The 144,179-nt window shown below is 43.8% G+C and overlaps 2 protein-coding genes across 2 annotated transcripts; one reads left to right on the forward strand and one right to left on the reverse strand.

Annotated features, from left to right (window-relative positions):
- Positions 1–22,603: 22,603 nt before the first annotated feature.
- Positions 22,604–83,659, reverse strand: MED20 (mediator complex subunit 20). The gene is made up of 4 exons (XM_075853588.1): positions 83,423–83,659; positions 69,199–69,353; positions 35,917–36,170; positions 22,604–24,938 (listed from the first exon to the last, which is right to left on the reverse strand). Exons 1-4 carry the CDS (start codon positions 83,434–83,436, stop codon positions 24,720–24,722), a joined length of 642 nt encoding a protein of 213 aa, XP_075709703.1. The 5' UTR covers positions 83,437–83,659; the 3' UTR covers positions 22,604–24,719.
- BYSL (bystin like) lies at positions 83,647–108,366 on the forward strand. Its single transcript, XM_075853587.1, has 7 exons — positions 83,647–83,991; positions 94,431–94,593; positions 98,237–98,375; positions 98,787–98,920; positions 99,023–99,183; positions 106,050–106,152; positions 107,834–108,366. Exons 1-7 carry the CDS (start codon positions 83,733–83,735, stop codon positions 108,180–108,182), a joined length of 1,308 nt encoding a protein of 435 aa, XP_075709702.1. The 5' UTR covers positions 83,647–83,732; the 3' UTR covers positions 108,183–108,366.
- The last annotated feature ends 35,813 nt before the right edge of the window (positions 108,367–144,179 follow it).

Raw genomic sequence — 144,179 nt, forward strand, 5'->3', positions numbered from 1 at the left:
TCGGGTAGCGTATTCGCCTCCTTAGGGGGAGAAATAGAATTAACAGAAAAACATGACGTACAACATTCATTACCCCATTTGGTTAGCTCCCCAGTATTCCAGTCAAACGTAGGATTATGCAACTGCAACCAGGGAAGACCTAGAACCAAATCGTACGATAATCCCTGCATCAACGGTACAGAGCATTGCTCCAAATGCATGGAGCCAACAAGTAGTTCAAAAACAGGGGTATGCTGTGTAAAATAACCATTAGCAAGAGGAGTGGAGTCGATACCCACTACCGGGACAGGTTTAGGCAAATCAATCAGAGGCATAGCAAGGGACATAGCAAATTCCACAGACATGATATTAGTAGAGGACCCTGAATCCACGAAGGCACTGCCGGTAGCAGACCTACCACCAAAAGAGACCTGAAAGGGAAGCAAGATCTTAGTACGTTTCATATTTACGGGAAATACCTGTGCGCCCAAGTGACCTCCCCGATGATCACTTAGACGCGGAAGTTCTCTGGCTGCAATCTTACGCTTAGGACAGTTGTTCACTTGATGCTTGTCGTCCCCACAGTAGAAGCAGAGACCATTCTTCCTGCGGAATTCTCTACGTTGTTGGGGGGACACGGAGGCCCCGAGTTGCATAGGTATCTCTGAATCTTTCGGGGAGGAACGAAGCAACGGAGCTTCGGGAGGCATCATGGGGGAGTCGGAGGAGAAAACACAAACGTTCACGTTGTCGTTCCCTGAGACGTCGGTCAAGTCGTATCGCTAAAGCCATAACCTGGTCTAGGGAGTCAGAAGAGGGATAGCTAACTAGCAGGTCTTTCAGGGCATTCGACAGACCCAACCTAAACTGGCACCTTAAGGCAGGGTCATTCCACCGAGAAGCTACGCACCACTTCCAAAAGTCAGAGCAATACTCCTCAACAGGTCTCTTACCCTGACTTAAGGTCACCAGCTGACTCTCGGCAAAGGCAGTCCTGTCAGTCTCGTCATAAATAAGTCCGAGAGCAGAAAAGAAACAATCAACGGAGGAAAGTTCAGGGGCGTCAGGAGCCAAGGAGAAGGCCCACTCTTGGGGCCCTTCCTGGAGCCGGGACATAATTATACCCACCCGCTGGTTCTCAGAACCTGAGGAATGAGGCTTTAAACAAAAGTAAAGCCTACAACTCTCCCGAAAGGAGAGAAAAGCCCTCCGGTCCCCTGAGAACCGGTCGGGCAACTTGAGGTGGGGTTCAAGAGGTGCGGTGAGGGGAACTACCAGGGTAGCATCAGGCTGGTTGACCCTCTGAGCCAGGGCCTGGACCTGTAGGGAGAGACCCTGCATTTGCTGAGCCAGGGTCTCACGGGGATCCATAGTGGTGTCAGGGACCAGGGGTAGACTAGGTATGGGCTTGTTATTATGTAATGGCAGGGGGTAGGGAGACGGACAAGTGAGCCCTAATCTACCCGCCACTCTGTCCCTGCCTACTTGCAACGACCCGCCCTAGGCGACGGGGTACAACTGGGCGGCGGTCCCTGCGCTCAGTAAGTGCACGACAAACACGACAAACATACAAAGGAACACAAGCAAGGAAAAGGGGCCGTTGCCCACGGCAACACCGTGAGCAACCAGAGTGGTGAACGAGCCGAGTCAAGCCAGGAGTGTGCGAGGTACAAAACGAAAAGCAGAAGAGTAGTCGGTAAGCCAGGGTCTGTATGGAGCAGGATCAAAAATAGCAGGAGCTGTAGCTTGGCCAGGAAACCACAAGGAAAGAAACACAAGCAATAACAAGCACCGAGGGACAGGAAGTGCAGGCTTAAATAGACCGAGGGCGGGAGCTAGCTGAGTCTGGCCAGGTTACGATAGGCTCTCCCACTCCTAAGCCTGCCAGCCTGAATGGAGGAAGCAGGAGTCAGTCTCAGGGATGTATTCTCAGGTGCTGACTGATTAGTTCTGGGAGTTAACCCTGAAGCTGTGCCTGGCAGATCCTTTACAATTTGGCTTTTGGAGCTCAAATTTAACTGGAATGGTATTCGGGTGCCATGTAGCATTTACAATGCCCCTGAAAGACCAAAACAGTGGAAACCCCCCAAAAAAGTGACCCTATTTTCTACAGCCCTTAAGGAATTTATCGAGGGGTATAAAGAAAGTTTTCATCCCACAGGTTTTTGCTGAATTTAATGGAATTAGGCATGGTAAATTAAAATCTATGTTTTTCTAATAATATGTAGTTTTAGCTTTGATTTTTCAGTTTTCACAATAGACAAAGAAGCACCCCAACTGTAAAGCAAACTCTTCTGAGCACAGCAATACCCTATATGTGGAAATAAACTGCTGTTTAGACACATGGCAGGGCTTAGAAGGGACGTAGCGCTAGTTGGCTTTTGGAGCTCAAATTTAGCTGGAATGGGTTTTTTGTGTATTGTCGCAATTGCAAAATCCCTGAGGGACCAAAATCTAGGGGAATAGTGAGCATTTAGACCCCACAGGTCTATTGCAGAATTTATTAGAATTAGGCAGAGAAAATGATTATCAACATTTTTTCCACTAAAATGTTACATTTTTTCATTTTTACAAGGGACAAACAAGAAAAATCACCCCAACATTTGTAAAGCCATTTCTCCAGTATACGACAATTCTCCACATGTGGTCATAAACTGCTGTTTTGACACACGGCAGTGCTCAGAAAGGTAGGGGCACCATTTGGCATGCTGGTTTGGTTTTTGGGCGCCATGCCGCATTTGCAAAACCCATGAGGTACAAGAGTGTACAGTGGAAGCCCCCAAAAAGTGACACCATTTTGGAAACTTCGATTTTCACAGCATTGCCACACAATTGCAGGACTCTGAGGACAAATAGTAAAACAAACCCCCTAGTAGTGACTCCTATTTTAGAAAACTACACCCCCTAGGGGACATAAACCACGATACACTGCATTACTAATGTATTAGAGTATATTGTCATTTTTACAGGCTTTTGGAACAGCGCGATCGCTGTTCCTGTCTGTTAGTCACAGGTGTCAGCTGTGTAGCGTATGGAGCGGGCTCCAAACATCACCCCCCGCACCATGACGCACTATTATGTTGTGGTGCGTGAAGGGGTTAATGCGCAGCGGATGGTGCAAAGTGAAAATTGCAATTTTCCAATGATATGTGTAACAGCCGCGGTCGCAGACCGCAGACCCCTTTCATCCTGCCGACGTCTTCCTCTCCGGAGATGCCAGTATATGCGGGCGTCACTACCGGCTTTAAAATGCCAGTGTGCGCACATGTTAAGAATGAACCTTTTAGCCCCAGATCCCTGGACTATAAAAAGGGCCCCGCCCTTTCACTCCTTGCCTGAGCGTTGTTTGTATTCCTCTGTTCCCGTGCCCTGCTACCTGTGTCCTGTGATGTATTGGTTGAGTCATGTTGTGCCGTTTACCACGTCTGCTGTGTTACATCACATCTGGTGTAATCTGCCATGCTTTGCATCATCTGCCGTCTGAAGTTCCATCTGTGCCTAGCCACTGCGACTGTCTGGAATATTCAGGTACCCTTGTGCTGGACTTTGTATTAATTGGGTACCCTGTTGTTTGGCCAGCTGCCTCCCCACTACGGCGATGCGGCCTAGTGGGTCCACATACCCACAGATCATGACAGTACGCTCAGGCCATGGACCCCGCAAGTCAACCCAAGACCGTGACGACGTCACAAGCTATGCAGGCAGACATGCGAGACCATCAGTCACGACAGGACCAATTCCTCCTGAAGGTGAATGCCATTGCACATCGGCTGGATGCGCAAGCCGCAGTCGTCACCGCACCGGTTCCTCCTGCTACACCTCCTGTCAGTACCAGTGCCGACTCCCTATGCTCCCTGCCGCTACCTCCTCGCTATGATGGAGACACGAGGTTCTACAGGGGATTTCTGAACCAGTGACAGATCCACTTCCAACTACATGCAAAGGCCTTCTCCTCTGATGACGCAAGGATCGCCTTCATAATCTCTCTCCTTACTGGCAAGGCCCTGGCATGGGCGAACCCCATTTGGGAACGTCAGGGACCAGAGACTTGCGACTTGCAGTGTTTTTTACAGACTTTACGTATATTTGAGGAACCTGGGAGAGTTTCTTCTGCTGCTGCATCCCTGCTGACCCTACACCAGGGAAACATCTCCGTGGGCGAGTATGCCATTCTGTTCCGTACCTTGGCTGCAGAACTAACCTGGAACAACGAGGCCATGGTGGCTAAATTCTGGCAGGGACTGTCTTCTGGGATTAAAGACGAGCTTGCCGCTTGCGATCTGACACCTACTCTGGATAATCTCATTCTACTAGCCACCCGGATTGACATTAGGATCCGGGAGCGATCCCAAGAGGTTCACCGCGAGAGAAGATTTCCTACGCTAGCTCCTAATTTCCAGCAATCCCTACTGTCCTCATCAGTTGTTCCACCAGAGGAGCCTATGCAAGTGGTCTGGGTCAAACTGTCTACCTAGGAGAAACAATGCAAACGCACTTCACTGTGTGCCCCCAGAAGCCAAAAAGACTCCAGTGCCTAGGATTGGTGGGAGAGACAACCCTAGGCGGAATGGCACTAAATAAAAAATTCTCTTCCAAACTGACCATTCCTGTGACCAGTGTCCGGCGAGAAGACGCACCTGGTCTCTGCCTATCTGGACTCAGGGTCCACGGCAAACTTCATCCAGTGGATCATCTGCAGTTGCCCACTATTCCTCTGGAGACGTCTTTGGCTGTAGCCTCGGTGAATGGTCTTCCTCTGCCCGATCCGATCATGTCTGAAACAAAGCCACTGAAGCTCCAAGTTGGAGTCCTTCATACTGAACTGATTACCTTCCTTGTCTTGCCTAGATTGGTATATCCTCGGTCTTTGCCAGAGACTCAATCCATGTCGGCCTATATCAAAGAGAATCTGGAGAGGGGTTTCATACGAACCTGGGGCCGGGTTCTTCTTCGTTAAGAAAAAAGACGGATCTCTTCGACCCTGCATTGACTACCGTGGTCTCAACCAGATCATTGTCAAGAACAAATACCCATTGCCAGAAATATCCGAATTGTTTGACCGTATACGAAGAGCCAGGATTTTCTCAAAATTAGATTTACGCGGGGCTTATAATTCTTACCTATTTGATCCGAATCCATCAAGGTGACGAGGGGAAGACGGCATTCAACACTCGAGGCTGGCACTACGAATATCTGGTGATGCCCTTCGGTCTATGTAACACTCCCGTAGTCTTCCAGGAATTTGTCGATGATATCTTCAGAGATCTCTTCTATGTCTGTGTTGTGGTCTATCTCGATGATATTTTGATTTTCTCTCCAGTTGCAACAACTCATCGGAGGCATGCCCGTCAAGTTCTACTACGATTAAGGGAGAATCGTCTGTATGCCAAGCTGGAGAAGTGCGTCTTTGAAAAAAATTCTCTGCCGTTCCTGGGCTACATCATCTTGTATCAAGGTCTCGCCAACTTCTACTGGCAGTTTATCCCAAACTTCTTATCACTGACGGCTCTCATCTCTACCCTTACGAAGAAGGGAGTGAACGCCAAGGTGTGGACTCCAGAGGCAGAATCTGCATTTAATAGCCTCAAGAGTGCCTTTACCTCAGCCTCAATCCCCCATCATCCTGATGTCTCTCGATAGTTCTCGATGGGGATGGAGGCTTCCTCTGTTGGTGCAGGTGCACTTCTGTTCCAGAGAAGCTTCAAAGGAAAGGCAGTGGTGTGTGGCTATTACTAAAAACGTTTTTCCTCTGCTGAGCGCAATTACTCTATTGGGGAATGGGAGTTATTGGCCATCAAATTGGCTCTGGAGGAGTGGAGACATCTGCTAGAGGGCGCAGCTCATCCCATCCTGATATACACTGACCACAAGAACCTCACTTATCTCCAGTCGGCTCAACGGCTAAACCTCCTTTAAGCCAAGTGGTCGCTGTCCTTCACTCGGTTCCAATTTGTGCTCCACTACCGTCCTGCTGACTAAAATGTTAGGGCCGATGCCCTATCCAGGTCATTTGAAACAGAGGACATTGTGGAGACACCGCAATGTATCTGTAATGACGGGGTAGGGAGACAGACAGGTGAGCCCTAATCTACCCGCCACTCAGTCCCTGCCTACTTGCATGGCCCGTCCTAGGCGACGGAGTACAACTGGGCGATGGTCCCTACGCTCAATATTTGCACGACAGACAAACAGACAAGGGTACACAGAAGCTAAGGGAAATGGGGCAGTTGCCCACGGCAACACCGTGAGCAACAAGAGTAGTGAACGAGCCGAGTCAAACCAGGAGTGTACGAGGTACCAAACGCAGAGCAGGAGAGTAGTCAGTAAAGCCAGGGTCAATATGAAGCAGAGGACAATAGTACAAGCAGCAGCAGCAGCAGAGCCAGGAAACAGGCAGAATCACAGGCAAAGGAGGAGCAGGAAATGAAGGTATAAATAGACAGAGGGCGGGAGCTAGCTCCGTCTGGCCAGGCTGTGATAGGCTCTCCCACTCCTCAGCCTCCCAGCTTGAGTGGTAGCAGATCGAGTCACTCTATCAGACTTAGGAGCAGGTGCAGACTGATTAACCACGGGCGTCGACACAGAAGCTGTGTCTGGCAGATCCTTTACAGTATCATAGACCCATCCTGAATTATGATGGCTAATCCTCTGCAAGTTATAGACATCCCTCCGGGGAGGACTTTTGTGTGGTTGGCAGACAGGAGGAGAATCCTTCGCAGGGGACACTGCTCCAAACTGGCTGGACACGCGGGTGTTCGTAAGACTCGAGACCTGATAACTCGTAATTTCTGGTGGCCCACGCTACCCAAGGATGTTGTGGACTTTGCCTATTCCTGCACTGTGTGTGCTTCTAACAAGGTTGCTCACTCCAAGCCTGCCGGTCTGCTCCAACCTCTGCATGTGCCCAATGCCCCCTGGCAGCATATTGCAATGGACTTAGGCACTGACCTTCCTGCCTCAGCGGGATGCAATACGTTCTGGGTGGTGGTGGATCGGTTCTCCAAGATGGCTCATTTTGTTCCGCTGACTGGTCTATCTTCTGCTCCTCGACTGGCTCACCTCTTCATTCAGCACATCTTCCGCTTGCAGGGCTTGCCCCTTCACATCGTGTCCGATCGGGGGGTTCAATTCACCTCAAAATTCTGGAGATTGGACTTTTCCTCAGCCTATCACCTCCAGTCCAATGGTCAAGTCGTGAGGATTAACCAGATCATGGAGAACTATCTCTGTCACTTCATCTCAATGCAGCATCATGACTGGGTACAGCTCCTCTCATGGGCCGAATTCTCGTACAACCATACAAGGGAGTCCACCACTTCCACACCATTCTGCATTGTGTACGGTCAACATCCTAGAATCCCTTTTCCTGTGTCGACCACATCCCAGGTACTCGCAGCTGATTCTGCATTTGGGGACCTTCTGCAAATCTGGCAACAGACCCGGTCTTCTATTCTGGCGGCAGTCGATCGCACAAAGCGAAAGGCGGATACTAGAAGAAGAGAGCCGCCCCAGTATCTTCCGGGTACCCAAGTCTGGCTGTCCTCTAGAAATATCCATCTGAAGGTGGATTCATGCAAATTTGCTCTCAGGTTCCTCTGACCTTTTGAGATCCTGCAACAGATTAATCCTGTCTCTTATAAGCTTCAGCTGTGTTACGTCCATGGCCGGGGATCGTCGTTCTAACTCACCCCCTGACGATCCCGGCCATGGACACCTCTCTGCTCGGCGTCCTCCTCCCTCTGGCAGGCGCCGGCACTGTCTTCCGGGTCCTCGCGCTGTTCCCCGCAGGGCGCGCGCGCCCGCGCGTGCACGGCCTTAAAGGGCCAGTACGCGTCCAGCTGCCAGTAATCAGTTATTAGCCCAAATGGCTGCTGGACTATAAAAATGAGCTCTGCCCACTGGTTCCTTGCCTGAGCGTTGTTGTATACCCTAGTCTGTCTTGCTAAAGGTCTCCCAGTGTTTTCCAGTTCCCAGTGTTGCCCGTTCCTGCTGCCTGTACCCTGTATCCCGTACTATCGTTAACTGCTGTAAAAGCCAAGTCGTGTCTTCCGCCGCATCCGCGGCGTCACCTGCTGTGAAAGCCAAGTCGTGTCTTCCGCCGCATCCGCGGCGTCACCTGCTATGAAAGCCAAGTCGTGCCTTCCCGCTGCATCCGCGGCGTCACCTGCTGTGAAAGCCAAGTCGTGATCCTGCCACTGTCTACTATTGCGTCAGGTACCCGTTCAGGACTATAGACATTGTTTTGTACCTAGTTGGCCAGCTGCTATCCCGCTACGCGGTACGGCCCAGTGGGTCCACACCCCGCATCGTGACAGTACGCTCAGGCCATGGACCCCGCTGGCCAAGTCAAGAGTCTGTCATCCTCCCAAGCCATGCAGGCAGACCTGCAGGATCTGCAAGCGCGACAGGATCAACTCATTGTGGCAGTAGACTCCATGGCGCAGCATCTTGGTGCACTAGTTTCTTCCATCATCGCTCCTAGTGAAACTCCTCCAATCAACCCTCCAGCTACACCTCCCGGCAGCTCCAGTTCGGACTCTCGGTTCTCGCTGCCATTGCCACCACGGTTTCATGGAGATGCAAGTTCGTGCAGGGGGTTCCTGAACCAATGCCAAATCCATTTCACTCTGCACGCCCAAGCATTTCCTTCGGACGGAGCCAGGATCGCCTTTATTGTATCCCTACTCGCCAGCAAGGCCCTGGCGTGGGCGAATCCAATCTGGGAACGACAGGGACCCGTGACCAGAGACTTCCTGGGGTTTGTGCGGTTGTTCCGTTCCGTATTTGAGGAGCCTGGACGAGCCTCATCGGCTGCTACTGCTATTTTTAACCTGCGTCAGGAGGACGTCTCCGTGGGCGAATACACCATCCAGTTCCGGACTCTGGCAGGAGAATTGTCTTGGAATAATGAGGCCTTGGTAGCATCCTTCTGGCATGGCCTATCGCCTAAGATCAAAGACGAACTGGCTGCTCGAGATCTCCCAGCTGCCCTGGATGATCTGATTCAGCTGGCTAGCCGCGTGGACATAAGGCTCAGAGAGAGATCCCAAGAGAATCTTCAGGAGAGACGGCTTCCTAGACTGGCGTCCAACTTCCAGCAACCCCTCTTGCCCTGTTCTTCTGCTGCGTGCGAGGTCCCGATGCAGGTGGATCGGCTTAAACTGTCTGATCAGGAGAAACAGCGCAGGCGCACCTCTGGACTCTGTCTGTATTGCGGCCTCGCTGGCCATGTCGTGCGTCTGTGTCCCCAGAGGCCTAAGAAACCCCAATGTCTGGGATTGGTTGGAGAGACAACCCTGGGCGCTACTGCACTTGATAGAGAATTCTCGTCCAAGCTGTTCATTCCTGTAACCATTGTCGCTGGCGGGAGACCTCATCCAGTCTCTGCCTACCTGGACTCTGGCTCCGCAGCCAATTTCATCTGTCAAGACCTTGTGGATCTCCTTCAGTTGCCCACTGTTTTGCTGGAGAGACCATTGATCGTTGCCTCGGTAGATGGACTGCCTTTGCCTGACCCAGTATTGTTTGTGACCAAGCCGTTGAGACTCCAGGTGGGAGCTCTTCATTCCGAGCTGATCTCTCTGTATGTCCTGTCCAAGGCCGTCAACCCCGTGCTGCTGTGCTTGCCTTGGCTCCGTCTTCACGCCCCAGTCCTGAATTGGAACTCTGGAGAGGTTCTTCAGTGGGGTCCCAAGTGTCTAGACCGCTGTCTGGGTCATGTCCTTCCATCCCAGCCTTCTTCGCCTCAGTCATTGTTTGGGCTACCTCCTTGTTACTCTCAGTTCGCTGATGTCTTCGACAAAAAGGAGGCAGAGATATTGCCACCACATCGAGAATACGACTGTCCTATCGACTTGATTCCTGACTCTTCTCCTCCTCGCGGTAGAGTATACCCTCTTTCCTTGCCAGAGACCAAGTCTATGTCGGCCTACATTAAAGAGAATCTAGAGAGGGGCTTCATACGAAAGTCTTCATCCCCGGCCGGAGCCGGGTTTTTCTTTTTCAAAAAGAAGGATGGATCCCTTCGACCCTGTATTGACTACCGGGGTCTCAATCAGATCACGGTGAAGAACAGGTACCTCTTGCCGTTGATTTCTGAGCTCTTTGATCGTATACGGGGGGCGAAAAAATCAAGCTTGACCTGCGGGGGGCCTACAATCTAATCCGGATCCTTCAGGGAGACGAGTGGAAGACTGCCTTTAACACACGTGATGGACACTACGAATATTTGGTCATGCCCTTCGGCCTGTGTAACGCTCCCGCAGTATTTCAAGAATTTGTGAATGACATATTTCGTGACCTCCTCTATGTCTGTGTTGTGGTGTACCTCGATGATATCTTGATTTTTTCCCCAGATCTTGTGACTCATCAGGGCCATGTCCGCCAGGTGTTGCTTAGATTAAGAGAGAATCATCTCTACACCAAGTTGGAGAAGTGTGTGTTCCAAGAAAAGTCTCTTCCCTTCCTGGGCTACATTATCTCTGATCAGGGTCTCAAGATGGATCCTGAGAAGGTCAAGGCTGTCCTGGAGTGGCCACGTCCCCAAGGCTTAAGGGCCATACAAGGCTTCCTGGGATTCGCCAACTTCTACAGACTATTCATCCCCAACTTCTCTTCTCTGACAGCTCCCATCTCCACCCTTACTAAAAAGGGTATGAATGCCAAAGTATGGACTCCAGAGGCGGAGATCGCATTTGAAACCTTAAAGAAAGCCTTCACGTCTGCCTCCATTCTGCACCATCCTCATGTGTCTCTGCAGTTTTCGTTAGAGGTGGACGCCTCCTCTATTGGTGCCGGGGCTCTATTGTACCAGAGGGGTTCGAAAGGCAAGACGGTGGTATGTGGTTTCTACTCCAAGCTGTTTTCTTCTGCAGAGCGCAACTACTCGATTGGGGACCGGGAGTTACTGGCCATCAAGATGGCTCTGCAGGAATGGAGACACCTACTGGAAGGCGCAGCTCATCCTATCCTGGTCTTCACGGACCACAAGAACTTGACCTATCTACAGACGGCTCAACGACTGAATCCTCGTCAAGCCAGATGGTCATTGTTTTTTGCACGGTTCCAGTTCGAACTCCACTACCGACCTGCCGACAAGAATGTGAGGGCCGATGCCTTGTCTAGGTCTTTTGAAACAGAGGACACTGTGGAGCCCCCACAGAATATTATCGATCCCTCCTGCATCTACCCTGTCAACCCTCTGCAGGTTAGAGGCATTCCCCCAGGAAAAACTTTAGTACGGCTGGCAGACAGAGGAAGAATCCTTCGCTGGGGTCACTGTTCCAAGCTGGCAGGACATGCGGGTGCCCGTAAGACCCGAGACCTAATTGCCCGTCAGTTCTGGTGGCCCACGCTGCCCAAAGACGTCATAGACTTTGTCTCCTCCTGTACGGTGTGTGCAGCCAACAAGGGTTCCCACTCCAGACCAGCCGGTCTGCTCCAACCACTGCCGGTGACCGAGGCCCACTGGCGGCATATTGCTATGGATTTTGTTACGGATCTGCCTCCCTCTGCAGGATGCAGTGTGATCTGGGTGGTGGTGGATCGTTTTTCAAAGATGGCTCATTTTGTTCCCCTGCCTGGCCTGCCTTCTGCCGCTCGACTGGCTGACCTCTTCATGCAACACATCTTCCGTCTGCATGGATTACCTCTGCATATTGTCTCGGATCGAGGGGTCCAGTTCACCTCTAAGTTCTGGAGAGCACTCTGTGGCTTACTCGGGGTAAAGTTGGACTTCTCCTCAGCTTATCACCCTCAGTCCAATGGGCAAGTTGAGAGGATTAATCAAATTATGGAGAACTACCTACGGCACTTTGTTTCCAGAAGACATGATGACTGGGTGCAGCTGCTTCCGTGGGCGGAGTTCTCTTATAATAACCATACCAGTGAGTCCACCACTTCCAGTCCGTTCTTTATAGTCTATGGCCAACATCCTCGAATACCCCTGCCCGGCTCTACTATGTCTCAGGTGCCTGCAGCCGATTCTACCTTCAGGAACTTTCTGCAAATATGGCAGCAGACACGGTCTTCTATTCTGCTGGCGGTGGACCGCATGAAGAGAAAAACAGACACTAGAAGACGAGAACCTCCCCAGTTTCTTCCAGGTACAAAGGTCTGACTGTCTTCCAGGAATATCCGGCTGAGGGTACCATCTTGCAAGTTTGCCCCCAGGTTCCTTGGACCCTTCGAGATTCTGCTGCAGATAAACCCTGTGTCGTACAAGCTTCGACTGCCTCCTACCCTCAAGATCCCTAATTCCTTCCACGTCTCCTTGCTAAAACCCGTGGTTCTAAACCGCTACTCCAGGACTCCTAGTTCCGCAGTGGCTCCTGGCAGTTCATCCAGAACTTTTGAAGTGAGGGAGATCCTGGCCACCAAGAAAGTAGGAGGCAGGACATTTTACTTGGTGGATTGGAGGGGATTTGGTCCAGAGGAGAGGTCTTGGGAGCCAGAGGAGAATATCGATGCCCCGGTCCTCGTGAAGAAATTTCTTTCCCGCTCTGGTTCCAAGAGGAGGGGGCGTAAGAGGGGGGGATACTGTTACGTCCATGGCCGGGGATCGCCGTTCTAACTCACCCCCTGACGATCCCGGCCATGGACACCTCTCTGCTCGGCGTCCTCCTCCCTCTGGCAGGTCGCCGGCACTGTCTTCCGGGTCCTCGCGCCGTTCCCCGCAGGGCGCGCGCGCCCGCGCGTGCACGGCCTTAAAGGGCCAGTACGCGTCCAGCTGCCAGTAATCAGTTATTAGCCCAAATGGCTGCTGGACTATAAAAATGAGCTCTGCCCACTGGTTCCTTGCCTGAGCGTTGTTGTATACCCTAGTCTGTCTTGCTAAAGGTCTCCCAGTGTTTTCCAGTTCCCAGTGTTGCCCGTTCCTGCTGCCTGTACCCTGTATCCCGTACTATCGTTACCTGCTGTAAAAGCCAAGTCGTGTCTTCCGCCGCATCCGCGGCGTCACCTGCTGTGAAAGCCAAGTCGTGTCTTCCGCCGCATCCGCGGCGTCACCTGCTGTGAAAGCCAAGTCGTGATCCTGCCACTGTCTACTATTGCGTCAGGTACCCGTTTTGAACTATAGACATTGTTTTGTACCTAGTTGGCCAGCTGCTACCCCGCTACGCGGTACGGCCCAGTGGGTCCACACCTCGCGTCGTGACAACCTGCCTCCTACCCTCAAAATACCCAACTCCTTTCATGTGTCCCTCCTGAAACCTGTGGTTCTGAACAGCTACAGTAAGACTCCTAGTCCTGCGGTTGCTCCCAGCGGTTCTTCCGATGTGTTTGAAGTAAAAGAGATCTGGACTGCAAGAGGGTAGGAGGAGGGACTTTCTATTTAGTAGATTGGAGAGTGTTTGGTCCTGAGGAGAGGTCCTGGGAGCCAACAGAAAAGCTTAATGCCCCTACCCTCATGAAGAAATTCCTCTATCGCTCTAGACCCAAGAAGAGTAGGCACAAGGGGGGGTACTGTAACGCCCGCATTCGCAGAGCGCATACCCCTTTCATCCTGCCTACATCTTCCTCCCCGGAGATGCCAGCACATGCGGCCGTCCTGTCCTGCAGTGACCACTATGGTGCGCGTGGGCTCACTCCCGGCCTTAAAGGGCCAGTGCGCACACATGTTAAGAATGAACTAATTAGTCCCAGATCCCTAGACTATAAAAAGGGCCTGTCCTTTCACTCCTTGCCTGAGCGTTGTTTGTATTCCTCTGTTAGTCTTGCAAATGGTCCCTTAGTCGTTTCCTGTTCCCAGCGTGCCCATGCCGGATCCCGTAGGGTGCGCTTGTGCCCACTCTTAAAGGGGCAGCGCGCGCACCGTACCTCATGGACGAACTTTGACCTGTGAGTACCCTGGACTATACGAGGGGTCCAGCCCCCTAGTTCTATGCCTGAGCGTTGTTGTGTTCCCTATAGTTTGTCTATGTGAGGGCCTCCTAGTGTGTTCCCTGTTCCAGTCCCTATACCGGTTTCCAGTTCCTGTTCCTAGCAATCCATACCTTCCTGGTCTAGCACTGAGCTGTGCCGAAGTCGTGCCGTGCTGCATCCACATCTGACCTGCTTCACCTGGCCTGACGTTCGCCTGCTACCTAAGTCCCAGCCGAGCCTGCCCTACTGCTGTCTGAGCTGCCACAGGTACCTATAGAACTATAGGCCCTCACCTGCTCCCTGTTGGCCAGCTGCCTTACCGCCAAGGCGGTACGGCCCAGTGGGTCCACAGACCCTTCGTGACAGTACGCTCAGGCCATGGACCCCGCTGGTCGATTCAAGACTATGACGACGACAGAGGAGATGCGAGCGGATATGCTGGACCTCCGGTCTCAACAGCACCACAGATTCCCAGTCTCCCACACTGGTACTAGCGAGGCCTTAAGCCGTGTAACTACTGCGATCTGCAGCTGATTTCACGTTTAGAGACTTTTTGCAGATCTGGCAGCAGACTCGATCCTCCATCCTAATGGCAGTGGACCGCATGAAACGGAAGGCTAACACAAGGAGAAGAGAGCCTCCTTGGTTTCTTCCTGGCAATAAGGTCTGGCTGTCGTCCTGGAATATCCGACTGAGGGTGCCATCATCTAAATTTGCCCCAGGTTCCTCGGACCATTCGAGGTCCTGCAGCAGATCAACCCTGTCGCCTACAAGCATCGGCTGCCTCCTACCCTCAGGATTCCCAACTCCTTCCATGTCCCCCTTCTGAAACCAGTGATCCTGAACCGCTATTCCAAGACTCCCAGCCCTGCGGTTGCCTCCAGCGGCCCCTCAGACATCTTGGAGGTCAAGGAGATATTGGACACCAAGAGAGTAAGAGGAAAGACTTTTTACTTGGTGGATTGGATGGGGTTTGGTCCTGAAGAGAGGTCCTGGGAGCCAGAGGAGAACCTCAATGCTCCTGTGTAAAAGGTTCTGTGTCGACGCCCGGGGTTCATCAGCCTTCATCAGCTCCAAGGTCTGCTAGAGTGACGCGATCTGTTACCACTCAGGTTCACCCTCTCCTCAGCCTGCCAGCCTATCACAGCCTGGCCTGACGGTTATGCTCCCGCCCTTGGTCTATTTATACCCTCACTTGCAGCATGTTCCTTGCCTGTGATTGTCTGGTTTCCTGGCTCTGCGATTCCTGCTATTTACCTGATTGACCGCTGTTACTTATTGACCCTGGCTTGACTGACTATTCTCCTTCTCTGATTTTGCTACTACGTACTCTCCTGGTTTGACTCGGCTCGTTCACCACTGCCTGTTGCTCACGGTGTTTCCGTGGGCAACTGACCCTACTTCCCCCTTTGCTTCTGTGTGCCCTTGTCTAGTGTGTCTTGCACTTATTGAGCATAGGGACCGTCGCCCAGTTGAACGCCGTCACTTTGTACGGGCCGTTCAATTAGGCAGGGACTGAGTTGCGGGTAGATTAGGGCTCACCTGTCCGTCTCCCTACCCCGATTCATTACATAATCACATGCTCTATATGTAAAGACAGGGGGGTGGGGAACAGACAGTGAGCCCTAATCTACCCACCACTCAGCCCCTGCCTACTTGCAACGACCCGCCCTAGGCGACGGGGTACAACTGGGCGACGGTCCCTACGCTCAGTAGGTGCACGACAGACAAACAGACAAGGGGACACAAGCAAAGGGAAATGGGGCAGTTGCCCACGGCAACACCGTGAGCAGCAAGAGAGGTAAACGAGCCGAGTCAAACCAGGAGTGTACGAGGTACCAAACGCAGAGCAGGAGAGTAGTCAGTAAGCCGGGGTCAGTATGAAGCAAGGTCAAATAGCTAGGAGCTGCAGCAAGGCCAGGAAACCACACAAGAAGAATCACAAGCAAAGGAGGAACAGGAAAGGCAGGTATAAATAGACAGGGGGCGGGAGCTAGCTCCGTCTGGCCAGGCTGCGATAGGCTCTCCCACTCCTAAGCCTGCCATCCTGAGTGGAGGAAGATTGAGTCAGTCTCAGAGACATAGAACCAGGTGCAGGCTGAGTACCCATGGGCGTATACACAGAAGTTGTGCCTGGCAGATCCTTTACACTATACCTTTTCTTACCCTGGTCCCTGACTCTACTATGGACCCCCTTGAGGCCCTGGCTCAGCAAATGCAGGGTCTCTCCCTACAGGTCCAAGACCTGGCTCAGAGGTTCAACCAGCGTGATGCTACCCAGGTAGTGCCCTTCGCCTCACCTCTTGAACCCCACCTCAAGTTGCCTGATCGGTTCCCAGGGGACCGGAAGACTTTTTTCTCTTTTCGGGAGAGTTGTAGACTCTATTTCCGATTAAGACCCCACTCCTCAGGTTCTGAGAGCCAGCGAGTGGGTATAATTAGCTCCCGGCTCCAGGACGGCCCCCAGGAATGGGCCTTCTCCTTGGCTCCTGACGCCCATGAACTTTTTTCTGTTGACCTTTTTTTTTTCTGCTCTCGGGCTCATCTATGACGAGACTGACAAGACTGCCTTTGCCGAGAGTCAGCTGGTGACCTTACGTCAGGGTAAGAGACCCGTTGAGGAGTACTGTTCTGACTTTAGGAAGTGGTGTGTAGCTTTTCGGTGGAATGACCCTGCCTTTAGGTGCCAGTTTAGATTGGGTCTGTCGAACGCCCTGAAAGACCTGTTAGTTAGCTATCCCACTTCAGACTCTCTAGATGAGGCTATGGCTTTAGCAGTACGACTTGACCAACGTCTCAGGGAACGACGACTTGAATGTTCTGGTGCCTTCACCTCTGGCTCCCCTATGATGGCTCTGGAGGTTCCGTTGCTTCGTTCTTCAACGGAGAACTCGGATGAACAGATGCAACTCGGGGCCTCCGTGTCTCTTCAACAACGTAGAGATTTCCGAGGGAAGAATGGTCTCTGCTTCTACTGTGGGGATGACAAGCATCAATTGAACTCCTGTCCCAGGCGCAAGAATAAGCAGCTGGAAAACTTCCGCGCCTAAGTGACCATCGGGGAGGTCGCTTGGACGCACAGGTATTTCCCGTAAACATGAAGCCTAATAAAATCTTGCTCCCCTTTCAGGTCTCTTTTGATATAAGGTCTGCCACCAGCAGTGCCTTCGTGGATTCAGTGTCTGCTGCTAATATTATGTCTGTGGAATTTGCTATGTCTCTAGCTATGCCATTAATTAATTTGCCTAAACCTGTCCCGGTAGTGGGTATAGACTCCACTCCGCTTGCTAATGGTTATTTTATGCAGCATACCCATTTTTTAACTTATTGTTGGCTTCATTCATTTGGAGCAGTGTTCTGTGTTAGTGATGCAGGGGTTATCGTCCGATTAGATTTTAGGCCTTCCTTGGTTACAGACGCAGAATCCCACTTTTAACTGGAATACTGGTGATCTTACTAAATGTGGTAATGAATGCATGACGTCATGTTTTTCTATTAATTTGGTTTCTCTCGTTGAGGAGGTGAACACTCTACCTGAGTTTATTGAGAACTTTGCTGATGTCTTTTCTAAAAGGGTCTCCTCATAGAGAGTACGATTGCGCAATCGATTTGGTACCAGGAGCTAAGCTCCCTAAAAGGTATGATATTTAATCTCTCTTGTCCTGAACGTGAAGCCATGAGAGAATATATCCAGGAAAGCCTGGCCAAGGGTTACATTCGCCCCTCTACTTCTCCGATAGGTGCTGGCTTCTTCTTCGTGGGGAAGAAGGATGGTGGTCTTAGGCCATGCATCGATTACCGAAATTTAAATAAGATCACTGTAAGGAACCAATATCCCCTTCCTTTGATTCCTGATCTCTTCAATCAGGTTCAGGGGGCCCAATGGTTCTCTAAGTTCGATCTTCGGGGGGCTTATAACCTTATCCGGATCAGAGGGGGGGTGAGTCGAAGACTGCGTTTAATACACCCGAAGGTCATTTAGAATATCTCGTCATGCCCTTTGGGTTGTGTAATGCTCCCGTGGTCTTCCAGAATTTCATAAATGAGATTTTAAGAGACTATCTTGGGGTATTTCTTGTAGTGTACCTTGTTGATATACTTGTGTTTTCCAAGGACTGGTCCTCCCACATTGGGCATGTCAGGAAGGTGCTCCAGGCCCTTCGGAAAAACAAACTCTTTGCTAAAACCAAAAAATGTGTGTTTGGGGTGCAGGAGATACCATTTTTGGGTCAAATCCTCACTCCTAACGAATTCTGCATGGACCCTGCCAAGGTTCAGGCTGTGGCAGAATGGGTTCGCCCTGCCTCCCTGAAGGCTTTACAGTGTTTCCTGGGGTTTGCTAGTTATTACAGGAGATTTATTGCTAACTTCTCGGTCATCGCTAAGCCTCTTACGGACCACACTCGTAAAAGGTGCTGATCTCCTCCACTGGCCTCCGGAGGCGGTCCAGGCTTTTGAGATCCTTAAGAGGTGCTTTGTCTCTGCCCCAGTGCTGATTCAGCCTAACCAAATGGAGCCATTCTTCGTGGAGGTTGACTCCTCCGAGATGGGAGTGGGTGCTGTCTTGTCCCAGGGTACTAGGTCTCTCACCCATCTCCATCCCTGTGCCTACTTCTCCAGGAAGTTCTCCTCCACTGAGAGAAACTATGACGTTGGTAACCGCGAACTCTTAGCCATTAAATGGGCATTTGAAGAGTGGCGCCACTTCAGGGAGGGGGCTAGGCACCAGGTAACGGTCCTTACTGACAAGAATCTGGTTTTCCTAGAGTCTGCCCGGTGGCTAAACCCGAGACAAGCTCGATGGGCGTTATTTTTTACGAGATTCAACTTTGTGGTTACCTATAGGGCTGGGTCAAAAAATATTAAAGGTGATGCTGTGTCGTGTAGCTTCATGGCCAGCCCTCCTCCTGAGGAGGATCCCGCTTGTATTTTTCCCCCAGGTATAATTATATCCTCTGTGGATTCAGACTTAGTCTCCGAAATTGCGGCTGATCAAGGTTCTGCTCCCGAGAACCTTCCTGAGAACAAGCTGTTTGTTCCCCTGCAATTCCGGCTAAGGCTGCTCAGGGAGAATCATGACTCCGAACTATCTGGCCATCCAGGCATCCTGGGTACCAAGCACCTCATTTCTAAGAACCTATCGGTGGCCTGGGTTGCTTAAAGACGTTAAGGCCTACGCCGCCGCTTGTGAAATTTGTGCTAGGTCCAAGACTCCCAGGTCCTGACCTGCGGGCTTACTATGTTCTTTGCCCATTCCCCATAGACCTTGGACCCATATCTCCATGGATTTTATCACCGATCTGCCTCCATCCCAAGGCAAGTCGGTGGTGTGGGTTGTAGCAGACCGCTTCAGTAAGATGTGCCACTTTGTGCCCCTCAACAAAACTACCCAATGCCAAGACGTTAGCTACCCTGTTTGTCAAACACATCCTGTGTCTCCATGGGGTTCCGGTCAATATTGTTTCTGACAGAGGGGTACAATTTGTTTCATTGTTTTGGAGAGCTTTCTGTAAGAAGCTGGAGATTGATCTGTCCTTTTCCTCGGCCTTCCATCCTGAAATGAATGGCCAAACTGAGAGGACTAATCAGTCTCTAGAACAATACTTAAGGTGTTTTATCTCAGACTGTCAAAATGATTGGGTCTCCTTCATTTCCCTCCCCGAATTTTCCCTTAATAACCAGGTCTGTAACTCGTCGGGCGTCTCCCCCTTCTTCTGTAATTTTGGGTTTAATCCACGGTTCTCCTCCGTTTCACCTGGTGGTTCCAACAATCCCGAGGTAGATGTCGTTCATCGGGAACTGTGCACAGTCTGGGCCCAGGTTCAGAAGAACCTTGAGGCGTCCTAGAGCAACCAAAAGGCAGATAAAAGACGTTCAACTAACCCCGTTTGTGGTCGGGGATCTGGTGTGGCTGTCTTCGAAAAATTTGCGCCTTAAAGTTCCGTCCAGGAAATTTGCTCCTCGGTATATAGGGCCGTACAAAATCATTGAGGTCCTCAACCCTGTCTCCTGCCGGCTGGAGTTACCCCCGTCTTGTCAGACACACAACGTGTTCCATGCCTCCCTCTTGAAAAGCTGCTCCCCGTCCTTGGCTGCATCGAGGAAACCTCCGGTCCCTGTTCTCACTCCGGATGAGGTAGAATTCGAGGTGGCCAAGATTGTGGACAGCGGGATGGTCTAAGGCTCCCTCCAGTACCTGGTCCATTGGAGAGGATAAGGACCTGAGGAGAGGACTTGGGTACCCGCCCGGGATGCTCACGCCGGTATATCTCTCAGGAAGTTCCATCTTCGGTTCCCCAACAAGCCAGGCCTACCTAGGAAGGGTCCAGTGGCCCCTCATAAAAAGGGGGGGGTACTGTAAAGGGTTTGCCAGACACAGGTTCTGTGTCGACGTCCGGGGCTAATCAGCCTTCATCAGCTCCGAGGTCTGCTAGAGTGATGCGATCTGTTACCACTCAGGCTGACAGGCTGAGGAGGGAGAGAACCTATCACAGCCTGGCCTGATGGTTCTGCTCCAGCCCTTGGTCTATTTATACCCTCACTTGCAGCATGTTCCTTGCCTGTGATTGTCTGGTTTCCTGGCTCTGCGATTCCTGCTATTTACCTGATTGACCGCTGTTACTTATTGACCCTGGCTTGACTGACTATTCTCCTGCTCTGATTTTGCTACTACGTACTCTCCTGGTTTGACTCGGCACATTCACCACTGCCTGTTGCTCACGGTATTTCCGTGGGCAATTGCCCTTACTTCCCCTTTCTGTGTGCCCTTGTCTTGTCTGTCTTGCACTTATTGAGCGCGGGGACCGTCGCCCAGTTGCACGCCGTCACTTAGGACGGGCCGTGCAAGTAGGCAGGGACTGAGTTGCGGGTAGATTAGGGCTCACCTGTCCATTTCCCTACTCCAATTCATTACATCCTGCTCTTCTGAAGAAGTTTCTCTCTCACTTTGGACCCTAGAAGAGGGGGCGTAAGAGGGGGATACTGTAATGTCTGTGGCTGCGGGCTGTCGGCTCCAACCTCCTCCTTGACAGCCGCAGCCACAAGTCGGCAAGCGCTGGCCCCAGCCTCCTCCTCAGGAGACGCCAGCGCTCGCGTCCACTCACCTCTGCCGGATCCTGTAGGGTGCGCTCGTGCCCACTCTTAAAGGGGCCGCACGCGCATCGGACCTCATGGACGAACTTTGACCCGTGAGTACCCTGGACTATAAGAGGGGTCGAGCCCCCTAGTTCTATGCCGGAGCGTTGTTATGTTCCCTATAGTTTGTCTATGTGATGGCCTCCTAGTGTGTTCCAGTCCCTGTCCCTATACCTGTTTCCAGTTCCTGTTCCTAGCAATCCACACCTTCCTGGTCTAGCACTGAGCTGTGCTAAAGTCGTGCCGTGCTGCATCCACGTCTGACCTGCTTCACCTGGCCTGACGTTTGCCTGCTACCCAAGTCCCAGCCGAGCCTGCCCTGCTGCTGAGATGCCACAGGTACCTATAGACCCTCACCTGCTCCCTGTTGGCCAGCTGCCTTACCGCCAAGGCGGTACGGCCCAGTTGGTCCACAGACCCTTCGTGACAGATACCATATGTATAACATTTTTGTTTTACAGCGCTTGCACAATTATTTTTTTTAATTATTTATTTTTTGTGTCACCATATTCTGAGGACAGTCTGTTTTTTTGCGGGGCGGGTTGTAGTTTTTATTGTACTATTTTGGGGTACATGCGACTTTTCGATAACTTTTTGTTTATTTATTCTATGTTTTGGGAGAGGTGGTGACCAAAGTGTGGGAAAATTATAGTTTTATAGTTTGGGTCTTTACGAACGCAGTGATACCAAATATGTGTACCTTTTTAAACGGTTTCATTTTTTTCCTATAATAAAAGACGTATTATAGGAAAAAAGGCAGTTGTTTTTTTTTAACTTCTAATTTTTATTTTTACCCTTTTATATATTTTTGTTAACTTTTTTTTGTCTTACTTGGGGACTAGAAGGCCTACTATACTGATCTCTATATTAATACATTACACTACCTACGTAGAGTAATGTATTAGAGCTGTCAGTGTGATACTGGGCACGTTGTCAGGTCCCCGGTTGCCATGCCAACCATCGGCACCCCCCACGATCGGGTCATGGGGGTGCTGATCTGCTACAAACTTCTTATTTGCGACGATCACCTTCGACCACTGCATTTAAGGGGTTAATTGCAGAAATCGCCAGCGTTGGACCACTGGCCGGCAACAGGGGAGTGTCAGCTGTTCTCCCTATACCGTTACGACAGTGAGCATCGGGAACGGTCCAGTAACTGTACGTCCTGGTGCAGGAAGTAACCTCTCGCCAGGATGTACAGTTACTGACTGGTGCGGGTAGGGGGTTAAAGAAAAACATAAGAAAACACATTTTGAGTTTGCCAAACAGCATGTGGCAGACTCGCCAAAAAACATGGCTGTAGTAGATGATGTGACCAAAAAACAGAGATTCAGATGTGTTGTATATTTATTTATTTTTTTACAAAGTTCACCGTGCAGGTTAAATGATGATATATTGTGAAAGTTTGGACTTTTACGGATGCGGCGATAGCAGTTATGTTAATTTTAATTTGATTGATTTGATTTGTGGGAAAATGGAAAAAGGGGAGTTTTTTTTTTAACTTCTAATATATATATACAGTATATATATATATATATATATATATATATATATATATATATATATATATATATTTACTGTGAAAAAGTTTTAGGCAGTTGTGGAAAAATGCTGCAAAGTAAGAACGCTTTCAAAAATAGAAGTGCCTTAAAAACATCAATTCTTCTAGGTACACTTGCACAATGTCGTGGATTTTTTAGGATTATAGTCATGTATATGATTCACCAATTACACCAAACAGGTGATAATGATTATCATTTTCATATGTAGGTTGAAACACAGTCATTAACGGTAACTGAAACAGCAGTGCAGCAGGCTTAAAACTGGGTGAGGAAGACCAAACTCTGTTACAACAGTGAGGTTGTGGAAGACAGTTTCATGTCATAGGTCCACCAATTCCAACGATACCTAATTATGCAGATAGCTACTTCCTAGCCCGAGATCCAACAATTATACATGTCAGGGACTAAATGTAAAATCTTCTCTTGCTTCTTCATCAAATGGGAGGCACTTCCTGATTGTGACATCAGCTAAGGGAATTGAAGTCAGAGCTGTGCCCTTATATCCCAGGATGCTGAGCTGTAAATCTCATGCACTAGCATATCAGCTCAACCAATCAGGTCACAGAATCTCCAGCTGCAATCTCTCCCCAGCATATAGTATTTTTACAGATGCCCACATCACAGTATATATAATATACACACACACACACATATATATATATGTCTATATATAATCATAGGGTTATGATGATTCAGTGCCCATTGTACGTATCACTATAACATGTCAAACGTTTTTGAAATGATAGGTGCACTTCAAATATACATCTCTGCCAGCTACCGTCACCACTGCCAGGGCCGGCTCCAGGTTTATGTGGGACCTTGGGCGACACAGACTTAGCAGGCCCCTTTCGGGGGAACTCACGGTGGCAGTAAAATGGCAGAAAACGCCACTTTGTGCCTCCATATAGACGTTCGGCCCTGTTTATGTAGAAAGGCAGGGAGGGAGGCAGTGTGGTACTATGAGGGAGGGTGGCTGTGTGGCACAACCAGGGTGGGGGACTGTGTGGCACTAACTATACCAGTACATTAAAGTTTAAAAATAAAAGTAAAAACAAAGTAATGTTAAATAAAATAAAAAAATACACACACACCTTTTTTACAATAAACATTAAAATAAGTCTCAATACAAAAAATATTCACATATTGGGTATTGGCGCGGCCGTAATAACCTGCACAACAATTTTTTTGCATCATTTATGATGTGTACGCTGTAAATTTTTTTAATAAAAACTGCTTTCTATCACATATTGTGGGGCACGATGTGTGATGAATTTAACCTTCATAGTAATTAACCCCATCATGTACCTTACGCATTAACCCATTATGACTGGGAAACATGATGGGGTTAATTACGATTATTGTGAGGCACATGGAGGTTAAATTCATCATCACACCACGCGCCTCACATCAGAAAACGGAAGAACTTGATATATTGAATTTTCAACCTATCCTAATTCGATTATGCTACACCAGCTGACTTAGATGCAGACCCCCTATCCCAGTGACAATTGGTACAGATCTTGTTTGACAGTATTAGAATTTTGTTCACTATTTGACTGTTTGTATATGAATACATATGTTGTTCATCATCCTCTCCCATATACATAATATACCTGTACTGATATAAGCTATGCTATTGACAGATGAATATTGATATTTGTATTGCTTGAAACCAAATCAAAAAATTATTTTGAGTAAAATACAATACCTAACAGTAACCATCTGTTTATTTTCAAAACTTCACAAGAAAATAAATATTGTAACAAAACAATTCAAGATCATATATAAATTTCTGAAAATACAAGTTAGCACTTTTCTCACGACGTGACTTACGTTGTACATTATTCGTCTCTCTGATCTACAAAAATGCCAACAAGTGAATATTTTTTGTCCTCTATACCATCACTATCTACTTCCATGATCCTTGATCAATTGAAGACTCTTTTCTAGCAACTCTTAAAAGGCTGGTTAAAGAATTAAAAAAAAAAAGTTGCTAATACATCTTTAAAAAGCCAAGTTTCTTTGTCCTTCCAAAACACATATCCAACTGTTACGGGCTAATTTTCCGATGTATCCATCAGTAAAATATCTTTAATCCTACCCAAAAGCTTTTTGTTGTAGAGAACAAAGCACAACTTTTATTCTTTCCAGTTAAATAAAAAATGATAGATAGATGGCCCACTTTCATAATCGCATTCCAGTCACTGTACCCTGCTGGTGCTTGCGAATCTTGTTAAGCAGCTCCATGTACTGCACCATGGTGTCTGCAGGTGAATATAGTGCATCATGTTTGGAGTTGAAAACAGGGGGAACAGTTGGTGCATGACTACCCATAAAACTCTGCATAAACTCCACCATTAGATTCCAGCAGTCCCCTGGCACAGCACAAGGGCAGTAGTCCACCTGAGAAAGACAAAATCATGATCATTTGTTTTGTATTACTTTTTTTTACCACCAAAAATTTAACATTAGATATATATTGACAAAACAGAAGTTTGATATAGTACTAACTAAGCGGTTGTCCTGTGTTTTTTGTTTGCCACAGTTTTCAGACTGCAGCTGCAGTGCAGTCCGAGCTGCATCACAATGCAGTCTTAAAAAGTATGGGGCCTACGCCCAACTAATTTTTTTATTGTAGTATGCTTTTATGAAAAAAAATTATGCAACTGTATACTTTTGCCAGAGAAAAGAGAAGTATATTTTTTATTTTCATCAGATGGATCCAAATGTATACCCTCATGTTTAGATCCAAGTCCCTTTAAAAGCTATGTACACCTTCGAATGCGACTTTTTTTTTAAATATAAAATGGTCAGTGTGTTTGGTGCAACTTTATAATTAATTTTTAATTAAAAATGATATTACTTTTTGAGATACAGCTGCTCTGCATTCTGTATACAGACCAGCTGTATTGTGCGCTAAGACCTGAATCCGTCAGTGTCAGCGAGTCTCTGACACGCAGAATCCACCTGTAATCGATCACATCTAAGTCATGAACTTAGATGTGATCGGTAACAGCTCGATCCTGACCATTCCGGATCCAGACCCAACATACCAGGCGTGAGCAATACTGTGGGTGGCGGGGGTGCAGTAGCTGCAGGTGTTAGGCCAGGAGGCCGGCATGCATCATCTAGGGAAGTAGACTGGCAGTAGTGAGATCAATAGAACCACTCAGTACTACAAAGCAATAACTTTCTTAGGATGTAATGGCTGCCTGCACCTAGGTTTGCTAGGAAATAATACTCCTTCAGAGAGTAAGCTCAGGGACTGAGGCTAGGGCACCTGCAGGCCAAGGTTTCAGAGTGTCTGATGTCCCTCCTGAGGTACAGAGACAGCAGCACTGATCAGGATGCCTAGTGTCCCCAGCAGCATCCATCCAAATGCAAGAAAGACGGAGGGGTCAAATAGGCTCCGCCTCCGAACTCGCGTGATTGGTTGTCGGTCATGTGAGGAAGACTGGAGAATCGGAGGAGGAGGCTGATTTCCCCATAAGGGGTAGTGAATAAAGCGCGCTGGAGCGAGGGGGATTTGTAACCAGCAGGAGCACCCCCCTCAGTGGTTCACCCTTTTGTAAGGGGGGACACTGGTGGGAGATGTTGTGAGAGGTGCTCCTAAGTCTGGTGGGTGACAGAGGAGGTGCCGGTGTATTTGTAAGATGACACAGTGCGTCTGTCTTGGAGGGGACAATAGGGAAACTATGTCAACCCTGTGTCCCAGCTTAAAAGTGAAAAAAATAAACTAACATAAAAAAATTAAAGAAGCGTCTCCTATGGACACTAAACTAAGACTAAATAGCTCAGTGTCTGTGGGCAGGGTATAAGCTGTAGGAGGGACCACTTTATCATTTCTTATCGTCAAGCCTCGTAGTGGCAACAGAATATACCCACGGTCTGTGTCTTCCAATGTAACAAACGAGATGGACCATTAAGTTCTATGGGAAAGGGCCAGCTCTGTGTCATATATCATAGTCACTATAAGGGTAGGTGAGGGGGAGGCTGAACTGTAGACAGGTTTTCCAATTTTATGTAAAAAAATGTGTAATCACTATATAAATTGATAGTTATACAACTGTTTAATATACTTTGTTGCAGATTTACTATTGTTGTTGCGCCACATTCTGGCCTGAAGTTGTGCCTTTTTTTTGGGCACACACATTTAGACAAATTTATTTACATTTAGAGAAAAAACTGTTTGCAACTCACTAGACACTTTTCAAATGTGCCTAGAAAAGTGGTGTGGCTTAGAGAAAAGGGGGTGGCTTAAAATGTGTTGTTGCGTTGGCTGGGCTAAACAACCTGAACTCCGGGCTGATACATTGTAGAAAACTACCAGAGAGATTTGTTCAGCAGCTACTGATGTATATAGCTCACAGAGAATTGCCTAGTCTGGATACAATTGTATCCACTTGTCAGCTGAGAGCAGGATTAGGCCCCATGAAAACAACCGTAGATTTTGTTCGTAATTACGGACCGTAGATTTTGTCTGTAATTGCGGACCGTAATTACGGTCCGTATTTATGGACCCATTCATTTCTATGGCCGATGGACACCTTCCCGTGTGTTTACGAGAAGGAGTCCATGCTGTAGAAACTTTCCATAAAAAATAGGACATGTCCTATCTTTTTTTATTTTACGGACCAGGCTCCCATACTTTATAATGGGAGCATTGCCTGCAAATGCGGATGGCTGTCACGAATTGTGATTATGGGCACGGTCGCGTGAATGGGGCCTTAGGTAGATCTGGGTTTGCTGCCTCTGAATGTGAACAAGTGTATTCATTTTTGGACAGCAGACAAATATATGAAAAATGGTGAGGAATTGAAACACAAAAGGGGGAGATTTATCATAAATGGTGCAAAGGAAAAGGGGAGTAGTTGCCCATGGCAACCAATCAAGTTGCTGCATTAAAGTGGTTTTAGAAAATGTAAGTGTAGCTAAACGTTTAACAGATTTCTGACATGTCATAGTGACATATCAGAAGTTTTGATTGGTGAGGGTCAGAGCACTGGGACCCCCACCCATCTCTAAAACGAAGCAGCTGAAGTGCTCCACCGCTTCGTGTCTGTTCGGCTTTTCCCAGAAATGAATGTATCGAGGTACGGACTCAATAGAAAGTATATGAGCCCGTACAACGACACATTTATTTCCAGAAAAAGCCGAACAGACACGAAGCGGCTGAGTGCTCACACAAGCGCTTCAGCTCCTTCGTTTTAGTGATTGGTGGGGGTCTCAGTGCTCGGAACCCCACCAATCCAAATTTCTGACATGTCACTAGTTTGTTAAACATTTAGCTACACTTTAATCTGTTTTTTTTCTGTATTAATTGCTCATGGTTTAAAACCTCTGATTGATGTTATCCAGTAGGAACATTCTTTGTTTACTTCCATTGAATAAAATTATGTCCATGTCATGTGATGGACTTGTTAGAAGACACTGCTCTAATACACACACTGTAACAATCCCAGCACCAGTGTCTCCATCATATATAAAATCAGAAACCCCCTTTAACTTACAATTCTATAATTTTAAAAATTATATTATAAATCAGACAAGCCTTTTCTTTCCCCTTCAGGACCAAGCTAATTTTGGCCTTCAGGACCAGCCCTATTTTTTCAAATCTGACATGTGTCACTTTATGCGGTAATAACTTTGGAATGCTTTTACCTATCCAAGCGATTATGAGATTGTTTTCTTGTGACATATTGTACTTTATGTTAGTGAAAAAATTTGGTCAATGGTGATTTTTCTAAGTTTAAATGTATCTGCTTGTAAAACAGATAGTAATACCACACAAAAGTTACTAATTAAATTAACATATCCCATATGTCTACTTTCGGTTTGCAGAAATTTTTGAACATCCTTTTATTTTTCTAGGACGTTACAAGGCTTAGAACATTAGCAGCAATTTCTAAAATTTTTAAGAAAATTTCAAAAGGCTATATTCTCAGGGACGAGTACAGTTCTGAAGTAGTTTTGATGGCCCCATATATTAGAAACACCCATAAGACACCCCATTTTGAAAACTGCACCCCTGAATGTATTCAAAACAGAATTCATAAAGTGCTTTAACCCTTTAGGCGTTTTGCAGGAATTGAAGCAAAATGAATTTGTAATCCATTTTTTTTCTGTAACACAGAAGGTTTTTCCCGAGAAATGCATCTCAATATTTATTGCCAAGATCCTGCAGTTTTTAGAAATATCCCACATGTGGCTCTAGTGCGGTAATGGACTGAAACACAGGCCTCAGAAGCAAAGGAGCACCTGGTGGATTTTGGGGCCTCCTTTTTATTAGAATATATTTTAGGCACCATGTCAGGTTTTAAGAGGTCTTGTGGTGTCAAAACAGTGGAAACCTCCTAAAAGTGACCCCATTTTTGAAACTACACCCCTCTGGGAATTTATATAGGGGTACAGTTAGCATTTTCACCACACAGGTTTTTTGCTAAATTTATTCAAATTAGTCTGTGAAGATGTAAATCTACTTTTTTTCTGAAAAAACATGGAATTTTCTAATTTTTAAGGAATAAAGGAGAAAAAGCACCGCAACATTTGTAAAGGAATTTCTCCTGATTACGGCAATACCCCATATGTGGTAATAAACTGATGTTTGGACCCACGGCAGGGCTCAGAATAGAAGGAGTGCCATTTGGATTTTGCAGCTCAGATTCTGCTGAATTGGTTTCTGGGCGCCATGTGGCATTTGCAGAAATTCCTCAGGTGTGATCCCATTTTGGAGACTATACCCCTCAAAGAATTAAATTAGAGGTGTAGTGAGAATTTTGATCCCTCAGGTGTTTTATAGATTTTATTAGAATTGGGCCGTGAAAATGAAAAAATATATTTTTTTCAATAACATGTAGATTTAGCTCATAATTTTTCATTTCCACAAGGAATACGGAAGAAAAGACACCCAAAATATGTTACACAATTTCTCCTGAGTAGGGAAAATACCCCATATGTGGTTGTAAACTGCTATTTGGACACAAGGCAAAGGTCTAAAGAGAAAAAGCGCAATTTCGTTTTTGGAGTGGAGATTTTACAAAATAGATTTTTGGCGCCATGTTGCATTACGCTGAGGTACCAGTACAGTGAAAGCCCACGAGAAGTGACCCCACTTAGGAAACTACACCCCTCAAGGAATTCATCTAGAAGTGTAGTGAGCATTTTGACCCCAAAGGTTTTGCTGAAATTAGTACACTATAGACCAGGGGTCTCAAGCACGCGGCCCGCGGGCCGCATACGGCCCCTGGGGCTGTCATCTGCGGCCCGCGGGACACAGAGCCGCTAGTATCGGCTCTGCTCGGAGACTCTGGAATTCCCTGACATCGCTGTCCACATATGAACAGCGATGTCTGGGGCTTCCCCAGAGCCGGAGTCCCGAGCAGAGCGCTGGTGTCGGCTCTGCTCCGGGACTCTGTGGAATTCCCTGACATCGCTGTCCACATATGAACAGCGATGTCTGGGGCTTCCCCAGAGCCGGAGTCCCGGGCAGAGCGCTAGTACAAGCTCTGCTCCGGGACTATGTGGAATTCCCTGACATCGCTGCCCATATGTGGACAGTGTGTCCGGGTCTTCCCCAGAGCGGAGTCCCGGGCAAAGCGCTAGTATCGGCTCTGCTCCGGGACTCTGTGGAATTCCCTGACATCGCTGCCCATATATGGACAGTGTGTCAGGGTCTTCCCCAGAGCAGGAGTCCCGGGCAGAGCGCTATTATCGGCTCTGCTCCGGGACTCTGGGGAAGCCTCTGACATCTCTGTCCATAAATCGACAATGATGTCAGGGGCTTCCCCAGAGCAGGAGTCCCAGTGATGTCAGTAGCACAGCTGGAGTCCCAGGAAGAGCCTACTAGCGCTATGCCTGGGACTCCAGCTCTGGGGTTGCCCCTGACATCTCTGTCCATATATGGACAGTGATGTCAGGAGCAGAGCTGGAATCCCGGGCAGAGTGCCAGAAGCGGCTCTGCTCCGGGACTCCAGCTCTGGGCAAGCCCCTGACATCACTGGGTCAGCCTCTACAAAGGGCACTGGGGCAGCCTCTACAGAGGGCACTGGGGCAGCCTCTACAGAGGGCACTGTGGCAGCCTCTACAGAGGGCACTGTGGCAGCCTCTACAGAGGGCACTGTGGCAGCCTCTACAAGTGGGTGTGTGGCAGTATCTGAAGAGGACACTGGCATTATCTAGGGGTGTGTTGCATTATCTACAGAGGGCACTGTGGCCTTATCTACAGAGGGCACTGTGGCCTTCTCTACAGAGGGCACTGTGGCCTTCTCTACAGAGGGCACTGTGGCCTTCTCTACAGAGGGCACTGTGGCCTTCTCTACAGAGGGCACTGTGGCCTTCTCTACAGAGGGCACTGTGGCCTTCTCTACAGAGGGCACTGTGGCCTTCTCTACAGAGGGCACTGTGGCCTTCTCTACAGAGGGCACTGTGGCCTTCTCTACAGAGGGCACTGTGGCCTTCTCTACAGAGGGCACTGTGGCCTTCTCTACAGAGGGCACTGTGGCCTCATCTACAGAGGGCACTGTGGCCTTATCTAGGGGTGTGTTGCATTATCCACAGAGGGCACTGCGGCAGCATCCACAGAGGGCACTGCGGCAGCATCCACAGAGGGCACTGCGGCAGCATCCACAGAGGGCACTGCGGCAGCATCCACAGAGGGCACTGCGGCAGCATCCAGAGGGCACTGCGGCACTATCTAAAAAGGGGCTGCCTAATCTTGACATGTGTGCTAACTGAGCCGCCGGACTGCATTTAGCGACACTTAAACTGGAAAGCTGGATTGTTGAAATAAGCACTTGGAGAAATATCTCAAATTTTAAACCTAGCGCTATTATTATAGTAATGTAGTATTATTATTCTAGTAATATAGTGTTCTAGTAGTACAAATAACTAATTGATTAACAATAATTTTGTATTGTATCAAATTTGAAAGTAATGCGGCCCGTCAACTTCCCATTTTTTCTATATGCTGCCCACTTACCCGGCCGAGTTTGAGACCCCTGCTATAGACGTTGCAGATTGAAAATTGACATTTTCCACAGATATGCTATTTCAGTGTCCAGTGTGTTGTGCCCAGCTTGTACCACTGGAGACACACACCCCATAAATTGTTAAGCGGTTCTCCAGAGTATAGTAATACCCCATATATGACCATAAATTGCTATTTGGGCACACTGCAGGCCCAGAAGGACCAGCATTTGGCTTTTGGAGCACAGATTTTGCTTGGTGTTTCAGTTTATACTGTGGGGGCATATGTAAGCTGTGCGGAGTACTTCAGGGTATATGTAATCTGTGCAGAGTACATCAGGGTATATGTAAACTGGGCGGAGTACATCAGGGTACACGTAAACCGGGCGTAGTGCATCAGGGCATATGTAAGATGTGAGGAGTATGTCAGGGTATATGTAAAATGGGCGGAGTGCATCAGGGTATATGTAAGCTTGGCAGAGTACATCAGGGTATGTGTAAGCTGGGCGGAGTACATCAGGGTTTATGTAAACTGGGCAGAGTACATCAGGGTATATGTAAGCTGGACGGGGTGCATCAGGACATAATAGGATGATGTAATAATGGGGTAAATTAATAATGCAGTTAATTATCTATGGATAGTGACGTACGCTTTGAACCAATGCTTTATGCACAGGCCAGATTTTTGGATGCAGGAGTCGCACTTCTAAAGGGTGTCCGTGGTATTGTACAAAATATCCGCACTCCAGCATTGCCTGATCTTTGACTTCTTCAGTAGCCCCATATGTAGCACAGAGCCCAAAATGTCATAGTTTCCGCTGCATTTACAGAGTCTACCAGTGGGGGCTGCAAATGATAACGTTTGGTTTTAGGTGAAAAATTGCTGCACATATAAATTAGTCTGGGCCGTCGTTTTGCATTATTGCGTTCTGAGAGTCATAACTTTTTATTTTTCCGTTGACGACCTGTGTGAGTGCTTGATATTCATGGGACGAGCTGTAGTTTTTATTAGTATCATTTTGGGGTACATGTGATATTTTGATCAGTTTTTATTACATTTTTTGGGAGGTGAGGAGACCAAAAAACGTAACGGCGTTCACTGTGCAGTATAAACAACATGTTTACTTTATTCTGCGGTTCGATATGATTATGGCAATACCAAATGTATATCGTTTTTATGTTTTACTACTTTTTCACAATAAAAACACTTTTTTCTAAATAAAATAATGTTTTAGTGTCACTATATCCTGAAAACCATAACTTTTTATTTTTTTGTCGACTGAGCCGTGTGAGGGCTTGTTTTTTGCGTGACAAACTGTAGCATTTATTGGTACCATGTTGGGATACGTGCAACTTTTTGATCACTTTTTATTCAATTTTTTTGGAAGCAACATGACCAAAAAAGGAAATTTGCCCATTGTTATCTATTTTATTTTTTTACGGTGTTCACCGTGCGGGATAAATAATATATTTTATAGGTCAGGCGACACGAACGTGGCGATACCAATTATGTATAGGTTTTTTTTATTCATTTTTTTTCTAATTATAAAGGGCTTGATAGGGGAAACAGGGTGATTATTGTTTTTATTACATAAAACGTGTATTTATTTATCGAAAAAATTTTTTTAGTCTTTTTCACTTTTTTACTGGCGATTTTTATTATTTTGACGTTTCGGCCAAACCAGGCCTTTATCATAATCGCTTAAACTAATATACAAAAGAAAAGAATACAGGGTATAAGTATTGTTGAATACAAATATACAAAAAAGTAAAGAGATTTATACAGGAAGACAAAAATTTGCTAACTGTATAAAGAACATGTAGCACATACAAGGACATACATGATGAAACTATGTTTAAATTGAAAAAATAGAAAAAAATTAATAGAAAAGAAATTGACATGCGAGCTATCTCAAGCAACTAAGGATATGTATCCATTAAACAAACAGTTTGCAAATGTGACATGGCACTTGAAAACCATTGCAGCAAAACTTGAGCTCCAAAAGCCAAATGGCGCTCCTTCCCTTCTGAGCTCTGCCGTGTGTCTAAACAGCAGTTTATTATCACATATGGGATATTGCCGTAAATCGGGAGAAATTGCATTTCAAATGTTGGGGTATTTTTTGTTCTATTATCCCTTGTAAAAATGTCACCGTTTTATTGGGAAAAAATATAAATTTTCATTTTCACTGCCTCATTCCACTAAATTCAGAAAAAACCCTGTGGGGACAAAATGCTCACTATACCCCTTGATAAATTCCTTGAGGGGTGTATTTGCCAAATGGTGTTTTTTTGGGAGTGTTTCCACATGTTTTGGCCCCACAAGACCTCTTCAAACCGGACATGGTGCCTAAAATAGATTCTAATAAAAAGAAGGCCCCAAAATCCTCTAGGTGCTCCTTTGTTTCTGAGGCCTGTGCTTCAGCCCATTAGCACACTAGGGCTGCATGTGGGATATTTCTAAAAACTGCAGAATCTGGGCAATACATATTGAGTTGCGTTTCTCTGGTAAAATCCTCTGTTTTACTGGAAAAAAAAGGATTAAGTATGAATTTCTGCAAAAAAAAAAACAAAAAACGTGTACATTTCACCCCTACTTTGCCTTAATTCTTGTGAAACACCTAACGCGTTAAAACACTTTCTTAATGCTGTTTTGAATACTTTGAGGGGTGCAGTAAAATGGGGTGATTAATGGGGGTTTCTAATATACAAGAGCCCTCAAAACCACTTCACAACTGAATTGGTTCTTAAAAAACTAGCCTTTTGAAATTTTCTTGAATATGTGAGAAATTGCTGCTAAAGTTCTAAGTCTTGTAACGTTCTAGAAAAATAAAAGAACGGTCAAAAAAAACGATGCAAACATAAAGTAGACATATGGGGAATGTGAAATAGTAACTATTTTGTGTGGTATTACTATCTGTTTTACAAGCAGACACATTTAAATTTAGAACATTTTAGCAAATTTTCTCTAAATTTTGGTGTTTTTCACAAATAAATATTGAATTTAATCGACCACATTTTTTCACTAACAAAGTACAATATGTCATGAGAAAACAATCTCAGAATCGTTTGAATAGGTAAAAGCATTCAAAAGTTATTACCAAATAAAATGACACGTCAGATTTGAAAAAAATCGGCTTAGTCTTTAAGGCCAAATCAGGCTGTGTCCTGAAGGGGTTAACACAGTAATTTTGGACCTTAATGGGGTTTTCTCCGGGAAAAAAATAAATAAAAAATGTCAGTATAAATAAACTCAAATACATTTAAAGGGTAACTAAACTTTCAAAAAACTTTTGACATATCATAGTAAAATGTCAAAAGTTTTGATTGATGAGGGTCTGAGCACGGAGACCCCCACTGACTGCCAAAATAAAGTGGTAGAAGCGCTCGAGTTAGCGATAAGGCACTTTGTTTCTGATCGGCTCGCTTGGGTGAGTGCTGAGCAACTTTGTTTCTGATCGGCTTTTCTCAAAAAACAAAGCAATTGGTGTATGGGCTCAGACTTTCTATTGAGCCCGTACACCAATTGCTTGGCTTTCTGAGAAAAGCCGATCAGAAATTAAGCGGCTCACCGCTCTCCCGAGCGCTTCTGCCACTTCGTTTTAGCGACAACTGGGGGTCTTAGTGCAGTGAAAGTTTAGTTACCCTTTAATTAGCAAAATACGCCAGATTTGTCTAGGGGATAATCATTGTGCTGAATTAAGATGGCAGCCATCAGGTCACTCTATCAGAAACGCTTCCTAAAATTCAGAGTACTAGGATGGGTCGCATAAGAACGCACTGCTCGAGACCTCTTTCCTGTTCAGGCTGACGGCAGGAGCTTATAGTTCCTTAAAGCAAGCTTTCCTACCTATGCTTGGATTTTATTGAAATTGGATTATGTGTTAGAGGCACACACAGGAGCAGCTGACTGACAGACTTGGTTTACAACGGCGTTATACAACTTCTATGTACAGTGGATACATAAATGCAGCAGCACAAAAACAAAATACAATTTGTAATAAATGTACATTAGAGAAGCGTTTAGGATAACGAAAGAGATACATTACAAAAAAAATAAAAGTTTATATAGCCTTTAAATTAAAAAATTACTGGATTTTTCCCCACAAAACTATATACCAGTCTGCTGATTTCCTCCTGCTCTATAACATTGCAGATTAGACAGCATGCTCAAAATGACAGGTTCTCTTTAAAGCCGTAACCTTGTTGCTATGGGCAAGCTACCCCTTTTCTTTGCACTACTTTTGATAAATCAAAATTTATGTTGTTCTCATTTTCATTCAGTTTCACATGACCGAAATACGGGTGTACTTATGCAAATCCTGGCCCAGTCGCAGGACTAATGACCCGAACGAACAGCATCACAGGTCCCTATTTCTGTTTCATATTTATTTGTTGTTAAAGGAAATTACGGTACCTCCACAGATATCCCTCGACCACTCTGTCCCATAGTGACTGTGCCAATCTTGACAAGAAAATCACAATACTGGTAACGTGTGCCACGTGTCTCCATCTTGTTGGCCTTTGCATTCTGGAAGAATCCTTTTAATTTAATCATAAGTACATCCAGGTTTTGGTCAGCAACTAAGCAGGGACCATTTTCAAATAGAGCAAAGGTACTGAGAGGGTGTTCCGAGCAGTGAATGATGTAAAGAAGTTTCCCAGACTGACCTAGTTCATGTTAATACATGGAGAAAAAAAAAGCAGTCAGTTACGAACTATACTAGGAGTCCAGGTAATGGAGGGGAAAAAGGTGAACAAAATCAAACGATAATACACATACATTTTCAAAATTCGATATTGTCAGGACAAGGGACAAGACCCATAGCAGCCGCAATGCTAAAGGTTAGAGGCTACACAAGTGCAAAATACTGATGAACATCCACTAACACTCCTATCATACATGAGGGGATGGCTGCTTAGATTATATCTGCACACAAATAAGGCTCCTATAAGGTTAAAGGAACAGTGTTGCCACAAATTTTTTTTTAATATATTAAAGATGTTAGTGCTTTATTAAAAAAGTTTGGATTAATTTGTGTGTTTGTGTGTTACTTTTTCTTATTTTTACACTTTTTCTTCCCTATGGGGGCTGCCATTTTTTTTTCCATTTCTATATGTGTCGATTAACGACACATACAGTGAAGGAAATAAGTATTTGATCCCTTGCTGATTTTGTAAGTTTGCCCACTGTCAAAGACATGAACAGTCTAGAATTTTTAGGCTAGGTTAATTTTACCAGTGAGAGATAGATTATATTTTAAAAAAAAAACAGAAAATCACATTGTCAAAATTATATATATTTATTTGCATTGTGCACAGAGAAATAAGTATTTGATCCCTTTGGCAAACAAGACTTAATACTTGGTGGCAAAACCCTTGTTGGCAAGCACAGCAGTCAGACGTTTTTTGTAGTTGATGATGAGGTTTGCACACATGTTAGATGGAATTTTGGCCCACTCCTCTTTGCAAATCATCTGTAAATCATTAAGATTTCGAGGCTGTTGCTTGGCAACTCGGATCTTCAGCTCCCTCCATAAGTTTTCGATGGGATTAAGGTCTAAAGACTGGCTAGGCCACTCCATGACCTTAATGTGCTTCTTTTTGAGCCACTCCTTTGTTGCCTTGGCTGTATGTTTCGGGTCATTGTCGTGCTGGAAGACCCAGCCACGAGCCATTTTTAATGTCCTGGTGGAGGGAAAGAGGTTATCACTCAGGATTTGACGGTACATGGCTCCATCCATTCTCCCATTGATGCGGTGAAGTAGTCCTGTGCCCTTAGCAGAGAAACACCCCCAAAACATAATGTTTCCACCTCCATGCTTGACAGTGGGGACGGTGTTCTTTGGGTTATAGGCAGCATTTCTCTTCCTCCAAACCCGGCGAGTTGAGTTAATGCCAAAGAGCTCAATTTTAGTCTCATCTGACCACAGCACCTTCTCCCAATCACTCTCAGAATCATCCAGATGTTCATTTGCAAACTTCAGACGGGCCTGTACATGTGCCTTCTTGAGCAGGGGGACCTTGCGGGCACTGCAGGATTTTAATCCATTACGGCGTAATGTGTTACCAATGGTTTTCTTGGTGACTGTGGTCCCAGCTGCCTTGAGATCATTAACAAGTTCCCCCTCGTGTAGTTTTCGGCTGAGCTCTCACCTTCCTCAGGATCAAGGATACCCCACGAGGTGAGATTTTGCATGGAGCCCCAGATCGATGTCGATTGACAGTCATTTTGCATGTCTTCCATTTCCTTACTATTGCACCAACAGTTGTCTCCTTCTCACCCAGCGTCTTACTTATGGTTTTGTAGCCCATTCCAGCCTTGTGCAGGTCTATGATCTTGTCCCTGACATCCTTAGAAAGCTCTTTGGTCTTGCCCATGTTGTAGAGGTTAGAGTCAGACTGATTAATTGAGTCTGTGGACAGGAGTCTTTTATACAGGTGACCATTTAAGACAGCTGTCTTTAATGCAGGCACCAAGTTGATTTGGAGCGTGTAACTGGTCTGGAGGAGGCTGAACTCTTAATGGTTGGTAGGGGATCAAATACTTATTTCTCTGTGCACAATGCAAATAAATATATATAATTTTGATTATGTGATTTTCAGTTTTTTTTAAAATATAATCTATCTCTCACTGGTAAAATTAACCTAGCCTAAAAATTCTAGACTGTTCATGTCTTTGACAGTGAGCAAACTTACAAAATCAGCAAGGGATCAAATACTTATTTCCTTCACTGTACAGACATGGAATATGGCAGCTCCAGTCCCATAGGGACTGCGAACGGGGCCCGTTCCATCCACTTCAATGTACGCCGTCTGTGTGGGAACGGCGCATGCGCCGCTCCCACACAGTCCAATTTGGAATGCGCGCCGTCCAGCGCCATTTTCCTGTGGACCGGAAGTCGCGGCCGGACAGTAAGATTACTACTTCCGGTCGCGTCTTCCGGACTTGTGCACTTGGACCAGCGGCAGCAGATGGAGCGGACGGGCCGGAGGGAGCCGCGGCGGCAGGAGCAGGTAAGAGATTTCTATGTATGTTCGTGTTTGTGTGTGTTTACTACTGTATGTAAACCTACTACACTGTGTGTTAGCTCAAAAAATGGCGACACACAGTGTAGGAGGTTAGACCGTTCAATCCCCTCGTTTATCCTGGCACTAGCCAGGATAAAGGAGGGGGAGGATGCTGAGAGCTCACTAGAGCGAGGGCTTTTTACCCAATTTTGCAGCATAAAGCAATGTGGTTGCTTTACCACATGCAATGCTGCAATTTTGGGAATGGCTCCATCTAGTCTGATTGAATCCAATTTATAATATTTCCTGACTCGTGAAAAAAAAATAAAAAATTAGAACAATGTTTAATCACCTATACACTAATTGTTTAACAAAAAAAAAAAAAAACATGTTTAGCTGGCAACACATTCCCTTTAAGTGTTGTGTACGGTGCTGACTAGCAGTGTATTGTTAACACCCATACTATTAGGTCAGCCAGGCTGCCTATCACCTTCTAAGTGCAACCCACAAAGTACATCATGGGGCCCGGCTGTCCCATATTTTCTGGAACTGTCCCATGATGACCCCATACTGGCACCAAGTCCAGCTTATAGCTAAGGTGCTTCAATGCCAAATGCCATTAGATCCTAATTAATACCTCAGTGTCCCCCTTAAAGGTATCTTCCAGGCTTGTGCTAGGCTGCTCCTCCATATTCTGATAGGAGGTGAATGTCTGTCCTATATTGGAAACTGTTCCCGTTTTAACTCATGACTTATAAACCAGCATCAAGGATGCACAGAATCTAAAACATTTGACTCAAAACCTAATGCAATATCACAGAATACTTCCATTGAATTTGGGAACCAGAGGGAGATTTTTGTTTTAAAGGACGGGTGTCGCAAATTATTTTTTTTATATATAATATTGCTTTTAGTATGTTATTAAAATAAATTTTATTTATGTGTGTGTTTGTGTTTTACTTTTTTATTTTTTCTAACTTTTACTTCTCTATGGGGGCTGCCATTTTGTTTTTCATCTCTGTATGTGTCGATAAACGACACATACTGAGATGGAATACGGCAGCTACAGTGCATAGGAGTCAATGAACGGGAGCCGTTCCACTGATTCTACTCTCTGGCTCTGTACTGCGCAGACGCAGGTCAGAGTCACACAGCAGAGCAGCTGTGTGCAGGGAGATAGCAGGTGCCATCATGAAGACCAGCTGCACTGCAGGTAAGGTGTGTGTCTCGGTCTGTCCCACTCTATCTCACAGACCCCCGCTCTCGTGACCCCCGACACCCCCCACCCCTAACGCCCCCCCCCGACGGGACCCCCCTTACGGCCCCCCCCTGTATGAAGGACAGATGATGCAACTGTACTGGGAAAGCCCTGAACGGTAAATCTCTCTAGTTGTGCTGAGACTGAGAGGTTCATTAGTCACATCCCCAAACAGTCTCAGCACAACTAGAGAGATTTACCGTTCATGGGTCTGGGAAAGCTGGGTGACCACCATTACCCCTCCTACTGGAGTGTGAGAGGTTCATTAGTCACATCCCCAAACACACTCCAGTAGGAGGGGTAATGGTGGTCACCCATCTTTCCCAGAAGCAGATATAACCAGGAAAGGGCTGGATGGACGGGCTGAGGGTGCACAGGGTTTTTGGTGATCCCCCTCTGTCATGTGATTGGACCTAGGTTACCGGTTCATCAGACGGGGTTCATGTGACTATAAATCTGTCCATAACAAGTGACAGTTCACTCAGGACAAGCCCTGCCCTCATGCCGTAGTTGTGTGTTCCTGTCTGCAGTGATGGCGGTGGGTGGCTCTGACACCCGCCTCCCCCGTCGGGTCATCTCAGGACAGAAGGGGTGTCCGGATTGGAGACACAGCGCCGCACCTGTCCTCAGGTTGTGTCTGGTATTGCAGTTCACCTCCATTGAAGTGAATAGGACAGAGCTGTAATACCACACACGACCTGAGGACAGGTGCGGCGCCATGTTTTCCTGGACGACCCCTTTAAGACTTTTCCCGTGTGTGTGTGTGTGTGTGTGTGTGTGTGTGGCAGAGCGGAGTGTGCACGGGCGCCGCTGATACTTCATAGCCGCTTATCAGCTGTTTTGAAGAATCAGCGGCGAGCACCCCCCCCACACAAATCCCCCCCAAACACGCAAAATCAAGTGTACTCAAGCGTTTTTTTAAGGTGGTTTTTTGCACGTAAAATGTGCAAAAAAAAAACGTATCAAATACACGGCGTGTGAACCGGTCAACTGAAAATTCATTCACTTCACTTTCATCATTCTAAGGGCTCATTTACACGAGCGTGTTATACGTCCGTGCGACGCACGTGATTTTCACGCGCGTCGCAGGGACCTATATTAGTCTATGGGGCCGTGCGGATAGGTGCGTAATTTTCACGCAGCGCATGTCCGCTGTGTAAAAGTCACGACATGTCCGTTCTTTGAGCGTTTTCTTTGAAGTCAATGGGTGCGTGAAAACCACGCATGTCGGACGGAAGCACTTCCGTGGGACACGCGTGATTCGCGCAACAGCAGTGAAAAGGATGAATGAAAACAGAAAAGCACCACGTGCTTTTCTGTTTACAAACATCCAAACATAGTATCATAATGATGGCGGCTGCGCGAAAATCACGCAGCCGCGCATCATATGCTGCCGACACACGGAGCCGTTAAGTGCCGTTTGAATAAGCCCTAAGGGTAGGGCCACACACAATGTTTACAGCTGAAAAATCGGAAGCAGAACGCCTACAAGCATCTGCCCATTGGTTTCAATGGGAAATACGGCGTTCTGTTCCGACAGGGCGTTTTTTACGTGGTCGTTTTCCAAAACCGGCATGTAAAAAGACGCCCACCAAAATGAAGTGCACATCACTTCTTGGGATGTTTTTGGAGCCGTTTTTCATTGACTTTATAGAAAAACAGCGAGTTTGATTAAAAAATGGCTGAAAACCAGGAGCTGTTTTCCCTTTGTTTAGTAAGCGTGTGAACATACCCTTAGCTTTTTGGTGTGTTCTATAACTTCTGGCAGTTGCAGAATCACACCAAATATGGCTGCCGGACACTGCTTAGCAATTTGAAGACACCTTTTCCTGGCTTGTGGGAGGGGGGGTGAGATTCCCTCCCACATTTACAGCAGCTGTGAGTCAGGTTGCTTTGCCTTATTCACCTTGCTGTAATTCTGGGAAGGGCTCCCCCTGGTGGCCAACATAGGAAAACATGTCAAATTATTATTTGATTTTTAATACTTTCCACCATATGGAAGAAAAAAAAAAATACAGCAAAAAACGTAAAAAAATATAATAGAAATAAGTAACGACACTTAAAAAAGGTTTAATTCGCGACACATTCCCTTTAAACAAGTGTGACCCTTGCCAGAGGCCCCTTATTGTTTTGTGCAATTTTCCCCCTCCACACTCCCCTCTTTGTTTAAAGGGGTTATCCAGGGACCAAAAATTGCATTGCAATAATATAATTATGTGAAACTAAGTAACTTACCAATATACTTTAATTAAACATTCGGTAATAAATGGTGCAGTTCAAACCTCATGAATTATTCAGGAAGTGCTGGAGCTTTTCTAATAGTGATGACGCTCCGACAGGGGCCCACGTGACTGAGCTATTGCTTCATGTGCTGTTCGTGAACATGAATGCAAGGGGCTGTCACATTGCCTATTGCTTGAGTCCCGAGCAGACTCCAGCAGTGCTCCTGATGTCCATATTTGGTCAATTCAGGGGTTTCCGATTGCTGGAGTCCCTGAGCAGAGCATCAGCTGATGCTCTGCATGGGGACTCCACAACTTCTGCCCACGTCATTAACACTGTCCATATATGGACAATGATGTCGGCAGCACTACTGGAGTCCCGAGCAAAGCATCAGCTGATTTGATAAGCAAATGATAAAAATAAAATGGAAAAAAAATATTTCAAACATCTTGATTTATTCAGTATGGAGTAAGAGCATCACGCGCAGAAATGCATGCACTTACACGCCTTGGCATGCTATCAATAAGGTTTTTAATGGTTGTCTGATGAATGTTATGTCACACTGAATGCACTTGGGCACGCAAATCACCAAGATGTTAGTGTACCTCAAATGGAGACTAGAGGGGTCCGGCTACCATAAAATATGCCATCCTACACTATAATCCGGGGAGTGGGAGGGGTGTGACGTTCCCTTGTGAAGGCCTCTTCATGGCGTTGCCCACGTTGTCCCCAGACCAATCTCTGGCTTTCATTCAGTCTGAGACAAAAGCGGGACTCATCGCTGAAGAGGATAGACCACCATTCCAGCTTCTATTGTCATCTTGCTGTGGACCAGTATAGCCTTGGGCATCTGGCTCGTAGCCCAATGTCGTGCAAATGTCTTCTTATGGTTTGTGTTAACACTGGTTGCTGCCCTAGGATTGGGATGTGACGTCCAATTTCACTTGCAGTACAGAATGAATCCCCTACACCCCATTCTTCCAATCAATTGATTGGTCCGTGCAGAGGTTCACCTCTGCGCACCTCTTGCAGTCAATCCCATTCGTTGTTGTTCTTCCAACCTCCAAAAGACGCAACTTTGAACACTGCTGATACCTCGGCCTAGGCACGTAGCGATATGCTGGAGTGATAAACTAAGGTCCCTCAGTTCAAGGATTCTGTCACTCTCAGATTGCGACAAGTGGCGATAACTGCCACGTTGACAAACAGGAGGCATCGCACAATCATCCAAGCCACTTGATCCGATTTTTGAGGCTTCAGATGGCTAAAAAAAAACACGTTGCTTTCAATCTGGCCTTTATGCCCCTCCCACATGTCACAGATTGGAGCTTGGGTCATTTGATTATTTGTAGATCTTAGCAACACTTGCTACTTGCATAACCTTACGGCTTGCCCTTCTTGGTGTTGCAATTTCAATGTTGAGGAGTGTGTGTGTGTGTGTATGTATATATATATATATATATATATATATATATATATATATATATATATATATATATATACCCATACACAGATATATATGTGATGTATGCCTTTTCTTTAAAGGGAAAGTGTCATATTTCCATTTTTTTTTCAATAATGTAGATACGTAATTTAAACAATTTTATTATGTCTTATTTTTTTGTATTGTATATTTTTTGTTTGATCTAGATATGGAAGCCACCATACTGAAGCAAAGCTTATAGTGACTTAGCTTCCTGTTGAAGCAGCACAGTACTGTAGCTTCCTTTGTGACACCTGCTGTGCAGAAGAAACAAATTGACGAGAGATCGCATGGTTATTTATGCTTATTCAGCCTTTGACAACTCTACTGAGTATGATCAGATACTCTGTAGCTGAGCTGACCTGGAAGCAGAAGATATAAGCCTCTGTTGCAGAATGGAAGTATCTGCAGAAGAGAGGTTGACACTGAAAATATATTAATATGTAGCCTTGGTGCTTAGAACTTTATTTTAGGCCTATTTCAGTTTGATAAATACTCATGGAGTTTTGAACCACGTTCCTGTATTGGACCTTATATAAGATTGCAGATTTTGTTGCAGATTTTTGAGCCAAAGCCAGAAGTGGTTTCCAAGGGACTGGAAAATATGAAAGGAAAAATGTATAATTCAACTTCCTCTTGGATCCACTTCTGGCTTTGGTTAAAAAGAAACTGCATTCAAATCTGCAACAATTCAGCCTAAAACAGAACTGAATGTACGGTAAGTTAAGGCCCAATTACACCGTCCAATTTTGGCCGGCGCAAAGAGGGCCGATCAACGAGACAGCTCGTTGATCGTGCTAGTTTTCTCCGGTCATAAGGTGCTATGTATGGGGACGAGCGATCGTTACACTGATCGCTCGTCCCCATACATTATCATGACGGCAGCGCGGGGACAACGACAATACTTCAGTTTTTTAAAAACGATGCGACCAGTTGATGAACTCGTTCATCTGCTGATGCTGCCCTGTTTACACAGGGCTATTATCGGCAACGAGCATTCTATGAATGCTTGCCTGCCCGGTAGTTGTCCAGTAAAACCCCCTTGAGTAGTTAATTATTTTTCACTATTCATAATAAAAGATATTAATTATATTATATTGTCTAGACTTCATTTAGCTTCATATTCTAACCTAAAGCAAACACTTGAATCCAACCTTATTAACCTCTTAACGCCGAAGGACGGATATATCCGCCCTCTGCATCTGCTAGTTCGCGCAGGACGGATATATCCGCCCTCTGCATCTGCTAGTTCGCGCAGGAGGACGGATATATCCGTCCTGTGATGGCGCAGGTACTGCCACTGTACCCACGCGGTCAGCGGCAGGAGCACGTCTGTTATACACAGCCTGGCTCCAGCTGCAACTGCCGGAATTGAAGCGCGCTCCGATTCCGGCAGTTTAACCCATTAAATGTCGCTGTCAATAGTGACAGCGACATCTAATGTGTTTGACAGAGGGAGGGAGCTCCCTTTGTCACCCCATCGGCGCCCCGGAGGCATGGCCTAATAGATTGCTTCTCAGTTTTACACTGACAGGCAATAATGCTTCGGTATACTAAGTATACCAAAGCATTATATATGCGATCAGCAGATCGCATAGTGAAGTCCCCTGGTGGGACAAAAAAATAAATGTAAATCAGTTAAATAAAGTTTGTGAAAAAAAGAAATAAAAAATTTGTCAAAATCAAATAAAACTACTTTTTTTTTCCCAAAAAGTGGTTTTATTTAGTAAAAGTGTCAAAACAAATAACACATGCACATATACTGTATGGTATCCCCGCGATCGTAACAACTTGAAAAATAAAATGAACACATTAATTAAACCGCCGGATGAACGGCGTAAAAAAAAAAACGCAAAAAACACTGCAAAATTCTCTCTTTTCTCCCATTCCCCCCATAAAAAATTAAATAAACGTTAATCTATAAGTACAATGTACCCCAAAATAGTACTAATGAAAACGACACATTGGCCCGCAAAAATCAAGCCCACATACGGCCACATTGACGGAAAAATAAAAAAATTACGGCTCTTGGAATGCGGCGATGCAAAAACAAGTAATTTTTTTCTAAAAGGCTTTTTATTGTGCAAATGTAGGAAAGCATATAAAACCCTTACATATTTGGTATCCCCGTAATCGAGCCGACCCATAGAATAAAGTTAACATGTTATTTACGCTGCATAGTAAACGGCGTAAATTTATAACGTGAAAACTAATGCTGGAATAGCTGCTTATTTTCAATTCTCTCCTAAAATAAAGTTAATAAAAGTTAATCAATATATTATAAGCATCTAAAAATGGTACAATTACAAAAAATACAACTCGTCCCGCAAAAAACAAGCCCTTATACGGCTATGTCGACGGAATAAAAAAAAAGTTACGACTCATGGAATGCGATCATGAAAAAACAAAAAATAATCCTTGGTCATTAACGTGCAAAATGGCCTGGTCATTAAGGGGTTAATCGTGTACATGCAATACATTAGAATATTGGGTTTCTGCTATAGGATATGTTGGGGGTGGTAGTTTCACATGTACATTCCTGGCTGTAAGTTTTGACACTGACACAAAGTGTTTTTAGATCTTTTAGTCAGATGTTTCTATGGTATACTGAAGTACAATTATGAGGCCCTTTTCACATGGCAGGATTTCCTGGCCGTGTGACGACCGTTCAAAAAACATCACAAAGCCGCAGTAGGAACAATAGACCCCAAATCGGGCTATTCACACAAAGTCTATGGGGCCAGATAATACACGGCCATCACTCGAATGTGTTCCAAGTGAAGGCCGTGTCTTCCGTCGCTCGCTCTCTCCTCCTCACAGTGCGAAGTGCATGTGAGGAGGAGGAGGGTATTTTTTTGCTCCCTCTAGGAGCGGAATCCCCAATCCCTGGCCACAGGTTCGGCAACGCTGTAGGGATTGGGATTCCGCTCCAGGAGCAGTCCCTGACTTCACTGTCCATATATGGACACAGTGACGTCAGGGACTTCTGAAGCGGAATCCCCGACCCTGTGGCCGGTGTTTCCGCTCCAGGAGAAGTCCCTGACTTCACTGTCCATATATGGACACAGTGATGTCAGGGACTTCTGAAGCGGAATCCCCGGTGCTGTGGCCGGTGTTTCCACTCCAGAAGTCCCTGACTTCACTGTCCATGTATGGACATTGAAGTCAGGGCCTTGTCCTGGAACGGTGGCGCTATCTACAGAAAGGTAGGGGGGTGCTATGTAAAAGAGTCCTGTGTATAACTACCTACAGGGGGCTGTGTGGCATTACCTACAGGGGGCTGTGTGGCATTACGTACAGGGGGGGCTGTGTGGCATTACCTACAGGGGGGGCTGTGTGGCATTACCTACAGGGGGGGGCTGTGTGGCATTACCTACAGGGGGGGCTGTGCGGCATTACCTACAGGGGGGGCTGTGCGGCATTACCTACAGGGGGGGCTGTGCGGCATTACCTACAGGGGGGGTTGTGCGCCACTACCTACAGGGGGGGTTGTGCACCACTACCTACAGGGGGGGTTGTGCGCCACTACCTACGGGGGGGGGGCTGTGCGCCACTACCTACAGGGGGGGCTGTGCGCCACTACCTACAGGGGGGGCTGTGCGCCACTACCTACAAGGGGGGCTGTGCGCCACTACCTACAAGGGGGGCTGTGCGCCACTACCTACAAGGGGGGCTGTGCGCCACTACCTACAAGGGGGGCTGTGCGCCACTACCTACAAGGGGGGCTGTGCGCCACTACCTACAAGGGGGTCTGTGCGCCTCTACCTACAAGGGGAGCTGTGCGCCTCTACCTACAAGGGGAGCTGTGCGCCTCTACCTACAAGGGGAGCTGTGCGCCTCTACCTACAAGGGGGGCTGTGCGCCACTACCTACAAGGGGGGCTGTGCGCCACTACCTACAAGGGGGGCTGTGCGCCACTACCTACAAGGGGGGCTGTGCGCCACTACCTACAAGGGGGGCTGTGCGCCACTACCTACAAGGGGGGCTGTGCGCCACTACCTACAAGGGGAGCTGTGTGCCACTACCTACAAGGGGGGGCTGTGACAGTATCTACAGAGGGCAGTGTGTGGCATTATCCACAGAGGGAAATGTGTGGCAAAAATGTACAAATAAAATTCATCCGTTTTTATAACGGACAGGGAAAAAAAACTGATGCAAAACGGGTCAAAATCGTCCGTTAAAAACAGAAACACAGCCGAGAACGGATGCAAAATGGCAGAGAAAAACAGACCAAAACGGAAGTTTTTATTGGCCGACACTCGGACCCTGTCGTGAATAGAGCCTAAGGCCTTATTCACACGACAGGGTCCGAGTGTCGGCCGATAAAAACGGCCGTTTTGGGCCATATTTCCCGGCCGTTTTACATCCATTCCGATTTGCCGTTTTTAACGGCCTATTTTGACCCGTTTTGCATCCGTTTTTTTTTCCTGTCCGTTTTAAAATCGGATGAATTTCATTTAAATTTGTTGCCACACACAGCCCTCTGTAGATAATGCCACAGCCCCCCTGGTAGGTAATGCCACCCAGCCCCCTGTAGGTAATGCCACCCAGCCTCCTGCAGGTAATGCTACCCAGCCCCCTGAAGGTAATGCCACCCAGCCCCCTGCAGGTAATGCCACCCAGCCCCCTGTATGTAATGCCACCCAGCCCCCTGCAGGTAATGCCACCCAGCCCCCTGTATGTAATGCCACCCAGCCCTCTGCAGGTAATGCCACCCACAGCCCCCGGCAGGTAATGCCACCCAGCACCCTGTATGTAATGCCACCCAGAACTCTGAAGCTAATGCCACCCAGCCCTCTGCAGGTAATGCCACCCAGCCCCCGGCAGGTAATGCCACCCAGCAGACCTGTATGTAATGCCACCCAGCCCCCTGTAGGTAATGCCACCCAGCTCCTTGTAAGTAATGCCACCAAGTCCCCTGTAGGTAATGACGCACTGCCCCCTGTAAGTTGCACCCACCCCCCCCCCCTTCCAGGAGAAGTCACTGAATTCAATGTCCATATATGGACGGTGTAGTCACGGACTTCTCCTGGAGAGGAATCCCCGGCCACAGGGTCGGGGATTCCGCTTCAGAAGTGAGTGACGTCACTGTGTCCATATATGGACAGTGTAGTCACTCACTTCTCCTGTAGCGGAATCCCCAATCCCCGGCCGGGGATTGGGGATTCAGACTCCTACAGTGAGCAAAAAAAGACCCTCCTCCTCCTCACATGCACTCTGCACTGTGAGGAGGAGGAGAGAGAGAGTGCGAGCGACGGAAGACATGGCCGTCACTCGGGACACATTCCAGTGATGGCCGTGTATTACCCGGCCCCATAGACTTCTATGGGAGCCGGGCGGCCGAATAAACAGCCGAAAATAGGGATTGCCATCTTTGTGCTCCTATTAAGCCCTGCCTCTGGCAGGGCTTAATAGAAACCTGTCAGAAAGACGATATACTGCAATACATTAGGATTGCAGTATATAGTGCAAGCGATCCAATGAGTTGCGGGTAGATTAGGGCTCACCTGTCCGTCTCCCTACCCCGATTCATTACAAAAAACTACAGCTTGTTCCGCCAAAAAAAATATACCCTCATGCCGCTCAATCGACGGAAAAATAAAAAAAAAGTTATTGCCCTTAGAATTTGGCGACATAAAATAAATTTTATATTTTACAGTTAGTTTATTCCTTGTAAAAGTAGTAATATATAAAAAAAAACTATATAAACTTGGTAAGGCCATAAATCGTATTGATCCACCGAATAAAGTTAACATAACATTTTAATTGCACTGTGAATGCCATAAAAACTAAGCGCAAAAAAAACAATGGAGGAATCGCTGTTTCTTATTTTTACACCCCACAAATAAATTTTTTCCCATTTCCTAGTACATTATATGGTACAATAAATTGTGCCATGAAAAACTACAACTCGTCCCGCAAAAATCAAGCCCTCATAGGGCTATATCAAATGGAAAAATAAAAACCGTTATGGCCTTTGGTAGGTGGGGAGGAAAAAATAAAAATCTGAAAAATGGCTGTGGCGGGAAGAGGTTAAGGATTGACCACAGATTCTCCATGGGTCATGGAAGTGTTCTTAGGCAAAATTGTGAGGGAGCCCACTTCCTTGGATAAAAAGCAACCCCACAAATGAATGGTCTCAAGATGCATTACTGTTGGCATGACAAAGGACTCATGGTAGTGCTCACCTTCTCTTCTCTGGACAATCATTCTTCCAGATGTCACAAAGAGTCTGAAGGGGGCTTCATCAGAGAAAATAACTTATACCCAGTCCTTTGCAGACCAATCTCTTTACTTCCTGCAGAATGTCAGTCTGCCCTTGAAGTTTTTCTTGGAGAGAAGTGGCTTCTTTGCTGCCTTTCTTGACACCAGACCAGACTCCAAAATCCATCGCCTCACTGTGCGTACAGATGCACTGACACCTGCCTGCTGCCATTCCTGAGTAAGCTCTGCACTGGTTTTGAACCGATCCCACCTTTAGGAGACAGTCCTGACACTTGCTGGAATTTCTTTGGTGCCTTGAAGCCTTCTTCACAGCAAATGAACCTCTCTCCTTGAGGTTCTTGATGATCCGATAAATGGTTGAATTAGGGGCAATCTTACAAGCAGCAATGTCCTTGCCTGTAAAGCCCTTTTGATGCAAATCAATAATGACTGCATGTGTTTCCTTAGAGGTGTCACGATCCGTGGGTATGTGGACCCAAAAGGCCGCAACGCCATAGCGGAGTAGCAGCTGGCCAAACAAGAGTCCTAGTACAAGAGTAACTTTGATAGTCCAGACAGTAGTGGAGGCTAGGCACAGAAGAACTTGAAGACATATAACACCAGACGTGATGTATAACAGCAGGCGTGATAGGTGGCACAACATGACTCCAACACTCTAAGGCACAGAAACAAATATAGCACGGGATACAGGTAGCAGGGCACAGGAACAATGGGAACAGGATAACACTAAGGGACCATTTGCTAAGACTAACATGGGTAAACACAAGAACACTCAGGCAATGAGTGAAAGGGCAGAGCCCTTTTTATAGTCCAGGGTGATCATGGGCTAATTAGTGATTTTTTTTTACATGTGCGCGCACTGGCCCTTTAAGGCCGGGCGCGAGCACCCTATGGGAACCAGCATAGTGAAGTGGAAGCGAGTGCCAGCCTCTCTCAGGAGGGTGATGCCGCCCAGCACTCACACGTCCATGGCACTCACACATTCAGAACGACGGTCCGCGGCTGTGGACTTTATAGTAACCCCCCTCTTAGGCCCCTCATCTTGGGGACAGAGCAAGAGAGGAACTTGTTAATGAAGGTAGGGGCATGGAGGTTCTCTTCTGGCTCCCAGGAGCTCTCCTCTGGGCCAAATCCATTCCAATCCACCAAATAAAAAGTTCTTCCTCCTACTTTCTTTAAGTCCAGGATCTCCTTAACCTCGAACACATCTGCAGAACCGCTGGGAGAAACTGCAGGGCTAGAAGTTTTAGTGCAGCGGTTTAGGACCACAGGCTTCAGGAGGGACACATGAAAGGAGTTGGGGATTTTGAGCGTAGAAGGCAGCCGAAGCTTATAAGAGAAAGGGTTAATTTGCTGCAGGATCTCAAAAGGTCAGAGGAACCTGGGAGAAAATTAGTATGAAGACACCTTCAGCCAGATATTCCTTGAGGACAGCTAGACTTTGGTACCCGGAAGATACTGAGGTGGCTCTCTTCTCCTAGTATCCGCTTTTCACTTCATGCGATCGACTGCCAGCGGAATGGAGGACCGGGTGTGCTGTCAGATCTGTAGAAAGTCCCCAAATGCCGAGTTAGCTGTGGGTACCTGGGATGTAGCCGAAACAGGAAGAGGGATTTGTAGATGTTGCCCATAGACAATGAAGAATGGTGTGGAAGCAGTGGACTCACTTGTGTGGTTGTTGTATGAGAACTCGGCCCATGGAAGAAGCTGTACCCAGTCATCATGTTGCATGGAGATGAAGTGGCGAAGATAGTTCTCCACGATTTGGTTAATCCTCTCGACTTGGCCATTGAACTGGGGATGGTAGGCTGAGGAAAAGTCCAATCTCACATCTAGGAGTTTACAGAGGGCTCTCCAGAATTTCGAGGTAAACTGAACTCCCCGATCAGACACGATGTGAAGGGGCAAGCCATGCAAGCGGAAGATGTGCTGGATGAAGAGATTGGCCAGTCGAGAGGTAGAAGGTAGGTCGGTCAGCGGAAACAAAATGCGCCATCTTTGAGAACGGATCCACCACTACCCAGACCGTATTGCATCCTGCTGAGGAGGGAAGATCGGTGACAAAGTCCATTGCTATATACTGCCAGGGAGCGCTGGGCACGGGCAGAGATTGGAGCAGACCGACAGGCCTGGAGTGAGCTTTTTTGGAGGAACACACAGTGCAGGATGAGACAAAGTCCACAATATCTTTGGGCAGAGTGGACCACCAGAAATGACGAGCAATCAGATCTCGAGTCTTACGAACACCTGTGTGCCCAGCCAGTTTGGAACTGTGTCCCCAGAGAAGGATTTTCCTCCTGTCTGCCAACCACACAAAAGTCCTCCCCGGAGGAATGTCTCTAACTTGCAAGAGAAGCAATACAATGCACGGCGCCACATGTTGCAGATAAACCAAGGAGAAATGTTCATATACGTTGAGACAGGATTGTGCTCCCCTAAAGTGGTTGTGAAGATTCAGTCTGACGGTGCAATTTGTAAGACAAGGAATCCTAGGAGTGTGCTGCTGCCAATGCCTGGAGCCGGTATACAAGAAAAGTTACCATATCAATAGTGCAAAATTAAAAGGAGAAAAATATATTGGGACTATTGGAGGCGAAGCTACACATAAGAGACAAGTAAAGTGTAGATAAGGTAATTTAAAGAAATAAGGTCAGGTTACGCGTTTTTGAACGCTGGACCAGCGTCTACCTCAGGCCATACAAAAGTAAAACAGAAAACACATACTTAGAGAGGCTCTGTCACCACATTATAAGTGCCCTATCTCCAACATAATGTGATCGGCGCTGTAATGTAGATAACAACAGTGTTTTTTATTTTGAAGAACGATCAATTTTGAGCAAGTTATGCTCAATTTTAGATTAATGCTAATTAGTTTCTTAATAGACAACTGGGCGCGTTTTTACTTTTTTACCAACTGGGCGTTGTAAAGAGAAGTGTATGACGCTGACCAATCAGCGTCATACACTTCTCTCCATTCATTTTTACAAGTACTCGCAACACAGCGTGATTTCGCGAGATCACACTGTGCAGTCACATACTCCCATATTAACTTTACCAAAGCGTCTTGGGAGTGAATAGACATCACCTCCAGCCAGGACGCGATGTTTATTCATCACTCCCGACACTTCGGTAAAGTTTCTGTGAATGACATCACACGTGATCCTACTAATGACGAATTCAGGAGAAGAAGCAGATTCATCACATCATTTAACTCCGGTAATAAGTCCATTAAGGTCATTCTATACAAACAATGGCACATTCTCAAGAATGATCCTTTTCTAAAAGATCTAATTCCCAATAAACCTATCATTACATATAGGCGCTCACTGACATTAAGGCATTTCCTTGCTCCCAGTAGAGTACGCAATCACAAAACAATGACTCCTAGAATGTTTCCCACACTATTTGGGTCATTCAAATGTGGACACCTACGTTGTTTATGTTGTGCTAACATTACGCATAGGAGGGATTCATATACCTCAACCGTAACCTCCGAAACCTTATCTATCAAATCATTAATCAATTGTGGCAGTGACTATGTCATTTATCTACTGCATTGTCCCTGTAAGCTGCAATATATTGGCAGGATCACTCCCTCCTTGCGCACCAGAATCAATAACCATTGGTCCAATACTACTAAAGGATTTCTTAACCCCTTGCGTACCTTCGACGTAATAGTACGTCGCTGGCCGCTTATTCCAGCGTACCTTCGACGTACTATTACGGCGCAGGAATAAACTGTCACTATGTGAAATCACATAGTGACAGAACAGCGGCGGCAGCTGTCATTGACAGCTAACCGTCTCTGCTACCGGCCTGGGGACCAATTAGCAGTCCCCAATGCCGGCGATTGCTGTGATTGGTCAGTCTCTGAAGACTGACCAATCACAGCCGTCTGTGACGTCGTCTGCAGGAGAAAGCTCCTGTCACTTTCTCTGATCTCCTCACTTCTGTGAGATACGTGAGGAGATCAGAGAAAGCGGTGTAAAAAAAAACAACACTATTTTTATTAACCCCTTCCCGAAAATGGGCGTATAGTAACGCCCTGAGGATGAAGCGGGCACAGGAGCTGTGCTCGCTCCATCTTCATCGGATGTCGGCTGTAATATACAGCCGACATCCCACTGCAACTACAGCGATCACTGTCCTCTCCGATCGCTGTAGTTTAAAGAGGCTCTGTCACCAGATTTTGCAACCCCTATCTGCTATTGCAGCAGATTGGCGCTGCAATGTAGATTACAGTAACGTTTTTATTTTTAAAAAACGAGCATTTTTGGCCAAGTTATGACCATTTTTGTAGTTATGCAAATGAGGCTTGCAAAAGTCCAAGTGGGTGTGTTTAAAAGTAAAAGTCCAAGTGGGCGTGTATTATGTGCGTACATCGGGGCGTGTTTAATACTTTTACTAGCTGGGCGTTCTGATGAGAAGTATCATCCACTTCTCTTCAGAACGCCCAGCTTCTGCCAGATCAAGCTGTGACGTCACTCACAGGTCCTACATCGTGTCAGACAAGCGAGGACACATCGGCACCAGAGGCTTCAGTTGATTCTGCAGCAGCATCAGCGTTTGCAGGTAAGTAGCTACATCGACTTACCTGCTAACGCCGATGCTGCTGCAGAATCAACTGTAGCCTCTGGTGCCGATGTGTCCTCGCTTGTCTGACACGATGTAGGACCTGTGAGTGACGTCACAGCTTGATCTGGCAGAAGCTGGGCGTTCTGAAGAGAAGTGGATGATACTTCTCATCAGAACGCCCAGCTAGTAAAAGTATTAAAAACGCCCCGATGTACGCACATAATACACGCCCACTTGGACTTTTACTTTTAAACACACCCACTTGGACTTTTGCAAGCCTCATTTGCATAACTACAAAAATGGTCATAACTTGGCCAAAAATGCTCGTTTTTAAAAAATAAAAACGTTACTGTAATCTACATTGCAGCGCCTATCTGCTGCAATAGCAGATAGGGGTTGCAAAATCTGGTGACAGAGCCTCTTTAACCCCTTAAATGCCGCTGTCAATAGCGACAGCGGCATTTAAGTGATTGATACAGAGGGAGGGGGCTCCCTCTGCACCCCATTGCCCCCCCCCCCCGCGAAAATCGCGGGGTTCTGATGGTTGCAATGGCAACCAGGAAGCCTAGCAACGGCTTCCTGGTTGCCAGGTACGGGAGCCTATTAGATCCTGCCCAAGGCAGGACATAATAGGCTCAACTGTCAGTTGTAAAGTGACAGTTACAATACACTGCACTACATCAGTACATACAGAAGTAGTGCAGTGTATTGTACAGAGGATCAGAAGATCAGATCTTCCAGTCCCCTAGTATGTGTAAAATAAAAAGTGAAAAAAAAGTGAAAAAAAAGTTTTAGATAAATAAATAAATACAAGTTTTACGTAATAAAAACAATAATCGCCTTGTTTCCCTGACCAAGCCCTTTATAATTAGAAAAAAAATGAAAAAAAAGACAAAAACTAGACATAATAGGTATCGCCGCGTTCGTATCGGCCTGACCTAAAAAAATATCTTATTATTTATCCCGCACGGTGAACACCGTAAAAAAAAAATACCATAAAAAACAATGGCAGAATTTCATTTTTTGGTCACGTGGTTTCCAAAAAAATGGAATAAAAAGTGATCAAAAAGTCGCGCGTAGCCAAACATGGTACCAATAAAAACGACAGTGTGTCACGCAAAAAATTTATGTACTCCACACAGATTACATATGCCCCCACATTATAAACTGAAACACCAGTAAAACACTAAACAAAACTACTACCAAGCTAAATCTGCGCTCCTAAAGCCAAATGGCGCTCCTTCTGGGCCTGGCAGTGTGCCCAAACAGCGGTTTATGACCACATATGGGGTATTACCATACTCTGGAGAACCGCTTAACAATTTATGGGGCGTATGTCTCCAGTGGTACAAGCTGGGCCCAACACATTGGGCACTGAAATAGCATATATGTGGAAAATGTCAATTTTCAATCTGCAACATCCACTGTGCACTAATTTCTGCAAAACCTTTGGGGGTCAAAATGCTCACTACACTTCTAGATGAATTCCTTGAGGGGTGTAGTTTCCTAAATGGGGTCACTTCTCGGGAGTTTTCACTGTACTGGTACCTCAGCGCAATGCAACATGGCGTCAAAAACTAATTTTGTAAAATCTCCACTCCAAAAACGAAATTGCACTTTTTCCATTTAGACCCTTGCCGTATGTCCAAATAGCCGTTTACAACCACATATGGGGTATTTCTGTAATCAGTAGAAATTGTGTAACACATTTTGGGGTGTCTTTTCTCCTGTATTCCTTGTGGAAATGAAAAATTCTGAGCTAAAGCTACAGGTTATTGGAAAAAAAAGATGTTTTCATTTTCACGGACCAATACTAATAAAATCTATAAAACACCTGAGCGCTCAAGATGCTCACTACACCTCTAATTTAATTCTTTCAGGGGTATAGTCTCCAAATTGGGATCACATCTGGGGAATTTCTACTGTACTGGTACTTCAGGGACTCTGCAAATGCGACATGGCCCCCAGAAACCAATTCAGCAAAATCTGAGCTGCAAAATCCAAATGGTGCTCCGTCCCTTCTGAGCCCTGCCGTGGGTCCAAACAGCAGTTTATTACCACATAATGGGGTATTTCCGTAATCAGGAGAAATTGCTTTACAAATTTTGAGGTGCTTTTTCTCCTTTATTCCTTATAAAAATTAGAAAAGTCTCTTTTCATCTTCACAGACTAATTCCAATAAATTCAGCAAAAAACCTGTGGGGTCAAAATGATAACTATACCACTAGAAAAATTCCTTGAGGGGTATAGTTTCCAAAATGGGGTCACTTTTGGGGGGATTCCACTGTTTAGGTTCCTCCAGGGCGTTGCAAACGTGACACGGCACTGAAAACCATTCCAGTAAAATCAGAGCTCCAAAATCCAAATGGGGGTCCTTCCCTTCTGAGCCCTGCTGTGGGTCCAAACAGCAGTTTATTACCACATATGGGGTATTTCCGTAATCGCGAGAAATTGCTTTACAAATGTTGGGGTGCTTTCTCTCCTTTATTTCTTGCAAAAATTAGAAATTTTTAAGTTTTTCCAGAAAAAAAGTAGATTTTCATTTTCACAGACTAACTCCAGAAAATATAGCAAAATACCTGTGGGGTCAAAATGCTAACTATACCCCTAGATAAATTCCCTGAGGGGTGTAGTATAAAAAATGGGGGTCACTTTTGGGGGTTTCCACTGTTTTGGCACCACAAGACCTCTTCAAACCTGACATGGTGCCTAAAATATATTCTGAAAAAAGGAGGCCCCAAAATCCAAGAGGTGCTCCTTTGCTTCTGAGGCCGGTGTTTCAGTCCATTAGCGCACTAGGGCCACGTGTGGGATATTTCTAAAAACTGCAGAATCTGGGCAATAAATATTGTGTTGCGTTTCTCAGGTAAAACCTTCTGTGGTACAGAAGAAAATGTATTACATATGAATTTTGTAAAAAAAAATGAAATTTGAAAATTTCAGCTCTACTTTCCTTCAATTCCTGTAAAACGCCTAAAGGGTTGAAACACTTTCTGAATGCTGTTTTGGAAACTTTGAGGGGTGCAGTTTTCAAAATGGGGTGTTTTATGGGGGTTTCTAATATATAGGGCCCTCAAAACCACTTCAGAACTGAACTGGTCCATGAAAAAATCGCTTTTTGAAATTTTCTTAAAAATATGAGAAATTGCTGCTAAAGTTCTAAGCCTTGTGAGGTCCTAGAAAAATAAAAGGATGTTCAACAAACGATGCAAACATAAAGTAGACATATGGGGGATGTTAATTGGTAACTATTTTGTGTGGTATTACCATCTGTTTTACAAGCAGATACATTTAAAATTGGAAAAATCATAATTTCTTCATATTTTCGCTAAATGTTGGTGTTTTTCACAAATAAGCAATGAATTTATCGACCAAATTTTTGCACTAAACTAAAGTACAATATGTCACGAGAAAACAATCTCAGAATCGCTTGGATAGGTAAAAGCATTCCGGAGTTATTACCACATAAAGTGATACATGTCAGATTTGAAAAAATGGGTCTGGTCCTCAAGGCCAAAATGAGCTGGGTACTCAAGGGGTTAAAGAGGCTCTGTCACCAGATTATCAAATCCCTATCTCCTATTGCATGTGATCGGCGCTGCAATGTAGATAACAGTAAAGTTTTTTGTTTTTTAAAAAACACTCATTTTTGGCTAAGTTATGAGCAATTTTATATTTATGCAAATGAGCCTTTCTAATGGACAACTGGGCGTGTATTGTGTTTTTAGCAACTGGGCGTGTTTACTTCTTTCACTGCACAAATCGCACTGTGCTGTGGATCATGCTGGGCTGGAACAATGAGAAGTGTAGGACACCGATTAGTCACTGATTGGTCAGACTCATACACTCCTCTGTACAACACCCAGTTGGTAAAAAGTAAAAACACGCCCAGTTGTCCATTGAGAAACTCATTAGCATAAATCTAAACTAGCTCATAACTTGCTCAAAAATGATTGTTTTAAAAATAAAAACCACTGCTGTTATCTACATTACAGCGCCGATCAGATTATGTAGGAGATAGGGCACTTATAATCTGGTGACAGAGCCTTTTTAAACACAGTGATCTCACCACTGTGCTCAGTTTCACAACTGCCAATTCAATGTGCACATTACCCCTATCAAACAGATCCCCTATGATACCCCCAATAGGTTTAATAAAATAAAGCAATGTGAAAACTATTGGACCTTCAAAGTTTCCTATTTACACCCTGGGGGCCTTAATGACAGATCTGAATCTTCATTGGATTAATCCACCACTCCCTCCCCCTCCTTTTAATGTATACACCCTGGACTTATTTATTTTTTAGCCCACTATGTATTTTTATCTTTTTATTTTCCCTAATGTACGTAGGAACTGCCTTCGAATATTTTTACTATGTTATCAGCTTAACTGCCCCCTTGCTTTTTGTTATTATTCTAATATTACTACTGTATAGTTTAATTTGTTTTCATACCTATTTATGCCCTGAGCTTTGATATGACTCACACCATCAACATACAATACACATGTTCGGTACATACTTACCGGCCAAGCGACTTGTATTGTTTTCCCGCTATTATCTTCCCTTTCAACTCTCTCCTTTGTCCCCTCTCGGCTTCCAGAGGCTGTCATACGATTGCCGTCTCCTTTACCTTTGATCCTGATACTATGTTTTAATTACTTCATTTTACTAGGAGTAACTACTCCTTCCACTATCATTGATAAAAACACCAGATGTTTTCTGTCTTCAACCCTGATTGCGTCCCAATGACACATTACGTCTTTATACACATTATCTGCTATTTACCTTAATGGATTGTTTGTTCTGGTTTTACCCTTGGGATATATATATATATATATATATATATATATATATATATATATATATATATACATACACACACACACTACCGTTCAAAAGTTTAGGGTCACTTAGAAATTTCCTTATTTTTGCAAGAAAAGCACAGTTTTTTTTCAATGAAGATAACATTAAATTAACCCCTTGCGTACCTTCTCCGTAATAGTACGTCGCAGGCTGCTCATTGCAGCGTACCTTCGCCGTACTATTGCGGAGAAGGAATAAACTGTCACTATGTGAAATCACATAGTAATATAATAGCGGCGGTAGCTGTCATTGACAGCCAACCGTCTCTGCTACCGGCCTGGGGACCAATTAGCAGTCCCCAATGCCGGCGATTGCTGTGATTGGTGAGTCTCTGAAGACTGACCAATCACAGCCGTCTGTCACGATGACTGCAGGAGAAAGCTCCTGCCACTTTCTCTGATCTCCTCATTTCTGTGAGATCCGTGAGGAGATCAGAGAAAGCGGTGTAAAAAAAAAACCACTATTTTTATTAACCCCTTCCCGAAAACGGGCGTATAGTAACGCCCTGAGGATGAAGCGGGCACAGGAGCTGTGCTCGCTCCATCTTCATCGGATGTCGGCTGTAATATACAGCTGACATCCCACTGCAACTACAGCGATCACTGTCCTCTCCGATCGCTGTCGTTTAACCCCTTAAATGCCGCTGTAAATAGCGACAGCGGCATTTAAGTGATTGATACAGAGGGAGGGGGCTCCCTCTGCACCCCATTGCTCCACCCCGCGAAAAATCGCGGGGTTCTGATGGTTGCAATGGCAACCAGGAAGCCTAGCAACGGCTTCCTGGTTGCCAGGTACGGGAGCCTATTAGGTCCTGCCCAAGGCAGGATGTAATAGGCTCAACTGTCAGTTGTAAAGTGACAGTTACAATACACTGCACTACACAAGTACATACAGAATTAGTGCAGTGTATTGTACAGGGGATCAGAAGATCAGATCTTCCAGTCCCCTAGTATGTGTAAAATAAAAAAAGTGAAAAAAAGTAAAAAAAAAAAGTTTTAGTTAAATAAATAAATAAAAGTTTTACGTGATAAAAACAATAATCGCCTTATTTCCCTGATCAAGCCATTTATAATTAGAAAAAAAATTAAAAAAAATACAAAAACTAGACATAATAGGTATCGTCGCGTTCGTATTGGCCTGACCTAAAAAAAATATCATATTATTTATCCCGCACGGTGAACACCGTAAAAAAAATACAATAAAAAACAATGGCAGAATTTCCTTTTTTGGTCACGTTGTTTCCAAAAAAACGGAATAAAAAGTGATCAAAAAGTCGCGAGTAGCCAAACATGGTACCAATAAAAACTACAGTGTGTCACGTAAAAAACAAGCGCTCACAAAGCTCTGTCGACAAAAAAATAAAAAAGTTATTGCTCTCAGGACATGGTGACACTAAAACATTTTATTTAGAAAAAAGTGTTTTTATTTTGTAAAAGTAGTAAAACATATAAAAACTATATAAATTTGGTATTGGCATAATCGTATCGAACCGCAGAATAAAGTAAACATGTTGTTTATACTGCACAGAGAACGCCGGTAAAAAATTATAAAAAAAATAGTAAAAGAATTTCTGTTTTTTGGTCTCCTCGCCTCACAAAAAATGGAATAAAAACCGATCACATTATCGCATGTACCCCAAAATGATACTAATAAAAACTACAGCTCGTCCCATGAAAATCAAGCACTCACACAGCTAGTCAATGGAAAAATAACAAGTTAGGACTCTTGGAACGCAATAATGCAATATAACGGCCCAGACTAATTTATATGTGCAGCAGTTCTTCACCTAAAACCCTACGTCATCATTTGCAGCCCCCACAGGTAGACCCTGTAAATGCAGTGGAAACTATGACATTTTGGGGTCTGTGCTACATATGGGGCTAGTGAAGAAGTCAAAGATTAGGCAATGCTAGAGTGCGGATGTTTTGTACAACACCACAGACACCCTTTAGAAGTGCGACTCCTGCACCCAATAATCCGGCCTGTGCATAAAGGATTGGTGCAACGCGTACGTCACTACCCATGGATAATTAATTTTATTATTCATTCTCCCCATTATTACATCATCCTATTATGACCTGTTGCACTCCGCCCAGCTTACATATACCTTGATGTACTCCACATAGCTTACATATACCCTGATGAACGCCGCCCAGCTTACATATACCCTGATGAACGCCGCCAAGCTTACATATACCCTGATGTACTCCGCCCAGCTTACATATACCCTGATACACTCCGCCAGCAAACATATACCCTGATGTACTCCGCACAGCTTACATATATCCAGATGTACTCCGCACAGCTTACATATACCCTGATGCACTCCGCCCGGCTTACATATACCCTGATGTACTCCGCCCAGCTTACATATACCCTGATGTACTCCGCCCAGCTAACATATACCCTGATGAACTCCGCCCAGCTTACATATACCCTGATGTACTCCGCACAGCTTACATATACCCTGATGTACTCTGCACAGCTTACATATACCCTGATGTACTCTGCACAGCTTACATATACCCTGATACACTCCACCCAGCTTACATATGCCCCCACATTATAAACTGAAACACCAGTAAAACACTAAACAAAACTACTACCAAGAAAAATCTGCGCTCCAAAAGCCAAATGGCGCTCCTTCTGGGCCTGGCAGTGTGCCCAAACAGCAGTTTATGACCACATATGGGGTATTACCGTACTCTGGAGAACCGCTTAACAATTTATGGGGCGTATGTCTCCAGTGGTACAAGCTGGGCCCAACACATTGGGCACTGAAATAGCATATCTGTGGAAAATAGCAATTTTCAATCTGCAACATCCACTGTGCACATAGCAATTTTCAATCTGCAACATCCACTGTGCACTAATTTCTGCAAAACCTTTGAGGGTCAAAATGCTCACTACACTTCTAGATGAATTCCTTGGGGGGTGTAGTTTTCTAAATGGGGTCACTTCTCTGGAGTTTTCACTGTACTGGTACCTCAGCGCAATGCAACATGGCGTCAAAACAAATTTTGTAAAATCTCGACTCCAAAAACTAAAAAGCACTTTTTCAGTTTAGACCCTTGCCGTATGTCCAAATAGCCGTTTACAACCACATATGGGGTATTTCCCTACTCAGGAGAAACACATTATGGGGTGTCTTTTCTCCTGTATTCCTTGTGGAAATGAAAAATTCTGATCTAAATCCACAGGTTATTGGAAAAAAAATTTTTTTTCATGTTCACGGACCAATTCTAATAAAATTTATAAAACACCTGAGGGGGGTATAGTCTCCCAATTGGGATCACACCTGGGGAATTTCTACTGTACTGGTACTTCAGGGGCTCTGCAAATGCGACATGGCCCCCAGAAACCAATTCAGCAAAATCTGAGCTGCAAAATCCAAATGGTGCTCCGTCCCTTCTGAGCCCTGCCGTGGGTCCAAACAGCAGTTTATTACTACATATGGGGTATTACCGTAATCAGGAGAAATTGCTTTACTAATGTTGAGGTGCTTTTTCTCCTTTATTCCTTATAAAAATTAGAAAATTCTGTTTTTTTCCCAAAAAAAAGTCTCTTTTTATCTTTACAGACTAATTCCAATAAATTCAGCAAAAAACCTGTGGGGTCAAAATGCTAACTATACCACTAGAAAAATTCCTTGAGGGGTATAGTTTCCAAAATGGAGTCACTTTTGGGGCGATTCCACTGTTTAGGTCCCTCCAGGGCGTTGCAAACGTGACACGGCACTGAAAACCATTCCAGTAAAATCAGAGCTCCAAAATCCAAATGGCGCTCCTTCCCTTCTGAGCCCTGCTGTGGGTCCAAACAGCAGTTTATTACCACATATGGGGTATTTCCGTAATCGGGAGAAATTGCTTTACAAATGTTGGGGTGCTTTCTCTCCTTTATTTCTTGCAAAAATTACAGACTCCAATAAATATAGCAAAATACCTGTGGGGTCAAAATGCTAACTATACCCCTAGATAAATTCCCTGAGGGGTGTAGTTTAAAAAATGGGGGTCACTTTTGGGGGTTTCCACTTTTGGCACCACAAGACCTCTTCAAACCTGACATGGTGCCTAAAATATATTCTGAAAAAAGGAGGCCCCAAAATCCAAGAGGTGCTCCTTTGCGTCTGAGGCCTGTGTTTCAGTCCATTAGCACACTAGGGCCACATGTGGGATATTTCTAAAAACTGCAGAATCTGGGCAATAAATATTGAGTTGCATTTCTCACGTAAAACCTTCTGTGGTGCAGAAAAAAATGTATTACAAATGAATTTTGTAAAAAAAAAATTAAATTGAAAATTTCAGCTCTACTTTCCTTCAATTCCTGTAAAACGCCTAAAGGGTTGAAATACTTTCCGAATGCTGTTTTGAATACTTTGAGGGGTGCAGTTTTCAAAATGTGGTGTTTTATGGGGGTTTCTAATATATAGGGCACTCAAAATCACTTCAGAACTGAACTCGTCCCTGAAAAAATAGCTTTTTGAAATTTTCTTAAAAATATGAGAAATTGCTGCTAAAGTTCTAAGCCGTGTAACGTCCTAGAAAAATAAAAGGATGTTCAACAAACGATGCAAACATAAAGTAGACATATGGGAAATGTTAATTGGTAACTATTTTGAGTGGTATTACTATCTGTTTTACAAGCAGATACATTTAAAATTGGAAAAATCATAATTTCTTCAAATTTTCCCTAAATGTTCGTGTTTTTCACAAATAAGCAATGAATTTAGCGACCAAATTCTTTCACTAACATAAAGTACAATATGTCACGAGAAAACAATCTCAGAATCAATTGGATAGCTAAAAGCATTCCAGAGTTATTACCACATAAAGTGACACAGGTCAGATTTGAAAAAATGGGTCTGGTCCTCAAGGCTAAAATGAGCTGTGTACTCAAGGGGTTAATCAAAAATACACTCTATGTTAATGTGCTAAATGACTATTCTAGCTGCAAACTTCTGGTTTTTAATGCAATATCTACATAGGTGTATCGAGGCCCATTTCCAGCAACCATCACTCCAGTGTTCTAATGGTACATTGTGTTTGCTAACTGTGTTAGAAGGCTAATGGATGATTAGAAAACACTTGAAAACCCTTGTGCAATTATGTTAGCACCGCTGTAAACAGTTTTGCTGTTTAGAGGAGCTATAAAACTAACCTTCCTTTGAGCTAGTTGAGAATCTGGAGCATTACATTTGTGGGTTCGATTAAACGCTCAAAATGGCTAGAAAAAGAGAGCTTTCATGTGAAACTCGACAGTCTATTCTTGTTCTTAGAAATGAAGGTTATTCCATGCGAGAAATTGCCAAGAAACTGAAGATTTCCTACAACGGTGTGTACTACTCCCTTCAGAGGACAGCACAAACAGGCTCTAACCAGAGTAGAAAGAGAAGTGGGAGGCCCCGCTGCACAACTGAGCAACAAGACAAGTACATTAGAGTCTCTAGTTTGAGAAATAGACGCCTCACAGGTCCTCAACTGGCAGCTTCATTAAACAGTACCCGCAAAATGCCAGCGTCAACGTCTACTGTGAAGAGGCGACTCCGGGATGCTGGCCTTCAGGGCAGAGTGGCAAAGAATAAGCCATATCTGAGACTGGCTAATAAAAGGAAAAGATTAATATGGGCAAAAGGACACAGACATTGGACAGAGGAAGATTGGAAAAAAGTGTTATGGACAGACGAATCGAAGTTTGAGGTGTTTGGATCACACAGAAGAACATTTGTGAGACGCAGAACAACTGAAAAGATGCTGAAAGAGTGCCTGACGCCATCTGTCAAGCATGGTGGAGGTAATGTGATGGTCTGGGGTTGCTTTCGTGCTGGTAAAGTGGGAGATTTGTACAAGGTAAAAGGGATTTTGAATTAGGAAGGCTATCACTCCATTTTGCAACGCCATGCCATACCCTGTGGACAGCGCTTGATTGGAGCCAATTTCATCCTACAACAGGACAATGACCCAAAGCACACCTCCAAATTATGCAAGAACTATTTAGGGAAGAAGCAGGCAGCTGGTATGCTATCTGTAATGGAGTGGCCAGCGCAGTCACCAGATCTCAACCCCATAGAGCTGTTGTGGGAGCAGCTTGACCATATGGAACGCAAGAAGTGCCCACCAAGCCAATCCAACTTGTGGGAGGGGCTTCTGGAAGCATGGGGTGAAATTTCTCCCGATTACCTCAGCAAATTAACAGCTAGAATGCCAAATGTAATTGCTGCAAATGGAGCATTCTTTGACGAAAGCAAAGTTTGAAGGAGAAAATTATTATTTCAAATAAAAATCATTATTTCTAACCTTGTCAATGTCTTGACTATATTTTCTAGTCATTTTGCAACTCATTTGATAAATATAAGTGTGAGTTTTCATGGAAAACACAAAATTGTCTGGGTGACCCCAAACTTTTGAACGGTAGTGTATATATATATATATATATATATATATATATATATATATATATATATATACACATATATAGTTTTGCATTACATGTATCAAAAATCTTTTTTTATTACTGCATTACTGCTGTTTTATGTGACTCTCCACCACTGTAATGTTTTTTTTACTTCTCTTTCTTTTTTTTCTTTAATTAAAGAGGCTCTGTCACCAGATTATAAAATCCCTATCTCCTATTGAATGTGATCGGCGCTGCAACGTAGATAATAGTAAAGTTGTTTTTTTTTTAAAAAACGATCATTTTTGCCCAAGTTATGAGCAATTTTAGATTTATGCAAATGAGTTGTTCAATGGACAACTGGGCGTGTTTTCTCGTTTTACCAACTGCAGTTCCGCTGCAGTTTTAATAATTTTTTTTTTACACCATACACCGATCATCATAAATAATGTTATACATTTGTTGTACAGGTTGTTACGGTCGTGGCGATACCAAATATGTCTATATTATTTCATGTTTTTGGACTTATATTTTAAAAAGTTTATTTATTATAAAAAAATGTGTGTTTGTGTATTTTTTTAACTTTTTATTTATTTATCATAAAAAAAAAATGTACATTCATTTAACTTTTTTTTTTAATCCCATAAAGGGATTTATCATTTTGATTTTTAATTTGTAACTGTAATGTACTGGCATAGATCTATATGCCAGTACATTAGCCTGTTACTGATTGCACACAGGCAGTTGTTAGGACATGCCTCAGTATGCCCTAACAACAGGAAATATGTTCAGACAGCCCTGGGGTCCTTCAATGGACCCTGGGCTGTCTGCCCATATGAGTTGTGGGTTTTGATCGCGTCACAGTTATTTTCTGTGCAGTCCCCCCTCTTTGAACGCCGCGATCAGCTTTCATCGCGGCGTTCAAAGGGTTAACGGCGGAGAGAAGATGTTTCTCTTCTCTCCGTTGTCAGAGCGGGGCCGTGGCTGTGTATTACAGCCGTTGCCCCGCTCTCGATCGCGCGCACAGACGGCTGTCACACAGGACGAGTATGCTCGTCCTAATGCGCGAAGTGCTCGCCGCTCAGGACGAGCATACTCGTCCTGTGTCGGCAACCAGTTAAAGGGAAGGTGTCAAGAATTATTATTTTTTTTTAGAATATTACTTTTAGTACGATATTAAAATACATTTTATTTATTTGTGTTCTTGTGTTCTACGTTTTACTTTTTTCTTACTTTTACTTCTCTATGGGGGCCGCCCATAACGACACATACAGAGATGGAATACGGCACATATATCCCCATAGAGTATGCGAACGGGAGCCGTTCCATTCTCTGCAGTGTACGCCGTCTGTGTGGGAATGGCGCATGTGCCGCTTCCACACAGACCAAATCGAAGCAGAGTGAAATCCGGCGCCATTTTCATGAGTACCGGAAGCCGCTGCCAGACAGTAAGATGACGACTTCCGGCCGCGGCTTCCGGCCATATGTTCAAGGAAGCGAAGGCGCAAGGCATAGGAGCGGAGGCGGCAGGAGCAGGTAATTTATGTTCGTTTATGTGATGTGTGTATTATGTTCGTGTGTATTATGTTCGTGTTATACTGTCTGCTTAGCACTGTATCTAATCCTCCTACACTGTACAGTCGCTCAGAAAAATGGCGGCTCACAGTGTAGGAGGTTTGAAGATTCAACCACCTCCTTCTCCTGGCACTAGCCGGAATAAGGGAGGGGGAATTGTATGAGGACACTAGAGCGAGTGTGTCTACCCCAAATTTGCAGCATAAAGCAATGAAACCTCATTGACCATGCTGCAATTTTGGGAACTGCTCCCTCTAGTGACCAGCACATGGAAATGTTATAAATTAGAATCTAATTTATAATATTTCCTGACTTGTGAAAAAATTAAAAAAATTAAAACAATGTGTAATCACTTAAATAATAAGCGTTGAGGGATAAGTCAGAATGACGGTCCGCGGCTGTGGTAGTTACAGGAGGTAACCATGGTTAACAGAAGAAGACAATGATTTCAAGCATCATATCCCTTTTAAAGCAACCTGTCTGCTCTTATAATTCAATCAGCATGACAGAGTGATATCAGCTGACTTGTCCTCATTAACACTTTCTCCTGAGCTAACAAGAAGATCACTGAAATGATGTTAGCAGGTCATTTTGTGGCAGGGCTGAAATGCAGTGGAAATTGGCTTTTTGTGATTAAGTTAATTGTCATGGCAAGGAATAACTTTCCAATTAATTGCAATTCATCTGATCACTCTTCATAACAATCTACAGGTAACGCAAATTGGTAATTGGTAATGGTAGTTACAGCAGAGGAAGCGTAATCTCGTGAGATTACGCTGTAGATGACAGGTTACAACAAGATTACGCTTCCTCTGCTGTAACTACCACAGACAGAGTAACGAAGTGCAGAGATTGTGAATAGACATCCCGTGGAATGTCTATTCACTGTCTAAACACTTCAGTATCGTTAATGTGTTAGTATAAGACAGCACATAGCGATCTAAAAGGATCCCTATGTGCTGAGAAAATGAATGGAGAGGAGTGCATGACACTGATTGGTCAGTGTCATACACTCCTCTGTACAACGCCCACTTGGTCTAAAGTAAAAACACGCCCACTTGGGCATTAAGAAACTCATTAGCATAAATCTAAAATCGCTAATAAAGTGGTGAAAACAGATGTTTTTTTTTTTAAATAAAAAGCATTACTGTCATCTAGGAAATAGGGCACTTATAATGTGGTGACAGAGCCTCTTTAAAGTGAGAGGGGAGTAACCCATGGTTTACAGCAGTCATAGGGTGAACTGCTACAGAACATGAGTTTCTGGTTTGCTGCCCTCCAGAGGTCATAAATGGAATATGTGTAGTATTAATACTTAAAGGGAAACTAAACTTGTAAAAAAAAACTTACCCATGATGCTCATAGTGACATGTCAGAAGTTTTGATAGGTGGGGGTCCGAGCACTGCGACCCTCACCGATTACTAAAACAAAGCAGCAGTAGCGCTCGGGTAAGCGCTGTGCCGCTTAGTTTCTGATCGACTTTCCTCGGGGAGCCGAGTGAGCAGTCTACGGTTTCATTGACTTTCTATTGAGCCTACACTGCTCACTCAGCTTTTCAAGGAAAGCCAATCAGAAACAAAGCGATTAGTGGGGGTCCCCGTGCTCGGACTCCCACCGATCAAAACTACTGACATATCACTAAGACAAGTCAAAAGTTTTTTAAACATTTAGTTACACTTTAATTTTTTGACCCTTCAGTCATATAGGTTTTTTTTTCCTCCTCATGATACATTCCCTTTAATAAAGAGACAATTAATTTTATAAAATGTTCCATCTCAAGTAATTTTCCGAGATCAATAGCTACATAGACTGGAGAAGTTAGAACCACTTTTCTAAGCCAGAAACATGATCAGAGCATTTGCCTCCCCTAGTCCCCTCTGCAAGTCGTACAAAGTGAAAATGAGCACCTCCCAGAACCAAGCACCCAGAATAAAAATATTATGAAGATTTGCAAAAATAATTTGGTAATGTCTTCATAATTTATCTGGGAATATTTACTGCATCATTGATCAGTGACCGTGACCTTTGAGTGATCCCTCCTTACAGAGAAGCAGAATGACACGTAGGTCTGTGTAATGTGAGGTTGCTAATACCTGTTGTTCCCACATTGGTTCCTGCAGTGTGGTAAGTTTCACAGTCCACATAGAATGTCCCTTGTTTCTCAGCTCCTAGCTGCTCCAGCTTGCGAGTGAGGATTTCAACAGTTTGCTGCACACTTTTCCCTTCTGCTAATGGAACCTGTGTGACGCTGAATAGTAAAAGAGGACATAAATATATTATTTTTAGTATTCGTGTATTTACAAAGCCAAACGGATGAAATGGCTTTGAAGGACCAAAATATGTGTCAGCGTTTACTGAAACAATGCAAATTAAGTAAAAATACACAATGAAACATAAGTTTTACTTATTTATTTGGGATAAAAAAGGGAAGATCTCTTTCCAAATGAAGATAAAGGGGGACTGGTCATTAAGTTATAGGGACAAAACAACTGACACTGATATACTCTAGCAGGTCACCCTACCTAATGGTGTAACATCCCTACCCAAGACACGACACCTATCTCCAACCTGTACCTAGATACCCTGTTAATAACCTAACCAATTGCTGATTAACCCTCTCAAGACCAAGCTCATTTTGGCCTTCAGGACCAGCCCCATTATTTCAAATCTGACGTGTCATTTTATGTGGTAATAACTCTGGAATGCTTTTGCCTATCCAAGCGATTATGAGAATGTTTTCTCGTGACATATTGTACTTTAGGTTAGTGGAAAAATGTGGTCAATAAATTCATTGCTTAAAGGAACAGTGTCATCACAATTTTTTTTTAAATATGTTAAAGATGTTAGTGCTTTATTAAAAACGTTTATATTTATTTGTGTGTTTGTGTTTTACTTTTTCTTATTTTTACACTTTTTCTTCCCTATGGGGGCTGCCATTTTTTTTTCCATTTCTGTATGTGTCGATTAACGACACATACAGACATGGAATACGGCAGCCACAGTCCCATAGGGACTGCGAACGGGGCCCGTTCCATCCACTAACATGTACGCCGTCTGTGTGGGAACTGCGCATGCGCCGCTCCCACACAGTCCAATTTGAAATGCGCGCCGTCCGGCCCAATTTTCCTGTGGACCGGAAGTCGCGGCCGGACAGTAAGATTACTACTTCCGGTCGCGGCTTCCGGACTTGTGCACTTGGACCAGCGGCAGCAGACGGAGCGGACGGGCCGGAGGGAGCCGCGGCAGGAGCAGGTAAGAGATTTCTATGTATGTTCGTGTTTGTGTACGTTTACTACTGTATGTAAACCTACTACACTGTGTGTTAGCTCAAAAAATGGCGAGACACAGTGTAGGAGGTTAGACTGTTCAAACCCCTCGTTTATCCCGGCACTAGCCAGGATAAAGGAGGGGGGGGGGATGCTGAGAGCTCACTAGAGCGAGGGCTTTTTACCCAATTTTGCAATGCTGCAATTTTGGGAATAGCTCCATCTAGTGACCAGCAATGGGAAATATTATAAATTAGAATTAATTTATAATATTTCCTGACTCGTGAAAAAAATAAAAAAAATTTGAACAATGTTTAATCACCTACACACTAAATGTTTAATTAAAAAAAACAAAACATGTTTTTCTGGCAACACATTCCCTTTAATTCTGAAAAACACCAAAATGTAAAAAACAAAAATTGCAAAAATTATGTTTTTCTCATTTTAAATGTATCTGCTTGTAAAACAGATAGTAATACCACACAAAATTGTTACCATTTCACATATTCCATATGTCTACTTTATATTTGCATTGTTTTTTGAACATTGTTTTATTTTTCTAGGACGTTACAAGGCTTAGAACTTTAGCAGCAATTTCTCATATTTTCAAGAAAATGTCAAAAGTCTATTTTTACAGGGACCAGTTCAGTTCTGAAGTGGCTTTGAGGGCCTTATGTACTAGATAGACCCCATAAATCAACCCATTTTAAAAACTGCACCCCTCAAAGTATTCAAAAGAGCATTCAGAAAGTTTCTTAACCCTTTACGCGTTTCGCAGGAATTAAAGCAAAGTAGAGGGGAAATTAAAAATTTTTTTTTTTTTTGCCAAAATTCCTTTGTAATCCATTTTTCTCTGTAACAGAGGTTTTACCAGAAAAATGCAACTCAATATTTATTGCCCAGATTCTGCAGTTTTTAGAAATATCCCACATGTGGCTCTAGTGCGGTAATGGACTGAAGCACCGGCCTCAGAAGCAAAGCAGCACCTAGAGGATTTTGGGGCCTCCTTTTTTTTTTAGAATATATTTTAGGCACCATGTCAGGTTTGAGGAGGTTTTGTGGTACCAAAACAGTGGAAACTCCCCAAAAGTGACCCCATTTTGGAAACTACACACCTCAAGGAATTTAACTAGGGGTCTAGTTAGCATCTTGTCCCCACAGGTCTTTTGCTATATTTATTGGAGTTTATCTATGAAAATCAACTTTTTTTCTGAAAAAATATAAAAAAAATTTTTTTTTCAAGGAATAAAGAATAAAAAGCACCTCCCGATTATGGCAATACCCCATATGTAGTAATGAACTGCTGTTTGGACCCACGGCAGAGCTTAGAAGGATCGCAGATTTTGCTTGGTAGTATTTCTGTTTGGGGTTTTGCTGGTATTTCAGTTTATAATGTGGGGGCATATGTAAGCTGGGCAGAGTACATCAGGGTATAATAATTCATAGATATGTGGCCGGTGTCGCACTGCTAAATGGTGCCCATTCTTATCCGCTTTTGGAACGCTCTGCACAATTTCTGTCGCTATATTCTGAGCGGCAGAAGTTATTTATTTTTTCTCCACCGGAGCCGTGTGAGAGCTTATTTGTTACGTTACAATCTGTAGTATTCATTGGTACAATTTTAGGGTATATGTGAGTTTTTTTTATCACTTTTTATTTGATTTTTTTTGGCAAGCAAGGTGACCAAAAACCATAAATTCTGATGTTTTTTGTACTTTTTTTTTTCTTACAGTGTTTACTGTGCACTATAAATGACATTTTACTTTATTCTGTGGGTTTTTTCATGTTTTGTGGCGTTTGCACAATAAAAATCATTTTTTTTATTATTTATTTTTTGTGTCAAAACATTCTGAGAGCTATAACTTTTTTATTTTTCAGTCAAAAAAGCTGTATAAGGGCTCGTTTTTTGCGGGACGGGTAGTTTATTGGTACTATTTTGGGGTACATGCGACTTTTTGATCACTTTTTATTCTATATTTTGGGAGGGATGATGACAAAAAAAATAGTGATTCTGCCATAGTTTTTTAATTATTTTTTTTGCAGTGTGGGAAAAATAATACTATAGTTTGGGTCGTTACGAACGCGGTCATAACAAATATGTACTTTTTTACCGTATTCTTTTTTCATAAAAGACTTATTATAGGAAAAAAAGAATCTTTTGTTTTTGTTACTTATAACTTGTTTTTACACTTTTCTAAAACATTTTTATTACTTTTTTTTTTACTTTTTAGTTTTTTTACTTGAAGACCTGCAGAACTGATAGCTGATATAATACATTACACTACCTCGGTAGTCTAATGTATAATGGTATTATAAACCGTCAGTGTGACGCTGAGAGTCACACTGACAGGAAACCTATGCATGGCAGACCCGGAGGCCGTTGTATGGCTTCCGGTTTTGTCATGCAACCGAAGGCAGCACCCGCAATAGGTCCCCAGGAAAGTTTGTTGCTGCAAAAAAGTTTCCCTGCGATCACATGATCGGGGCTTGAACCAATCAGGTCCCGATCATGTCACCGGGACCAGAGGCAGTGATTAAAAGCGCGATCTGGGTGTCACCGCTAATCTGAGACAGCCGGATCGCGCTTTTAACACCCACTATGAGTTCACGTCGGCACTGCACAAAGCCCAGCAACCGACTACGTGAATTTACAGTGGGTGGTCGGGAAGCAGTTAATAATGGTGATCATTTTCTTACATAGTTAGTACGGTTGAAAAAAGACACATGTCCATCAAGTTCAATCAAGGGATGGGAAAAGGGAAGGGAAAAATTTCTACACATTGACATAGGAGCTAATATTTTTTTGTTCTAGGAAATTATCTAACCCTTTTTTAAAGTCATCTACTGTCCCTGCTGTGACCAGCTCCTGCGGTAGGCTATTCCATAGATTCACAGTAAAGAAGGCTTGTCGCCTCTGCAGGTTGAACCTTTTTTTCTCCAGACGGAGGGAGTGCCCCCTTGTTTTTTGAGGGGGTTTTACATGGAACAGGATTTCACCATATTTTTTGTATGTGCCATTAATATATTTATATAAATTAATCATGTCCCCCCTTAGTCGTCTCTTTTCAAGGGTAAATAGGTGTTATTCTTTCAATCTTTCCTCATAACTTAGATTCTCCGTGCCCCTAATTAGCTTCGTTGCTCTTCTTTTTTTTTCTTCTTCTAAGTCTAGGGCATCCTTTCTATGAACTGGAGCCCAGAACTGAACTGCATATTCTAGATGAGGCCTCACTAATGCTTTGTAAAGTGGTAATATTATATCCTTGTCCCACGAGTCCATGCCTCTTTTGATACACGACAATATCCTGCTGGCCTTTGAAGCAGCTGATTGACATTGCATGCTGTCATTTAGTTTATGATTTCCAAGTACACCCAGATCCTTCTCAACAAGTGACTCCCCCAGTGTAGCTCCCCCTAAGACATATGATGCCTGCAGGTTGTTGGTACCCAGGTGCATAACTTTACATTTATCTACATTAAACTTCATTTGCCAAGTGAACGCCCAAACACTTAGTGTGTTCAAATCAGCTTGCAATTTACGAACATCTTCCATAGACTGAACATTACTACATAGCTTGGTGTCATCTGCAAAAATAGAAATAGTGCTATTAATCCCATCCTCTATATCATTAATAAATAAGTTGAATAATAGTAGTCCCAGAACTGAACCCTGGGGTACACCACTTATAACCGGGGACCATTCAGAGTAGGAATCATTTACCGAAACTCTCTGGATACGGTTCTTGAGCCAATTTTCAATCCAATTACATATACACAGATGCAATATGGCAGCTACAGGGAATAGGAGATTAGGTTTGGAAGCCGACCCTAATCTCCTATGCTTCTGCCGTTCTGACTGAACTGCGCATGCTCTGTGGCATGCGCAGTTCACAGCAACAGCATAGAAGCTGGTTTATAGGGGGAAAGTCGTGCGATTTTGTTGAGGACTAGCAGCACAGCAGGTAAGGTGTGTGTGCGTGAGGGGGGCGGTGTGTGTGGGGGTTGTGTGCGTGCAGGGGGGGGGGGGTGTGTGTGGGGTTTGTGGAGCGTCTGCATGTGTGGGGGGGGGTTTCGGGGGGAGCTCCATGATCCGCCAGAACTATTAATAACTATTGATATTTCTGGCGGCTCTCTAGGTCCCGTGCGCTCAGTAGAAACGACAGTTCTTTGACGTCTAGTTTGTTTTGCGGCGCAAGGGAGTATAAGATTTTTTATTTTTCATATTACTAACTTTATTTTTTTTGTTTTGCAGGTCCCGCTGGACCTATTGACTACGTCCTAGATTTGGTGGACTACTGCGATCTACATTTTTCTTTTTTTAAATAAAATGGTTAACGAGTTTTTATTTCAACAAAAATATTTTCTCATGTCTCTGTGTTATTTTAATACTTTATTAGCTCCTTCGTAACGGCAGTTGTCTGTTTGACAGTGGTTCATTACTAGAGCGGGGCTTAGTGTTAGCTAATAGAAAGGCTAGCCACCATTATCGGTAAGAGCCGGGCTCAATCTAGTACCCGACCGTCTGGAGTGGTGGTCGGGGCACTGGGGCGGCCGAAGTCTGTTATTATGAGGTTAGGAAGGGCCAAAAACTGTGGCCCTTCCCACCTGTGTAATGTTAGGCTGCGGCTGCTTTATTGTCTCTGGCTGATTATGAACAATGGGGGGAACCCACATCGTTTTTTAGAAAAAAAAAAGCATCCACAGCCTAGCATTACAATGGTGGGAAGGGCCACAGTTTATAACCCTTCCCAGCCTCATAATACCAGTCTGCAGCAGCCCCAGTGCCCGACCATCACTCCAGGTGGTCGGGTACTGGATAGAACCCAGCTCTTTCTGGTACACCTGGTGGTGGTGGGTAGCGGGATAATAATGGGGTGTTAGTGCTAGCCTTTTTACTGGCTAACACTAAGCCCTGCATTAGTAATGGACGCTGACAAACATACAACTGCCATTACTAAGGTGCTAATAAAGTATTTGAAAAAATAAAGAGGCATAAGAAAAAAAAAATGTATTGAAGTAAGAACTCCTCACACAACCCTCTGTCACCAGATTATAAGTGCCCTATCTCCTACATAATCTGATCGGCGCTGCAATGTAGATAACAACAGTGGCTTTTATTTTGAAAAAACTATTATTTTTGAGCAAGTTATGAACAATTTTAGATTTATGCTAATTAGTTAATGCCGCGGTTTTTTTAACGGGCGTTTTTTAACTTTTGACCAAGTGGGCATTGTAAAGAGAAGTGTATGACGCTGACCAATCAGCGTCATACACTTCTCTTCATTCCAGCCCAGCTTCTTTCACATACTCCCACACTAACTTTACCGAAGTGTCTTGAGAATGAATAGACATTGCCTCCAGCCAGGATGCGATGTCTATTCACACTCTTGACGCTTCGGTAAAGTGTCTGTGGGACTTACTCACACAGCACGATCTCACGAGATCACGCTGTGCTGTCATCCATGTCCATCTGTACTCACAGCACAGAATAGACATCGCATCCTGGCTGGAGACAACGCCCACTTGGTCAAAAGTTAAAAAAGGCAGAGTTGGGCATTAAGAAACTAATTAGCATAAATCTAAAATTGTTCATAACTTGCTCAAAAATAAATCGTTTTTCAAAATAAAAAAAACACTTGTTATCTACATTACAGCACCGATCAGATTATGTAGGAGATGGGGCACTTATAATCTGGTGAAAGAGCCTCTTTAACCATTTAAAAAAAAGTACATCGTCGAAGTAGTCCAATAGGTCCAGCGGAACCTGCAAAACAAAAACAAATAAAGTTAGTAATATGAAAAATAAAAAATCTTATACTCACCTATAGCAGACGTCCGTCTTCTCCCCTGCATTGCAATAGAAACTAGAGGTCAATGAAAAAGAATTCCCTTAGGGCATGTTCACACGGAACTAAAAAAAACAAAACTATGTGAAAACATGTCGACTACACTAGCGTTTCTTGTGAAGCACTTTTTAACCCCTTTAGGACACAGCCTGTTTTGGCCTTGTGGACACAAATGATTTTTTCAAATCTGACATGTGTCATTTTATGTGGTAATAACTCCGGAATGCTTTTACCTATCCAAGCGATTCTGAGATTGTTTCCTCGTGACATTGTATTTTATGTTAGTGAAAAAATTTAGTCGATAAATGTAATATTTATTTGTGAAAAACTTCAAATTTGAGCAAAAATTTGCATTTTTCTAAATTTAAATGTATTTGCTTGTAAAACAGATAGTAATACCACACAAAATAATTACTAGTTAACATCCCCCATATGTCTACTTTATGTTTGCATCATTTTTTTTCACGTACTTTTATTTTTCTAGGACGTTACGAGGCTTAGAACTTTAGCAGCAATTTCTCATATTTTCAAAAGGCCATTTTTTCACGGAACAGTTCAGTTCTGAAGTGGCTTTGAGGGCCTTATATAATAGAAAGTCCCCATAAATCACCCCATTTTGAAAGCTGCACCCCTCAAGGTATTCAAACCCACATTCAGAAAGTATTTTAACCCTTTAGGCGTTTCACAGGAATTAAGGCAAAGTAGAGGTGAAATGAAGGAGCCTCTGCGATCTGAAAGCTTGCATATAGAACTTTTATGGTTAGCCAATAAAGGTATCATACTTATTATACTTTTGTCTTTTTTGACACAAAAGTATTTAACATTTCATATTGCCTCTGGCTAACACGGTACTACACTATTTTGTTTTTGCCGAAATACATTTGTAATAAAAAAAAAAATCTGTAACATAGAAGGTAACGCAACTCAATATTTATTGCCCAGATTCTGCAGATTTTAGAAATATCCAACATGTGGCCCTAGTGTCCTAATGGACTGAAACACCGGCCTCAGAAGCAAAGGAGCACCTAGTGGATTTTGGTGCCTCCTTTTTTTAGGAATATATTTTACCCACCATGTCAGGTTTGAGGAGGTCTTGTGGTACCTAAACAGTCGAAACCCCCAAAAAGTGACCCCATTTTGGAAACTACACCCCTCAAGGCATTTTTCTAGGGGTATAGCCCCACAGTTTTTTTGCAGAATTTAGTGGAATTAGTCTGTGAAGATGAAAATCACCTATTTTTCTGTGGAAACAAAGAATTTTTTCATTTTTACAAGGAATAAAGGAGAAAAAGCCACCCAACATTTGTAAAGCAATTTCTCCCGATTACGGCAATACCCCATATGTGGTCGTAAACTGATGTTTGGACCCACAGTAGGGCTCAGGAGGCAAGGAGCGCCTTTTGGATTTTGGAGCGCAGATCTTGCTGGATTGGTTTTCAATGCCATCTCGGGCCTGCAACGCCCCGGAGGGACCAAAACAGTGGAAACCCCCTAAAAGTGACCCTATTTTGGAATCTACACCCCTCAAGGAATTTTTCTAGGGGTATAGTGAGCATTTTGGCCCCTCAGTTTTTTTTTTAGAGCTAAGGTGACCAAAAAACAGCGATTTTGGCACTTTAAATTCCTTATTTATTACAGCGTTCACCGTGCGCAATAAATTACGGTTTAATTTATTCTGTCGGTCGGTACGATTACGCCGATGCCATATGTGTATAGTTTTTTTTACGTTTTGCAGCGTTTGCACAATAAAATTAAGTTTCTATAAGATAATTTATTTTCTGAGACACGCTATTCTGAGCCGTAACTTTTTTATTTTTTCGTCAAAAAAGCCGTGGGAGGTCTTGTTTTATGCGGGACGGGTTTGTAGTTTTTATTGGTACCATTTTGGGGTAAATGCGACTTTGTGATCACTTTTTATTCTATATCTTGGGAGGGGTGGTGACCAAAAAACACCGATGCTGACAGTTTTCCGTTTATTTTATTTGCGGCGTTCACCGTGCGGAAAAATGAACATTACAGTTTCATAGTTTGGGTCGTTACGAACACGGTGATACCAAATATGTGTACTTTTTTTTTTAACGGTGTCATTTTTCCCTATAATAAATGACTTATTATAGGAAAACAAAACCTTTTATTTTTACACTTTTATAAAACCTTTTTATTAACTTTTTACACTTTATATTTTTGTTCTGCAGCTCTCATTGCTTCTATAATACATTACACTACCTATTTAGTGTAACGTATTCCAACTGTCAGTGTGACGTCGCAGTCACTCTGACAGTTGGTCTACGAGGATCAGTAGAGGCTGATCCTCATAGGCTGACATACATGGCAGACCCGGGGGCCGTTGCCTGGCCCCCGGGTGCCATCACAAGCATCAGAAGCCCCCACGATTGCATGGGGGCTGCTGATGCGCTACAAACCCGCTACATGCGGAGATCGCAATCGAGCCCCGCATGTAACGGGTTAATTGCCGAAATCAGCGGCGATGAGCCGCTGATCGGCAACACTGGAGTGTCAGCTGTCGGGAACAGCTGATCTCCAAGTTCCCCCGATGCACACTGTCGCCGACAGTGTGCCATCGGCGAACGACACAGTGACTTCCGGTCACTCTGACAGGAAGCCTATCAGGACCAGCCGAAGGTTGGTCCTGATGGGCTTCCGTCCATGGCAGACCCGGAAGCCATTGTTTGGCTTCCGTTTGCCATAGTAACTATCGGCAAACCCCGCGATTTCGGACCGGGGTCTGCCGATATGTTAGAAACCCCCAAAATTTGGCGATTGCACCTGATCGCCGAATTTAAGGGGTTAATTCGCCGAAACCAGCGGCAAAGGACCGCTGGTCGGCAAGAGTGGAGTGTCAGCTGTCGGCGACAGCTGACCTCCCGTTTCCCGGTGCACACTGTCGCCGACAGTGTGAACCGGGAAATACTCAGTAACTGTACGTCCTCGTGCGGGAAGTAACCTCCAGCGACGACGGACAGTTACGTCCTGGTGCGGATAGGGGTTAAAATACAGACGTGTTTGACGCGGTTTTTTTATGCATTTTGTGCGTGCTTTTTGCAAATTTTTGGGCGCATATTTACGACACCCACTGACTCTGGGAACATTTGGTGCATTTTACGCACCAAAGAATTGACCCGACACTTATTTTTCACGCTACACATTATTTAAAAATTATTGTGTAAAATAGCGCTTTGTATGTACGAACAGAACGCTTTCCCATTGATGTAAATGGGAAGCTTAATCAAGCAATTTTTACGCTTTTTCCGCGTTTTTTTTTTAGGCATTTTGTGCCAGGGAATAGACTCAATGCCTTTTTTTTTTAGGAAATGCGTTTTTTTTAAAACGCTTGCGTAAAAAAGCGAGTTGTTTGTACTAACGGTGCGCTTTCCCATTGATGGAAACGGAAAGCTTAATCAAGCATTTTGCATGCCGTGTGAACCTGTCAACTGAAACGTCATTCACCACAGGGTCTTCCCTCTTGACTTTCATCATTCTCGTAGAGCTGCTTGCCAGCTGCCATTGTAGAATCACTCCCAAAATGGACCTGCACACAGCTTAGCAATTTGAAAACACCTCTTCCTTCTTCCTGGCTTGTAGACAAAAATAGGGAGGGGGCGAATCTCCCTCCCACATTTACAGCAGCTGAGTGTCAGGTTGCTTTGCCTACCTTGCTGTAATTCTGGGAAGTGCTCCCTCTGGTGGCCAACATAGGAAAGCATATCAAATTATTCTATAACTTTTTACCAGTTCAGGACCCGGCTATTTTGAGCCTTCAGGACCAGACACCATAATTTTTAGCACGTCTTAGTTAAATGGCTATAACTTTTTTATTTGTTTGGCTAACGACATGATTTTTGCGATGTTTTTTTCCGTAGACCATGCAGGTTTCAATTTTTTATTGTTTTTAGACACATCCTTTTTGCTATTTTAGAATTTTTATTCTTAAAGTTTAAAAATAATAGGAAAAAAATAAGCTTTTTTACGTTTCAGCTATTTTTTTTTTGGTAATAACATAGCTTTACCCTAAAATAGACCTTTTGTGATCGCCATTGTCTACCGTAAATTTTAATATATTACATGTCTATATTAGGGCAATTGGGTCAGCGCTACGACAATGATTGGCGGGAGGGGAACGTTTTTTGAGGTGGGTATTTTATGCGTATTTATTATTAATTTTTTTTGCACTTTACTTTACTTTTATTTTTTTATTACTATGGTCTGTCCCTCAAAAGGTAAAAAAAAGACCTTTGGGGAACTTTATATATATTTTTTCTTTCTTTAACACCATCTTTTCCACTGTAACTGGAGCTGCACAGCAGCCCCAGTTACTGGGGAAATCAGCCCTCTCATAGTGACGATTGTCACTAATAGGGCTGTGCTGGGTCTAGTAAGACCCAGCAGCAGTCTGTCAGTAACGGCACCCGGCAATCATGTGACCAGTCACACGAACACTGGGAGGAATAGAGACAGCGGTGCGGCCGCTGCCTCTATTCCTATACACAGCGCTCATTGAGTACGGTGTAAAAGAGATCAGAGAAGACAGAAGCAGCGAAAGCTGCTTCTATCTTCTCCTCAGGGTCCCCAACAGTCACTCACAGCCGGAGACCCGACATTCAGCTGCCCGAGCGGGCAGCAGGTTAAAACCCGAGCCGTAAAAAGTCTATGGCTCGGGTTTTAAGGACCCTGACCGCTGTGGGTCCGTAATCTCGCGAGATTTGGTTTAACTTGCCGGAATCTGACAAAAAAAGAGTCAGAAGTGTCAGGATTCTGAATACACATGACGTCCAGGCCGGATTTCATGTGTATTCATTATCAGGACACTAGTAATGTTAGGGCTTGTGTATGAGGCTGCACATAGTGATATAACTATATCGCTAGTGCAGTGTAAATGAATGGAGAGGAGTGAATGATGCTGATTGGTCAGCGTCATGCACTCCTCTGTACAACGCCCACTTGGTCGAAAGTAAAAGTACGCCCACTTGGGCATTAAGAAAGCTCATTAGCATAAACCAAAATCGCTCCTAACGTTGTGAAAAAAGATTGTTTTTTTTAAATAAAAAGCATTACTGTCACCTACATTACAGCGCCCATCTCCTTATATAGGAGACAGGGCACTTATAATGTGGTGACAGAGCCTCTTTAAGGCATGTCCACAGGATATGCCCTAAATATCTGATAGATGCGAGTCCTAGCTCTGGGACCCGCACCTATATAGAAACCAGGGGTCCCCTGTCCCTGCCAGGTGAGATGGGCACTAGCCGCGGCATCCAGGTGGGTATTCGGTGCAGAGGTAGTCAGGGTTTCTGGAAACAGCTGAGCTAAGCTGTTTCCGTAATTCCCATAGAACAGAATGAATAGAACCGTGCGCATGCGTGGCCACCTTTACACCTAGTCCCCATCCGGAATCGGCGGCCATTTGTGTGGCGGGTCACAGAGCTGGATATGCCATAAATAGGTGTGGGTCCCAAAGCTGCATATTTTATAAAATGTCTGAGATGGGAATAACCCTTTAATTACCACTGTCAGCCCTTCTCTGCACCTGCTCCAGTTCTATGTACTTCGTATACACAGGTGCCTAAAATTGTACATAATATTCCATATGTGGTCTGACTAGTGATTTGTATAGAGGCAAAACTATATTCTTGTCATGTGCATCTATGCGTCCTTTGATGCATCCCATGATTTGATTTGCCTTGGCAGCAGCTGCCTGGCAGCTAAAGGTAAATGTACTTTCCACCAATATCCCCATGTCTGTTTCAGTTGCAGTTTTACCCAGGTTTTTAACATTTAATGCATAATTGTAGAATTAGTTTCCTTGTCCCAAGTGACCTTACATTTATCCACATTAAACTTAAAGAGGCTCTGTCACCAGATTTTGCAACCCCTATCTCCTATTGCAGCAGATCGGCGCTGCAATGTAGATAACAGTAATGTTTTATGTTTACAGTAAAAGTACAACTGGGCGTGTATTATGTGTGTACATCGGGGCGTGTTTACTTCTTTTACTAGCTGGGCGTTGTGTATAGAAGAATCATCCACTTCTCTTCAGAACGCCCAGCTTCTGGCAGTGCAGACACACAGCGTGTTCTCGAGAGATCACGCTGTGACGTCACTCACTTCCTGCCCCAGGTCCTGCATCGTGTCGGACGAGCGAGGACACATCGGCACCAGAGGCTACAGTTGATTCTGCAGCAGCATCAGCGTTTGCAGGTAAGTCGATGTAGCTACTTACCTGCAAACGCTGATGCTGCTGCAGAATCAACTGTAGCTTCTGGTGCCGATGTGGCCGACACGATGCAGGAGCTGGGGCAGGAAGTGAGTGACGTCACAGCATGATCTCTCGAGAACACGCTGTGTGTCTGCACTGCCAGAAGCTGGGCGTTCTGAAGAGAAGTGGATGATACTTCTATACACAACGCCTAGCTAGTAAAAGAAGTAAACACGCCCCGATGTACGCACATAATACACGCCCAGTTGGACTTTTACTGTAAACATGCCCAGTTGTACTTTAGAAAGCCTCATTTACATAAATATAAAAATGGTCATAACTTGGCCAAAAATGCTTGTTTTTAAAAAAAACAAAAAACGTAACTCTTATCTCCATTGCAGCGCCGATCTGCTGCAATAGCAGATAGGGGTTGCAAAATCTGGTGACAGAGCCTCTTTAAGTTGCAATTTTCTGCCAACATCACTATGAACACCAGGGGGTGGGGGATATGGCAAAAGGTGCACGCCAGTTTTCTACCATAAAAGTCGCAAAATACGATGCACACCTTAGTTGCAATAAGATGTGCAAATTTTCTATAAAAGTGTTGAGAAAAGGGGTGGTGTATAGCTGAAGAGGGTGGGGTCTCTGGTACAATGACTGATCACTGATTTATCATAACTTACGTCAGAAACTGTCAAATTATGGCGCAAATCTATTTTACAAAAAGTAAAGACTGGCGTATGAAACGTCAATCTTGGTAAATCTACCCCATTATGTGTAAAACATGACAAAACATCTTAGTCTGTGTCTGTGCATGATAAAATCTAAAGAAATTCGATTTTTTTTAGAACATAAATACATTTCCATTGCCTTTTTATTGAATTTAATTGTCATTCCTTACAATTGACTGAACGTTCAGTCCTTGTCCCGTGTGGTCAGCTCGTCACCGTTCACAAAAATAAATGAAATACTATTCTAGAATGTTACTCACCATGTTACCCCCATGTTGTTTTCGAACGGGCACTTTCAAATTACGTCACAGCGCGCAGAAATGACGTTGCGTGAGGGACAAGCCTACAGATTTCCCCGCTGTAATTCACTACACAGAAGACCATTTTGCCGTAGGATGCCCTACCCAAAACATAACAAGGGCGGCTACAATAAAATGGCCATCCTATGTTGCATACCCCCTAGCATCCGCACTATCAAAACGAAAGGAGGTGGCTATTTGTCTTACGCTACGTTTAGTAGTCTTTGGTACGGCGCGTGCGCAGTTGGTACTCGTCTGCACGTGTGTAAAGATGCCGAAACACCGGAGCTCACGGGGTTCTGCTCCCCGTCATGTTGCGCTGGCAGAACAGATCATGCAGGACGGATCAGTCAGGCCTACCAACAGGGATAAACGGCGGGGGCAAGATTCTGGTGACTCGCAAGATGATGGCTATGTGGATGAGAAACTGTCTCGGAGAATCCTGGAGCAGGCCCGGATTCAGCAGGAAGAATTGGAGGCTGAGCACGGAGCTGGCATCCTGTCCCCCAAGCAGAAGACAACCGTTCTAGGTAAGTGCCTGGCATCAGAGCAGCAAGGAGGGCGCTGCCTGTTGCTGCTAGACACTTGTATAGACACACATTTACAGGCTACGTAAACCTTTGAATGTTTTTTTTTAATCAATGTATTATGGCATTTTTTTTAAACAACTTTTTTTTATTGCTTTTATTTAAAAAAAAAATCGTTTACTTTATGAGACTGCGTCTTTGACAGTCGGTTAGGATCCACCCTTTATCGATCGCAAATGTGTTTGAGCCTGCGTTAGGGGCCTTTGTCGTGGATCTGGTCAAGATTAGCGGAAACAATAGCGCAGCAAGCTGCACCGTTGTTTCTGGTAAGACCACGGACATGCTGACGCTACCCATTTAAGTAAATGTGTTTCGTCGGCCACCGGTAGTATCAGTTGTGCAACAGAACCGTCACTTCTGGTTTTCCCTTATTCTGCAGCGCTGCGTGACCTAGCAGGTGCCTGTCAGTATTAGGGTATGTGCACACGATGAGAGGCTTTTACGTCTGAAAAGACAGACTGTTTTCAGGAGAAAACAGCTGCCTCGTTTCACACGTAAATGCTACTCCTCGCATTTTGTGAGGCTTCTCTGACAGCCGTAAATTTAGAGCTGCTCTTCATTGAGTTCAATGAAGAACGGCTCAAATTATGTCTGAAAGAAGTGTCCTGCATATAATGTATATAAGTGCCCTGCACTTCTTTTGACGAGGCTGTATTTTTACGTGTCGTCGTTTGACAGCTGTCAAATGACGACGCGTTAATGACAGGTCGTCTGCACAGCACGTCGGCAAACCCATTCAAATGAATGGGCAGATGTTTACCGACGTATTGTAGCCCTATTTTCAGATGTAAAACGAGGCATAATACGCCTCGTTTACGTCTGAAAATAGGTCGTGTGAACCCAGCCTTACACTGACAGGCAATAATACACTGCAATACAGGAGTATTGCAGTGTATTCTAACAGTGATCAAACGATCGCATAGTAAAGTCCCCTAGTGGGGTTAAGAAAAAGCTTAATAAAGTTAAATAAAGACCCCAAAGGAAAAATAAAAAACCCACTTTTTTCCTTACAAAAATAATTTATTATATATATATATATATATAGTTAAAAGGCTACACATATTTGGTATCGCTGCATTCGTAACTATCCCAACTATAAAGCTATTTTGTTATTTGACCTGCTCGGCAAACACTTTAATTTTTTGTTTTTTTAAAAAAAAAAAACAATGCCAAAAGTGCTGTTTTCTGCGCATCCTGCCTTTAAAAAAACGTGATAAAAAAGCCGCATGTACTCCAAAATGGTACCGATGAAAGCTACAAGTTGTCCCGCATAAAAAAAAAAAGGGACATCACCGCTGCATCTGTGGAAAAATAAAAAAAGTTATGGCTCTTCAAATATGGAGCCACAAAAAAAAAAACTATTTTGAAAAAACAGTTTTTACTGTATAAAAGTAGTAAAACATAAGAGAACCTATATAAATTTGGTATCGACGCAATCGTAACGACCCGCTGAATAAAGTTATTGTGACAGGTAAGCTGCATTACCAAACCAAACAAACCATCACACATTCTAATTATTAGATTCAATATTTAACCTGTTTACCACTCATCATGGGTGACTTTAACATCCCCATTGATAACCCAATCTCCTCATCTGCCTCCCAGTTTCTATCTTTAACCTCGTCCCTAGGTCTGTCACAACTTACTAACCCTCCTACACATGAGGACGGGCATTCACTTGACCTGGTCTTCTTCCGTCTGCTCAGTTTCTGACTTTATTAAAGAGGGTCTGTCACCAGATTCTCAAACCCCTATCTCCTATTGCATGTAATCGGCGCTGCAATGTAGATAACAGTAACGTGTTTTTTTTTGTTTTTTTTTTAAAACCTTCATTTTTGGCCAAGTTATAAGCTATTTTATATATATATATATATATATATATATATATAAATGAGCAACTGGGCGTGTATTGTGTTTTTAACTGGGCGTTGTGAATAGAAGTGTATGATGCTGATGAATCAGTGACCAATCAGTATCATGCACTCCTCTCCATTCATTTTCTTTACCCTGATAAAGAAAACACATGACCTCCTGACACTTCTGAATCTTTTCTGTGAGATTTCCAGCAAGGGAAACAAAATCTCGTTTACCTCGTAATCTCGTGAGATTATGCGTGGCTTGCTGGAATCTCACAGAAAAGAGTCAGAAGTGTCAGGATTCTGAATACACATGACGTCCAGGCTGGAGGTCATGTGTATTCATTATCAGGACACTTGTGTATGTGGCTGCACATCGTTCTAGTAAGAACACTATGTGCTGTGTAAATGAATGGAGAGGAGTGCATGATGCTGATTGGTCACTGATTCGTCAGCATCATACACTTCTATTCACAACGCCCAGTTTTTAAAACAAGTAAACACGCCCAGTTAAAAACACAATACACGCCCAGTTGGGCATACGAAAAAAAACACGCCCAGTTGTCCATTGCAAGGCTCATTTGCATATATATATATATATATATATATATATATATATATATATATATATATATATATAATAGCTCATAACTTGAACAAAAATGAACGTTTGTTCAAAAAAAACCCCGTTACTGTTATCTACATTGCAGCGCCGATCACATGCAATAGGCGATAGGGATTTGAGAATCTGGTGACAGAGCCTCTTTAAGGGTATGTTCACACGGCCTATTTACGGACGTAAATCGGGCGTTTTTGCCCCGAATTACGTCCGAAAATAGCGCCTCAATAGCGCTGACAAACATCTGCCCATTGAAAGCAATGGGCAGACGTTTGTCTGTTCACACGAGGCGTAATTTACGCGCCACTGTCAAATGACGGCGCGTAAATAGACGCCCGCGTCATAGAAGTGTCTTGTCACTTCTTTGGCCGTAATTGGAGCCGTTATTCATTGACTCCAATGAATAGCAGCGCCAATTACGTCCGTAATTGACGCAGCGTTCAAGCGCCTGCACATGCCGTTACGGCTGAAATTACGGGGATGTTTTCAGGCTGAAACATCCCTGTAATTTCAGCCGTTACGGACGCCCTCGTGTGAACATACCCTAACTCTCCTCTCCCGCTCTCTGATCACAACCTTCTTTCCTTTAGGCCTCATGCACACGACTGTGGTTTTTCCCACCTGTAAATACTGGCGTAAATATGGGTCCGGTGTCACACGTATTCGACCCGTTTTGCACCAGTATTTACGGACACGTGCCCGTAAATACGGTTCCGGAATCGCCAGTATTCCACCCGTATTTACGGGCGCGTTTTCGATGCAAAATTGCACTGCACTAATCGGCAGCCCCTTCTCTCTATCAGTGCAGGATCGAGAGAAGGAGCAGCCCTTTCCGAGGTAAAAGTAAAAGAAATTCATACTTACCCGGCCGTTGCCTTGGTGACGGCGTCCCTCTCTTGACATCCAGCCCGACATCCCTGGATGACGCGGCAGTCCATGTGACCGCTGCAGCATGTGATTGGCTGCAGCGGTCACATGGGCTGAAACGTCATCCAGGGATGTCGAGAAGGACGCGTCACCAAGGCAATGGCCAGGAGACGGGACTGGAGGAAGCAGGAAGTTCTCGGTAAGTATGAACGTGTTTTTTTTTGTTTGTTTTTTTTACAGGTTGCTCTATATTCTGATCGGAATTCACTGTCTTGGGTGCTGAAAGAGTTACTGCCGATCAGTTAACTCTTTCAGCACCCTGGACAGTGACTATTTACTGACGTCGCCTAGCAACGCTACCGTAATGATGGGTGCACACATGTAGCCACCCGTCATTACGGGAGCTCTATAGACTTCTATGGGCTGTCCGTGCAGTTATCACGGCCTGAAATAGGACATGTTCTATCTTTTTCAACGGCACGGGCACCTTCCCGTAAGAAAACGGGAAGATACCCGTGGCCAATAGAAGTCTATGAGCCCTTTATTACGGGTCGTAATTACGACCCGTAATAACGGGAGTTTTTACGGTCGTGTGCATGAGGCTTTACTATCAAATATTCTCTGCCTCCTCAGGTCATGCCTTCGTATCAGACATGCAGCAATCTACATGCCATTAACACTCAAACTCCTAGACAGTCTACAGTCCTCATTGTCCCCTATCTCTTCCCTCTCCTGTCCCAATCTGGCTGCCAAACTTTACAATAACACTCTCAAGAATGCATTGGATGAAGCAGCCCCCCCTACACTCCAAACCACCCGACAAAGATGACGACAACCCTGGCACACGCCTCAATCCCGCTTTCTTCAGCGGTGCTTGAGATGTGCCGAACGACTGTGGAGAAAATCGCATTTGGCTGCAGACTTCCTCCATTACAAATTTATGCTGAGAATTTACAACTCTGCCCTTCCCCGTGCCAAACAAGTCTGTCACTTCACTCATCTCCACACTATCTAATAATCCAAAACGCCTTTTTGATACTTTTCACTCCCTCCTTAGGCCTCATGCACACGACCGTAAAAACTCCCGTTATTACTCCCCTAATAAAGGCCCCCAGGTCTGCCCGTAGTAAATGCCTGCTGGGTCATGCCGGAGGCATGTCCTAGCAGATGCCTGTCCGTTTTAATCGGACAGGCAGTAATACACTGCAATACAAAATTGGTATTGCAGTGTATTATAATAGCGATCGGAGGATCGCATAGTGAAGTCCCCTAGTGGGACTAGGAAAAAAATTGAATAAAGTTAATTAAAAAAAATGTGAAAAAACAAAATGAAAAACCCACTTTTTCCCATTACAAAATGCATTACTGTTAAAAAAAAAAAAAGCACAATAAAGCAAAAAAGTTACACATATTTGGTATCGCCACGACCGTAACGACCCCGACTATAAAGCTGTTACATTATTTAACCTACACGGTGAATGCCGTAAAAAAATAAAATAAAAAATAATGGAAAAATTGCTGTGTTCTATTAATCCTGACTTTAAAGGGAATGTGTCGCAAATTAAACCTTTTTTTTTTTTTTTTAAATGTCGTTACTTATTTCTATTATAATTTTTGCGTTTTTTTTCCGTATGGTGGAAAGTATTAAATATTAAATAATAATTTGACATGTTTTCCAATGTTGGCCACCAGGGAGAGCACTTCCCAGAATTACAGCAAGGTGAATAAGGCAAAGCAACCTGACTCACAGCTGCTGTAAATGTGGGAGGGAATCTCACCCCCCCCCCTCTCACAAGCCAGGTAAAGGTGTCTTCAAATTGCTAAGCAGTGTCCGGCAGCCATATTGGGTGTGATTCTGCAGCTGGCAGAAGTTATAGGACAGACCAAAAGGCTAAGTGTATGTTCACACGCTTACTAAACAAAGGGAAAACAGCTCCTGATTTTCAGCCATTTTTTAATCAAACGCGCGTTTTTTTAACGGCCGTTTGAAGTCAATGAAAAACGTCCCAAGAAGTGATATGCACTTCATTTTGGTCGGGCGTCTTTTTACGTGCCGTTTTTGGAAAACTACCACGTAAAAAACGCCCTGTCAGAGCAGAACGCCGTATTTCCCATTGAAACCAATGGGCAGATGCTTGTAGGCGTTCTGCTTCCGATTTTTCAGCTGAAAACATTGTGTGTGAACATACCCTTAGGGTATGTGCACACGCTAACTGCATTTACGTCTGAAATGACGGAGCTGTTTTCAGGAGAAAACGGCTCCGTCATTTCAGACGTAATTGCTCATACTCGCGTTTTGCGAGGCGTCAATTACGGCCGTAATTTGGAGCTGTTCTTCATTGAATTCAATGAATAACGGCTCAAATTACGTCCCAAGAAGTGTCCTTCACTTCTTTGCCGAGGCTGTTATTTTACGCGCCGTCTTTTGACAGCGACACGTAAAATTACAGGTCGTCGGCACACTACGTCGGCAAACCCATTCAAATGAATGGGCAGACGTATTGGAGCCGTCTTTTCAGACGTAAATCGAGGTGTACTGAAAATAGGTAGTGTGAACCCAGCCTTAGAATGATGAAAATGAAGTGAATGACTTTTCAGTTGACCGGTTCACACGCCGTGTACTTGACATGTTTTTTTTTTTTTTTGCACATTTTACGTGCAAAAAAACACATAAAAAACCGCTTGATTACACTTGATTTTGCGTGTTTGGGGGATTTGTGTGTGGGGGGGGGGGTGCTCGCCGCTGATTCTTCAAAACTACTGATAAGCGGCTATGAAGTATCAGCGGCGCCCATGCACACTCCGCTCTGCCACACACACACTCACTTCCTGAATCCTTGTAGTGCATCGTATCTGTGACGCGACAGGCGCTCTGAATGTGTGTTCACCGGCCGCTGACCTTTGGTCAGCTGTTGATAATGAGGGTGTTTACACTCTATGTATCTGATTGGTGCCCTGGCTGCATAAAGTCCTCTTTCCGGCTCTCTGGCACCACCCCCGGACGAAGGCTCCTCCGCCGAAACGCGCGTCGGGTGTGACGCCAGACAACTGGATAGCACACCATGGGTAAGGTCTCAAACATTTATTTACATGCCCTCTTCCACACTGAGGTGTGGATTGGTTAGGCATTCCTTCACTCCTTATGTTTACAACTATGCACTATGTTTAAAGACCCTATATATTTATTCAGATTGGACTATCTAGTCCCCTCTGGTGCTATCCTATAGAGTATTTTACTCTTATATTAACACATTGTTGTTTATATTTTCTGTCTGGTTTCCAACTGTTGCCACACTGTGGTAGTCATCCTTGATTTTAACATGTGATTTGTTTTTCATGTTTTATGTTCTGTATCAATAAAAGTTATTTTTTATTAAATAAAGCTGTGTATTGACTCCATTCTTTTAGGTTGTTGTTCTAGATATTCTAGGAGTCATAGCTAATTGTACATATAGTCATAGGCACTATTGTATGCCCCTTTTTTCCTCACTACACATGATACCACTATTGATATAATTTAGGGGAATTTAGGTGGTCCTCCACCTTGGTTGTGTGTGTGTGTTTGGGGATGTGACTAATGAACCTCTCACACTCCAGTAGGAGGGGCAATGGTGGTCACTCTGCTTTCCCAGACCCCTGAACGATAAATCTCTCATTGTGCTGAGACTGAGAGGTTCATTAGTCACATCCCCAAACAGTCTCAGCACAACTAGAGATTTATCGTTCAGGGCTTTCCCAGTACAGTTGCATCATGTGTCCTTCACACAAGGTGGGGGGGCCGTCGGGTGGGGGGGGGGGGGCCAGTCGGGGGTCACGAGAGCGGCGGTCTGTGAGATAAAGAGTGGGACATGCAGAGACACAGACCTTACCTGCAGTGCAGCTGGTCTTCAAGATGGCGCCTGCTCTCTCCCTGCAAACAGCTGCTCTGCTCTGTGTGACTCTGACCTGCGTCTGCGCAGTACAGAGCCAGAGAGCAAAGTCAATGGAATGGCTCCCGTTCATTGACTCCTATGCACTGTAGCTGCCGTATTCCATCTCTGTATGTGTCGTTAATCGACACATACAGAGATGAAAAACAAAATGGCAGCCCCCATAGTAAAGTAAAACACAAACACACAAATAAATAAAATTTATTTTAATAACATTCTAAAAGCAATATTATATAAAAAAAAATTTTTTCGCGACACCCGTCCTTTAAAAAAATTTTATAAAAAGTGATCAAAAACTCGCATCTACTCCAAAATGGTACCAATAAAAATTACAAGTCGTACTGCAAAAAAAAAGCCATCCTACAACTGCATTGGTGGAACAATAAAAAAAAGTTATGGCTCTTCAAATATGGAGACACAAAAACAAATAATTTTGAGAAAAAATTTTTTTTTTTTACTATGTAAGTAGTAAAACATACAAAATCGATAAAAATTTGCAATCGTAACAACCCGTTGAATAAAGTTATTGTGTTATTTATACCACACGGTAAACTACGTAGATTTAGGACGCGAAAAAGGGTGGCGAAATTTAAGGTTTTCTTCTACCCCCCAAAAAAAAGTAAATAAAAGTTAATGAATAAAATATCTGTACCCCAAAATGGTGCTATTTAAAAAGTACAACTTGTCCCGCAAAAAAACAGACCTTATACAGCTATGTGGACGCAAAAATAAAAAAATTATAGCTCTTCGAATGTGACGATGGAAAAACGTAAAAAATGGCTTGGTCATTAGGGCCCAGAATACAAGCAGGGGGAAGGGGTTCAAAAAACTGAAATGTTGTCGGCAGCACATCTCCCTTACATAGCTCCTTGTGACAGGAACAAATGGGCGCCGATCAATGAGCGGTGTCATTGATCGGCGCTTGTTGAACCTTCCAAAATTGGCCGGTGTAGTAGGGCCTTCGTAGATCTGTTTTTTGTTTTTTACCATAGACACTACTGTTTTGACTACTTGTTATTGCCATCTTAAAGAGGACCCATCAGCAGGTCCTAACATCTAATGTAGATCTATAAGTCTGCCCGTTCCCTCCATATTTCTTGCGCCATTTTTATAATTTTTTTAAGTAATCCGTTCCGGAGTAATGATGCTCTGTCCATTAGATATGGGGTGCATAAAGAACGGAGCATCATTACTCTGGAACAGCTGAGGGCAAAACAAAATAGAAACGGCGGTGGAAACATGGAGGGAGCGGGCTAAAGCTAAATGTAAATTAAAGAGGTATTCAGTTCAGTGGGGAGATACGCAAAGAACTAAACGAGCAGCATTCTGTAACTCTCATACATCTGAACAGCGTGTGGCACGTGTATTAAAGGACGAGTGTCGCGGAAATTTTTTTTATATCAATTTGCTTTTAGTGTTTTATTAAAAAATGTTTGATTTATTTGTGTTTTGTTTTTTACTTTTTTTTTATTTTTTAACTTTTTCTCGTGTATGTGGCTGCCATTTTTTTTTCCATCTCTGTATGTCGATTTAACGACACATACAGACATGGAATACGGCACATACAGCCCCATAGTGAATGCGAACGGGGCCTGTTCCATCCACTATGCTGTACGCCATCTGTGTGGGAACGGCGCATGCGCCGCTCCCACACAGTCCAAATTGAAGGTATTCGGCCGTGCGAGGTCCGGCAACATTTTCTTGTGGATCGGAAGCCGCGGCCGGACAGTAAGATTACTACTTCCGGTCGCGGCTTCCGGACTTGTGCAGGAGCAGGTAAGTTAGGTCTGTGTATGTACGTGTTTTAGTATGTGATTACTACTGTATGTAAACCTATTACACTGTGTGTTAGCTCAAAAAATGGCGACACAGTGTAGGAGGTTTGACCGTTCAATCCCCTCCTTTCTCCTGGCACTAGCCAGGATAAGGGAGGGGGGGATTCTGTGAGCTCACTAGAGCGAGTGTGTATTCTCACATTTTGCAGCATATAGCAATGTGGTTGCTTTACCACATGCCAATGCTGCAATTTTGGGAATTGCTCCATCTAGTGACCAGCACTGGGAAATGTTATAAATTAGAATCTAATTTATAATATTTCCTGACTCGTGAAAAAATGTAGAAAATTAGAACAATGTTTAATCACTTATACACTAACTGTTTAACTAAAAAAAACAAAAAAAGTTTTTTTTCCTAGCGACACATTCCCTTTAAGTTCAATGGAGACTGGGGCTGTAGCAAGTCACCTATCCCGGACACTGGATAGGTGAAAACTAATAACTTGACAACAGGAATTCACCTTAAGGGTATGTTCACACGATAAGAGGCATTTACGTGTGAAAAGACAGACTGTTAACAGCTGCCTCGTTTCACACGTAAATGCTCCTCCTCGCATTTTGCGAGCTGTCTGAGACGCTCGTAAATCTTGAGCTGTGCTTCATTGAGTTCAATGAAGAACAGCTCAAATTACGTGGCAAAGAAGTGCCCTGCACTTCTTTGCCGAGGCAGTCCATTTACGCGTCGTCGTTTGACAGCTGCGTAAATAACAGGTCGTCTGCACAATACGTCGGCAAACCCATTCAAATGAATGGGCAGATGTTTGCCGACGTATTGTAGCCCTATTTTCAGGCGTAAAGCGAGGCATAATACGTTTACGCCTGAAAATAGGTCGTGTGAACCCAGCCTTAAGATGGCAGTATCTTTTGTAAAAGGTTAAAGATATATACCATGAGTGTCAGATAAGTGGGGGTCCCAATTCTGGGACCCAAGCTGAGACAGACAGCCAGCGGCCACATATAAGAAGAGACCAAATGGAGTGATGGCTACGCGTGTCTGCAGCTTTTTCCATTGACTTAGTTATTTGGAGTTCTGGAACCAGCTAAACAAGTGCGGGCTCCAAAGCTGGTCAGAATTTTTTTTTATTGAAATTTCTTTTGACCGTAAGTTATGACGTACTGTTAATCTCAAGTCATTGTGATGTATGGGGGTACCAATATGTAAGATGTTTTGCTTATTTTTCATATTAATTTGGGAAATATTGAAAAAAAAATTTGAGTGGGAAAAACTGAAAAAAAAAAGTAGTTTCCTCATAATTTTAATTTTTTTTTTGCTTAGATTACAAGAGCAAAAGAAATGATTCAGATTCTGAGGATGAAGAGTGGCCTACTCTGGAGAAGGCTGCTTCAATGGCTGCAGGGAGCTACAGTGAGGATGTGGAGTTGAATCTTGAGGATGAGAAAGCCATTGAAATGTTCATGAACACAAATCCACCACTAAGGTAAAAATTGGTTAATATTCTAGCGGAAAACCCACTATTTTCCCTATTGGGGCCTGTTCACATCTACTTTGGATGCTCTGTAAAGGGCTAGTGTCACGGATCTGGCTGAAAATATCAGAAACCATAGCGTGGCCTACTGCACTATTGTTTCCAGTAAAACTACGGAAGTCCGATGGAACTAATTAAAATCAATGGGTTCCGTCGAGCGCCGATGTTGACCACCATACAACAGAACCGCCGCTTCCAGTATTTTTATTTTTTTCTGCTTCCCCGACGAGCAAAACACCAACGTGAACCTAGACATAGTTGCATCATATACAAAAAAAATTTGGGGGATGCATTTTCAATCCTGTACGCTATTTAGTCACCACTATCAGCGACTTTACTTTTCCCACGTTATCCGCCAACCATGGGAGTCGCTGGCATCTCGTAGAATTTTGAGTCATGTCTTTTTATTAATCCCCTTAACGACCGCCGTAGTTTTACTGGGCAGCCATTGAGGGGACTTCAGAAGAAGATTGCAGCACTGTACAATCCCTGTGCCCAGGCTGTTGCCAACAGCCTAGGTCACTGGTCAGAGACTAATAAAGTTGCTCTGGTTGTTTAACCCCTTAGCGACCAGCCTATTTTAGGCCCGAATGACAAAGCTATCTTTTTTTATAGCATTCAAAGAGCTATAACTTTTTTTTTTTTTTTTTTCTGTCGACCTAGCTATATGATGGCTGTTTGGTTTTTTTTGTGGGATCAGTTGTACTTTTTAATAGTGCCGTTTTGGGGTACATATTTTTTTGATTAACTTTTTTTAACTTTTTGTTGGGAAGGAATAGAAAAAATATGAAATTCCACCCTTGTTCTATGAGTTTTAAATTCACGCCGTTCACCGAGCGGCATAAATAACATGTTACCTTTTATTCTACGGGTCGGTACTATTACGGCGATACCACATATGTGTATTTTTATTTTTTTTTAATTTTTTTTTTAAATATTTTACTCTCTTGAACTAAAATTATTTGTTTTTGCAGAGTTGCTTTCCAAGAGCTGTAATTTGCTATTTTTTTTTACCATCAATGAAGTGATGTGAATGCTTGTTTTTTTTTGCCGGACGAGGCGTAGTTTTGATTGGTACTGTTTTGGGGTACATGAGTCCTATTGATTGACTTATTAAAAAAAAAATGTGGATAATGGAAAAAATAGCAATTTTGTCTTTTTTTTATTTTTTTTACGGCGTTCAACCATTGCGGTTTAAATTACATGTTAACTTTATTGTTTTTTTTGTCATTCCAGTCGCAACGCTACCATATGTGCGTACTTTTATTTATTTATTACACTTTTACAAAATAAAACCACTTTTTATGTAAAGTTTTTATTTTTTGTTTTTCTGTAATCTTTATTAATTTTTATTACTTATTTTTTGAGTCCCATTAGGGGACTTCACTATGCGATCTCTTGATCGCAGATATAATGCTTTGGTATAAGTTGTTTTTTTTTGTAGAACTATTTGGGAACGATTGTTTACGAGAGTTGGGTCAAAATATAATTTCTTGCTGACGGAAATCTGTTACGTCTGTCCGAAATATATTAGACATTCTTCTCTAGTGTATTACTACAGAGAATACAGAGTCTAGAGCCAGTTTAAGTCAAAGAAGTATCAAAAAACTTTATTTAAATATACAAAACCAAAAACATAATTTAAAAAGATATGACAGGAGAAAAACTCTAAATATGATCACCATAGAGACACATCAGGAGAACCAGAGCAATAAATCACAAACCCCATTATGTGGGCCACTATAAGATTGAGGCTAATAAAGATTATTGTTATTTCCTATCTATACACATGTTAATACATAGTCAGGACATAAACAGTCCAAGCGTAAGATGGTGTGATCGAAGGAAAATTGTAAGCCATGCTCTAAGTCTTCATAAAGTAAACCACTTGTTCTTACCCATAAGGTGTTCCCAGTGGTCTCTGTGTGCGCCCCGACGCGCGTTTCGCAGTGTCTGCTTCCTCAAGGGGATATAATATGTCCCTCCTAAAAGCACCCTATATATAGTATATACGTGTATAGTCCAAGTGTGTTGTGAATAAAAATCTGTCGTGTCCAAGGGTTGCGTGGCGCAAATCCAGCGGCGCAACCGGAAGTGTGGCAGGTCCCACTTCCGCCCCCAGTGCCGCGGCGCACGTCCGGATTCTCGACGCGTACCGAGAATTCCGGACATGCGCACCACACTGTTGGAGGTTCGGGCAGGGCCAGTCCCGGCCGCGTACGCATGGAGCGCGCACCCCATTGGACAACGCAGACCAGATGTGTGTAAATGGTAAGTCATTAAAAAGATGAAATGTATTATCACGTGACCTTCTTGTATTTTAATTTACAATGAGCCATAGGAAAAACCTCAGATTGACAATATTGCAAACAGTGACTCAGAGGTTTTTACATATACAGTTAGGTGATCATTTATGTACAAGACCGATAACGGGTAACGGTACCCTGGTGATAGATTATTTACCCACTAAACAATTAAGATGGCAGTAACGCCAAAAACCCAATATGCTTGTAAGGTACACTTAAAATTGTGTACAGTTTATACAGTCATATAATACGTGAACAAACATTATATTATATATTGTATGGGCACATTAATACCGCAAACATATATAGTTTATAAAACATAAATACGAGAGATAAATAAATCTCCAAATAAAACAGACATCGTGACAATGAGAGAAATGACATGAATAAATAGTTATAACAAAGTGCAAACAAACAAAAAACAAAAAGAGGTTGTCACTGTTAGGTGGCAAACATTTACGGTCGACTGAACAAACCAGGCGACATTGAGTGCTCAAAAAGACACATATACAGAGTAAAGTCACAGATACATCGCATAACTAATATCCCACATATATACTGTTCACATCCAGATCCATAACGTAAAAGGTCATCACACTTACATTCTTCTCTAGTGATAGGCGTTATCGCTGCGACTGCAGTGTGTAACTAGTATCGCTATAGAAGCAGTCGGCACGATTTACGCTGAATATCTGGTAAAAACAGGATAGGTGAAACTTAGAAATTGTATTGATGTGAGTGTTTGATTAGATTTTATTTAACACCATAATCTGGCCGATTGTAAACGTTCAAGTCGTGGAGTCCATAAACTACCTAATTAGGCTCAGAGGGGTGATTAGATGTGCCAGTGCCTGTCTTCTCACTCCTTTTCTGAAAAATAAAGATCCCCTGTATGTGACAGAGCAAGTGTGCTTTCTGATTGATTTAGAGCTGTGCTAACATGAACAAAAGTTGTTGTTTTTTTTTTCTCCTCCTCCATGGGTCATCTGAAGTCATACAGGGACAGGAGGATCATCATAGATACTTCTCCTTTCCCTGCATGTTCTCTTCTAACCCCCCCCCCCCCCCCCCCTCTTCACACAGGCTAAAGTGAGAGCTACAAGTATATGCAGCTCCCACTTCAACCTGGTCTAGCTCGGGCAAGATTGTGGTTCTAGCCTGAGCTAGATCCTTTAGTAGCAAGCCTTGGCTAACTGAGGTTCTTTCCTGCCGGGGTGTGATAGATGTCCCTGGCAGGGTAATGGGTTGTGTAAAGAAGCCCTTATTATATTGATTTTTCTTCGTTATAGGCGGACCCTTGCTGACATTATCATGGAAAAAATCACTGAGAAGCAAACCGAAGTAGAGTCAGCGATATCCGAGGTTTCTGGAAGACCAATGCCACAACTTGACCCCAGAGTTTTAGAAGTATATAAAGGAGTAAAAGAGGTACAGTCTATGTAATTAGATTCTGACAGTTCATGGTCTAGTTTTTGAAAGTATTTCCTTTGGCTGGGAACTGAGTAACTTGTAGCCAAAAAGATGATCAATTCATTAGCGGTGTCCTAAATTATGTAGGCATATAACTGTGTTTTTAGTTTAAAATTCCTCCAAATACGCAACCTCCCTTTTCCTATCTATAATGAATGTACTAGCAGAAAACAATTCTGTATTTCATAATAAACTGCTTCCTAGTACAGGGGTACAGCAGTGCATGATATGCGATCTAGATTGCAAATTGACTTCCAATGCTGACTTAGAGCAACTAATAAATGGTGTAATTTGTATCTTTTTAGTGAAGTACAAGATTTGCACACTAGGGGATATGGTAAAAATAACCTGAATTCTCTGCTTTTTTAGGTGTTGTCGACATACCGTAGTGGTAAGCTACCCAAAGCCTTCAAAATTGTGCCAGCATTGGCTAACTGGGAGCAGATCCTATACATAACAGAACCTGAATCTTGGACTGCTGCAGCAATGTACCAAGCAACACGGTATGCTGTGATATTCTGCGATTAGAATTCTATGTGACTTCCACAGTAATATTCTATTAGGTCTGAGGCTTTTTTCTGTTCTATCATTTTTCTGTCTACCAGAATCTTTTCTTCTAACTTGCCTGAACGTATGGCACAGCGTTTTTACAACTTGGTCCTGCTTCCACGTGTGCGAGATGATATTGCGGAGTACAAACGTCTCAACTTCCACCTTTACATGGCTCTTAAAAAGGCACTATTCAAACCTGGTGCTTGGTTCAAAGGTAAATTAGGCATTCATTAAGAATGTTGGAAAATATATACTGTAGTGCATCAATTTAGTGTTTGATTTCCGGGGGTCCCATCATTGGCACCTCCACGATCAAGGGAATGGGGGTCCCAAGTTCCCTGAATGAACAAAGTGGCAGTTGTGCATATGGGGTGCCACTTCATTCATTCTCTGCGGGATTGCCAGATATAGGTGAGTACAGCGCTTTTACTTACGACATTCTACTGATGACACTGTTATACAAAACTTACTATTTTTACAAAATGATATTCAAAAAAAGAATAAAACAATTTTGTCACTTGAATTTGCTTGTCCGGAGCTGGGGACCTTCTGTCATTTTGTTAATGTTTCATTCAAGACAACGTGTCCGTTTTACCATCTGTTTCTGAGAAGCGAATCCACTGTATAACTGTTTGTGGGCTAGGTCCTGTAACCTCATAATAATAAAGTGTAAATAGTCCAAAAAGAGACTGGTAAACCAAATACACAAGAATGATATCCCAAAAAAATAGAGTAAATAGAATGGTCAATAACCAAGTCAAGTAAAGTGAGGGAACCAAACCCAAACACGTGTTTCGCACGTGCAGAACCCGTGTTGCTGGTTTGGATCCCTCATTGCCCTGGTCCGTATGACTCATTTTTACAGGCTTTGTAACTCCCATAGTAGTGAAATGGCAGTTACAGAAGCAGCGTAGCACGCGAGTTACGCGGGTTACATAGTTACATACATAGTTAGTACGGCTGAAAAAAGACACATGTTCAACCAAGGGACGGGAAAAGGGAAGGAAAAATTTCTACACATAGCAGTTAATATTTTTTTGTTCTAGGAAATTATCTAACCCTTTTTTAAAGCCATCTACTGTCCCTGCTGTGACCAGCTCCTGCGGTAGGCTATTCCATAGATTCACAGTTCTCACGGTAAAGAAGGCTTGTCGCCTCTGCAGCTTGAACCTTTTTTTTTTCTCCAGACGGAGGGAGTGCCCCCTTGTTTTTTGAGGGGGTTTTACAAGGAACAGGATTTCACCATATTTTTTGTATGTGCCATTAATATATTTATATAAGTTAATCATGTCCCCCCTTAGTCGTCTTTTTTCAAGGCTAAATAGGTTTAATTCTTTTAATCTTTCCTCATGACTTAAATTCTCCATGCCCCTAATTAGCTTCGTTGCTCTTCTTTGTATTTTTTCCAACTCCAGGGCATCCTTTCTATGAACTGGAGCCCAGAACTGAACTGCATATTCTAGATGAGGCCTCACTAATGCTTTGTGAAGTGGCAATATTACATCCCTGTCCCGTGAGTCCATGCCTCTTTTAATACAGGACAATATCCTGCTGGCCTTTGAAGCAGCTGATTGACACTGCATGCTGTTATTGAGTTTATGATTTACAAGTACACCCAGATCCTTCTCAACAAGTGACTCCCCCATTGTAGCTCCCCCTAGGACATATGATGCATGCAGGTTGTTGGTACCCAGATGCATAACTTTACATTTATCTACATTAAACTTCATCTGCCAAGTGGACGCCCAAACACTTAGTTTGTTTAAATCTGCCTGTAATTCATGAACATCTTCCATAGTCTGAACTATATTGCATAGCTTGGTGTCATCTGCAAAAATAGAAATAGTGCTATTAATCCCATCCTCTATATCATTAATAAATAAGTTGAATAATAGTGGTCCCAGCACGGAACCCTGGAGTACACCATTTATTACCGGGGACCATTCAGAGTAGGAATCATTGACCACAACTCTCTGGATACGGTCCTTGAGCCAATTGTCAATCCAATTACAAACTATATTTTCTAGACCTATAGTCCTTAATTTACCCATTAGGCGTCTATGGGGGACAGTGTCAAATGCCTTTGCAAAGTCCAAAAACACTAAATCCACAGCTGCCCCTCTGTCTAGACTTCTGCTCACCTCTTCATAAAAACAGATTAGGTTAGTTTGACAACTTCTGTCCTTAGTAAAACCGTGCTGGCTGTCACTTATAATGCTATTTATTGTCACATAATCCTGTATATAGTCCCTCAATAGCCCCTCAAACATTTTCCCCACGATGGATGTTAAGCTTACTGGTCTATAATTACCCGGCGAAGACCTAGAGCCCTTTTTGAAAATCGGCACCACATTTGCGCTGCGCCAGTCCCTTGGCACTATACCAGTAACTAGAGATTCTCTGAATATTATGAAAAGGGGGACAGAAATAACTGAACTAAGCTCTTTAAGAATTCTAGGGTGTAACCCATCTGGTCCCGGGGCCTTGTTCACATTTATTTTATTTAATTTAGCTTGGACCATATCTACATTCATCCAATTCAGTATATCAACTGATATATTAACAGCACCGGCAGCGGCTACATCAGCTGCTCTTTCTTCTGTTGTATATACAGAGCTAAAGAACCCATTTAGTAACTCTGCCTTCTCTTGATCCCCTGTGATCAACTCCCCATTACCACTATCTAGGGGTCCTACATGTTCAGACCTTGGCTTTTTAGCATTTATATACTTGAAGAATTTTTTGGGATTTGTTTTACTGTCCTTGGCCACCTGCCTTTCATTTTGTATTTTTGCTAATTTTATTACATTTTTACAGATTTTATTAAGCTCTTTATATTTTACAAAGGCTGCAGCTGTACCCTCAGATTTGTATTTTTTAAATGCCCTTTTTTTGTCGTGTATTGCCCCTTTCACAGAAGGTGTAAGCCATGTGGGGTTTAATTTGAGTCGTTTATACTTGTTACCTATAGGAATAAATTTTGCACTATAATAACTCAAAGTAGATTTGAAAATCTCCCATTTATCATTTGTTCCATTATTTGACATTAGTTCTTCCCAGTCCATATCCTGAATTGCAGCCCTCATCCTGGGGAAATTGGCTTTCCTAAAATTAAATGTTTTTGCCCTCCCAGCCTGCGTTTGTTTTTTACAGTATAGGTAAAATGTAACTATATTATGATCACTGTTACCGAGGTTTTCACGAACATTGACATTCCCAACAAGCTCTGCATTATTAGAAATGACCAGATCCAACAGAGCTTCACCTCTAGTCGGGTCTTCCACAAACTGGCCCATAAAATTTTCCTGCAACAGGTTGAGGAAATGTCTCCCCTTTGCAGTTGAAGCTGAACCATGACACCAATTAATATCCCGGAAATTAAAATCTCCCATTATCACTACAGTACTCGCCTGTGCAGCCTGCTCCATCTGTTTATATATCTGACCTTCCATCTCCTCAGTTATATTGGGGGGTCTATAGATTACACCAAAAGTAATTTTTTTCAGTGTTTACCTCCCTTTCTAGTTCCACCCACAAGGTTTCAACCTCCTCACAGTCTTCACCCACTATTGTCTCTTTCACACTCGCCTTCATATCACTTCTCACATACAGACATACACCACCACCTTTCCTATTTGTCCTGTCTTTCCGAAAAAGTGTAAAACCCTGTAGATTTACAGCCCAGTCATGTGAAGAGTCCAGCCATGTTTCAGCAACACCAACTTTATCTATATTTTCTTCCAGTATCAAGGCCTCCAGCGCCCCCATTTTGCTTGCTAGACTTCTGGCATTTGTGAACATACACTTTATCTTGCCTGTCAGTTTTTCACTTTTATTATCAGAAATGTGATTTGACATTAATTGGGCCTTTTTATTTACACTGATGTTTTGTAACGAAAGGATCTCCTTATCTTGTTGTCTAGTCCTCTCCCCACATTCTGTTTCTCCCCCCACCAATATAGTCTGACCCCTCTCTAACCTGGCTACCCCTTTTTTTTCTACATTGACCTCCCTCCTCAGCCCTAGTTTAAATACTCCGCCACCCCAGCTAGAATTCTCTACCCCGGCACAGCGGACCCCCTTCCATTTAGGTGCAAATCATCTGCAGAATACAGTTTGTACCCCAATGAAAAGTCAGCCCAGTGCTCTAGGAACCCAAATCCTTCTCTTCTACACCAAGACTTCAGCCATGCATTTAACTCCCTGAGCTCCCGCTGTCTTTCCTGTGATGCGCATGGCACAGGCAGTATTCCTGAGAATACTACTTTGGAGGTCCTTCCATTCAGCTTGTAGCCTAGTTCTTTAAAATTATTCTTAAGGCTCCTCCACCTACCATTTATTCTGTCGTTGGTACCGACATGGACCACGACAGCTCGATCATCACCAGCCCCTCCCAGCAATTTGTCCACCCGTTCCACCACATGCCGAACCCTGGCACCAGGGAGACAGCAAACCATTCGGTTGAGGTGGTCTTGGCGACAAATTATTCTATCCGTCTTCCTGATTATAGAATCCCCTACGACTATCAATTGTCTTGGCTTACCTGCATTACCATCCCGCCGACTACTAGCTGGGCTGTTCTCCCGGCTGTTAGGGAGATCAGTATCCACTAGGGCTGCCATTTCTGAGACCGACACCCTCGCATCATCACCCAACTTGGCTCAGCTCAAGATTGTCTATCCTTCTCAGTGTTGCATTCTGCTCCTCCAGATCTCTAATTCGAGCTTCCAGGCGACTAACATGCTCACATCTGCCACAGAGGTATTCACCCTGGAACTCTAACTCCAGTCGTGCATACATATGGCAAACTGTGCACTGAAGAAAACCTCCAATCTTGCTATCCATTATCCAAGTTACAAAAAAAACTTGACCATGTAATCATTGATCTGTAACTTGACCATGTAATCATTAAGTGGCCGGTACAGCACAAAATGCTACAACGTGGTTTAGGGGGCCCCGTTCTAGAGATAGGTGCGGGTCCCAGAGGTGGGACCCGCATCCATCTGATATTTATGACATCCTGTGGATATGTCATAAATGTGTCTGATGGGAAAACCCCCTATAAATGCCATGGTCGCTATTGACTGTGGAATTTAACTTAAACCACCAGGAGCAGTGTATCGCGCGAGCCCGATCCAAACATCACCCCCCCCCCCTCCCCCCCCCCACTCCATGACTTGCCAGCACGTCGTGGGTCGGGTAGGGGTTAATTAAGGAAGCGGTCGGGGGGGGGGGGGGGGGTGTCTGGCGCAGCTGGATCCTTGACTGCCGACTAAGACGCCGGAAGTTTTTAGCTAGATTAATTCTTGCTAAAAACTGTCTTATAGTCCGAAAAATACTGCATATTGTCCATCTGTCATGTGTGTTTATATGGTTTACCAGTTTCTTTTTGGACTACTTGCACTTTATTATTATATGAGGTAATAGGACATATCCCATGAGGGGACCCATCCCTGTGGGTAATGTGTATCTTTTAATATATGTTTTTTTACATGTATGTTTTTCTAATAAAGAATTGTTATATTTGGTAGCAAAGATCCTGTGTGGTTCCTTATAGGAGGTTACATTGTAACTCTACCAACACAAATGGTGTGCGGTCAGACCTGGTGGTAGGGGCGTAACTAGGAAAGACTGGGCCCCATAGCAAACTTTTGACTAAGGCCCCCCCCCTCCGCTGGGTATCACAACCCCCCCCTTGTAGATAGTACCTCCCTATAGATTCCACCACACAGCGCCCCCCTATAGATAGCACCATACACGGCCCCCCTGTAGATAACGTCTTAAAACCCAAAATCCCCCCCTCTGTAGATGACGCCACGCGGGGTCCCCCCCCCTCTGTAGATGACGCCACGCGGGGTCCCCCCCCCTCTGTAGATGACGCCACGCGGCGTCCCAGCGATCACACATGTATCCCCTATCCTGTGGATAGGGGATGCATGTCTTTTGTAGGAACAACTCCTGCAGTGGCGTCACGCTGTAGCAGCCATAGCGGCTGCTAGGTGAGCCTCCGGCCATGGGGGGGGGGCTCGTGCCGGCGGGTTGTACAGGCCCCCTCAAGCTGCAGGCCCCGTAGCAGCCGCTACGGCTGCTATAGCGGTAGTTACGCCACTGCCTGGTGATGTTTTCCCACACTTTCCTAGTTAAAAAATTGTCAATCTTTCATACTCTACATTCCTGCCCACCTTACCATTTGTATGTGCCGTGGCTTTATAATTATGGTGTATTAATGCCAAGTTTTCCAGTTTACACTAGAAAACGGGTACATATGTTGAGAAATCTGCCCCAGTGTCTTATGGGAGATCAAGGTAAAAATAACATTTACCACCTCATTTGCAAAGCTGCCCGTTCAGATTTTGCTGCTTAGCATAAGCACAAGGTCTGCCAGGAAGTCCATCATGGAGAGCTGTTTTCCACTACAGCAAGGACAGAATGCTTCTAAAATACAAGTAACTAAGCTACTTGCAAAAACTGCCACAAAACTTCTTAGGAGCATGAACCTCCGTTAGGGCTGGGCAATTAATTGAAAGACCAAACTAAACCGAAATTCAGCGCAATTAACCGATGTCACCTTGCGCAATTCGGTCTTTCTCCCCCCCCCCCCCCCCCCTGGCTTCAACTGTATCTGCATCCTCCAAACGCAGATACAGTTAAATCCAATGGTAGCGCAGGGAGCCGTAAGGTCCCTGCTCTAACATTCACGATGTATCGCACGACACTCATGGCTTGCCGCAGACGTATGGGGGCATTATAATGTGCGGCTGCAGCTATGGGGGATTATACGGGACAGTGTCAAGGTGTATATTATATACAGTAGTATACAGCAGGCTCAGGGAATAAATATTCAATGGCGTAGCATGCAAATAGAGGGTGTGGTATTAAAAAGGGGTGTGGCCTAAATTGTTCATTCATCGTGATTTTTATTTGGGTCATAATCGCCCAGCCATAGTCTCAGTACATAAACATGACCTTTTGAAATTGGTTATTCTTTACGTAGAGGAATAAAATCACAAATATATGATGGTGCAAGTCATTACACTGGTCACTTTACAGCCACTTATCAATTTTCAACTCTCTACCTAGGAATCCTCATACCTCTTTGTGATACTGGAACTTGCACACTGAGAGAAGCTGTGATCATTGGAAGTATCCTGACTAAATGCTCCATTCCAGTTCTTCACTCAAGGTACAGTCTGACTTCCACAGCAGAGGTTTCTGGTAGCTGTTTTTTCTTTAGTCTGTCAGCTGAGAGTGTGCATGTCTATGGCCCATTTTAACCCTTTTGCTGCTGGGACAATAGTCACACTTCTTACATATAAGGGTATGTGCACACACACTACTTACGTCCGTAATTGACGGACGTATTTCGGCCGCAAGTCCCGGACCGAACACAGTGCAAGGAGCCGGGCTCCTAGCATCATACTTATGTACGATGCTAGAAGTCCCTGCCTCGCTGCAGGACAACTGTCCCGTACTGTAATCATGATTATACTACGTGACAGTTGTCCTGCAGCAAGGCAGGGACTCCTAGCGTCGTACATAAGTATGATGCTAGGAGCCCGGCTCCTTGCACTGTGTTCGGTCCGGGACTTGCGGCCGAAATACGTCCGTCAATTACGGACGTAATTAGTGTGTGTGCACATACCCTAAAACTACAAGAGAAAGTGACCAAAAAAAAAACTGACCTGCACCTCCCAAAATGTTAAATATTTTTTATTGACACCAAAGAGAGAACAAGCAAGTTTAAAACATTTTATACAAAAATTCAAGCCGTGGTCCACAATAAGATGCACCGTAAAGTGTGCACGAGCCCTAAACTAGATGAAACACATAAATAGCCCTAATAAGGATCCCACTTTAATACATGTGGTAATTCCTAACATAGGATAAGATCATGAATACATGTGACATGCAATGCAAAAAGGCACATACCTAAAACCTCATAAGAATAAGGCAATAAATACAAGCCAGGCAGAGGGGCGCACAATTAAAAAAAAAAAACAAAGACCAGCCCCACACATCACCAGGAGAGACCTAGCTTCCTCAGGGGTATGAATTGGACTGATATGGTGTCCTTTTATATAGACATAGTGTCAGGTGGATTGAATGCACTAATTCTCATAATTACCACTTGAATTAGGCAGCACATGTGGCGGGGTCCCAGACAAGCTACTCCATCTCTGTGGTGTTACAAATGTAAGGGTATGTTCACACGTTCACATCCGTTACGGCTGAAATTACGGAGCTGTTTTCAGGCGAAAACAGCTCCTGAATTTCAGACGTAATGGCATGTGCAGGCGTTTTTCCGCAGCGTCAATTACAGACGTAATTGGAGCTGTTTTTCTATGGCGTCAATGGAAAACTGCTCCAATTACGTCTCAAGAAGTGACAGGCACTTCTTTGACGCGGGCATCTTTTTTACGCGCCGTCTTTTGACAGTGGCGCGTAAAAAAAAAAAATTACAGGCGCATTCTCTACAAGTCCGACCTATTCCTTTCGGCATGGGCTGAGTGCGGACGCACGCGCTGACCCTTGTGAGCGGAGTAGCCTTGACTCTCTGCGCAGGCTCAGTAATGGAATCTTTCCTGGTGCCTGTACAGTTGAGTTGACTGGTCCTCTCGTTGGGCGTGTGCACTGGTTGGCGCACATGCCATTTTCCTGCACTTATATTATCCACCTAAATAGAAATATATATATATATATATATATATATATATATATATATATATATATATATAATCTCTATCCTCGAAAAATCACCCTTATCACTGTGTTCTGTGCCTTAAACAGCATCTAGTAGTTCAGTACAATTTAGTTATTTTCCTGTGTTTATGATAACTCCTTGTTTTGATTCCTATTTTACTTAGTGCTGCTATGCTGAAGATTGCTGAAATGAAATACAATGGAGCAAACAGTATCTTCCTTCGGCTTCTGATAGATAAGAAGTACGCTCTTCCTTTCCGGGTTCTTGATGCTCTTGTCTTCCACTTCTTGGTGTTCCGCTCAGATCGCAGAGAACTCCCGGTACTTTGGCATCAAAGTCTTCTTGCGCTCTGCCAGCGATACAAGGAAGATCTGTCCTCAGAGCAGAAAGAGGCCTTACAGGAACTATTGCGAATCCACAATCATCCACCAATATCTAATGAAATTCGTAGAGAGCTGGTTAATTCTAAGTCTAGAGATGTAGAGTGTGCCACACCAATGCCCATGGACTGATCATCATGTAGCTCTGTTGCAATTCATTCTTCTAGCGCACAACTGTTTGAAATAACGTTTTCTCCGGTGATATTTACAGTTTTGGAAAATGTTTGCAAGCGTAACTGCAGTACTTAAACAGGCTCTGTCACCACATTATAAGTGCCCTATCTTGTACATGATGTGATAGGCGCTGTAATGTAGATTACAGCAGTGTTTTTTATTTGGAAAAACGATAATTTTTTTACGGAGTTATAACCTGTATTAGCTTTATCCTAATGAGTTTCTTAATGAACAACTGGGCGTGTTTTACTTTTTGGCCAAGTGGGCATTGTGGAGAGAAGTGTATGACGCTGACCAATCAGCGTCATACACTTCTCTCCATTCATTTACACAGCACATAGCGTATAGCTATATCGCTATGTGCAGCCACATAAACACACTATAACGTTACTGCAGTGTCCTGACCATGCATGTACATTACCTCCAGCCAGGATGTGATGTGTATTCAGAATCCTGACACTTCGCTAATACAATCCCGACACTACATCACATACACTCCTCTGTACAACGTCCACTTGGCCAAAAAGTAAAACGCGCCCAGTTGTTCAATAAGAAACTCATTAGCATAAAGCTAATATTGGTCATAACTCCGTCAAAAATGATCGTTTTTCTAAATAAAAAACACTGCTGTAATCTACATTACAGCGCCAATCACATCATGTACAATATAGGCCATTTATAATGTGGTGACAGAGCCTCTTTCAATGGCTATACATGTTTAAATAGAAACTGGCACCAGGAAAATGCCATAGCAGATCCAGCAAGCGACTTTGTGCAAAGTACAATATAAAACAAAATTTTTTGACCTCTTATGGCCACTTTTTTTTTTACAAAGAATACAGTTTTGCCCCAATATTTCTGAGTTGATGTGATTAATTGAATGGACAATTAAAGGTGTATTCCAATCTCAGACAGACATATATGGCATGTGGAAGGATATGCCATAAATGGCTGATAGATGCAGGCCCCAAGTCTGGGACACACCCTTGAGATCGGGGATCCCCTGTTACCGCCCAAGTTACGGAAACCACATTGCTTAGTGAGCTCGTCTGTTTCCATACTCTTGTCGTCCTTGTTACTGAGTCTCTGGCTGGATCCTGCGGCCATCTGAACAAACTTGGTCAGAGCTTGAAAGCGCATCTATCATACACTTATGGCATATCCTTCTCCTGACCCCTGTCCAGCCTGGTGAGTTGGTTCTCTCCTTCCTATTCAATGGGAGTTACGGAAACAGCCAAGCAAGCATTCTCCGCTGTTCCCACAATTCACAAAGAAGTGAAGTATTTTGTGGATATGTCTAAAGTGTGAATGCCCCTTTAATACCAGTAAATATGTTTGGAGTACTGTACAGTTCTATTTGTTGAAGTTGCCAAAGAATACAACATAAACCATATTTTAGTGAAAACTGTAGCAAACTAATTTGGTTTTAATAGGACTAGATATATTGTATTTATTTTGGGTGGATGACTATATATGTTCTTAAAGAGGCTCTGTCACCAGATTATCAAATCCCTATCTCCTATTGCATGTGATCGGCGCTGCAATGTACATAACAGTAAAGTTTTTTTTAATTTTTTTTTTGAAAAACTATTTAATATTTATGCAAATTAGCATTTCTACTGGACAACTGGGAGTGTGTTTCTCTTATTTCCAACTGGGCGTGTATTGTGTTTGTAACATCTGGGTGTGTTTACTGGTTTTACTAGCTGGGCGTTGTGAATAGAAGTGTTTGTCAGCATCATATGTCAGTATCATACACTTCTATTCACAACGCCCAGCTAGTAAAACAAGTAAACACGCCCAGATGTTACAAAAACAATACACGCCCAGTTGAAAATAAGAGAAAACACACTCCCAGTTGTCCATTAGAAAGGCTCATTTGCATAAATATAAAATTGCTCATAACTTGGCCAAAAATGATAGTTTAAAAAAAAAAAAAAATACGTTACTGTTATCTACATTGCAGCGCCGATCACATGCAGTAGGAGATAGGGGTTTGAAAATCTGGTGAGAGCCTCTTTAAATATGCATGCTCAGGGTGGTTCCCAGGTCATTGATTCAGCGTGCAATGAAAACCAGAAATGTCAAACAAGTATTTCTGCCGAGTAAATGGCACGCTATAAGTACTTTAGAAGAAAGAGCAATAGCCAATTCGGTGTTTTTGTTTTTTTTTTTCGTTTTTTTTTCTTCCTTATTTTAATAAACAACTTTTGCTAGCATGTTCAATCAATGAATGACAGTTGCAGAGAAGTTCATTCAAAAGTGACTATCGCTCTAATTTACTTAACCGGTTAACCCCTTAAGGACGCAGCCTTGTTTTGGCCTTAAAGGGAATGTGTTGCCAGAAAAACATGTTTTTTTTTTAAAAATTAAACATTTAGTGTGTGGGTGATTAAACATTGTTCAAATTTTTTTTTATTTTTTTCACGAGTCAGGAAATAGTCAGGAAATATTATAAATTAATTCTAATTTATAATACTACCCATTTTTGGTCACTAGATGGAGCTATTCCCAAAATTGCAGCATTGCAACAATGGGTTAAAAGCCCTCGCTCTAGTGAGCTCTCAGCATCCCCCCCTCCTTTATCCTGGCTAGTGCCGGGATAAACGAGGGGTTTGAACGGTGTAACCTCCTACGCTGTGTGTCGCCATTTTTTGAGCTAACACACAGTGTAGTAGGTTTACATACAGTAGTAAACACACACAAACACGAACATACATTGAAATCTCTTACCTGCTCCTGCCGCCGCGGCTCCCTCCGGCCCGTCCGCTCCGTTTGCTGCCGCTGGTCCAAGTGCACAAATCCGGAAGCCGCTACCGGAAGTAGTAATATTACTGTCCGGCCGCGACTTCCGGTCCACAGGAAAATGGCGCCGGACGGCGCCAATTTCGAATTGGACTGTGTGGGAGCGGCGCATGCGCAGTTCCCACACAGACGCCGTACACTGAAGTCAATGGGACGGGAGCCGTTCGCAGTCCCTATGGGACTGTGGCTGCCGTATTCCATGACTGTATGTGTCGTTAATCGACAGACAGAAATGGAACAAAAAATGGCAGCCCCCATAGGGAAGAAAAAGTGTAAAAATAAGAAAGTAAAACACAAACACACGAATATAAACGTTTTTAATAAAGCACTAACATCTTTAACATATAAAAAAATAATTTGTGATGACACTGTTCCTTTAAAGCTCAGAGCCCATTTTTCAAATCTGACATATTTCACTTTGTGGTAATAACGTCGGAATGCTTAAACCTACCCAAGCTATTCTGAGATTGTTTTCTCGTGACACATTGGGCTTCACGTTCGTGGTAAAATTTGGTCGATATATTCAGTGTTTATTGGTGAAAAATTGCAAAATTTAGAGAAAATTTTGAAAATATAAAATTTTTCAGAATTGAAATGCATCTGCTTGTAAAACAGACGGTTATATCACCCAAAATAGTTACTAGTTCACATTTCCCATATGTCTACTTTAGATTGGCATCGTTTTTTTGAACATTCTTTTATTTTTCTTGGACGTTACAAGGCTTAGAACATAAACAGCAATTTCTCATATTTTTAAGAAAATTTCAAAAGCCTTTTTTTTCTAAGGTACCTCTTGAGTTCTGAAGTGGCTTTGAGGGGCCTATGTATTAGAAACCCTGATAAAACACCCCATTTTAAAAACTAGACCCCTCAAAGTATTCAAAACAGCATTTAGAAAGTTTTTTTATCCCTTCAGGCATTTCACAGGAATTAAAAGTGGAGGTGAAATTTGCAAATTTCATTTTTCTTGCTGAATTTCAATTTTATTAAATTTTTTTTCTGTAACACAGAAGGTTTTACCAGAGAAACACTACTAAATATGTATTGTCCAGATTCTGCAGTTTTTAGAAATGTCCCACATGTGGCTCTAGTGCGCTTGTGGAATAAAACACAAGCCCTAGAAGCAAAGAAGCACCTAGTGCATTTTGAGTCCTCTTTTTTTATTAGAATATATTTTAGGCAGCATTCCAGGTTTGAAGAGGTGTTGAGGTGCCAAAACAGTAGGAATCCCCCAATAGTGACCCCATTTTGGAAACAACACCCCTCAAGGAATTCATTTATGGTTGTTGTTACCATTTTGACCGCACAGTTTTTTCACAGCACCTATTTGAATTGGGCTGTGAAATGAAAAAAAATTGATTTTTTTCCAATAAGATGTCATATTTTTATCAAAATGTCTTATTTTCACAGGGAACAAAATACCCCATTTTGTTTCCCAATTTCTCCTGAGTGCAGCAATACCCCATTTGTGGCGATAAACTGCCGTTTGGGCCCATGGGAGGCCTCAGAAGGGAAGGAGCGCTATTTGTTCTTTGGAGTGCAGATTTTGCTGGTTTGGTTTTCGGGTGCCATGTCGCATATGCAGAACCCCAGACGTATCAAAGCAATGGAAACCCACCAGAAGTGACCCCATTTTGGAAACTACACCCCTCAAGGAATTCATTTATGGGTAATGTGACCATTTAGACCCCATAGTTTCTTCACAGAACTTATTTGAATTGGGCTGGGAATTAAAAAGATATATATTTTTTTCCAATAATATGTCGTTTTAGCTCAAAAATTCTTATTTTCACAAGAAATAAAATACTCAATTTTGTTGCCCAATTTGTCCTGAGTGCCGCAATACCCCATTTGTGGTGAAAAACTGCCGTTTGGGCCCATGGCAGGGCTCAGAAGGAAAGGACCACCATTTGGCCTACTGGGGATTTTCTAGTGCGAAGTCATGTATGCAGAAGCCCCTGAGGTACCAGTACAGTTGAAACCCGCAAGAAGTGACCCCGTTTTACAAACCACCCTTAAGGCATTCATCTAGAGGTGTAGTGAGCATTTTAACCGGAGACCTACACCCCATAAACTGTAATGTTGGTTCTCTTGGGTACGGCAATACCCTACATGTGGCTGTTATCAGCTGCCTGGGCACACAGCAGGGCCCAGAGGGGAAAGACGGGGGATAAGCTGTGCGGAGTGCATCAGGGTAAGTAAAATTGGGGTAAATTATAAACCAAGGTATGTATGATAAATTTTAAAACACACTTTCATACAGAGCTCTGGTTATTCGGGACACGTGTCACATTGATATATTGTGTCCTCCCTTATCCCCCTCTTATAGCAGACTTTGCACCTCTTTTGACTTTTTCCCTTCTTGCCAGTTTGGGGAACTTCTCCTGGAAAGTGTTGCTCTGGTACGATGCGTGTGGCCCCGCTTCCAGAAGTACTGGGTGCCCCCCCCCTTCTTGGTCCCTAAAGATTAGGTGCTTGATAATCACCTCTTGAAATTCCAGGAAAGCTCCCGTCTGGCCTGCACATCGATGTAGCACGTACGCATTGTACAATGCCATCTGTATGATGTGCCCGGCCAGCTTCTTATACCTCACCGCATGGCGCTGTAGGGCTTCAGGATTTGATCTGACAAGTCCATCCCTCCCATGTACCTATTGTAGTCCAGGATGCAGTCTGGTTTGGGGGTGGCCTTTCCTTCATATATCCTAAACCTGTAGGTATACCCTGATGCACTCTCGCACAGCTTATACATCTTCACGCCATACCTTGCCCTCTTACCCGGCAGGTACTCGCAGAATTGAACCCTCCCTTTAAAATGTACCAGGGACTCATCAATAGAAATACACTTCTCGGGGGTGTATGCTTGGGAAAACCGGGCACTGAAACGGTCTAATAGGGGTCTCCGTTAATACAAACGGTCAAAACTGGGGTCATCTCGGGGTGGGCACGGCTCATTATCAGTATAATGTAAGAAGCGAAGTATTGCCTCAATTTATTTTTTTAGGTTACAGTCCAGTTCTGAAGTTGCTTTGAGGAGCCCATATATTAGAAACCCCTATCAAACACCCCATTTTAGAAACTAGACCCCTCAAAGTATTCACAACAGCATTTAGAAAGTTTATGAACCCTTTAGGTGTTTCACAGAAATTTAGAGTAAAGTAGAGGTGAAATTTACATTTTTTTTTTTTGTCAGAAAATCCTCTTTATACCATTTTTTTTTTTATAACACAAAAGGATTTATCAGAGAAACGCAATTTAATACGTATTGCCCAGATTCTGCAGTTTTGAGAAATATCCCACATGTGGCCCTAGTGCGGTAATGGACTGAAGCACCGGCCTCCGAAGCAAAGGAGCACCTAGTGGATTTTGAGGCCTCTTTTTTTATTAGGCACCATGTCCGGTTTGAAGAAGTCTTGTGGTGCCAAAACAGTGGAAAACCCCCAAAAGTGACCCCAATTTGGAAACTAGACCCCTTGAGGAATCCATTGTAGTTTTTTTTGGGGTGCATGCGGCTTTTTGATCAGTTTTTATTCTATTTTTAGGTGGCGTGGTGACTAAAAAACAGCAATTCTATTATTTGTTTTTTTATTCTATTTCTTTTACAGCGTTCACCGTGCGCTATAAATGACACATTCACTTTATTCTGCGGGGCGATAGGATTACGTAGATACCAGATGTTTATAGTTTTTTTTTATGTCTTATGGCGTTTGCACAATAAAATACGTTTTGTAAAAAATCATTCACTTTTTGTGTGACCTTATTCTATGCGCCCGAACTTTTTTATTTTTCACTCAATAAAGCCATGCGAGGACTTATTTTTTGCGTAACAAACTGTTTCGATCAGTACCATTTTTAGGTACATGTGACTTTTTGATCTCTTTTTATTCCATTTTTTGGGAGGTGAAGTGACCAAATAATTGTGATTCTGGTACTGTTTATTATTATTTTCTTTTACGGCGTTCACCGTGCGGGATAAATAACGAAATAATTTTGTAGTTCAGGCCGTTACGGACGCGGAAATACCAATTATGTATAGTTTATTTGTTTGTTTATATATTTTTATTAATAATAAAGGACTGATCAGGTAAAAAGGGGGATTTTTAGTTTTAATCCTTTTTTATTTTCTGCTTTTGAAACTTTTTTTTTTTTTTACTTTATTACTTTGTCCCACTAGGGGACTTGAGGGCAGGAGTCCCTGATCGCTAATCTAATACACTGAACTACATGCGTAGTGCAGTGTATTAGAACTGTCAGCTACTCACTGACCGCAAGCATAGTGGGTCCTGACGTTGTCAGGACCCACTAGGATTCCGTCTATGACCTAGCCGGACGCCATTGTTTGGTGTCCGGTTGCCATAGTCCCCATCGCCGGCCGCTATCGTGTAGCAGGCCGGCGATGGCAGCTTAACCCCTAAAAAGCCGCGATCTCTCTAGAACGCGGCTTTTAAGGGGTTAGTCAGCGGGGACACGGCGATCGGTCCCCGCTGTAGGAGCTGTGAAAGCTCCTGTACGAGACAGCAGCTGTCACAGCTCCTGTATGTGTCGGGAGGACGGCCGAAACGGCCGTTACTCCCGAGACGTACTATTCAGTCATGGAGCGCGAACGATACAGCTGCCATGACCTAATAGTACGTCCAGGAGCGGGAAGGGGTTAAAGACTAGGCTGTTTTACAGCTAAATGACCAGAGCAATTGTCACAATTTTGCTATGCGCTTCTTTAGATGACTATAACGCTGCAGGTGAATAAAGTTCATCTTCGAATTTTACACTCTTTTTAAAGGACAGATAGGGCGTTGTTTTAGTGGCATTTGTCAGTATACATCATATTTATTTTTTTCTCTAAAGTGGGCAAAATTGGAAAAAAATTCAAGAATTTAGCAATTGCGTCAGTTTAGGCTAGCATTTTTCACACACAGTATGGACCACGAACAAAATTAATCTCCTTTCACATTCTTCCACTTCTCCCGTGCATGGGGATACCAAATATGTGTGCCTTATTCACTGTGCGGGCATGTGCCAGGGCTTGGCATAAAAGGAGGCTTTTTGGCCTTTTCGGTCCAGGAATTCTGCATTTGATTTTATAGCAGCATACTGGTTTCTGGGGGGCCTAATGCTGCTGAAACATTGGAAACACCCCATAAATGACTTCATTCACACAAGTAAACCCCACAAGGTTTCCTTCAAGGGGTTTATCATATTTTTAGCAAGTCCAGTTTGCTTCTGAAAGTTTCTTGAATAAGATGGAACAAAATAAAATCAGTGCTTTTTTTTAGCAAATGCGTCAGTTTAGGCTAGTATTTTTCACACACAGAATGGACCACGGACAAAATTCATCTCCTTTCACTTTCTTCCACTTCTCCCGTGCATGGGGATACCAAATATGTGTTCTTTATTCACTGTGCGGGCATGTGCCAGGGCTTGGCATAAAAGGAGGCTTTTTGGCCTTTTCGGTCCAGGAATTCTGCACTTGATTTTATAGAAGCATACGGTTTTCTGGGGGGCCTAATGCTGCTCCAAAATATCTGCTCTTGAAGCAGAAATCCCAAAATATTCATCTAGCGGTATAATGGGAATTTATTTTTTTGGGTTTTCTAAAATAAGAAATTGCAGGTTTATGCAAATGGAGCTCTCCAGCAGATTAACTTTAGAAAACATCAAACATGACATCCACCCCCCACTTATTCCCTCCCTCACCCTTGGAGTAAAATCAGGGGAAAAATAAAAATGTAAGGTAGGGCAAATATATTTTCAACTAATTAACTAAAATCTAATAATTCAGAACAGTGTGGTATTTTTTAAAACATGGCTCAATGCACAGGCCTGGTTGCGAGGGACATGAGGGACAGAAATATCGGGAATCTTTGTGGTGCCTGTCTTTTCTGCAGACGCGGCACTTTTTCTGGGGGTTGCTTCTGGTTGGTATTGGGGGAATCCGACTGATGAAGTGTCTTTCAGTCAGTCGCGTGACGTCCTCAGACTGGGGACATTCTCGGGTGTCCTGAACATCAAAAATGAGGCCTTAAATAATTTTCTCTCGAAATCCAGGTATGTGTCTCTGCCTCTGTTTTTTTTTTTGTAGAGCACAAATGAGTTGTGGATGGCCACCTGTAACAAATAAATGGCCACTTTTTTGTTTTTCGCTTCACTAAATAGGGCTGTAAAACCTGGTTGCTTAAATCCACCCCCCCCCCCCCATGTACTTGTTATATTCGGACACGCTCACTGGTTTGTGCTTGTCTGATGATGCCCCCCTTTCCCTCACTGCCACTGTTCCTGCGGTATGAATCGTGCTTAGCGCATACACGTCTTTGCGATCCCTGAACTTGACCGCCAGCAATTCCTCAGATGCATAAGCACAGGAGTCCCCCTTTACCATGCGCTTCCCCACTAATTGCTGTGGAAAACCAATTCGATTTTTGCGCATGGTACCACATGCCCCAGTCCCTGCAGCATGCAAATGCCTAAACAGGTGCACACTGGAATAAAAATTATCACAGTACAGGTGGTACCCCTTGTGAAGCAGAGGCTGCATTATCTCCCACACGATCTTACTGCTGGTGGAAAGATCAGGGGGGCATCCAGGAACATTTATTGAGCGGTCCCGCCCTTGATAAATCCTGAAGGCGGTGGTATATCCTGACCCGCTTTCACACAATTTGTAGAGCTTAACGCCATATCTTGCCCTTTTGGAAGGTAGATATTGGCGAAAGCTAAGTCTTCCATGAAAGTTGAGGAGGGATTCGTCCACGCTTACATTCTGCTCAGGGGTGTAGAGTTGCAGAAATAAATGATTTAGGGATTTTATCAGTGGTCTAATTTTGAACAACTGATCCCGGTTTGCATCGGTACTTGGGGGGGGGGGGGGGGCTGTGCGTTGTTGAAGTGGAGGAACCTCATTATTGTCTCATAACGAGACCTGGGCATTTTTCTGCAGAATATACTGGGGTGGCTTGGGCGGGTCTTGTTGACCAGTAAGACCTAATGGAGGGCTTTTTGACAATACCCATATTTAGGGTGAGCCCCAAAATTGTTTTTAATTCCTGCAAATTGGTGGGCGTCCAATCTCTGGCATAGGTGGATGAAGGTTTCTGCCTTCTATATTGAGCAGCATATAAATTTGTTTCGTGGACAATATTTAGGATGTCATCAGTTATAAATAAATGGAAGTAATCCATTTGGACAAAATTTGTATTGTCCACGGTTATGCCAGGAGTGGCAGTAAATCCGTGGATTCTAGGCCCAAAAGATGGGGCAGGTGCCCATACAAGAGCCTGGACTGGAGGGACCAGGCTGTCCCGTGCTACAGCGCTACTTGGCCCTGCGCTTTCATGTTCTGCAGTTTCAACTGCATCAGGGACAATGTCCCCTGAAGATGAACCTGAAGTGACGCTGTCATCATCACTGCCCAAAACAGGTTCCATCTCTGACGCCATCTCTGATGCGGTCTCCGACTCAGACCACAGCATGGCGTATGCCTCCTCGGCGCTAAACAACTTCCTCGCTATAACGTCACTAACTAAACAAATTTTTTTTTATTTATTTTTTTATAAAACACAAACTAACTGGTGTATATATATATATCTACACTACCGCTAACAAAAAAATAAACCGCTATTGCTATATATATACTCCCTACCTGCCTATTCTAATTCTAATAGAATAAAAGAAAGAAAGGTAGATAGAAAAAAAGATAGATGGATAGATTGTATAGATAGAAATCTATCTACAGAGAATGTTTTATAGAGTGTAACTGTATTTTTTTGTAACTGTAATCTTGTATTCTTCTGACAGCAATTCTCTCGAGTCTCTTCTTCTCCTCACACTGAAACAATGTTTGAGGAGAAGAAAAGAGGCAGGAGATTTGAAGCCAGAAAAGTCAAAATAAAACAAATGTGGTCGCTGTGACAGGTTTTCACAGCGACCACTTGTTTAGGGACCATCAAATTGGTCCCTGATACTCTGCCCAGTGCCCAGAGCTGTTGGTAACAGCGTAGGCATAGGGCTGTGTGCACGCGATCGCGTGCACACTGTATTATACACAGAAATGCATGTGATCGCTGTGATTGGTTGTCACAGCGATCACATGTTCAGGGGCCAAAGGTTTAGCCCCTGACATTCTGCCCAGTGCCCATGGCTGTTAGCAACAGCCAGGGCATAGAGCTGTGTGCACTCGATCGCGCGTGCACAGTCTCTGAAGTGCCGCCATAATTAGTCTATACGGCGGCTTTCAGGGACCCTGAACGCTGGCAGTATAAATACAGCTAGCAGTCGGGAACCTGTTCAAGAGTATTTACTTAGAGTGCTATTATTCCATGTTGGGTTAAAATCTCCAACAGTTGAGCCGCAGGAAGAAAGTACAGTAAAATTTCTGAATTACCATGAAAATTATCATAGTCTGGCACTAGGGCTCTTCCACTGCCTAGATGATAATATAGTGGGTTTTTTTGTGCTTCCGTGTGCCTCAGGCCCACTTTACAGTTTATTAATTGCTCCTAAGGCTGGGTTCACACGACCTATTTTCAGACGTAAACGAGGCGTATTATGCCTCGTTTTACGTCTGAAAATAGGGCTACAATACGTCGGCAAACATCTGCCCATTCATTTGAATGGGTTTGCCGACGTACTGTGCAGACGACCTGTTATTTACGCGTCGTAGTTTGACAGCTGTCAAACGACGACGTGTAAAAATACAGCCTCGTAAAAAGAAGTGCAGGACACTTCTTTGGACGTTTTTGGAGCTGTTTTCTCATAGACTCCAATGAAAACAGCTCCAAAAACGGACGTAAAAAACGCCGCGAAAAATGCGAGTTGGTCAAAAAACGTCTGAAAAGCAGGGTCTGTTTTCCCTTGAAAACAGCTCCTGGATTTTCAGACGTTTTTGGTCACTACGTGTGCACATACCCTTAGGCCGGATTTACACGAGCGTGTGCGTTTTGCGCGCGCAAAAAACGCTGCGTTTTGCGCGCGCAAAAGGCATTTGACAGCTCCGTGTGTCATCCGTGTATGATGCGCGGCTGCGTGATTTTCACGCAGCCGCCATCATAGAGATGAGGTAGTCGACGCCCGTCACTGTCCAAGGTGCTGAAAGAGCTAACTGATCGGCAGTAACTCTTTCAGCACCCTCATCAGTGAATGCCGATCACAATATACAGCAACCTGTGAATAAAAAAAGAAGTTCAAACTTACCATGAACTGCCTGCTTCCTCCAGTCCGGTCTCCCGGCCGTTGCCTTGGTGACGCGTCCCTCTCTTGTCATCCGGCCCCACCTCCCAGGATGACGCGGCAGGCCATGAGACCGCTGCAGCCTGTGATTGGCTGCAGCCTGTGCTTGGCCTGTGCTTGGCTGCAGCTGTCACTTGGCCTGAATTGTCATCCCGGGAGGTCGGACTGGAGGAAGGAGCAGGAACTTATCGGTAAGTCCGAACTTCTGTTTTTTTTTACACGTATATGTATATTGTGATCGAAAGTCACTGTCCATGGTGCTGAAACAGTTTAAGTCTTTGAGCACCGTGGGCAGTGACTGTCTCCTGACGTCGCGTACCCGAACATTTTTTGCCGGGTTCGGTCAAAACGATGAAGTTCGGTGCGCTCATCTCTAATTTGACACTCCGTTTGGATGTTTGTAACCAGAAAAGCACGTGGTGCTTTTCTGTTTACATTCATCCTTTTGACAGCTCTTGCGTGATTTTCGCGCATGCAACGCAGGACCGTCCGTGTGGCATGCGTTGTTTTCACGCACCCATTGAAGTCAATGGGTGCGTGTTGCGTGAAAAACGCAAGACTATAGAACATGTCGTGAGTTTTACGCAACGCACTCACGCAGCGCAAAATTCACGCATCGTCTAAACAGCCCCATAGACTATTATAGGTGCGTACGACACGCGTGAAAAGCACGCGCGTCGCACGCGCGTATAATACGCTCGTGTAAATGAGGCCTTAAAGTGAATGTGGATATAGACTCTAAATCTCTAAATGCCGATGTTCTCATGTGCCTTTTAGGGTAAGGTAGATTCTGGCAATGGAGCTTATACAGAAAGATATTTACAGAAGAGTGTATTGAACCTTTAGGCCCATGGGAGCAGTAAATCCGTACAGAATTCACTTTTTCCAGTCATCTTCTCTGGCAGCACCACAGGAGGATGACTCTTAACCTCTGTTTCCTGTCCTTATTAGGGTGTAAAGCCCTCCCCATCCTAACTCGATCTGTGTTTTGCATGCTACTATGGGGAATGGCAGAGAAGTCTGAGGTTTTGGACACAGTCTAGTAAATTTTTTCTTTACTTACCAAGCAGCAGAGGTCAATGGATATCCTTCCTCCTCCGGGGCTGCTTCGGAACCGGCTGTTCTCCTGCGCCTCTTCGGACGTTAAGCTGAATAAGCCTAAAAACTTACGGCTATGGTCCTCTAGGAGTTCCCCAGCTGTAGACCCTTAGGGCTTCTTCCGCATGTGAGGGACACCGGCTGTCGGATGATGCCACTTTCGGCACCGCGATGAGTACTTCCAGTCAGTGGAACGCATACACATTCCAAAGCTAAAATTAGCGGTTGTCTACTTCCAGTAGCGGCAAATGCAGTATCTATGAAAATTAAACGGATTGGAGGCCCTGGAAAAAGATAGCCTTGGTTTGGACGAAGAAGGTGTTTATCGCGGTGGCAAGATTTAAGAATGACCTGATCAAGATGTTAATCTACTTAGGTAGGACTAACCATATATGTCTAGAATTCCTGAGAGAAAAGGTTCCTCCTTTAGCAAAATGCAAATCCTGGCCCAGTAAGCATTAGGGTATGTGCACACACACTAATTACGTCCGTAATTGACGGACGTATTTCGGCCGCAAGTAGTGGACCGAACACAGTGCAGGGAGCCGGGCTCCTAGCATCATACTTATGTACGATGCTAGGAGTCCCTGCCTCTCCGTGGAACTACTGTCCCGTACTGAAAACATGATTACAGTACGGGACAGTTGTCCTGCAGAGAGGCAGGGACTCCTAGCATCGTACATAAGTATGATGCTAGGAGCCCGGCTCCCTGCACTGTGTTCGGTCCGGTACTTGCGGCCGAAATACGTCCGTCAATTACGGACGTAATTAGTGTGTGTGCACATACCCTTACTGTTGGGATCTGGGACCCTTCAGATTCTGATTCTAAGACCTGTCTGTTTTCTTTTCCTGAAAATATGGAGGAAGGGGAATTCTCATCTCATATGCTGGATGATAATGAAGATATACTAGTCCGTCTCAATGAATTAGAATATCACCAAAAAGTAAATTTATTTCAGTAAGTCAATTCAAAAAGTGAAACTCATATTATATAGATTCATTACACACAGTGATCTATTGCCAGCATTTTGTTCTTTTAATGTTAATGACTATGGCTAACAGTTAATGAAAACGCAACATTTAGTGTCTCATAAAATTAGAATATTACAGAAGCCCAATTTCAAAAATGTTTTTTTTTTTTTACAAATTCTTTTATTTTCAGTTTTCATAAGAACATTGTGTTAAGGTGTAAAGCAAAGCTGCACCAACATCGGCTCGCAGGCCAACAACTGGGAATACATAGGCACCATAATCACAGAGAAAAATATCAAAAAATGCTGAAAACATTGAGATTGGAGAAGCTCTGGTATGCACCCTGAACCCGCAGCCATGTATGTATGTATGTGTATATATACACATACATACACAGTGAAGGAAATAAGTATTTGATCCCTTGCTGATTTTGTAAGTTTGCCCACTGTCAAAGTCATGAAGAGTCCAGAATTTTTAGGCTAGGTTAATTTTACCAGTGAGAGATAGATTATATAAAAAAAAACACAGAAAATCACAGTCAAAATTATATATATTTATTTGCATTGTGCACAGAGATATAAGTATTTGATCCCCTACAAACCATTAAGAGTTCAGCCTCCTCCAGACCAGTTACACGCTCCAAATCAACTTGGTGCCTGCATTAAAGACAGCTGTCTTAAATGGTCACCTGTATAAAAGACTCCTGTCCACAGACTCAATTAATCAGTCTGACTCTAACCTCTACAACATGGGCAAGACCAAAGAGCTTTCTAAGGATGTCAGGGACAAGATCATAGACCTGCACAAGGCTGGAATGGGCTACAAAACGATAAGTAAGACGCTGGGTGAGAAGGAGACAACTGTTGGTGCAATAGTAAGAAAATGGAAGACATACAAAATGACTGTCAATCGACATCAATCTGGGGCTCCAAGCAAAATCTCACCTCGTGGGGTATTCTTGATCCTGAGGAAGGTGAGAGCTCAGCCGAAAACTACACGGGGGGAACTTGTTAATGATCTCAAGGCAGCTGGGACCACAGTCACCAAGAAAACCATTGGTAACACATTACGCCGTAATGGATTCAAATCCTGCAGTGCCCGCAAGGTCCCCCTGCTCAAGAAGGCACATGTACAGGCCCGTCTGAAGTTTGCAAATGATTCTGAGAGTGATTGGGAGAAGGTGCTGTGGTCAGATGAGACTAAAATTGAGCTCTTTGGCATTAACTCAACTCGCCGTGTTTGGAGGAAGAGAAATGCTGCCTATGACCCAAAGAACACCGTCCCCACTGTCAAGCATGGAGGTGGAAACATTATGTTTTGGGGGTGTTTCTCTGCTAAGGGCACAGGACTACTTCACCGCATCAATGGGAGAATGGATGGAGCCATTTACCGTCAAATCCTGAGTGACAACCTCCTTCCCTCCACCAGGACATTGAAAATAGCTCGTGGCTGGGTCTTCCAGCACAACAATGACCCGAAACATACAGCCAAGGCAACAAAGGAGTGGCTCAAAAAGAAGCACATTAAGGTCATGGAGTGGCCTAGCCAGACTCCAGACCTTAATCCCATCGAAAACTTATGGAGGGAGCTGAAGATCCGAGTTGCCAAGCGACAGCCTCGAAATCTTAATGATTTACAGATGATCTGCAAGGAGGAGTGGGCCAAAATTCCATCTAACATGTGTGCAAACCTCATCATCAACTACAAAAAACGTCTGACTGCTGTGCTTGCCAACAAGGGTTTTGCCACCAAGTATTAAGTCTTGTTTGCCAAAGGGATCAAATACTTATTTCTCTGTGCACAATGCAAATAAATATATATAATTTGGACTGTGATTTTCTGTTTTTTTTTTTTATTATAATCTATCTCTCACTGGTAAAATTAACCTAGCCTAAAAATTCTAGACTGTTCATGTCTTTGACAGTGGGCAAACTTTCAAAATCAGCAAGGGATCAAATACTTATTTCCTTCACTGTATATATTTATATACCCCCGTAAGGAAGATCAGTAAAGTGTTGCAGAGCAACGAAAGGGGGAAGAAGGCTGAAAAAAGAGAGATGGGAGAAAGAACTGACCTGACCCATGGGACCCACTTGGTAAGCTCAAGAAGCCATGGAGGTCTTGTATTCCTCTGAGGATTGAAAGCGAATCCATTCACGCCACATTTTGAGGAAGGCGGCATGGGATCCCTTTATTGATGCTGTGAGGTCCTCCATTCTCATGGTCTCCTGAATTTTACCAAACCACATGCCCACAGTCGGGGGACAGGATTGTCTCCACAACGCGGGAACACATGCCCGGGCTTCAAAAATGATTTTTAATATCGAAGTGTTGGCCTACTGAAAAGTATGTACAGTATATGCACTCAATACTTGGCCGGGGCTCCTTTTGCCTGAATTACTGCATCAATGCGGTGTGCCAGGGAGGCGATTAGCCTGTGGCACTGCTGAGGTGTTATGGGAGCCCAGGTTGCTTTGATTGCGGCCTTCAGCTCGTCTGCATTGTTGGGTCTGGTAACTCATCTTCCTCTTGACAATACCCTATAGATTCTCTGAGGGGTTTAGGTCAGACGAGTTTGCTGGCCAATCAAGCACCGTGATACTGTGGTTATTAACCCCTTCCTGACATTTGCCATATGGGTACGCCATGGAAACCTAGTGCTCCCCGCAATTTGCCGTATCCATACGCCAAATGTTTGGCACAGGCTCAGAAGCTGAGCCGGTGCCATCATAACTGGATCTCAGCAGTATCTTACAGCTGACATCCGACTGTAATGGGGTCCGAAATTAGCTTCAATCACCGCCATTAACCCCTTCAATGCAGCGTTCAAACGTGATCGCTTCATTTAAGGTGTTTTCAGCTCATCATAACCCCAGCAATGAAATTGCCGGGGTTCTGGTGGCTGCAATGGCAACCGGAAGCCTAATACTGACCTCCCGGTCTGTCTAGCACGGAAGCCGGTCATGATCCGCCCGGCGGCGGAGCCGGATCGGCTTCTGTAGCCGCCGGCAAGATGGCACCGGCTCAGGAGCTGATCCGTCGTCATCAGCGGTGGAAGTCGGCTGTATGTTACAGCGGACATCCACCTGTAATGGCAGGAACCGGGGCTAGCTCCGATCCCTGCCATTAACCCCTTCACTGCAGCAATCGAAAGCGATCGCTGCATCTTAGTGGTTGCTAGCAGATCGCCAGCCCTGACAGGCAATCTGGACTGGTGACTAATGCTATGGCAACAGGAGACACAATGGCCTCCTGCTCTGCCATTACGGAAGCCGATTAGGCCCCGCCGGGAGGCGAAGCCTAATCGGCTTGCTGTCAGTGAATAACTGACAGATCTAATAGATTGCACTATGTAGGTAGTGCAATGTATTAGAAAAAAAATAAATCTGACAGCTGGACCTTCAAGTCCCCTAGTGGGACTTGAGAAAAAGTGAAAAAAATAAAAGTTTGAAAACAATAAAAGTTTCCATTAACAAAATAAAACACAATCGCCCTTTCTCTCTTATCAAGTCCTTTATTGTTGAAAAAAAATAAACCATACGTATTTGGTATCGCCGCGACTGTAATGAGCAGAGGTATCAAAATATTATATTTATTGCACTCGGTGAACAGCGTAAAAAAAAACCCGTAAAAAACTATACCAGAGTTTCTGTTTTTTGGTCACTTTGCCCTACAAATATTGGAATAAAAAGTGATCAAAAAGTCGCAGGTATCCAAAAATGGTACCTATAAAAACTATAGCTCGTCTCGCAAAAAACAAGCCCTCATACAGCTCCGTCAACAATAAAGTTAAAAAGTTATGGTTCTCACAATTTGGCGACAGAAAAAATACATTCTTTTTACAAAAGTAATTTTATTATGCAAAAAGTTGTAAAACATAAAAAAGTCCTATAAATTAGGTATCGCCGGAATCGTACGGACCCGCAGAATAAAGTTAACATGTAATTTATAACGCGTGGTGAATGCTGTATTAAAAAAAACTAAAAAACTTTGCCAGAATTGCGTTTTTTTGGTTACCTGGCCTCCCAAAAAATAGGATAAAAGGTGATCAAAAAGTCGCATGCACCCCAAAATGGTACCAATAATAACTACAGCTTGTCCCGCAAAAAAAAGCCCTCATACCACTACGTCTATGAAAAAATAAAATTAGTTATGGCCCCAATAAGTCAGGAAATAAAAAATATGCAGTTGTGCCGGCCCGAGGGGAACGGTTCTTCTGTTTCAAGAGGCGATGTATCAAGGACCTAAAATTAGGGAACCAGCAAGGGGAGGGCCCAAACTTATCTGCTGGAAGCGACTGTGCCCGTATTATACCAGGCCAACACTTCCCAGCAAAATTACCCAAACTGCAAAGATGCGGAGTGTGGACCAAAAGGGGCATAAGAAAGGACATTTATCAGTGCGACAGCGGCCTGTGCAGAAAGGATTGCTTCACATCGTAACACACATCTATGGATCATTTTATTGTTTTTTTACCCGATTGTTATACCACCTGACTATGCCCCTGATGTACTCTGCCCAGCTTACATGTACCCCCACATTATAAATGGAAACACCAGCAATACTCAAACAAAACTACTACCAAGCAAAATCCGCTCTCCAAAAGCCAAGTAACGCTCCCTCCGCTCTGAACCCTATAGCGTGCCCAAACAGCAGTTTCCTTCCACATATATGGCATCGTCATACCCGGGAGAACCCTTTTAACAATTTTTGGAGTGTGTGTCTCCAGTGGCATAAGCTGGGCATGACATATTTGCCACTGAAATATACATTTAAATTTTTAATTTGCACCATCCATAGTGCAATCATTTATGGAAAATACCTGTGGGGTGAAAATGCTCACTGCACCCCTTAATAAATCTGAGCCTCTGCAATTGTGAACCAATACTTTGTAAATCGCCGAATTAGGCCTCAATTTTACATGGTACGGTTTCACTCCTGAGCCTGGTCGAATGTCCAGGCAAAAGATTAGGGTCACATGTAGGGTGTGTGCGGGAAACATTGCATAATAATTAGAGAGCTGTCTTGTTATGGTGGCACAAGCTGGGCACAACATATTGGCATATCTATGGAAAAAAATCCCATTTTCACTCTGCAACATCGAGCCCACACTAATTTCTACAAAACACCTGCAGGGTTAACATGCTTACTACACCACTAGGTAAATGCATTGAGGGTGTAGTTTCCAAAATGGGGTCACTTCTGGGGGTTTTCCACTGTTTTGGTCCCACAGGCGCCCACAAACCAATCCATCAACATCTGCACTCCAAATGGCGCTCCTTCCCTTCTGAGCCCTGCCGTGTGCCCAAACGGCAGTTTATGACCACATCTGAGGTATTTGCGTACTCGGGAGAAATTGCTTTACAAATTTTGGGTTCTTTTTTTCCTTTATTTGTTGAGAAAATGAAAAATTTTGCGCTAAAGCTACATCTTATTGAAGAAAAAGGATTGTTTTTATTTTCACTGCCCAATTCTAATAAATTCTATGAAACATCTGTGTGGTCAAAATGCTTACTACACCCCTAGATGAATTCCTCAAGGGGTGTAGTTTCCTAAATGGAGTAACTTTTTGGGCGTTTTGATTGTTTTGTCCCCTCAGGGGCTTTGCAAATGCGACCTGGCCTCCGCAAACTATTCCTGCTGAATGTGATCTCCAAAAGCCAAATGGCGCTCTTTCCCTTCTAAGCCCTGCCGTGTGTCCAAACAGCCGTTTATTCCCACATATGGTGTATTGTTTTACTCGGGAGAAATTGCTTTACAAATTTTGCGATGCTTTTTCTCCTTTAGTCCTTGTGGAAGTGAGAAAAAAAATCGCTAAACCTACATTTTGTTTTAAAAAGATGTCGATTTTAATTTTCGCGGTCTACTTCCAATAATTTCTGTAAAAAGCCTGAACGGTCAATATGCTCACTATACCCCTAGATAATTTCCTTGAGGTGTGTCGTTTCCCAAATGGGGTCACTTTTGGGGGATTTTCCCAAAAATTGGATTGAAAATTAATTTCTGCAAAAAAATTATGAAATTTGTAAATTTCACCTCTACTTTGCTTTAATTCCTGTGAAATGCCTAAAGGGTTAAGAAATTTTCTAAATGCTGTTTTGAATACTTTGATGAGTGAAGTTTTTAAAATGATGTGACTTTTTGTGGGTTTCTAATAAATAAGGCCCTCAAAGCCACTTCACAACTGAACTGGCACCTGCAAAAATAGCCTTTTGAAATTTTCTTGAAAATGTGATAAATTGCTGCTAAAGTTCAAAGCCTTGTAACGTCCTAGAAAAATAAAAGGATGTTCCAAAAATGATGCCAATCTAAAGTAGACATATGGGGGATGTTAATTAGCAACAATTTTGTGTGTTAGAACTGCCTGTCTTACAAGCAGATACATTTAAATTGAGAAAAATTAAAATTAAAATTTTTGCAATTTTTCGCTAAATTAACAGGTTCCCGACCGCTGGCCGTATTTATACGGCCAGTGGTCAGGGTCTCTGAAGTCCGCCGTACAGACTATTTACGGCGGCACTTCAGAGACTGTGCACGCGTGATCGCGTGCACCAGAGGCGTAGCTAGGTTCTCCTGCACCCGGGGCAAAGATTCAGATTGGCGCCCCCCCCCCAACTTATTTCCTTCCCCCTCACCATGTTTTCTTTCTCTACCAATCAATGAGATGTAATTTTTTGTTCACAATTTTTTTAATGTAAGTCGAGTATAAAAGCATTTCTACATTTTACAAGCGATATAGTTCTATAATGTACTTAACATAAAAATAAATTAAAAGAAAATAAATTAAAGAGGCCACACACAGCCCCCTGTAGATAGCACCACACAGCCCCTCTCTTGTAGATAGTGCCACACACAGCCCCCTGTAGATAGTGCCACACACAGCCCCCAGTAGATAGTGCCACACATAGCCCCCAGTAAATAGTGCCACACACAGCCCCCCTTGTAAATAGTGCCACACAGCCCCCCTTGTAAATAGTGCCACATTACAAACAGATAGTGCCCATCTACAAAGGGGCAGCGGGCTGCTGCCCCTTTGTAAATAGCGCCACACCCCCCCCCCCTTTTAAATAGCGCCACACTGTGAACAGACCGGTGAGCGGTAGCCTACCGATACCACTCTCCGCTCTGCCTGGTGTGACTTACCGGAGGAGCCGAGGAGGTCATTCGGCGCAGGCAGCGGCGGAGTTTCTTCTGGCTAGAGTTGGTGACAGCCAGGGCCGGCCTTAAAGGGAATGTGTTGCCAGAAAAACATGTTTTTTTATTTTTTATTAAACATTTAGTGTGTAGGTGATTAAACATTGTTCAAATTTTTTTTATTTTTTTCACGAGTCAGGAAATATTATAAATTAGATTCTAATTTATAACATTTCCCATTGCTGGTCACTAGATGGAGCTATTCCCAAAATTGCAGCATTGCAAAATTGGGTAAAAAGCCCTCGCTCTAGTGAGCTCTCAGCATCCCCCCCTCCTTTATCCTGGCTAGTGCCGGGATAAACGAGGGGTTTGAACGGTCTAACCTCCTACACTGTGTGTCGCCATTTTTTGAGCTAACACACAGTGTAGAAGGTTAACATACAATAGTAAACGTACACAAACACGAACATACATTGAAATCTCTTACCTGCTCCTGCCGCCGCGGCTCCCTCCGGCCTGTCCGCTCCGTCTGCTGCCGCTGGTCCAAGTGCACAAGTCCGGAAGCCGCGTCCGGAAGTAGTAATCTTACTGTCCGGCCGCGACTTCCGGTCCACAGGAAAATGGCGCCGGACGGCGCCAATTTCAAATTGGACTGTGTGGGAGCGGCGCATGCGCAGTTCCCACACAGACGGCGTACACAGAAGTGGATGGGACGGGAGCCGTTCGCAGTCCCTATGGGACTGTGGCTGCCGTATTCCATGTCTGTATGTGTCGTTAATCGACACATACAGAAATGGAACAAAAAATGGCAGCCCCCATAGGGAAGAAAAAGTGTAAAAATAAGAAAAAGTAAAACACAAACACACAAATAAATATAAACGTTTTTAATAAAGCACTAACATCTTTAACATATGAAAAATAAATTTTTGATGACACTGTTCCTTTAAAGAGGCTCTGTCACGAGATTTTGCAACCCCTATCTGCTATTGCAGCAGATAGGCGCTGCAATGTAGATTACAGTAACGTTTTTATTTTTTTAAAAACGAGCATTTTTGGCCAAGTTATGGCCATTTTTGTAATTATGCAAATGAGGCTTGTAAAAGTACAACTGGGCGTGTATTATGTGCGTACATCGGGGCGTGTTTACTACTTTTACTAGCTGGGCTTTCTGACGAGAAGTATCATCCACTTCTCTTCAGAACGCCCAGCTTCTGGCAGTGCAGATCTGTGACGTCACTCACAGGTCCTGCATCGTGTCGGCACCAGAGGCTACAGTTGATTCTGCAGCAGCATTTTCTTATTTTAGAAAACCCCAAAAAATAAATTCCCATTATACCTCTAGATGAATATTTTGGGATTTCTGCTTCAAGAGCAGATATTTTGGAAGTGTTATAGAAACTCTGTTGAGTTTTGTAAAACCAGATTTGAAAAAAAGCGATTTGTGAAATAAGCTTCTTCTATCGTCCACCCTCCTACATCTCTATGTGATAATAAGGTCCACATATTTGGTATCCCCATGCACAGGAGAAGTGGCAGAATGTGAAAGGAGATTAATTTTGGCCGTGGTCTATGCCGTGTGTGAAAAATGCTGGTATAAACTGACGCATTTGCTAAAAAATTGCTAATTTTATTTTGATCCATCTTATTCAAGAAACTTTCAGAAGAAAACTAGATTGTCTAAAAATATGATAAACCCCTTGAAGAAAACCTTGTGGGGTCTACTTACGTGAATGAAGTCATTTATGGGGTGATTCTAATCTTTCAGCAGCATTAGGCCCCCCAGAAAACAGTATGCGGCTATAAAATCAAGTGCAGAATTCCTGGACCGAAAAGGCCAAAAAGCCTCCTTTTATGCCAAGCCCTGGCACATGCCCGTGAATAAAGCACACATATTTGGTATCCCCATGCACAGGAGAAGTGGAAGAATGTGAAATGCGATGAATTTTGTCCGTGGTCCATTTTGTGTGTGAAAAAGCTAGCATAAACTGACGCATTTGTTAAAAAAAAGGTAATTTTATTTTGTTCCATCTTATTCAAGAAACTTTCTGAAGAAAACTGGATTGTCTAAAAACATGATAAACCCCTTGAAGGAAACCTTGTGGGGTCTACTTGTGCGAATGAAGTCATTTATGGGGTGATTCTAATGTTTCAGCAGCATTACGCCCCCAGAAAACAGTATGCTGCTATAAAATCAAATTCAGAATTCCTGGACCAAAAAGCCTCCTTTTATGCCAAGCCCTGGCACATGCCCGCACAGTGAATAAGGCACACATATTTGGTATCCCCATGCATGGGAGAAGTGGAAGAATGTGAAAGGAGATGAATTTTGTCCGTGGTCTATACCGTGTGTGAAAAAATGCTAGCCTAAACTAATGCATTTGCTAAAAAATAGCTGATTTTTTTTTGTTCCATCTTATTCAAGAAACTTTCAGAAGAAAACTGGACTTGCTAAAAATATGATAAACCCCTTGAAGGAAACCTTGTGGGGTCTACTTGTGTGAATGAAGTCATTTATGGGGTGATTCTAATGTTTCAGCAGCATTACGCCCCCCAGAAAACAGTATGCTGCTATAAAATCAAATGCAAAATTCCTGGACCGAAAAGGCCGAAAAGCCTCCTTTTATGCCAACCCCTGGCACATGCCCGCAGAGTGAATAAGGCACACATATTTGGTAACCCCATGCACGGGAGAAGTGGAAGAATGTGAAAGGAGATGAATTTTGTCCGTGGTCTATACCATATGTGAAAAATACTAGCCTAAACTGACGCATTTGCTAAAAAATAGCGGATTTTTTTTTGTTCCATCTTATTCAAGAAACTTTCAGAAGAAAACTGGACTTGCTAAAAATATGATAAACCCCTTGAAGGAAACCTTGTGGGGTCTACTTGTGTGAATGAAGTCATTTATGGGGTGTTTCTAATGTTTCAGCAGCATTAGGCCCCCCAGAAACCAGTATGCTGCTATAAAATCAAATGCAGAATTCCTGGACCGAAAAGGCCAAAAAGCCTCCTTTTATGCCAAGCCCTGGCACATGCCCGCACAGTGAATAAGGCACACATATTTGGTATCCCCATGCACGGGAGAAGTGGAAGAATGTGAAAGGAGATTAATTTTGTCCGTGGTCCATACCGTGTGTGAAAAATTGTAGCATAAACTGGCGCAATTGCTAAATTCTTGCATTTTTTTCCAATTTTGCCCACTTTAGAGAAAAAATAAATAAATGATATATACTGACAAATGCCACTAAAACAAAGCCCTATCTGTCCTTTAAAAAGAGTGTAAAATTCAAAGATGAACTTTATTCACCTGCTAAGTTATAGTCATCTAAAGAAGCGCATAGCAAAATTGTGACATTTGCTCTGGTCATTTAGCTGTAAAACAGCCTAGTCCTTAACCGGTTAAGAGTAAGAGGGATGGGGTTAAACAAGGTATTGGTACATTTGGCCGTGTGGACAGGTGCCAAGTCCTGCTGGAAAATGAAATCCGCTTCTCAGCAGAGGGAAGCGTGAAGTGCTCTAAAATTTCCTGGTAGATGACTGCGTTGACTGGACTTGATATAACACAGTGGACCAACACTGTTGCTCAGTGGTCCAAAGTCCTGTTTTCAGATGAAAGTAAATTTTGCATTTCATTTGGAAATCAAGGTCCCAGAGTCTGGAGGAAGATTGGAGAGGCATCAATCCAAGTTGCTTGTGGTCCAGTGTGGTTTCCACAGTCAGTGATGGTTTGGGGAGCCATGTCATCTGCTGGTGTTTGGACTTGATATAACACAGTGGACCAGAGTCAACGCAGCCGTCTACCAGGAAATTTTAGAGCACTTCATGATTCCCTCTGCTGTAAAGCTTTATGGAGATGCTGATTTCATTTTCTAGCCCAACTTGGCACCTGCCCTTACTGCCAAATGTACCAATACCTGGTTTAATAACCACAGTATCACTGTGCTTGATTGGCCAGCAAACTCCAGAATCTATGGGGTATTGTCAAGAGGAAGATGAGACACCAGACCCAACAATGCAGACGATCTGAAGGCCGCTATCAAAGCAACCTGGGCTTCCATAACACCTCAGCAGTGCGACAGGCTGATCACCTCCATGCCACGCCGCATTGATGCAGTAATTCATGGAAAAGGAGCCCCGACCAAGTATTGAGTGTATATACTCTACATACTTTTCAGTAGGCCTACATTTCGGTATTAAAAATCAGTTTTGAAATTGGGCTTCTATAATATTAAAATTTTCTGAGATACTAAATTTTGGGTTTTCATTAACTGTTACTATATTCATCAACATTACAGAGACTCTGTCACCACATTATAAGTGCCCTATCTCCTACATAATGAGATCGGCGCTGTCATGTAGGTAACAGCAGTGTTTTTTTATTTAGAAAAACAATCTATTTTCACCAAGTTATGAGTGATTTTAGCTTTATGCTAATGGCTTTCTTAATGCCCAACTGGGGCGTGTTTTTACTTTTGACCAAGTGGGCGTTGTGGAGAGAAGTGTATGACGCTGACTAATCAGTGGCCAATCGGCGTCATACACTTCTCCCCATTCATTTACTCATCACATAGTGATCCTGCGTTCACTATGTGCTGTCACATACTCACACATTAACGTTACTAAAGTGCCTTGGACAGACATATATCTGTCAATTTTTGGACAGACATATATCTGTCATGGGTAAATCAAGAACCCAAACTAAGCATCTGGCTGAACAATAACATAGCATGACTGAGAAACATACCCCACCTAGCAGTTCTCCGGATCAAAACAGCCAGGAAGCAGGTTGCACAGATCCGTCCGAAGACCTGGAGGGCCGCATGGATTATAAAAAACTGGCGAGTATTGTGGCATCACTCATATCACCAGACCTGCAGAAATTATTATCTAAGACGGTGGCTTCATCGCTGTCTGTGCTACAGGCTACTGTGACACAGCATGAGACAAGACTGCATACTATTGATAAATCCTTAGAACACGTGTGCTCAGATATTGAGGATCTACGTTCCACTATACAAGCTGCCCAGCAGGAAAATAAAAAGCTGTGGGATCGTATTGAGGACTTGGAAACCGCTCCAGACGTAGTAATATACGTATAATAGGATTACCTGAACAGGTGTTGGCCAAAGATTTGAGCAACCTGTGTGAAACTGATCTGCCAGCCGGTTTGGGTATAAATCGTCCATGTAAAGTCGAACGTGTGCACAGAATTGGAATTGATCGGAAACATGTTTTATTGGATCAACAGAGAGATGCTAATATGATACCAGACAGACCAAGGCAAGTTATTGTTAAATATCTTGACTATTCAGATAAAATGTCAATACTGAAAGCTTTTAAAAATAAAAATGGTGGGGGCGTGGTCTCGGCATGTGAGGAAGACAGACGTGTTCTAGGGAGCTCCCGCCGACCGTGACTAATATCGTGCCACTATCTACATCAGTGACTCACAAGAACTCCGGTATATTGAGGTATGCCCCGGGGGAAGAATCTCAAGCCATCGGATAAGGTTACGCCGACATCTTCGCTGTCCTGCTTCTTGAGACCACGCACTTCACAGAGGCAGGAGGAATCCATCATGGCGACCGCTGCTCACAGCGTGACTCCACAACGGCCGGCTGTGATCCCACAGCCTCGTCCCGGTGCTACCACAGGTGCGTCTACCCCGGTGCGGCCTCCCGTGGATACCCCAGCCATTAGACAAGACACAGAGAGCTCCCCTGTTGAAGCTCCATGGTCATCTAGCCCTGTCTCTCCGTTTTTGTCTGAGACGCCATTGACGAGACTTGACCTGTCTGAGGCCCTTAAGCATCTACCATCCCAGAGTTTCTTTGACAATATGTTAGGCAGGATGGAAAAAATGCAACGCACATGTCTGGAAGAGGTGAACCGTACAGTGGAACAAATGTGCTCCCGTGTATCGGCCATAGAACAGCAGACAGCTTCACATGGCGACAGATTAGACAGGCTGGAGAACCAAATTCGCTCTCAACAGTCACTAATGCAATCTATGGCCTTGGAACATGACGATTTAGAGAATAGGAACAGGCGCAATAATGTGCGTATCAGGGGACTACCAGAAGAGAAAGAGGGAAATAATATCCGAGCCCTGGTGACGGAAATGTTCAATGGCATTTTGGGGGAGCCCCTGGACAATCATATTGAACTGGACAGAGTGCACAGAGCATTGGGGCCGGTATCACAAGACCCGGGGAGATCTCGAGATATTGTCTGCAGAATCCATTATTTTACCGTTAAAGACACATTAATGCGCAAAATGAGCAACTTGGGTCATGTGTAGTTTCATGGTGCTGAGATTCACATTCTACCTGATCTATCGGCTCGTACATTGCATATGAGATGTGTACTATGTCCGTTGCTGGACATAATCAGAGATGCTGAAGCGACATATATGTGGGGATTTCCGTTTCAACTTATTGTCAGAAAGCAGGGCTCGATGATTACCATTCACTCCCCGCAAGATTTGCCCGCGCTTTTTGTTTTTCTGGATGTCCCACCGAGCGCCGTTCCGGACTGGATTTCTGCATCCCTGAATTACCGGCCATCTCGACGTGGAAGGAACCGCCCGATGGATCCACCTCAACCCGGACCGCAGCGCATCAGACCGGCGAGGCAACTCCAGCCATAAATGGGACTCAGCATTAATAGCAAGTGTTATTTCGGGCTTGTGGTCAGATTTCTCGATGGCTCCGAAACATATGTACACATGTATTGCTGAATGTTGTCATGCAGTTCTTCGATATCAGATTCCTGAGTAGGTTATATGTGTAGTTCCAGCAAGAGGCTGAGAGGTGGTGTAATGTTGCACTGATATTGTTTAGTGGCTATGAGAGTCTTTCCTGAGAAGTGCTCTTGAGAGAGTACTAGTTATATTCCAGGAGGTAATAATGGATGGATCTTTGGATAGCTGAAGGGTGATTAATTGCCCGTAGACCATAATTTAGACTGGCTTCATCTGACAAGAATATTTAAACCTGCTGTTATGAAGGGGATATAGCTGTGGGTTATTTCAGTATATGCATATGAAGCGGGGACCGTGGACACCTCAGCAATATGGAAGAATGCGCTAGTACGTAGCGGCTTGTTTATATCTTCGGTGTTGCTGAGTTGGCGATGGGCCTATCACAGACCGTCTCTAACAGCTTTTTGACTGGGACATAGGGGCTACTGCTGAGATGACTCTGGTCACATTTACGGTAACTAGAATATTTTGTGTAGACTGGGGAACACGGGAGACTGACTGGGGAGGAATTTAGGACCTGACTTTCTTCTGCAGATGATGGGACAGCTGTGGGGGTTCGGGGAGGGTGGAGGCTAGCGGAGATGTTCTGACGGGCAGTGGGCTTTATGGGGAAGAAATGACCTTGTGTGTCTACTGACCAGTTCTCATCGCTTGACCGGAAATGGTTGGAGTCATCTCTTGAATGTCGGTTACTCCCATGGGGGACTTACGGTATGGTGTAGACTATGCATCTGTTGACATAGGATCCCTGGCAATCAGCAGAAATAGTGGGCTGCTTTGCTCTTTTTATAGTTTATTCTGGTACAACAGCTCATACGTACTTTTACTTGAATATGGCTGAGCTGCCGTCCCAGGCACTGACAGATGAGCCAATGCGCATGGAAAAACATTGATAGGCTTAATGATCAGTGGGGATACTGGGGGAACAATGATTTAATGCTGGAAAACCACTTGAAGAGGGAAAAACAAGGTCCCAATTTGGAATAACACCTTATTGAATTCAAACTGCATTATGTATATTAGGGGAAAACAGTTTCTGAAGCTAATAGTACATGAGGACAGGGGATCTGCAGATGGTGAGAGCCTTTAGGCAAATTATGTGGAAACAATTGAATAGGATGTATGTTGTTATTTTGAAACAATGAGATTCCCATTTAGATGACATACAGAAGACTGAAGACTGGAACAGACGACTGCGTCCGCTGAATGTGAAACTCATTACAAAAGATGAAATTCCATTTGTGCTTGAGTTCGGCCGCGGTCACACCACTGTATTCTTGGTTCATGTAGGATTCATATATCTTTTCTAAAAGACAGGAGGGGACCCGACAGAGAGAAGTAAGAAATCTTTTACCACAGAAGAGATTTTCCTAATTTTCTCTGACGGGATCTATTCCTGTCTTTGATAATAGATTTAGGCCCCCCTGTACACGGGACGGAAATGCTGCATATTTTTCTTGCAGTTTTGCACACAGAGATTTTGCAGCAGATTACACAACAAATCTCATGCACATTCTGCAGGCCATTTTATTCACGGAAATCAGAGTATACTGCAGATTTTCAAATCCACAACACGCGCATTCTGTTAGGCCCCATGCACACGACCGTATTTTTTATCTGTAATTACGGCCCATAATTATGGACCCATTAATTTCTATGGGCTACGAACACCTTTGCGTATTTTTACAGATGGGTGTCCGTGCCGTAGAAATTATAGATCATGTTCCTTTTTTGTCCCCATAGAAGTCTGTAATTATGGAAGCGTTGCTATGCCCTAGATCCCTCCAGTTTTTTTGCGCATCCATAAATACGGATGCATTAAGGATGCACTACGGACCGTATTTAAGGACACCCTTTCGTATGTGCAGATGATTTACGGATGACTATAAATGACGACGGGTCTGTATTTACAGACAGTATTTTCGGATGGATGACAAATACGGTCGTGTGCACGGGGCCTTACTGTTGTTCACAGGGGATTTTACCCTTTTTAATGTAGACAGGGTGAAATTATCACCGTTTCCGCAGCAAATTTCACACATAAGATATGCGGAAAATATGCAACAAATACACGATGTGTGTGGGCACCTTTAGGTCCATACATGATCCATACTTTTTGGGCAAAAGATGTGGATCCTACAAGTAATGCAAATGCATCATTAAGATCAATCTGCCACCTCCTATAATCTGACTTACCTTTGCTCCCAAAATTGTAAGATCAATAGGGTAAGGCCGCACGGAGCGGCCCTGACACGGTCGCGACGAGGCCAACAACCGCGCCTGCACCATGTTCGGCACTGCTGTCAAATACCCTGTTAATGGCCGCGTGTTATTGCAAATAAAACAACCCTTTACCTGCAAAATTGTTCGGCCATAAACAGTTTATTAATTAATGGCCGCATGATTTTGCAAGTTTTACCCGCATTAACATGTGGCCATTAACAGGGTGTTTGACAGCCGCGCCGAACATGGTGCTGGCGCGGTTGTTGGCTGCATCGCGACCGTGTCAGAGCCGCTTCGTGTGGCTTTACCCTCAGGGCTTATTCGCATGAACGTAGAATACGTCCATGTGACGGCCGTTAAAACAACAGCCGTCACACAGACACGTGTTTCAACGGACCATGTGAAGGGTCCGTTGAAGAATAGAACATGTCCTATTTTCTTCTGTTTTCACGGATTCCTCCATAAACTCAAGTCCATAGTGTCGAAGAAACCCCTTCCAGGTAGCACCTTTTTGGATGGGCGCTCTAATGGACTCCCTCTGCTTTGTAAGGTGGTATTCCAATATGGTAATTGAAGTATCAGCGGTGCATCGGGAGATCAATAAAGACAATAGCAATTTGTTGTCTCAATCAACATTCTCATTTATTATCAAGATACATAAATTAATATACCCTCAGGGCGTAGCCTCTAATCAGGGCGTACCCTCTAATCAGGGTGTTACCGTCCATGGAACAACCAATCATAACATTTTACATGTAGACTGAAAATACATCATAGGGTACCGTCCCACTGAGATCATGTGATCTTTCTAACACCTGCAAATCCTGGCCTACAAACAATAGAAATGTAGGAGGTTTTCAGTACGGGACAGTAGTTCCATGGAGAGGCAGGGACTCCTAGCGTCGTACATAACTATGATACTAGGAGCCCGGCTCCCTGCAGTGTGTTCGGTCTGGGACTTGCGGCCAAAATACTTCCGTCCTTTACGGACCGAACATGCTCGTGTGAGTCCAGCCTAAGCCTTTAGGCTGGGTTCACACGACCGTGTTAGTCAGTGCAGGGAACCGGGCTCCTAGCATCATAGTGATGTACGACGCTAGGAGTCCCTGCCTCTGCGTGGAACTACTGTCCCGTACTGTAATCATGATTACAGTACGGGACAGCTGTCCTGCAGCAAGGCAGGGACTCCTAGCATCGTACATAACTATGATGCTAGGAGCCCGGCTCCCTGCAGTGTGTTCGGTCCGGGTCTTCCGGCCAAAATACGTTCCGTACATTACGGACGTAACATGGTCGTGTGAACCCAGCCTAAGGGTGAATCTGCACTGCACCACCTGTAGTCAGATTGTTGTCAGGATCCTCCGTCTGCTTCACATCAAGTTTAGGATCAAGCAGAGGGAGTATTTCTTTAAAACAGGGGATGACACATTGTGACATCTTGCTCCATACATAGCAAGCAGGAGAACACTAAGGTCTCCTGCACACAGGTCAGATTTGTTGCAGAAAAATTACCCAGATATGGCAGGGAATTCCTGCTGACTTTAGGTCGAAATTGCTGCAGCAGACACCAGATGAGAGGAGAAATAAAAGCCAATACTTACCTCCCCTTGGTCTTCAATAGTGACGCGTCACTTCTCCCAGGGCTAGTGTCAGTGCTGCCGGCCTCCTAGGGTGGCGTATTCAACCATGTGCGGAATTTCCATCCTGATTTGCGGGCGGAATATTCGCAGTGTATTACAGTAGCAGTAAAGTGGATGAGATTTAAGAAATTTCATACACATGCTGTTGTCAATTTTTGGTAAAGATTTTTAAATCTGCAGCATCTCAATTTATGTTGCGGATTTAAACCGCGAATGTCACGCCTTTCTATGAGAGGGGTGAAATCATCTGTGCAAACTGCAGCAGAATCCGCTGCAAAGTCTGCATGTCTAAAATGCACGTTTTTCTGTGGAAACACAGCAGATTTCTGGAGGAATCTTCCATCCCAAGTGAACGTACACTTAGGGCTTGTGCACACGTAGCGGAATTGCTACGTATTTTCCGTCTGGAATTGTGGACGGACAATACACAGCAGAATACAGTATCAGCAAAGTGGGTGAGATTTAAGAAATCTCATCCATGGCGCGTAAAAATTCAGACAGAAATTGACCCGCGGTGCGTATTTTTCGGACCGCAGCATGTCAATTCCTGCTGCGGAAAGTGGACTGAATTGCTGCATTTTTCAGATGAGATGTCTCCATCTCCCAACATTGTGAAAAACGCACCAAAATACGCACCATTTTCTGCAGTAAAAAAAAAAAACGAAAAAAAATCCTAACGTTTTTGCCGCAGCGGAAAGTCTGCTACTTTCAACGGAATTGCTGCAGAAATAGCCTTTGGGTATCTTCACACACACAGCAAATTTGCTGCAGATATTTTTGCAACTGAAAATATGTTCCACATAAGTGAATGGGGTTGAATCTGCAGCAAATTTGCCGTGTTGGATCACTTAGCCGCCAGAATGGAAGTGCTCGACAGGAAGTGCACAGTAATATCTGGTCACCAAATTAAGGCCGGATTCACACGAGCTTGTGCGTTTTGCGCGAGTAAAAAACGCTGCATTTTGCGCACGCAAAAGTTCAGTGTGGCATCTGTATATGGTGCACGGCTGTGTGATTTTCGCGCAGCCGGCATCATTATGACACTGTTTTTATGTTACGAAACAGTAAAGAAGGAGGGGCTTTTATGTTTCCCTTCACTTCTTTAACAACTGTAGCGCGAATCATGCGCGTCACCTGGAAGTGCTTCCGTGTGCCGTGCGCGATTTGCACGCACCCATTGACTTCAAAGGGTGCGTGCTGCGCAAAACACGGGCAAGTATAGGACATGTCGTGAGTTTTACGCAGTGGACATACGCTGCATGAAAATCATGACCTATAAGAACGGCCCCATTGACTTACATAAGTCTGTGCGACGCACGGAATTTCCATGCAAGTAGCACGGACGTAATACACGTTCGTGTGAATAAGGCCTAAGACTACTTTGTATCAGCCATTGGAGAGAACTGCGATGTAATGAAGGGCAGAAGGCTCAGCAGGAAGTCATGTCCAGGGTAAGATTTCCTCTAATTGGAATGATTGGAAGTAAAGTGAAGTTATTAAGAAACACACATCGTTTTTGCATTTAGATTACAATAAGGTTTCCAGAGGTTTCAGAGTCATAACTGGTTCAGCTAGCAGAATACCGTATTACTAAGCACAGGTTTGACTTAAACTGCCCACACATATAGCAATTAAAGCATATCTGATTACTTTAAATTAAATATTAGCAAATATTAACAATATAATATATTGATATATTCAAAGGTGGACACGGATAACTGTGGGGCCCATGTGGATGAACAGCATGTGGGCCCCCTTTTGCCAGAATACCCAGTACTAACATCTCTAGCTAACCATGCGGACATGGTGGTGATCTAGTGTAGTTAAGTATTTAATAATAACATCACTGGTGGTGAAGGGGTTAAGGATTACATTCCTGGTAGTCTAGGGTAGTAAAGGGGTTAATGATAATATCCCATGATGTGGCTATAGACTGTTCAGGCCCACAGACACTGCATTATAAGCCGACCACAGAAACCTGTGGAGGGTATTAACCTTTTCTGGCCAAGTGGGCTTCCTCCTCCTCTTGGCCCTAGTGCAGCTGAGCAGGTGGCACAGGCCATATATCTGCCCTTGGGTATAATATGAAATACATTTTCATAAGGGCCCCAGAGCTGGGAATAAGGGTCCTCAGACTGTCTACATATAACCATAACCCCTAACCATAATTGTGCTAGGAATGCGTGTACCTCTTAAAATAACTACACTGGACACCATAGATTAGTTATTTAACCCCTTAGTGACCAGCCTATTTTAGGCCCTAATGACCAAGCTATTTTATTTGTTTTTCTATAGTCGCATTCAAAGAGCTATAACTTTTTTATTTTCCCATCGACATAGCTGTATGAGGACTTGTTTTTTGCGGGATTAGTTGTACTTTTTAATGGCACCATTTTAGGATACATATAATTTTTTGATTAACTTTTATTTACTTTTTTGGGGGGGTTTAGAAAAAACCCCTGAAATTCCACCATTGTTCTATGCGTTTTAAATTGACGCTGTTCATTGTGCGGCGTAAATAACACATTACTTTTATTCTATGGGTCGGTACGATTACGGAGATACCACATATGTAGAGCTTTTTTATGTTTTACGACTTTTGCTCAATAAAAACACCTTTGAACTAAAATTACTTGTTTTTGCATCGTCGCTTTCCAAGAGCCGTAATTTTTTTATTTTTCCATCAATGTAGTGATTTTTTGGGCTTGTTTTTTGCGGGGCGAGACGTAGTTTTGATTGGTACTGTTTTGGGGTACATGGGACTTATTGATTCATTTTTATTATGACTTTTTTGTGGGAAATGGAAAAAAATAGCAATTTCGCCATTGTATTTTGCGTTTTTTTTTTACGGTGTTCACCTTGCGGTTTAAATGACATATTAACTTTATTAATTCAGTCATTATGGTCGCGGCGATACCATATATGTGTACTTTTATTTATTTTTTACACTTTTACTAAATAAAACCACTTTTTATGGAAAAAAATTGTTTTATTTATTTTTTTACTGTAAATTTTATTAATAATGTTTATTTTACATTAATTACTTATTTTTTCCGTCCCACTAGGGGACTTTACTATGCAATCTTCAGATCGCTGCTATAATGCTTTGCTATATTTAGTATACCAGAGCATTATTTCCTGTCAGTGTAAATCTGACAGGCAATCTATTAGGACGTGCCTCCGGCGCGTCCTAATAGGCATATGTCCAGGGCAGACCTGGGGGCCTTTAACAGGCTCCCGGCTGCCATGACACCCCATCGGAGACCCGCTATTGCATTTGCGGGCCGCCGATGGGTGACAGAGGGAGCGCACTCCCTCTGTAAAAAAGTTAGATGCCGCAGTCGTTATTGCCGGTGGCATTTAACGGGTTAAACGTCCGCGATCTAAGTAAATTTTGATCGTTGGAGCAGGAGCCCAGCTGTCATCAGACAGAGCCCCGGCACCAGCTTAGACTGGGCCGCCGTGAAAACGTGGCGGCCTAGCCGAAAGCCCCTAAGTGACCGCTGTGAAAAGGCATATTGGTGGTCACTAAGGGGCTAAACGTGGGTTGACTTGGGGTCGGCCACAGCTTTTATTATTATTATTATTTAAATATTAACCCCTTAACGACCGACGTATAGTGTTTTTACGTCGGCTGTTCAGGGTAGTTCTTCAAAAGCGCCGCCTTTTCCACGTCGGCACTTCAGCAGAACTTTCCCCGCATCGTGCGGGGTGCTGCTGAAGCCCGGGCTGTTAGTAACAGCCTCGGGCTTCAGGGCAACGATTGGAGACCACTAGCAGTGGCCTCCAATCATATTTAACGCCTCAGATGCGGCCCTTAATAGCGAGCGTCGCACCTGAGTGATTTTAGAGTGGGGGGGCTCCCTCTCTCATCCCACTGGAATCCCCGCATGCATCGCGGGGTGCCGATGGGTTCTACGGCAGCCTGGGGGCCTAACAAAGGCCCCCTGTAAAGGATCTGCCAGGCACAGCTTCGGGGTTAACTCCCAGAACTAATCAGTCAGCACCTGAGAATACATCCCTGAGACTGACTCCTGCTTCCACCATTCAGGCTGGCAGGCTTAGGAGTGGGAGAGCCTATCGTAACCTGGCCAGACT

This window comes from Rhinoderma darwinii, chromosome 2, assembly GCF_050947455.1.
Source record: "Rhinoderma darwinii isolate aRhiDar2 chromosome 2, aRhiDar2.hap1, whole genome shotgun sequence".
NCBI lineage: Eukaryota > Metazoa > Chordata > Amphibia > Anura > Rhinodermatidae > Rhinoderma > Rhinoderma darwinii.

What these genes read in the sequence shown, in the direction of transcription:
- MED20 (XM_075853588.1), bottom strand. An exon ending in AACCAATGTGGGAACAACAG is followed by an intron (nt 36,171 to 69,198) that starts GTATTAGCAACC and finishes AACATGAACTAG; the next exon opens with GTCAGTCTGGGAAACTTCTT. An exon ending in GTCGAGGGATATCTGTGGAG is followed by an intron (nt 24,939 to 35,916) that starts GTACCGTAATTT and finishes TGTCTTTCTCAG; the next exon opens with GTGGACTACTGCCCTTGTGC.
- BYSL (XM_075853587.1), top strand. Translation starts at nt 83,733, where the DNA reads ATGCCGAAACACCGGAGCTCACGGGGTTCTGCTCCCCGTCATGTTGCG. An exon ending in GCAATGTACCAAGCAACACG is followed by an intron (nt 98,921 to 99,022) that starts GTATGCTGTGAT and finishes TCTGTCTACCAG; the next exon opens with AATCTTTTCTTCTAACTTGC. An exon ending in ACCTGGTGCTTGGTTCAAAG is followed by an intron (nt 99,184 to 106,049) that starts GTAAATTAGGCA and finishes CTCTCTACCTAG; the next exon opens with GAATCCTCATACCTCTTTGT.